Source organism: Miniopterus natalensis, chromosome 14 (genome assembly GCF_054644295.1).
Source record: "Miniopterus natalensis isolate mMinNat1 chromosome 14, mMinNat1.hap1, whole genome shotgun sequence".
Classification (NCBI taxonomy): Eukaryota; Metazoa; Chordata; class Mammalia; order Chiroptera; family Miniopteridae; genus Miniopterus; species Miniopterus natalensis.
Window position 1 is genome coordinate 36,534,020 of NC_142094.1, and position 144,179 is coordinate 36,678,198.

Consider the following 144,179-nt stretch of genomic DNA (forward strand, 5'->3'; position numbering starts at 1 on the left):
CCTGTAGTTTTCCTCTCAAAACTGTCATTAGTTTCCTTTTCACATTATTAACTATATTTCTAAAGCACATTTATTGTAAATGGCTGTAAAAGATTCCCATTAGGGTTTTAGTAATGTGACAAGTTGCATTTATGTCGTATCAAGTGACCTGTACATTTAGCCACGTTAAAATATGTAATTCTCATCGTGTCATCAGAAGTGTCCATGTGGTTTGATGCTTTATATGAAAAGGAAATTCAGCAGTTAATTTAGGTAGAGGACACCTACTAGTAACAGATCAAGAACATAAATACTTTGTTGAAGAAAGAATTTGGAGCTAATTAAGGACTAGGTGGAGAATTAGGAAGGGTAAAGGAAGTTAAATGCTGTTTTCCTCGAAATAAGCAACAAAAGTCACATGCTGTGAAAACCAGTTCCCTACATAACACATATGTACATTAACAATTGAAAAATGGGCAAAGATCTAGAAGGCAAGCGACAGAGGAGGAAATACAAATGGCTGAACAACACATGAAAAGTTCAGCCTCACCATTCTCCAGGGAAGTGCAAATTTAATACCATGAGGTGAGAGCATTTTACACCTCTGACTTGCAAACCTTAAAAGTTGACAATACTAAGTGTTTGAGAAAATGTCAAAATATGAGAATTCTCATACACTGCTAGTGGGAGTGTAAAATGGGGCAACCACTTAGAATTTGGCAGAATCTAGCTAAGGATACACACACCTCCTCCACAGCAGTCCCTCTTCAGGCACACCATAGAGCTGTTGGGTACCTACATTTTTTGCACATGTACGCTATCAAATAATTTCGAGAAACTATGCAGCCTACTTGCAAATTTTTAAATAGACATGTAAATTTTTAAATTATAAATGAGACCCCAAGGTCCCTGATCTCTAGCTGCAAAAGATGTAATTTTGCAATTGTCCTAAATACTGACATTTAAAAAATAAGACTGTGATGTCATTATTTTAAATTTATTCAAAAGTGGCATAAGATAAATAATACCTGCTTTTTAAAATACACAAACAGCTCTTCTTTAACATTGGATATTTTACCTTTCTTAAAATTTGCATTTCCATCCCATGTCACCACTATAGTTTATCTTAATGCAATATATTTTTATGCTTGAATGTCTTTTATTAATCACCCTATCCTATTTCTGTTACAAAAATGTTTATGAAATAATAAATTGTGAGATGTTTTTCTTGTGCCTTTAAGACTGAGGGTTAAAGAAATTTTTTATTTAGAAAATTACCATTAGATGACTATTTTAAATAGTAATTTAAATATTACTGTCTTATTATATTTAATTACTATTACATTTATTACTACTAAATTACCATTGATCAAAAACTAAATATACTGTAAATTTTGGTAATTATTAAATGTAAAAATGTGAAAGTTTATTGGAAATGCATCTTTTCATGAAATGAATGGGGCAGTTTTTTCATTTAGTTCATGTATCCAGATATGAACATTGCTTATTGTTAAAATGAAACAGGGCTCATTGTAAATTAACAACAAAATAAAAGGAATGAGGCCAGACGTAGTGTGATGCTTACCAACAGCATATTAATAAGTACATTTTTATAACAAATACCACTCCATAAACTAAGTTTTATAAATCTAATAAATACATGATAGAAATGAACATGATAGAGGAGTGGTTGATGGATGACAACGAGCAGGAAATTTGAGTCCAAATGAGGAGTGTATATGAATTTATAATATCAATCCTCTTTTTGCAAAGGTAATAGAAATGCCTCTTCTACAAGTCTGAATAAATGTTCAATAAAATATAAAACACTAACATTTCCAATGTAAGTTTCTTTTACTCAGAGGTATATTGTTGATCTCTAGGAAATAAACACAGAATTGTTTACCTCCTTCCCCCTTAAATCATGCCAGTAATGCAGGTGGGTGAAGGCTGAGCCTTGGTGAATCAGCCTAGTCTCCAGACTTTCTCCTGCCCAGTGAGAAATGCAGGCTGAGCTGCTCACAGCAGGTGTTCCCCAGCATGCTGTCTGCAATTCCCGAGTATTCTTAGTCCAACACAGATGGATAAAGACCAAGGAGTTGCCATGAGTTCACTGTCCCAACAGAATAAGACACAATGGCCTCTGTACCTCTTACCTAATTTATTCTCACGGGAGTCCCCCTCTGGCAGGATGCGTTTTCTGACAATCAGGAGAAGGAAGATGAGAAATCATTAAACAAAATATGTCCATCTGTCCACCCCACTCTACAATATATTTAAATTCAGATCCCTTCATGGGTCACAATACTGTCTGTAATTCCACTAGGTTTGCCAAGTTTAGCTAACACTCATTCACTTACACACACAGAGAATGCCCAGTTAAATTGGAATTTCAGTAAACAACAAATAATTTTTAAATATAAGTGTGTACCCCTGGCACATATTGAGGCATATTACTTCAGGACATACTTATATTAAAAGTAATACAAAATAACTCATTTATCTGAAATTAAAATTTAACTGGACATCTGTGTTTTATCTGGATTTCAAATTCCACCCAAGTTTTTGCCTTTAACAGAAATATGTGCCAGGAAAGACATGAAGCTCTATTGCAAATTTATAGGCCCTCAATTAAAGGATACTGTGTGGACTCCAGTATTTTGAATTGTCCCTTTGGGGCACAATACTATATGAAGATCCTGGAGGTGTCAGAGACCTTTTTTCTGTAAAATGCAATAAGGAGATAGTGGATGAAGAGGTGGGAGCTTGCAAGTGGCCTTCAAGCAGGTCAAGTTCAGGATCTGGAAGTCAATTGCTTTAACCACCATTCATACAGGGTAAGTCCCTCTGTGTGTGTGTGTGTGTGTGTGTGTGTACATGCACAAATGCGAATGTGTGTAGGTGTATAGATGTCCATGCGTAAGTGTGGGGCCTGTGTGCATGTTTATCTGTGTGATGGATGGGGTGGGTGGTATTGGGCAGGGCACATACCCTAATCTGAAGACCAATCCTCTGGGACAGAGCTTCCCAACGGGCCTGCATTACAAGGGTAAATGGATTGTGGCTGTGTCACAAGATGCTGCCCTCTTCAGCCCTTAGGGCTGCTTTGGTTTAGAGGCACAGTGACATCTGGCAGGGTGACCTAAGTGAAAAGGGCTGGGAAGCCCCATATAGAAGACACTCTCACTTCTATACGCAGGGGGACAAGTCCACAAGTGCTCATGGCAGCATTCTTTACAGTTACAAAAAACAGACGTAAACTAAATGTCCATGAGAAGAGAAACGGTTGAATATTCAGCTAGCCAAATATTATAGTGGCATTAAAATGGATGAACTTGATCTCTCTCTCTCTCAACGCAGAAGAGCTCAAAACCTAGCACTGAGAAAAGAATAGCAAGAAGGATGGTGTACACAGGATGGCAAGACACGTAAACTTCATACAGTTAGGTCGATTTTGAAAGACATAACAATCATGTATGACAGGCACACAAACACCGATTGGAAGGATGGGCTGACTCGGGAATGGCGGCCTCTGGGCGCAGAATGGGATGGGGGAGGGGCAACGACAGTGGCTGGCAACGGCGCATCAGTGCTGCGGGCTCTGTTCTCAGCTCTGCACGTCGCCACCTGTTTAATCCCTTCAGCAACCCCGTGAGTACTGGGCAGTATTATCCTCATTTTACAGATGAAGTAACTGATGCACAGACACAGAGATTAAGGGACTTGCCCAAGTTCACACAGCTCTAATAAAGGGTACAATTGTATAGATATTAAATATTTTACTAATACAGACTTAAAATAAATATGACAACATGATAGATGAATGGGTATTAATTACACTTTGTCTTTTTCTTTGAAAATCAAATGTAAAACCTCTGCTTTATTCTTTCAGAAGCTCAAATTTGTCTGATAAGATCATTCTAAAACTCTGGCTATGATTTCTTTTCAAGAAAATATATGTAATTTCCTCAAATGTCCTCACCAATGGTACATAAATTAAAGTGCCCTTTCTTATATTTGCTGTGGTGGGATGGAAATGAAACATTTTACATCAGTCTGTATTAGATTGTATTGTCACAGAATTACATGCCCCCTACAATTCATATTATAGTATTTAAGGGATGGTTTTCATAAAATAAAATAAAAAAATCTGTGCTTTGCATGGTCCAAATGGATAAATGGGAATTAGGCCAAATTTTCCCTTAATTGATTTAATTAACTAAAACTTTCATTTTTGCAGGTAACTTAAAAGCTTGCTAAATTAAATTTCTAAGGGCCAAGAGAATAAGCAATATAAAGAGTAATCTTTGATTCATAAACCCAGAAATAGCTCCAGGTGTTAATTTGATCTTCACTTACAAAATATATTCTAACATTTCATACAGAGCCATTGATGAGGAAGCTGATGGAATGAGCATGACAGTGACTGTTCTTCACTGGAACTGCTCTCTGAGGCCAAAGAGCAGCTGGAGCTGCCTCACAGAAGATGTCCACAAAGATCAGGATCAGGGCCACCGGCCAATCTCCCTGACAAATCTCAACTGTTCCCGAATTCCCCTCATTCCTGTTTGCTTTTAAAAGCTAGGGATTCCCTCAGTTACGGGCTCTGATGTGGCCAGGATAGAGAGAGAGACCCGTAGATAGGTTTGGATAACAGCCTGCTTTTAGCTGCAGAGGCCCCTGGGGGGCCTGTCGCTAACTAAATAGCTGTCGGGTTGAAAGAATCCTAGTCAATGAAGGAGGCACATAGGTATGATTTGAGCTTCTGTCACCACCACAAACTTGTCACACCGTCTGAGATGTCTGTCAACACTCCCTCAGGTTCAGACATGGATCCAAGGAGTTCTTGCCCCAATGTAACTATGTACCTTGCAAGAAGAGGACATTGCCCCTGAATAATAGATTAGTGTATTTGGTTAATCGGCTGACAGTTAAGAGACAGCAAAAGATGAGAGAATGGGACAGAGAACAGGTAAGTTTTAATGAAGAGAATATAGAAAGGTGCATGTTATAGGACAGTGGCAGTCAGGGCAATATATTAGCCAGGGTTCTCCAGAGAAATAGAACCAATAGGTTATCATATATTATATATAGGTTTTTTATATATCATACACATCTACATACATATAAACCAATGTCCTATTGGTTAATGTATTATAAGGATATATATATGTATATGAGATTTATTATAAAGGATTGCTTACGTGATAACGGAGGCTGAGAAGTCCCACAATTTTCCATCTGCAAGCTGGAGACCTAGAAAAGCCAGTGGTGTAGTTCAATTCCAGTGCACAGGCCTGAGAACCAGAGGTCCAATGGTCCCAGTCCAAAGGCAGAAAATCGATCTATGTCCCATCTGAGCTGTCAGGCAGAGAGTGAATTCTCCCTCTGCCCTTTAGTTCTATTCAGACCCTAGATGGGTTGGATGAAGCTCACCCACATTGGGGAGGGCGATCTGCTTTACTCAGTCCATGCATTCAAATACTAACCTCACCCAGAACATTCTCACAGACACACCCAGAAATAACGCTGAGTCAAATATCTGGGCACCCCCTGATCCAGTCTTCACTGATACATAAAATCAGCCATCACAGGCAGGCTGCAAGAGAAACGCGTAACCAGGAGAAAGCATTGAAATGCTACGTACCTGGAAATGGAGGGATCCAAGAATAGGACTAGAAAGCAGGAACCACAACCTGTGCCCTCTTCGCAATTTCCTGGGATTTTATCTTAAACTGCTTTGGAGTATTCGGTGCAAGAGGAGGTATTTGGAGACTCAAAAGGGATTCCCCTCCGAGTGCAGATGCATATTTCCAGGCTCCCAAAACCAGTGGATGGAAGGACAAGTACACACCAGCTGAAGAGCTCAGTTTTGTTACTTATAAGTTAATGTCCTTAAGCTCTATAGGCCTCAGTACCCTCACCCATAAAATGGAGATAACATTTTAGGGTTGTTGTTGAGGATTACCGGAATGGCTAATGAGTAATGAACAATTAATGTGAACTGCATTAATCACTGCCATAAGCATTCAAATGCACACATGCAATGGTGAAAGCATGGACGTTGGCCAAGGTCAACATCTGCCTAATGTTCAACACAGTTCACAAAGATCTACTCTTTGTTTTGATGACAAACATGTATAATCAGCCGCTTGATCATGGGGGCAGAAATAGGATGTATTCATTCTCAGCTAACCCTGTACTAGCACCAATATTAATGTTAACGCCAGTCGTTACATGCATATGTCTTTAAATATAGTTGAAAGCTATGTAAGGTGATTTGCAGGTTTTTTTCCACAAGCTGGTTGGATTTTTGGTACAATTATTAAGTGCAGAGTAGCACATTGTATATTTCTCTGACAAGATTCTATATCCATCTACAAATGCTTTAAATATTATTTCATATGAAGCATGCTTTCCCACACTAGTAGCACAGAATCAGCGAGATAATTCACTTTGCCGGGATTTTAGGAACAGCAATTCTCAACACCTGGGAGCCAGGTCAACTGTACTGGAATCATCAGGCAAGCTCATTAAAAGCTCTTTTCAGCTTCCACTGCAGCCCAGGACATAACGAACCAGAATCTCTGGAAATGCTGCCCAGGAATCATCACATTTAACAAGTTCCCTAGATAATTCCTATTCAAAGTGAGGTTCAGACAACACTGAGTTTAAAAGCAAGGTGGTGTGTATACTGAATAGAATATCACAACCTTGTGCCTTCAACCTCAGACACTGTCAAAATTTCACCTCATTGCCTTAAGAACAATTTAGTTAATATAATCATTCTAAAAATTAAATACCTTTCAGTGCCTTTAGGTCAGCATTCTGGATTTAATGTAATTATAGATCACTGGAGAGCAGAAACACGGGGGAAAGTTCAGTTGTTTAAAGGCGCTGGTCCATGGCTGCGGGTGTCTGCACCATTACTACTCCCGGTGCAGTCCTCAGGGACAAACTGTTCCCGACAGTCCCCACCCTCCTATTCCTGCCCTCACCCCATATTCTGCTCACCACAGCATGCTGCGGAGAGCCCTGCGCACGCAGCGACCTGCTCACGTAATGATCATGCCGGTGCTTTCAGCGGGGAGCTGGGAGGTTCTCCCTAATTAAGTGGCAGCACGCCTTCTTTCCTTTTTCTGCAGGTATTGTGTGTTCTGACCAGATTTATTGAAATGTAATTTTATGTCTATTGAACCTATTAAGAAAAAAATTGGGCTTATATTTTGTATTTTCAAATACATAGCTATGGGACAGATTTTTTTTTAATTCTTCACCAAAGATAAGTTTGCAAAGCACTGCTCTCTACTACACTCCTTTAAACAAATTCAAACAAAACATGGCCCTAATTTAGCATCTTTTCACCTGCTAAACAATAGGGAGTTGTGCTCCTAGATCACCCATGAGATCCTCTAGCCCTGGAACTCTCCACGGACACAGTTATATCTCACTTTTTTACAGGTGGATTGTGCATTTTGTAAATTACCCAGGACAATATTTTATATTTATAGCTGACTTTCTGCTGCCTCGCACTGTCGCTCTGCACCATCTCTCCCACTGTGAGACTGTGTGGGTTTGAAAAATAAAGAGCATTTTAATAATGGCCTAATCAAAATGTAATTAAGAAAAGTAATTTGGCACCAAAATATTACATAACACACATCAAAGATTAAACTCTAGATATTTCTTACCATCTGCTATCTTGGATTATCACTCTCTCCTCCACTGAGATTTAAATATTTATATCAATATATTGAAGTATGCATTTCTTTCAGAACCTCCTTGTGCCTGCCTTAGCATAATACACAGCGTATTTTATTACAGTCATTTGTGCAATGTTCAGATTCCTTGGTAGACTTTTAGCTTCACAAGAATGGAGATCACTTCTGTCTTACCACTGGGTTCCAGTGTTTTACAGTCTCTGACATATTAACAGATATTTGTTGGAATGAGTGAGCAGATAAATCAATGAAATTCTTAGAGGAAGAATCATGAAGTAGGCTTTCATTTCTTTACAGTATCTTACATATTTCTTGTTCCATAATCTTCTTGCTCTATAATTTCTGAGCACAAATTCTACAGTTTGAATAGAATCTAAGACTTTGTGTGTCTGTCCAGGGAGCCATAGTTACAAGATGTCTTAATTCCTTCCACTCAGCTTTTTCTAAAAATGCCAAATGCCCGATGTAACTTTTATCTGCTAGTCTATTTCTGATCATTGTCAACCTCTCTCATTTTCTGCTTCAGTGAGACACAGTAAATTTTGCTTTTACATTTTTATTGATGATCACATCACATCTCTGTTGCTTGTTCTGCCTAAGCAGGGTTCTTTTTAAATTTTAATTTAGCCAGCAGGAGCTTGAAAAGCGAAGTGCTTTAAGTTAAGAAATTACTTTCCTTCTCCAGAGAAAGTGTAGACTAGAGAGTTTCAAGGAAGATCCAATTGAATAAGCCTCTGTCTCGGGGAACTAGATCCCCTGAGCTGGTACCCAAGGTCTGCCTGTTTCACATGTAATCTCGAACAAGGTCTCCCCTTTTTCATTCACACTGTTTGCAGTAAGTAAGGGATGACATCACAGGATGCACTACTCCCAGGGCTTTCGAAATGCGCTGACCCTCTGAAAGTCTCCAAATGGCTTCTGTGTGTGCTGTTAGGGACCATCTGGCTAGCTGTAGATAAACAAGTTGCAACATATGGGCCATAACACATACACAGCTCTGCTCCACTAGTGCAGAAAATTAAGAAAGGGTCGCTCTCTTGATATGAGAAACTCATGCAAAAGCAGCAGCACCATGGAGCGGAGGGCCCGCGCACACAGGAGAGCTCAATTCAAGCGCCTTCTCTCCCACTCGCTGCGCACGTTACCTGATCACTCCAAGTTCTCTCAATTTCCTCATCTAAAAATTAAAAAGGGTGCCAAGTAAACTGTGGCCTTCCTCCTTCCCTGTTCCTTCTTCCTTCCCTCTCTTGTTTTCTTCCTCCCTTCCTATGAAAAAATATTGATTATATGCTTACTATATAGGTTTCAAGTATGGTGCTAAATGCTGGGCATATTGGTAAGGAAAGCAGGCATGGTCCCTGCCCTTGAAGAATTAATAAACAATGATAAAGGCAAACATTAAATAAATGAGAATAGGAACAGAAAGGAAATGTATGTGTGAAGGTCCTGAGATGGGAAGGGGCATAAACTATTTAAAAATGCAGGATTTGTAAACATTTAGATCCATTAAATTGTGGACTCACTTGACAATCAAAATGCTGAAAGGAAAATCCCCACCATCCACAGATGGCAATTCAGACAATTATTATATTAGCATAAACTATTTGAAAAGCTGCCTGAATTTTCTATTCTTATTGTTGATCTCAGGCCTGCAAACAATGAATCTGATAAAATTGCATGAAAATATAATCATCAGAAACATATACAAGCATCTCAAGCACATGACATCATGGGAAATGCTTTAAGAATCACAAGAGCTTCCAGAAAACCTAGGAACTCTGTGCTTCCTGTTTAATATTTACAAAATAATACCAGATAGCAAGGCAACGGTCATTAAGTTATCTCTTACAAGTCCTTTACTTCCCCACCTTGGTTTCCCAATACTCTCAGCCTTTCCAGAAGATGACAGTTGATGCCCTAGAGTGAGAGAGAGATTAGTCACAACAGTCATTCTTGCTGATCAGTCATAACATATATGTAAAATGTTTACCTCAGTGATTTTTTTCCCAACTCTTAGTGAAAACAAAAGCGGTACCTTTGGCAAAAACTATGCCATATGTGAAATAGTATAAACTGTTCGATATTTTTCCCATTCTCTAGTTTCTACCTTTCCTTCCATTTGGCTGCCATCCAGGTAAAGCACAGCGGACAGCGCCCAGCCCCCATCGCCAGAGTGAAGCAGTTTAATCACCACGTGTTAGCGTCAGGTGGGATGAAGAGCCATTTTTAATAACTAAGGTCCTAATAAAAACATTAAGCAAACACATTTGAAAACCTAAATCCAATTAACCATAATGCCATCTATGGACAGGAAAAAACATGTCACTCCCTGCAACCTGCCAAGGCACTTACTATACTATGCATGACAATCTGAGACATGCCTGCCTTCCATCTAGAGGCAAATGCCTTAAAGGAAAGAACTCACTTTATGCACCTCTGCTCCCTCCACGTCCACGGTGCTGAAGGTGGCAAAAGCCCAATAAACACCCATTCATCAAATCAAGAAATGAACACTAATTAAAAAAACAAAACTTACCAAATGGATGAATCCTCACAGTGAAATGCAGTTAATTACAGAACTGCCTTAACTACTTGTTAGGATTTAGCAAATATATGAAGCTTGGCCTTCTGCTATTTGACATATAGCAACATTTATGACATCAGACCTTCAATTAAAAATCATTACTTAAGTGGCTTTATTACAGCTACAAATAAACTTTATTTGCTGTAAGGTAATAAAACATTTTCAAATGTAACATTGATCTGACCAGAATTAATCATTTAAATTATGAATATCAGTATATACAGTCACTTGAGCAAATCTGCAGTTGAGGAATTTGTACAGCTCATTCTGAAAGGACAGGCCCCACCTCCCCTTTCCGGAAAAGCAGGCCCCCTCCCTGTGTCTGGCAAGAAGCAATGTCAATGATAGTTGGAAGAAATCCATCATCCACGCTGGAATTCCACAGTATCCTGGGAGGAAACGGCTACATGTATGGTAGGAAAATAATATTCTCTTGCAGTTCTCTTTTACCAAATGACGGTTTGCATTCATTTCATCCCCTTCGAGGTACTCTTCCGATCTACTGTCTTTCTGTCTAGCTCATAATATCACACGGTTCCATTACAAAAAAATACAATCCTCAAAGGGACCTTTTCTGTTTCCCTGTCTGCCCATAATGCCTACTACTTTAGGGAGGAAAACAGAATTGGCCAGGCACACATTTGATTTAAGATACAAAGAACACAAAAACAAATCCTCTAGAAGGAACAGCATGGTATTCTGGAGCGTTTGCCAATAGTGAGTGTCCCAGGTGACCTCCGGCTCACACAATTCAGTTTAACAAAAGGCTGCTCAACAAGAATGAACATAGTGATGCTTCATTTCCAGAGGCATCACAACCCTTCATGAAAACCCCGTGATTCCCTGACTTTGTCCCCCAAAACACAGCTATGGACCAGCCTCTGGGCCCATGGCACCCGTGTGTAACGAGTCAAAAGTTCAGTGCCAACACCCACGTTGACACCCAGTACGGTCAGGTAAAAAATCCTCATGGAAGGAACCTCCTCACCTCTCAGGACCCCTTGGAAGTGAGCACAAGCAAAAGCTTTATTCGGCTTTTTATGATTCTCTCCAGCCTGAGATCTGTTCCTGATTATACCATAACAATAAGCGAGTTCACAAAGAAAGTACATCGGTAGGGAAGTCACAGGGACCCTGCGGGAAAGCCAAACTGTGCGACAGAAGCTTAAAACAGACACTGCTCTGGGAAATCACTTGTGTGAGCTGATGACAGGATTCTGTTTTCTAACACGGGACATGCAACATAGTCAACACTATGCTTACTGCAGTTAGCTCGGAAAAACACCCTTCTGTCCTACAACAACATGAACTCTGCCTCGGGAATGACTCCCGAGTCCCCACCGCAGGGCCTAGACTCGGAGCACGGAGGCACCGCTGGAACCCGCGTCCACTTGCATGGACTGGGGCATATGCAAAGCACCCGCAGCTGTTTCCCTTCGGAGCTCAGCTCTGTTCGCGAGCTGACGCTTTCTTAAACCGAGAACTATTTTCATTTGCACACAATAGCACAGATCCACAAGGGAAAGAAAAGGAGAGGGCACCATCTCCCTCCTCATATGCTTGTACCACAGATCACCCCGCTCGTCTTGTCACGTTTGAACCATCCCAAGAAAAACCAGAAGCCGCATTCCACAGGCTGAGCAAATGATTTCGTCCCGTTTCCACCTCTGTCTTGCCTGGTTTTGTTCGTCTCCATGATTTCGCTTTTGATCATGAATCATGACTTTTTTTTCTACAGTAGTCAGACTTTTGTCTATAAAGAGAGAGAGAGAGGGAGAGAAGACAAGAAAATGATTTAGCAGAACCATAAATGCTTTTCTTTTGCGGTGGGTGGATTTAATTTTTGCAGCATTCAGTAATTGGAAGCATTTGTGGCTTCTACGGGGTGATGAGCATCTCTAAAGGGAAAGAAAAAGTGCTGTGGCTCTTTTAACAAATTTCATAGCTGTTATAAGTTGCCAGGGCCTTAATATATTTGCAAATCAGCCCCAGATAACCCATTTAGAAATTCACTTTTATAAGAGCCGTAGCCAAAACTGGCTTTACTCACAAAAATCCTTGCAAAATACTACAGCACTTGCCCTACTTGAAAAGAATGATGATGACTACTACTGGGAAGCGTTCACTCTAGGAGGGCGCATCAGAGCAAGCTGTGTGCGCAGACCAGGGAACCCCGCCCCACCTCCCGCACCGCCTTCCCCCCAGATTCACAGAAGTGGCATGAGTCATGGACAAGTCTTGGCCAAGGGCTGAGGAAAAGTCTCCTTCTCCTTGGTGCAGTGCCCCCTTCCCTCTAGAGCCACACTCCCCTCACTCTGTGCCTTCCCAGGACTCCCCTTACCAAGCCACACCTTTGTGCCTGAGAGCTAGGGCCACGAGATTCCAGGGCCGCACCGCACTCCCAGCCTCAGCCTCCCATCCCATGGCAAGGGCCCCTCTAGACTCCACAAATGGGTTTTTCCGGTGACAGGGTCAGTTTCTCCACAAGACACCATCTCAGCTTTGTCCCTCCCTTCACACAATGGAGACTGAGGACAAGACCAAGGCCACACTTCAGCTCAGACCCACCGCTCCCGGCTCCTGGGTACCTGGGAGCGGGCACTGGAAACTGGTTGTGTCCCTGCTGGCTCTCCACCCATACTGCTAGCAGGGGCTCTGCATCTTCTCAGCAAGAGGACAGGCTGTCCTTCCTCTGCAGCTCTCAGCAGCTCAGGAGCTGTCTCTCCAGGCCTCAAGCCATAGGACCATTTCAGTCTCCTTCCTCCCCACCCACCTGCTGATCAACTTCCAAATGTCCACACATCCTTGGCCTCTTGCCTAGTCTCAACACCACCCTGCTTATGTGGGCCCCTCCTGACAGAGACCTCACTCTTACGTTAGCCCCATGGCCCATCTCCCTTCTCCCACTGTGAACCCCTATTTTACAGTTCTGGTCTCACTCCAGCTCAAAAGCCTTCATCTGTCTCCCCAGCCGTCCTGCCCAACTGGCCCTCCATGCTGACCCCAATCTACCCAGCTTCCAGGTACTGCTAAAGACATACCCCACCCACATCTGTGCGCCTCTGTCCATCCTCTCTCCCCTCTGCTTCGAGCAGCGCCAACCCTTCCTCCACCTCTGCCATCCCTTCTTGCTAAAATCTTACTCTCTAAAAACCCACCCAGATTATCACCTCCTTTGTAATTTTCACCATGGGTATTTCCCTAAGACATCCCCCCAAGGCTTAGTTTTCTTCTATACCCATCTGTACTGCTTGATTTACTTTGTGCTATGTGTATTTACTATCTACGAAAAAGAATTTTTTTAGAAAAAGCAAGAGAGGTCAATTGCCTGCCTTTCCTGTTTAAAGAGACATTGCAGAGTTAAAATGCAGGCAACTGTAAAGAGTGAAGCCAACGAGCTATTATTATTACTAAGTGATGATTTCATAAAAACAGAGATGGATTCCAGCTAGTTAATGGTGAGGAAAACACTGCTGTGGGGAAAAACATCAAGGAAATAGCAAACTTTTTGTTTTTTTTCTGTCTTTAAAGCAACATTCCACCACAGATATCCAGGGTTTCAGGGGCCTCAGGGCTGCTTCTTCTGTTTCTATTGGGACCCATTTCCTTTGACTTTTCTCATCACTGGTAGAATCAGCCTGAACTCCAAAGCTTGAGCACAAACCCTGAGCAGCCCAGTGACAGAATTCAGGATAGGAACCCAAGATTACTCCCCTATGACTAACCACAGCCACTGATGGGAACTCTAGGAGTCTCTTTGATGAGAAAGACAATACATCACCCAGCAGAAGGGAGGTGGAAAAGAAGAGCTACTTCAAAACAATCCCATGAAATTCTTTTATATAAAAGTACTTTAGAAACAGCTTTTCAACACTGTTCACAATAGTGGTATCAGAGAATGAAAGTCATCAAAATGTGATATTTATAGCAGTTCAAAAAAAATCCATAAAGCCGACAAATTAGGAAGAAACAAAATCCCTCCTTATGTCACATTGGGTTTTATAGTAACATTATTTGAACACCTGTGAAAAGGGCACACAGATTACAGAATAGAGAATTAAAATTGCCAGTGAAGCGTTCACAGCCTTTCCCTCTGTTCACTCCCTGCCCCAAGGAAGATTCCCAAGTGCCTGCTGGGGGCACTGCCTGCATATTATAGGATGTTTATCAGCATCCTTGGCATCTACCCTCTAGACAGGTATCAGTATGTATTTCCCTTCTCCAGGTATAACAACCAAAAATGTCTCCAAACACTTTCAAATGTCCCCCAGGGGCAAAATTACCCCTAGTTGAGAACCACTTGTCTACAGTAAAATCCAAATTTCTTGGGACTGGAGTGGAGATTCTTCAGAATTTAATTTCCTTCCACCTTTCCATCATGGTCTCCACATCTTTCCCCACACTAATACTTACCTTCAGCCAGACTGTCCCTTGCATAAGGTCCCACACTGATGCCTCCACCTGAAATGTCCCCTTCACTTGGAGAGCCATTTTCTCTAGCTAAAGACACAGAGGCAAATATCCCTGGGTATTACGTTAGCTGATTTACTTTTATAAAAGGTACTGTCACATGGAAGTTAAAAGCCCTTTTGAACACAAACTTCCTGGCTTCAAATCCAGCTCTATCACTTTCTCTATGTACGGCTTTGGGGAAATTATCTGACCTCCCAAGGCCTTGTTTGGTCATCTTCAGAACAGAAATGAAGAAAACCAACTTTTCGTAACATTTTAAGGATTAAGTGATATAGTTCACACAGAGTCTCAGCATAGTGCCTGAGAGTGAGTCTTCAATAAATGTGGGTTACTGTTATTTTAAACTGGAAAACCTATTGTGTGACATTTGAAAAATTAGCATTTTGTCAGCTCTCTGAATTATGTGTGAATCATTAGCTAAAATAATCAAGTTATTCCCAAGTTCTTTGGCTGTGTAGGAGGCATACAAGCACAGAGTTGTTTTCTAGTTCAGGACCTCCTTTGTTTTTCCCCAGTTTCTACACTGGCTGCTTAACTGACCCCCTGCCACCAGCCTTTCTAACCGCCCTTCTCACTGCTGCCTCAAACACACATCTCAGCATGTTACTCCCGAGAACTGAAACCAATGTGCTTTCCTGTTCCTGTGCTAAATAACTCTGGGACTAGGCAAAATATCCAGTCACATGTCCCAGAAAGTAGCTGCTTCCAAAAGATAAGGCTTCACACCAATCAATATAGCTTACTTCTCAAGACAAATAGTTTGTCCATTAATACTGACTTCAAGGCCCTCACTTCGCTGCACCCACCAATCCAAAGCTATTATGTCATAAATTCTGCCCAGTCCTCACCAGTTTCCCACCTTAACATCCCCTAGCCCAAGCCCTAAGACTATCATTTCCTCACTTCCTCCATCTGAGAAACTACAAAGACTCTGTCGAGAAGGTGTCCTCCCAACTTAACTTAATTCTATTAACAAGTTTTTCCAATGGTCTTCTTAGAGAGCTGATGGCTACAATCCCCAGCTCAAAATTATTCAACAGCTCTTCACGGACTGTAGATTGAAATCACTTGACAAACAGTGTTGTGTAACAGCTACCAGCACATGCACTGGGGTAACTCATACATCCACCACTTAGGGGATATGTGATCTTAGGTAAATTACTTTATGTCCCTGAGTCCCAGTTATTCTTCTGAAAATTGGGGATGTTAGAAGCACCTACTTTATAGGCAGAATGGTGTATAGCATGTGATAGGTGATCAATAACTGTTGGCCATTATTACTTTTATTTATCATCTATTTATGTGCCAGGTACTGTACTAGATCTGCAAATAGAAATCTAAGACATAGATTTAGAATTTAGAATCTGATGAGCAGACACTAGTGGTTAATTCAATAAAATTTTAGAATCCTGGAAAAGTCCCTGGGGATATAGGTTGATCATATTCTAGAACCGAAAACTGTATTCTTTTAAAAAAAAAAAAAATTTAACTTTTTAATTGTGAATAATTTCACATGTACAAAGGAGTGTATGTAATAGATGTGAAAATAAATACCTGTGAAGCTACACCCAGGCTCAAGAATCAGAACCTCGGCAGGCTCACAACTTCGAGTTCCTAGGAGAAATGATATCTGGTTTCCCTCATCCCTATTAGGGGATATTTCTGCCAGCTGCTTTGCAGTAAAGACAGAGAACAGGATGAGTTCCTAGAAGTTTTCACAGTCACCTGGGGACTATCCCAGGTTTGGAGCCTCTGGTAACCCGTGAGGGCACTTGGGTACCCTCCTTGAGTAGGGCTGCTCTCCTGAGATAGCTCAGAGCACAGAGGTGTCCTCTGCCACCTTTATTACACATGAAAGAGTCTAACATATGTGTGTGTATATATATATATGTATATAAAGTAAATGATAATAAAAAAAGCAGGTCCATGAAAGCGTTGGGGGATGAAAGGAAAACAGTGATAAGTGACCTTACAGCACAAACTCGGGCCTGTCGGGCCTCTCGGCGAGCTTCAGGGCCTCGTGCATGCCTGCGGCCGACAGCTTTCGGTTGATGTTGCGGTACTGGCACTGGAGCAGGCTGCGGTAGGTGGTCCTCAGGTCCCGGTTGAAGAAGGCATATATAAAAGGGTTAATGAGAGAGTTTGCGTAGCCCAGCCACAGGAATGTCCGCTCCACCCAGAGCGGGATGCAGCTGCAGGCCGTGCCGCAGATGAAGGGCCGCGCCGTGGAGAGCAGGAAGAAAGGCAGCCAGCACACGGTGAAGGCCCCCACGATGATGCCCAGGGTGGTGGCTGCCTTCTGCTCCCTCTTGAAGATGGAGATGTTCTTCCTCTCGTGCCTGAGGAGTCTCGAGAGGTTGGCACACTCCTCCACCTCCTTCTGCAGCTTCACCATGCCGTTCAGGGAGACGAGGCTGTCGGGCTGCGGCAGGCGCGGGAAGCCGGGGAACTTGTGCTTGGCCGCGCTCCGCCTGGCGGCCTTGTAGATCTGGTAGTACATGAACAGCATGACCGACATGGGGATGTAGAAGGCCACCGCCGTGGAGTAGATGGTGTAGCCAAAATCCTGGCTGATCAGGCACACCTTGTCGTCGTTGACATTCTGGGCCCAGCCGAAGAGCGGGGGCAGGGTGATGGAGGCGGACAGGAGCCAGACGGAGAGAATCATCTTGGCCATGCATTTCCCGTTCTGCCGCACCGGGTAGGTCAGCGGCCTCGTGATCCCGAGGTACCTGGGAGAGAAACGCAAAGGGAAATGTGAGGACAGCGATCGCTCACATCCCCCGGGGAGCACCGCTAGCTAGGCGCTAGGCTTTAGACCCAGTAGCTCCATTCCTCACAACAGCCCTTCTACACGGCCATCGTTATTCCCATTTTGCAGAAGGGTAAACTAAGGCTCTGAGATGTTAACCTACTTTATTCCAGGTCACACAGTTGGCTAGAGGCACTGCTAAGTCTAAGACCCCTCCGCCTGTAATGCTATTCTGTGCTTTTTTCATACCTCGTAGCTTCTTTCTTGTCTTCCAATGTAGTCAGTGAACTGACATCCGCCCTCCCCATATAACTACTGCCACCCAAATCAGCCAGTAACAAAATGTCAAGCCTGATGTGGGATGTTGTGACACATCCTCACAAATTAACCAAGGTCTACCACATTCTGATATTACACAGCCACTGCCCGGCTGTCTTATTTCAGGCTGGCTTTGAACTCATTTCAACGGCTCCTTTGCACTGTAGCAAAAGAAATTCTTTAAGCTTACAGAGATTTGTGAGATGTTTCTAAAACCCTAAGGTTTTGGAATGGAAAGTAGCAAGTGGTCACTCTTTTACCCCCTGAAACTTCTCACATAAGAATAATGTCAGAGGAACAATCTATAAAATAGAAACGGCCTGCCTCATTTCTCCTCTCTTCAGAAGGCTCACAAGAAAGGGCACAATTCTGAAAAATATTAGGTAAACCCAACATATTTTCTTTGCTCAGTTCTACATAGAGAATAAATATATCTCTGTCTCTGTTATCAAGGATTTATCATGCAAGAAACACAGCAAACAGAAAGCATATACAGTGAGACATTTGCCAAATGCTTCATCATGTTCGGCTTTTCAAATGTGTTTTCTCCGCAGCAGTTAACAGTCTTGGCTTCTATTTTGGGGAAGATTCAAAGAGCATTTGGGATGTCAAGACAGGTAAAAGCTGGTCATTCTGCGGTTGTTGGTTTGTGTGTGTGTGTTGTTGTTTTCACTTCATTTATGTATATAAAAGATACACTCTTGAAACATGAAAAGGAAAGGTACAGAGAGAGAGTCCCCAACTTACCAACAGGTTATTTTCAGAAAGTCTGTCAGCTGGTCGGTTGAAATCTTAAAAATAATTATTTTTGTGCTGGAAGTATCCTCACATGTTATATAAGCTTAAATTATTCTACAAAAGTCAAAAATCATCCTCTCACAATGAAAATTAGCGTCACTGCAACACTTAACAAGGCAAAATTGAAATGTAATGAAAAGAAAGCAGCCAGATTTGCTCATGCGTTGAGAATACTTGTCCATTCCCTCAATAAATATTAGGAGAGCGCCTTCTGTGCGCCAGGTGCGATTGTAAAGGTTGGGGATACGGCAGCAAATAAAACACGCTCGTGGCAGACGGGGAGCTCGGGGAGGGGTCAAGCGGGAGGACAGCCTGGCGGTGACGTTGAGGGAACTCCTGATCCCTTCCAAGGATCCAGGTGTCAGTAGCACCCATTCGTTTACTTCCCAGCCTCTGCCTTCGCTCTCCCTTGATAAGCTGACCCAAAAGGAACTGCCCCGGGTTGATGAGCTGTAATGAGGATTAGGTTTGGGCTCCCAAATAACATTATGGGAAAGAGGGAGGTTTTCCTAGAGTAAGAGCGGGGAAAGGAAGGGAAGGGGGAAAGAGAAAGGGAGGGAGGGAGGAGGGAGGCAGGCCGTGGGGAAAGGGAGAAGAGCAAGCAAGAGAAGTAGACTGTGCCTGTGTGGAACTATCTGATATTAGCTGAGTTTTAAGCAATGGGGAAATGTTTAAGAACATTTAAAAAGAGGTAAACGAGGGAACCCCTGAAGAATGGTGTTAGAACTGACTGGAAACCCACAATTAAGCTGATCCCTGCCCTAAGTCTGAATGCAGACTGTCCATTAAGGGAGAAAAAATCCGTTTCCCTTTCTTTGCTTTGGTCGCGGAGTTCTCTCTCCAGCTGAAGCTCCTTTGAGGCGTCTCCTTTCGGACCTAGTCCGTGCTGTCCAGCAACTCCTGCGGACGCAGCCTTTCTGGCTCCTTCCTGGTCTCCCAGGTGCGGGAGGCAGTCCTTGCCAGGACTCGGACTTTGATGATCTTCGCTCTCTGCCTGCTGTTTCAGGCATAACTGCTTCTTCCCAAGCCGGGATCTGGCTTCCCAGACGCCAACCCAGGCTGGAGGTTCAACAGGGAGATGAGTCCATACAGTTCCCCAGGTAGCCACGAGATGGCACTGTCAGACCAGGCCATCTCACACCTACTTACCCGGGGGCTGGGGGGCGGGTGGCTAGAGCAACAGCAGGTGCTTGTGGAAGAAGGAAGGGCGATTACTCACAACAAGAAAAGAAGTTATATTTCACTTGTGAGGTTATACAAAAAAATTAGCAAGCCTGGAATGCACAGCCTGGTAAACTATTCTGGAGGAAGTCAGTTCAGTCTTCCCTCCCATCCCGCACATTTTCCTTACTCAAACAGAACCAGTATCTACAGACTTAATTATATTCAGCCTTTCTGCAGTTCACAGAAATGATACAGAATTCACAAAGATTAATCCTGAGAGGTTAATTAATTGAATACCAAAGACATCTAAGATCATTAAATAATCTAACAAGTGGTCTGACATATTGACACGTCAGTGATGTGAGGCTGATCCATATTCCGTCTTTCCTAAATGTACAAATTAGATTCCATAAACTCTCCTATTTTACACCCACTCTCTACCAGTCTCAAGTCATGTCCCACAGTAAAGGAGTTATATTACTTCGTTTCCTGGGTGCCACTTGGTGAGACTTTTGAAAGCTAAAGTCAACCAAAACATGACTAGGAAAAAAAGTGCTCGTTAAAGTGTCTGGAAATAAAATAAATAAACAAAAGTCAATATTTTTTTTCATTAACAATTAAAAATATACAAGGAAATAATTTCATTCACAGCAAAAACTAAAATAGCTAGAAAAAAATCTATCAAAATGGTCAGGGCCTAAGTAAGCAAACCTAAAATGCTACCACAAGACCTAAGGGAGTGCTTGAATCTATGGGCGGGGAGGGGGGGGGGGCAGTAATAAGAAAACCCAGTATTATAGAAGTGCCAATTTTCCCTCAACTAATCTAAAAATATTATACAACTCCAGTTGAAAAACCTAGCAGGGCTTTTGTTATTTTGAACAAATGATTTTTAAGTTCATCAAGTAAATATGCGAAAATAGAAAACCTGAAAATGAATTAAAATGAAGGAATACTTATCTTATAAATAGTATAAAGCCACAGAAATAAAATCTCAATAACAATTATTAAAAAACAGACAGATTCATAGATCAGAAGAGACCCCAGAAATAGATTCAAATATATTAAAAAAATTTAATATATGATGAGTCTTTTTATTTTTTTATTTAATATGTTTTTATTGATTTTAGAGAGAGAAAGAAAGAGAGAAAGAGTGATTGGCAGCCCCCTGCATGCCCCCTACTGGGGATGGAGCCCACAACTGAAGCATGTGCCCTGACAGGGAATCAAATCAAAGTGGCACCTCTTGGTGCATGGGAGAGCATCCAGCCAACTGAGCCATAGGGGCCAGGGTAGAAGATGAGTCATTTTAAATGAGTAGTAAAAGACTGAACATTCATAAGTCGGACAACTGGCTAGTAGTTAAGGGAAAAACTGGCTTATCTTTCTCCTTATTCAAAAATAAATCCCAAACTATCAGACAGAGCAATTAAGAAAACAATCCCACTTACAAAAATTGCATCAAAAATAATACCTAGGAATAAATTTAGCCAAGGAGGTAAAAGACCTGTACTCTGAAAACTATAAAACACTGGCTAAAGAAATTGAAAAAGACATAAAGTATATACCATGCTCATAGACTGAAAGAATTAATATTGTTAAAATGTCCATACTATTCAAAGCAATCTACAGATTTAATGAAATTCTTATTAAAATATTAATGGCATTTTTCACAGAACTAGAGCAAATAATTCTAAAATACATATGAAACTACAAAGACCACGAATAGCCACAGCAATCTTAAAAAAAGAAGAAATAAGTTGAAGGAATTATGCTCCCTGATTTCAAACTATGCTACGAAGTTATAGTAATCAAAACAGTATGGTACCAGACCAAAAACAGACACAGATAAATGAAACAGAATAGAGTGCCTAGAAATAAACCCGTATTTATATGGCTAATTAATCTATGACAAAGGAGGCAAGAATATATAATGGGAAAAAGACGGTCTCTTCAATAAATGGTGTTAGGAAAACTGGACGGATACACACCCAAAAATAGAACTAGACTACTTTCTTACAACATATACAAAAATAAACCCAAAATGGATAGAAAACTTAAATGTAAGCCCTGAAACCATAAGACTCCTAAAAGAAAACACAGGCAGTAAACTGACATCAGTATTAGCAATATTCTTCGGCTATGTCTCCCTGGGCAAAGGCAACAAGAGCAAAAATAAACAAATGGGGCTACATCAAACTAAAAAGGTTTTGCACAGTGAAGGAAACCTTCAACAAAACAAAAAGGCAACCAGCTGGAAGCAGGAGATTTTTTCAAATGATATGCAATCAGAGGTTAATATCCATAATATACAAAAAACTCATATAACTCAACATTTAAAAAATTATCCAATTAAAAAATGGACAGAAGACCTGAATAGATATCTCTCCAAAGACATACAGATGGCCTATGGAGAAATGAAAAGATGCTCAACATCACCAATCATCAGGGAAATGCAAATCAAAACCACAATCAGATATCACCTCACAACAGTCAAAATGGCTATTATCAGAAAGATAAAAATTAATAAGCATTGGCAAGGAAGTGAAGAAAAGAGAACCCTCATGCACTTTTGGTGAGATTGTAAACTAGTCTAGCCACTAGAGGAAACAGTATGGTGATTCCTCAAAAAATTAAAAATAGAACTACCATATGAGTCAGAATTTCACTTCTGAGCATTTGTCTGAAGAAAACAATTATTTGAAAAGATATATGTTCCCCTATGTTAATTTCAGCACTACTCACAACAGATATGGAAGTAACCTAGGAGTTCAACGACAGGTGATGTGATACACGCGCACATGCACACACACACACACACACACACACACACACACACACACAATATGGAATATTATTCAGCCATAAAAAAAGAACAAAATCTTGCATTTGTGATAACATGGGTGAACCTAGAGAGTATTATCATAAGTAAAACAAGTCAGTCAGAGAAAGGCAAATACTGTATGGCTTCACTTACATGTGGAATCTAAAAAACAAAACAAATTAACAGAAAATGAATCAGAAAAAAAATCAATAGATACAGAGAACTGATAGTTGCCAGAGGGGAGGGAAGTGGGGGAATGGGCACAAAAGGGGAAGAGAATTTAAGAAGTACAAACTTCCAGTTATAAAATAAGTCACAAAGATGTAACACACAACGTAGGGATTATAGCCAATAATATCATAATAACTATGTGCAGTGATAGATGGTTAGTAGACTTAATATGGTGATCACTTCATAAGGTATGTAAATGTTGAATCACTACATTGTACACCTAAAACTAATGTAATACTGTATGTCGACTATAATTAAAAATAAATTTTTTTAAAGAAAAGAAAAAACATGCTAAGAACTCGAAAGAGTTTGTGCAAAGGCCCTATGATGGGGTTAGAGCTTGCAATAAAATGTAGTGTGAAAAAAATAATAAATAAATCCCAGTAGATCAAAGATTATCATGTAGAAAAAAACAAACCCTAAGACGACTATGAGGAAATATGGACAAGCAGTTCTGCAATCCTGGAAGGACAAAGGTCATTCTTAATCATGACACAAAAGCTAGAAAATATAAAATGACATACTGATAAATTTTTGACATAAATTGTATATACAAAACAAAAAACTAAATGACATCCAGCTCATTTAGAAATCACTATGTGCAGAGTTAAAAGTCAAATGACAAACTTGGAGTTCAAACAACAGTATTTCAATATTCAAAGATCTTTTACAGGTCAGTAAAAAAAACTATCCCAATAAAAATATTGAAGCAAATAAAGAATAAGAAAGAATATCCAATGAGCACTTGGAAATATGTACAGTTTCACTAATGAAAGAGATGACAGTTTTAAATAATGACAGAATTTTCGGTCATTTGTCAGTGTTTCAGAAATCCAACAACGAGACAGTGTGAAAAAACAAGCACTCTCATTTTGCTAGTGAGAGATTCTACTGAGATAACAGTTCTGGAGGGCAGTTTGATAATTAATATGCATCAACATTTACCTTTAGGCTAAGCAACTGGACTCGTAGGAATTTGTCTTAAGAATATTCTTGTACATGTGCAAAGATGTTAATTAAACATATAACAGAGGGGGGAATATCCAATCTTAATATCAATAGGAGATTAGGTAAAGCATAGGTAGATATTAAGACATATATATGGCATGTAACCTATAACCTACATATCTATTTATTGATATGAAAACAACAAAAAAGTGGATAGGAAACAATGTCTAGTAGTACCATATATTAATCTTTTTATGTAAAATTAAGTGTTGTATGAGTGCTGGGGGGATACGGGTTCATGAGATGTCTAGAAGAATATCTACCAAAATATTAATAGCAATTTTATCTGAGTTGTAAAGACTTGAGTAGTTTTAAATTTTTTCTTTGTACTTTTTTATGCTTATTTTTAACTGTGAGCATGTAATAATAATAGCACCGTTTTAATTCTAAGAACAAAATAAAAGATTTAAGAGGATTCTGTGATTCCTAAGTCACTTAAGTGATTTTGGCAATAGAGATGATCTGGTTCATAAAATCTGTAAAAAGCTGATAATTAAACCTTAGATTGTTTTATTTGATTAGCTTTCCAAAAGTGTTTTATTACATTCATAAATTCACACAAAGGAAACAGAACTCCCTGGCATTTAAAATCCAGTAATTATTATATAAAGTAATCCTGGTATTCAGGGAAGTGTTTGTTCAAATTACACACTTGTTCTCCCAAATCTTGTATAGCATAAATCTTACCTTTGAGAGATGTGGGGGGCAGCGGGGAGCAACCTAGATTGATTCTGAATATTCCCTATTATACATAGTTAATATTCGTCACACTAGCATTTTATGCTCACTATTAATTAGAAAGTGGGGTGCTTTTCAAGCCTTAACAATTCAACTTTAAAATGCATACAAATGTTCAAATACAGTAAATCTCACAGACGAAGGAATAATACACCCAAGTATTATATAATCGAGAAATGTATGCAACTCAAATTAGGAGTTCCATTAAAGCAGGGGTTTGGAGGAAAAGACTATTAAGGAGTTATCTATGTAGAGAGGGATTAGAGAGCAAATTAACTCTGCTGCCTGTCTTCCATTCTAACTGCACAGAAATTACAGAAAATAGTTTTTTAATTAAATGACTTCTCCTGAGTTCTGTTGCTATAGAATTAATAATTTAGGGGGTAAAAGAAACTGGGTAGAATTACTCTGAAATATAGTGGTTTTTGGAGTGTTAGGCTTAAAAAAGATTTGCACATTAGAATACCTTCTCCATGAGACCTCCTTGCTCATGGCAGGTGAATCTCCAGCCTATGTCAGTGGTTCCCAAAGTTGGCAGATTATCAGAATCTCCGAGAAGCTTTGGAAACATACAGATTCCTGGGCCACCATCCATAATTTTCTTTTGAGAGGGAACTGAGACCCAGGGCTTTGTATTTAGGGCTGACTGTCCTGGTTCTTTATCCCATGTACTGCCATCAGAGCAGACTTCCCTCATTCGGTTTCAGAGACGTTACACTTTCGTATAAGAACTTGACTTTTACTTTATATATTTCATCTTAATAATGTGCTTCCAGTTTGACCTAACAAAATCATCATGATTCATGTTTACATTATCTGTTATTAGTTCTCTCTCCCAGTACTGTGCTACATGCAAATGAAATAAGCATGGTTTTTATGTCTTAATCAAGTTGCAGATTTTTAAAAAATGCATAATACACAACAGGGTTTTGTAAACCTTTCTAACAATAAAAATAAATACTTCTCACAATAAGAAATGTATTTTCCAACCCTGTTCGGTGTGGCTCAGTTGGGTGGAGCGTCATGTCCAATACACTGAAAAGTTGAGGGTTCAATTCCCAGTCAGGGCACATGCCCAGGCTGTGTGTTCAATCCCTGGTGAAGGTGTGTATGGGAGGCAAACGATGGATGTTTCTCACATCGATGTTTCTCTCTCTCCCTCCCCCTCCCTTCCTCTCTCGCAAATCAATAAAAAACATTTTTTTAAAAAAAGAATAAAACAATGCCAACACCTTCCTTGGTAATGTGAACTCTAAAACTTAGTGGCTGCCTGTCCTCTAGTGGCCCTTTGAAGAAAAGGAAGGATGTTGTTGGCCAAGGTTGGTGTTCAACTACTTTGTGTCCCACACACACAAAGCACAGAACTGATGTTTCTTCCCATTAGGCAAGAACACTCCCATTAACTGGCGCCCAGGGCCTAATATACAAAAATCTTGCAATTCCTTGGGGATGGGGGGGGGGGAGTCTTGAGCCATCCTTGCAGATGAGGCAAGAAGACAAGTTTCCTCAATGTACCTCAAGTTGCTGCACTATTTGGATTTAACCTATTTAAAATTTAAAGTAGGATTATTTTAAGAATATCATTCATAGCACTCTAAACCCACCAGTATTCAAGTTTTAAAAAGGCCATAAAAATATGGCACCTCTAGGTTTTGGTGAGGCATTTGTCTTTGTATTTAATACTTTGACAATACCATTTACCTTTCTTCAGTGAATTGTATGGAAAGTTATGAATTAAAATCACCCTATCCCTTTTTCATTCATTACTGTTGATAATTATTAACCAATTTTCCCATTTCTATTAATCTTCCCCCAAAGCAATCAACTAGAAAACATATTTAATATTGAAATTCATATTATGTATGTATATATATATGCACAATGCCAATGTATTTTCTTTCTGAACTAAATTGCCTCTCTGATCTAGGCCTATCACAAATGTTCATATATTTCCACTAAAATAGAGTTGAACATAAATCAGCATATACTTACCAAAATGCATTTTCTGGTTTAAAGTTTTAAACATAAGAAGCTTTAAACTTCACAGCTAACTATAACCGAATATATACTTTGTTTTTATTTATTTAGAAACTTTATTTTCTGCGAACCGTATATCCATTCTGTTTAAGAGTCTGTAGAAGAACAGCTTAAGGCCCCTCAGTGGTTGCTCTTGCCCATTCGGGGGCCTGCAGACCAGTCTTCAGCAGGAAACTTCTGAACAGGCACCGCGCCTCCCGGCCAGCCTGCGACCTGAGGCTCGGCAGCAGTGAACTCGGGAGCTGGAGCAGCCCACTCGCCCTGCGATGCCTCTTGGTCAGAGCCTTTTCAGCAGCGGCCCGCTCTTCCTTTTCAGACTCTTCAGGATCTCTGCAGAAGCAGACATCAGGCATGACCTCCCATGGGTGTTCACAGGAGATGGTGCCACACAAGTGCAGGGCTTCCCAGGCCAGCATCCACCACAGCAGGCCCAGTGAGTGAGTCTCCTGGTGGCCAGGGATGGCAATGTCCACATAGTGCAGAGGAGAGTCTGTGTTACAAGAGCAATAGTCAGTCGTGTTATAAGAGCAATAAGATGCCTCTGTGGGAGGCTGGCGGTCAGCCTTGGAATCAGTGACCACCAGAAGTCTCGGCTCCTGGGTCTGGTTGGTGAAGATTCCAGGAGTTAAGTGGCCAGCACTAGGAGCGGCTCCAGCGGCAGCAGCAAGCTTCAGCACAGCTCACTGGCCGGTTCCTGGACAATATGACACTGACATCAGTGGGATTTTCAATGGTAGCAATGGAACGAGCTGCCAGCAGAAGCTTCTCCTGGGTTCTCTTCAGATTTATGATGCAGATGCCACCACTTTTCCTTTTGTGGATGTACTGTTCCACTTCCAAGTCAAGTTAGTGCCAACTAAGTGGGCTCCTGCTGCAGGCAATCTGAGGACATCTCCTCCTTCATCTGCAGGACATCAAGGGCTCCGGACACTGTGAAAGTTTCCCTTTAAGTTATGTGGGAACTGAGAACAACACCATATGGCCCCTCTCTGGGTGGCGAATATATATATATTTGGAAAAAGACCAAATATATATTTTAAAATAACGATGAGAACAAATTAACAAAAGAATTTTTAGATTTAGAAAATCGATGACATAATAATATATTCCAACTTAGAAGAGAAATTTTAGAAATTAGATTCTAAAAACCAAAGCAAAAATAAAACACTAACAACAGACACAGTTGGCAAAATAATAAATACCAAGAGTTAGTTCTTCAAACGAAATGAGTAAAATAAAAAATCCCCTTCACAGACTGAAATGAAAAAGATTAAAAGCGGAAACAGTCCAGACGGTGTGGCTCAGTGGTTGAGCATCGACCCATGAACCTGGAGGTCACGGTTCAATTCCTGGTCGGGCACATGCCCGGGTTGTGGGCTCCATCCCCAGCAGAGGGCGTGCAGGAGGCAGCCGATCGATGATTCTCATCATTGATGTTTCTATCTCTCTCTCTCCCTCTCCCTTCCTCTCTCTGAAATCAATACAAACATATTTTTTTAAAAAAAGAGGAAAGAAATGCAAAGAAAGAGAAAATATCTTGTAAATTTCTAAATAAATTAAAACATAAAACAAAGAATTTTTTTAAAAAGCTTTTTGGTAGAATTAGAAATCATTATATGTATAAAAACCAGTATTTTGGAAGACACTGCCATTGAAAACTGATAATAAAATTACCATAAAATAATTAAACAACCTCCTAAATTCAGACAGCATTAAAACAGATTCCTAAAAACAACACGCCACATCATTTATTCTTATCTATTTAATACTTCTAAAAATGTAATTAGGCATTAGGTATTTGGCTGGTTATTTATTCTCTTCTTTCATTCTAATCTTTATTGTCATATCCTTTTTAATATTTGCCTTTAAAAATTGCACTATTCTACTAGTTTGAAATAATATTCAGTAGGATTAGCCTGTACAAGCCATTAGTTACAGAATCTAATGACTTAGATGTCTTCCTCTTCTCCTAGGAAACACGCAATGCGTCCGTAAGAGCTGGAGATTCTCTTCTTGTCCTTCCCCTTTAGCCATTAAAAAACCACCACCAACTGGAGTCCAAGACTGTTTCTATTCTTATGCTTCTTTTCTCCCATTAGTCTCTTTTTACATATCTTTATACTAAAGCAAAAAATCTTCAAGAATTAAAAATCGTAGCCGATAAAACTTAATTTCTACTTGTATAGGGGGGAAATTATATTGCTTTTATACATGTGTCTACCCAGAAACCCAACCTGCTCGGTGTAAATTTAATGAAAAATGGCATATATTTTTTCCTTTTATCCCAGAATGACTATGCTAAAAAAACAAGAAGAGCAAAAATAATTCTGCCTCGTGTTTTCAAAGCATTTGAATAACACTAGCTAACATTTACTGAGCACACAGCATGCCAGGCTCTGTGATAAATGCTTGCATGCAGCATTGGAGCCAGTGTTTACAACCCTATATGGTAGGTATTATCCCCATCTTACAAACGAGGAAATTGAGGATCACAGAGGTTAACTTACTCTCTGAATATCACATAGCTAATAATGCTCAAAACTGGGTTTGAAACATGGTTTTTCCTAACTCCAGAGCCTCCTCTTAACCAATACACACTTTTCTGCTTAATCATTTACAAAGCACCGCCATATACATGTTCTCGTATAATCTCTGTTTTCCCTTTACGCTGGAGACCACTGAAAGTGTAGTTGATTCCATTTCTTGGCTATTGTAAATAATGCTGCATTGAACATAGGGATGCATATATCTTTCCATTTGAGACATGGATGGACCTAGAGGGTGTTATGCTAAGTGAAATAAATCAGACAGAGAAAGACAAATACCATATGATTCTACTTATACGTGGAATCCAAAAAACAAAATAAGTGAACAAACAAAACAGAAACAAAACTCATAGATACAGAGAACAAACTGATGGCTGCCAGATTGGGGAACCAGGTGAAAAGGTGAAGGAATTAAAATGTACAAGTTGGCAGCTGCAGAATAGTCACGGGAATGTAAAAAACAGCATAGTGACTATAGTCAATAATATTGTAATGACTGTGTATCGTTCCAGGTGGGTACTAGACTTACTGCGGGGAATTACTTTGCAAGTTATAAAAATGTCTAACCACTGTGCTGTAAACAAATTAATTAATTAATCAATTGATTTAAAAAAAAAAAAAAAGAAAGAGTAGTTGATAAAGCTTAAAAGCCCTGACTCATTCATTGAAAGAGAAATCACAGCTGCTTGAAACAACCAGCTACGCTGCTGATAGTTCCAAGTATTAGTTGGCAACCTCCTCAGGAGCTTCCTGGGTGTAATGTGAAATCACTCCCATACTCAGGAAGGAAGGAGAGATGGTAGAAAAAGGCAGACCACTAAGGCTAGGCAGGTGATGAGTTTAATAAACAAGGGAACTTACTTAACGAGGCTGGTCTTGGGTGGCTGCAAGATGAGTCGATTTCCACACCCATCTGCCAGAATCTTAAGAATTTATACAGAGGCCTTAACTGGGCTCAGTTACACACACAGGGGGCCTAACCTGGGTTTAGTCACACACCCAGTCCAAACAGCCTCCTTACCACATTACTATCTCATGACTGTGTCCTTGGGGCAAATTCTGGGAGTAGGGAAGACAAGCAAAGCACACATTCCAAAGATAGGGCTGGGGGTGGGAGTCTCTGATTGCTGGGGTCCAGCGCTCAGGTCAAGTGATGATCACATCTTCTAAGTGACCTCCAACACTAGGTATTTAAAAGTTCTACATCAGCCCGGCCGGGCATGGCTCAACAGTTGAGCGTTGACCTAGGATCCAGGCGATCCGGGTTCGATTCCCGGTCAGGGCACATGCCCGGGTTGTGGGCTCGATCAATGACTCTCTCATCGTTGATGTTTCTATCTCTCTCTCTCTCCCTCTCCATTCCTCTCTCTCAAATCAATAAGAATATATTTTAAAAAACAAAACAAAAAGTTCTACATCATGTCAAAAACAAATGTGCCTTTTCATGGATTCCCTTCCATGGATGTCATATTTACGAGATACTGACATATAACAACTATCTAAATTGACATTTATAATCCTTTCACATCTTCCATTCAACTAAGTCGTTTCCGTTGGAGGTGAGTTATAAGCCTGAGCTCAAACAAGAGTAAGCAAAAAGGTAAATGTAGTATCTTGTAAGAAAAGTTGAGGTTATGTTTCAGGAATGCCCTGATTCAGGGGCTCAAATGATGTCATCAGAACTTAGGTTCCCTCCAACTCTTCTCTCTAAACTCATCAACATGGCTTCATTCTCAAGCTCAATACAGGGCAATAAAGCTGCCTACAACTCCAGAGTCATATTTTACAAGATTCAATCTGACTTAAAAGTGTTTTCTCTCTCTAAACAGACCCAGAGAAAAAGTCTTATTGCATATTATTGGCTCTGATTGGTTCACACGCCCATCCCTGAACCAATCATGAAGGCCAGGGAAAAAATGACCTCTCTACCCAACACCCCCAACTAGGGTGGCATCCTCTCCACCCAAAATGCATGGAGTAAGAACAAGGGTAGAGACAGTTTCCCAGAGGAAAATCAGGTCACCAGACAATTATGGGCAGCAAAAATAATAATTGTTTCAGGAATCTTCCCTGTTTTCAGAAGAATCTGTGGGTAATCTTATAATGTGACTACAGAATTGAATTCAGGGCTACGAATATGTCTGAATCAGCATAGACGAATGAAAAGGGAAGCAGTTTTTCTACTTTTCTGTGCTACATCTATAATTCAAGCTTATATAATTACATTGATAAATCAAGGTATTTCTTCTTTTTTGGAGTTGTTCGTCCCTTAAGGATCAAGCACTCATTTTGTGCTAATTGTGTCCCTACGTCTACTCCTTTGGGAAATACTATTCTATAACAGTATCTCTTATAATGATTTCTGTACTTTTGTCCCACAGGTTTATAATTTGGAAGCTGTTTACCTGAATTTCGGTATAACATAATATCAGTTAGATACATTTAGCTGAAAAAATTTTTCAGAAAACCCAGCTCAAAATGGCCTTAGCCATGAGAATGATTTATTATCTCCCCAAACAGGAAGTCACAAAGTAGAACAGCTCTGAGAGAGTTCATTTGTCAGCTCAACATCATCACTGGGGACCGGGTTTCCTTCCTTTTTTTTTTTTTACCTCTGCCATCCTCAGTGTTCAGACTCAGCAGCTTCATGGGCGTTTCCAGCATCTCACATAAACCACGTCCAGCAGAACTCTGACAAATGGTTTCTTTATAAGCATCTCCTTTTAAGCAATGAAGCCTTTCCCGGTGGGGGCCTCTCAGCAGCCCTCTGTTCACTGCTCACCAGCAAGAAATACATCGCACACCTATTCCTAAACCAATGAGAAATATGAGGCAGCCGTGAGCGGGCAGGGAAACAGGCCCGTGTGTGGCAGGGAGTGCCCAACACAATTCAGTCCTCTCACAAGGACGGAGCGGGGACGTGCTTGGGGAGGTAGCAGAAATAAGTTAAAATCATTCCGACTCTCATCACTCAGGGCTAGATACTAATAGCTGGGTGTTTTTCCTCCCAAACTCTTTTTTTCCCTTTTTATGGTTGCTTCACTTAAAAATTTTTTATTCATTTATTTGTTTGACAAATATGGACTGAGAACCAACTATGTTCTACTGCTGCTCTAGGCAATGAAGATTCAGTGGTGATGAAGGCAAGGAAACGAGTAATTCTACACGGTCTTTTCAGGCTGGGTAAGGTGCGTGCAGATGAATTAAAACGGGGCAGGGCCAGAGAGGCGGGTGCGGTGGGGCGATGAGACGGTGAGAGTCGGGGAGCCCCATCCGAGCGGAGTCCAGGGAGAAGCGAGCGAGCCACTCGAGGCTCCAGAGAAGGGAGCCCCGCCAGCAGGGCCCCGACGGCAGGGCCCCGAGAGCGGCACACAGCCACATTCAAAAGCCAGCCGCGGGCCCCAGGGGCTGGCGCGGGGAGAGCGAGGGGACACGGAAGGGGAAGGTCTGCAGGGTGCCCAGGGACCAAACCTCGGGCTGCGGCGCGGCCCGCCGGCAGGGGAGGGAGACGGGGCCTGCCTGGCGCGCTGCAGCTCGCTCCGGCTGCTCTGTGGAGGCGCGACTCCAGGGAGCAGACCTTTCAGGAACCTGACAGCTTTTTAATTTCATTTGTCCCCATTTACAAGAGCAGTAGTCTCCATTCACTAGCTTTCTCCTTTGTTTCTGTTTCAATTACTTGTTTCAGACCAGCACTGTCCAAGAGAAATATGTGAGTCACATATGTAAAGTTTATAGAAAAAAAGAAAGAAAAGTTAAACAGGTGAATTTAATTCTAATAATGTATTAACTCATACATCGTAAATATTATAATTTTCATGTATAACCAATATAAAAATTTTAATGGGATATTTTACAGTCTTTCCCTGAATAAAGTCTTCGAAATTTAATGTATACTTTACACATGCAGCACAATTCTCACTAACCACATCACAATAGTCACGTGTGGCCACTGGCTGCCACATTGGACCTGAAAGTTTGGGACAATAGTTCCCACCTGTTCTTTATTCCTTAAAATGTGTTTTTTGTTATTTCATGCCTTTAAAATATTTTAGGCCTTAAATGATGAATATTTTAATTATAAAAGGTCTGGTTAACTTTAATATTCAGTATCACGCAGATCTGTTGAATGGACTTTGTCTCTTTCTACTTTCTCTTTACAGTAATATTTATTTTCAAATGCTTTAACTCTAATACACACACACACCTATGCTGGTCAACTCTAGTTCAGGATATTTATTTGAAAAAGCAGAAAGCTGGAAATCTTTACGTCCTTTAATTAACTGGATAAATTCTCTTAACCTTAGGAAAGATATGAAGTTTAACTATTTTTCCTTTCTCTTAAATTTATGACCTAAATTTGATTTAGTCATATAAGTAATTTCATAAACTTCACACCTCACACTTCACATTGGTTCAAAGAAAATAACTTTGTTTTTTAATTTTAAAATCAACACTTAAACAGAACAAAATTAAATTTTAAGGTAAAAAAAAAAAAAATGCTTCTTAACCAGAATACTTAGGGAATAAGATGTTTTCGAAAACTGAATTCTACAGTTATCGTTTGTTCTTTACTATGAAAAAAACTTTCTAAAATGTATCAGGCAGATTTTCACTTACATAAGAAAAGTCTACAGATTATAATAAGATTTTCTTTGATGATTTCAGAAGTTGCACATACTCATTGTTACTAATCTGAATAACAGTCATCCATGTACAGAGACATTAAGGAAAGAAAATCCAATTATTTAAGGTCTTAGTTTAGCTGAGGTCTGGCCAGAATTCCCTATGGGCTGCCAAATAAGAAGAATTATTATTTTATAGAGTAAGTGAGGGTGCACCCGTAAGGAATTCTTCTGGCTGAATACAACAGCCTCACCGAAGTGACTTAACCAAATACAAATCTGTTTTCCTCTGGAGGTCAGAGTCCCAAACAGGCATGGAGCCTCTACAATGCCAGCAGGGAACCCTCTCCTTCTAAGCCACCATTCTTAACAGACCTTACGGGACCTTAAGATGGTTCCTACAAAAGGAAGCACGCCATCCATGCTCCAGGCAAGGAGGCAGAAGAAAAAGCCAAAAGGCAAAAGATAAAGCCAACTGAATCTGTCCATTTTCAAGGACTTTTGCAGGATCTGCTCCCAAGAACTTTCATCTCAGTCTCATTCACCAGGACAATGTGGTCATCTTCTACCTGCCTCTCCTGACTCCATTCTGAACTTGATTTTCAAGTTCAAGTTCTAACACCAATATCCCTCCAGACTTCTAAACATTCTCCCTCCAGCGTCAGACACCCTGACCTTTGCCTTGTGCCTTGTTCCTGGGTGATCCCTCAGCGGGTGTACCCCACCTATCAGAGAGGAGATCAGGCACCCCTGACTTCCCACCCAGTGTGCTGACCAGGGAAGCCAGCCCCAAGGGAGCGAGAGAGTTGCTGCCCTGATTCTGGCTGTGAACGCTGCTGAAGGGCAGTGGGAGGGAGGAACCTAAACCCCCGGCCTCACGGTGCTGTTTTCTTGCACAGCCTCCACGTGTAGTCCCTCCAGTAGGACAGATGGAAATATAGGTGAATGACACAAATACCTGCCACACAGTCCATGTCAGCTTTCACCTCCAAACTTTAGCTCCTCAGAGTGGCCGCTCCCCTTAGGATGCCCCCTTATCCTGGTTAACTTCTATTCCAATCACTTTCTCACCTTCCAGCCCTGTAACCAGACTAAGTTAGAACTCTAACACTGGTCATATCAGGTTATTATTTGCCAGTCTCACTCACAAAATTACACTTCTAAAATGTATTACTTATCTTTTTAAAATTCAAGTATGGAGTTCAGTGTGTGGCACATGGTAAGGGGTTCATAAATGTGTGATAAATGATTAAATGAATAAACACATAGCAGCCCAGAGTGCCAAGGAACAGTGAGAAATGGAACAGACCCGCATTCAGTATGACTGTCAACCCGTCATCAAGAATGACAAAACTTATATGCATATCTGCATAACCCACGGACACAGACAATGGTGTGGTGAAGCCCTGGCGGAGGGGAGGGGGGAGGCCATCTGGAATACTTTCAACAATAAACATAATTTTCTTTAAAAAAGAATGACAAACTCTCTACAGTTGTAAATCTGCTAAGAAAAAAATTCGATGGGACTACCAGAAGTAGTCTATTGTTTTGTTTTGTTCTGTCCCAGCAAGAGACAGACACAGCCCAGTTGCCTAGGCCATTGCAGGGTTCCATATGTCTTCATTTCCTATCCCTCCTAAGAACTGCTTTGGTTTCAGAAAGAAAATACAGACAAACAAAACTCCCTTGCAAGGAACAAGAGTTTACATCTTTAACATATGTGGCCTGAAACTTAAAATTTTGAAACATTTTTCATTTTTTATATTAGAAAGCAAAAATGTCAAATAATACAAAATGGTATAAATTTAAAAGTGAAAGTCTCCTTCCCCATTTTCACCCTACATCCCCTAAAATCACTGTTAATAGTGCATTCTTCCAGATATCATCCACGCTTACTGCACTCATGCATGTTGATATGTAATCTTTCCATATAAATGAGATCATACTCCACATAGTTCACAACTTGCCTTTTGCTCTTCATAGTACATATTCCATATTGGACATCTCCCTATTAGTACATATTCATTCATTTTAAAGCTGAAGAGTGAGAATAAGGAATTTAAGCCAAATCCCTAACAAATGAGCCACAACTTTTTGGAGTTAGGAAAAGACTCCTTAAACATTCTCCTCTGGAAACAATAAGAAAACTGTGTTCATATTCCACAGAAAATCCAGAAGACAGGAGAAGGGTAACATATGGTCAGCACAGTACAACTAGTATGAACTCAGTCCCAAACCCCATGAGTGCCTGCATATGGTTAAATTCTCAAGGGAGACTTCGCACTCTCCAGGTTAAGAAAGGCAAATTTCCCTACTAACTCATTTACAAGTCCCTCCACCTCTTTCAAGGGTCCTGAATTTGGATGACAGTTTCAATCTCATGCCCCAATTGTAAAGTCCCTGGGTTTATTTATTGCCCCCGGAATGCAGCCTTTATAGCCAAGGCTCTAGGTCACCAGAAATTAGCAGCCATCCCCAGGGGAGGCCACCAGCTTCCACACTCGTTTACCTCTGACTACTTGCTTTCTGTCCAGTTTAAGTAAGAGGATTCCTCTTACTTTCTGGTCAAATCAGTTATGCAATTTAAGTGATATATATTTTTTAAATTTTTCCAGCATCTTTATTATCTTGCATTAGATGGGTTTTTAGAATATGTACTCCCCCTCCATAACACTGTCGGAAACAGCCTGGATTTTAATTTGATGTTAAAATTTACTTGATGTTTTCTTGACCCCCATTATTTGAATGGTTCGTGTTTGTCTTCTTGTCATCTGCTTCAACAATCATGACTTTGGAGCCCCCACTAACTCACCTCGGCCTGAGTTTTCTCTTACTTTCCCGCCCCTTTCATTTTCCATTAAGCTATGATGCTTCACTGTGAATTTTTCCAACTAGGTCTGCCCTTAGAAGAAAGGTCACTGTATAATAATTATTTTTATTCTGTAACGTCAAGCAAGATTTTAGAAAATGTAGTTCCCGACAGGTACAATCCAATTCCACAAAGAAAGATGGAGATTAATTACATTCTCACTAAGACAAGTCCTATTAAATAGGTGATGTGAAATAGTATAGAATTTATACATTATCTGTCATAAAATACACCCCATATGAAACTCTCTAATCATGTTGCCAACCACCGCAGGAAATATAACCATCTACATCCTGAAATTCTTTCATCATCTTAAAATTCATCATAAAGGACTTTAAAAGTATCTATTAATAGCCCCTGTATCACATACTAAATATCTCCCTGTTGTTCTTTCTCTGATGCTCAAGCCCTGGGTTTCTGTGCCCAGCCTCTTGAGACAAACAGCCTGGGTTTGAATCTCTGCTCTAATCCTTACTGGGAGAGCAGCCTGAGAGCAGGTCTCTCCATCTCTTGGAGCCTCTGGTCCTCATTTGCATCACAAGATAACAGGTCCTCCCCTACAGGATCATATCAGAGTTTAAATCAGAAACTTTGTAAAAATCTTGCTACAGTGTCTGACACATAGGTTGTCTTCGATAATGGCCATTATAAGGACAAATTCTATTAATATCTAGTCTTTGAAGAATATTCACCCATCATCATTATAAATGGAGTAGAGACCACAATTGAGCCGATAATAGGAAAGTGTAAGGAAACCAAGAAGTTCTCTTAAAGAATGGGGATTAATGTGTGCTGACATTACCACCTCGTCTACTTGGTCTTCTGGGGATCCAACCCACCCTCTAGGACAGTCAGTCAGGATCATGCCTGATGGCTCTTGCCTTGATTCAGAACATGTAATAACTAACCATGTGACTTGGCATCATCAGCACCAATACATATAGTTCTATATTACTATCCAGTTCACTCTTCAGCATTCATGCTCTTGACTCCTCTGGGAAAGACTCAAGCTCCTGGCCATTGCACAGGCTCCTTTTCTGCCTGGAACACTCCACAGTCTTTTGGGGGCTAAGTCCTACTCATCCACTAGATATCGGCTTGGGTGCCACTTCTTCCAGAAAGACTCTCCAGTCTCAGTCTCACTGAGTGCCCTGCTCTGAGTTCCTAGGGCAGTGCCTCATCATAGCATCAGATGCCCTGGACTACGGTTACCTGCTTATTTGTTGGACCCTCGGTAATATAAGATGCGTTAGGGCAGGAACCATGTTTTTCCTGTTCAGCACTAAATCCAAATCCTAGTACAACAGCTGTTATAACAGGCATTAAATATTGGTTGGATGAATGAATCAGTGAATGAAACACACAGAAAACTGTAGCAAGAGGCTTATTTGTACCATAGACATCACTTAGAGATGTCAGAAATATCAAAGGTGTCTGAACATTCAGACAGACCTAAATATCTCAAGGTAATCAAATTGGAGAAGTGGCAGACAAACACTTGGAACACTGGCTTCCTGGTGAAAGCCAAGTAGAGTCTAGGGGATTTTTAAATCCTAGATGCAGATTCCTTTGTTACCTAGGTAATGTCTCCCATCTGCCTTTCTGTTCTTCCCCCCACCACCCTCTCTCTGACACACACACCCCTCCACAGAGTAAGTGATTTAGTACCTGGTACATAGGCACTAAATAAATATTATCTGAACAACTGAATTCCCTCCCCACCCCCTACCCTCCATCTGTGGCGACAGCTACTTCAGCCAAGAACCAGCATTGACTTGCAGCAATCCACTCCCAATCTCCATTTTGTGATATATTTTAAAGAACACTATAATTCATTCTTATTCTTTACTGAGTCCTGAAAATTGTGCTGATTTCCCCCCGCCCAGCATTTCTGACTGCTCCTCAGACTGCACCACAACACCTGGTGACCAGGACCGAGCACAGAACGCAGCAACCCACCAAGGCCTCCAGGCCCTGGCACCACCTCCCAGGAGAGCCCGAGAGCAGTCAGTGCTGCCACTAAGCGGCCCAGGACTGCACCTGCCCCTGGAGTGTGCTTTCTCACCTGAATTCAAGTGACCCCCACGGATAGGCCTTTCTGCAAAGTGCTTTCACAATACCTGGCTTCCATCTTAAATTCTGGGACCTTTCCAGACCTTTCTGGGAGGAGAACTTCCCCAGCACATTATGCCCAGGTTTGTCTCTGAGCTCAGTCAATCTGTGTTTTCATATAAAAAAAACCACATAATTTAGAAGAGCAGACAGGTTAACACCTGATCTTTGCTCAGCATTTGCTCACACATCCCACGGATAGGATACCCACGAGGGGAGCATTAAAGAAACACCACCTGGCCAAGGGGAGGCCTCAGCTAAGGATGCTTCATCCACTCCATCAGCAGGAAAGCGCTTGCCATGCCTGCCTGCTGCTCGATACCTGTTCCTGTTTGTCTCTGCAGGTCATGCGTTCTCTTGGGAACTTTGAAGCTAATGAGGCAGCCAGATGTGGTGCCCGGGTTAACATTTCCATGTGTGTCTGTTCCTGACATCGGGGTACATAACACAGAAATAGGCTAAGAAATGCTTAAACACACAGAAAAGAGACGAGACAAGGCAAGAGTGAGAGACCCTGATGGAGTTTAACTTCCCTCATTCTTGGTCATTACCTGAACTTTTATTTTTAAACTACAAAGCCTTGAAATTCATGAATAATACAGGAAATCTGTAAAATGCCACTTTTCTGGAATAAGCAGGACATTAAAATGCAAATTGCAGTTCCACACACAGCTGTACTCAGATGTGACAAATTAAGCTCTTCTTATTCCTGGTCTTGACATTTGCCTTCAAGATGTTTGTTCAATGTAGACAGAAAGAGCAAGGGAGAAGGGGAGAGTCAGGCAAGAGGACTAGCCACAGCAGCCCCCAGGAGGCCCCCCATCAGGTGCCCCCAGCGGGTGCAAGGTCACCTGGGAGGTCTCCTTCCCCTCCAGCAGAATTCCGGGGAAAACCATCTTCTGCATTATTGCATTTTCTCAGGAAGACCTTCCTATAAAAATGGCATGCTTTTTTAAAATTAGATTAAATTAAATTAAATTTTTTTCCATCACCATTTCCCCCTATACCCTCCTCCACTTCCACTCACACTCTTCCCCTAAAAATGGTATTCTTTAATGACAAAGATACCTCTTTAGAATGAGCAGGACAGAAATTTAAAGAAACTAATTAAATTAGAAAGCTTATGATTCCCTGTTAATAGACCTACACTTCACTCACTTGGCTAGATTCACAAAGCCCATCCTCAAACCCACCCTTATGATTCAACATATTTACTCAGAAGTGCCTACTATGAGCCCGGCACACTTAGGGTCCATCAGTAAATACTGCAGACGAAGCACCCGCCTTCGCCGCCTTTCCTGGGCATATATGCCAGCAGCTGGGGGTGGGCAGGCAGACCCAACATATGTACCAGCTGCAGAGCTGGTGGTTTACATATTTAGCTCATAATCCCCTAGGAGGGAGGTGCTATTATTCACATTTTACAGCACAGAGAGGTTCAGTAATGCAGCTGGTACCTGGCGGCGGAGGAGCTGGGACGCGAACGCAGGCGCTCTGGCTCCAGCAGGGGCCCCTCCTCGGGCCTCTCCCGCTTGCTGCCTCGCTATCTGTGCACAGCAGCGAGTGCTCCCCCCCAAGGGCAGGGTCCGCACCCTGGTTATCTTCGGAACCCACCGCTCACAACCCCTGGAGAGTTTCATTCATGGCTACTCAATAATACTTATTGAATAAATAATTCACCTTTTATTACTAACTTACCCTGGGCTGGCGCTGCAACAGCAAATATGAGCACCATCTAGTGGATAGAGGCCTGGCACAGGAAAGTACCATCAGCGAGCGGGCAGCCAGAGGTGACAGCAATTATCTGGACAATTCAGGTGAATGTCTCCATGTATGTGCTTTGCCCTCATTCTACAGACCCCTGACACTTGATCTGATAACTAAAGGCAGTCACCTAGTATATAGTGTTAACAATATTACAAACCCCAAACAGATCAAGCTCCTGGGTATTTTTAAGGGACTGACAAAGCAGAATATTATAAGCAGAGCTCTTCTGGAAAATCCATGATCATGGTCACAATGCAATAGGGAAGATCTAAAGTTCTTACAGGGAAGACCTACATATATGTACCTACAAATAACCGCACCAAATAACTGGGAAAGCAGATCATTTGGAGACCAAGAATTAGATCAGGTCCCTACATAAAGCCTGAAAGAAAATGACTGTTCCTGGTCCCCCCTTCCATGGGAAGTCAACTCTCTTCCACATTCTCTTACTAAATATTAGCTAACTGTGATATCAGTGTATTAGTAAGTGATAAGAATAACTGCTCTGGCCCTCGCCAGTGTGGCTCAGTTTGTTGAGTATCATTCTGTGCACCAAAAGGTCATCGGTTTGATTCCATGTCAGGGCACATGCCCAGGTGGCAGGTTAGGTCCCGGATCAGGGTGCGTACCAGAGGCAACCAATCAATGTTTCTCTCTTGCATTGACATTTTTGGGGTTTTTTCTCTCTCCCTCTTTCTCGCCCTTCTTCTCTCTCTAAAAAATCAATAAAAATACTTAAAAAAAGAATAAAGGCTCTATCTATAATTGTTTAAAGCAAAACAAAATAAAACAACTCGAGTTAACCTTTTTTCAGAAGACCTTATCAAAAACTAACAGGAAAAACAAGAGAGTACTTTATTCCAATTAGTCATTGTCAGTTGCTTTTGTCCTCTGACATAAAGTGAAGATCAAGAGAGAAGAGGTAAATGAAAAATGAAAAGAAACTCAGTAACAGGCCAAAGTCAAAAAGTTAGAAAGAGTCTGCACTTCTAGTCCCTACATCCTAACCTGGCAAACTCCCACTCATCCTTCAAGACCTTGCTCAGGGATCACCTCAGCTGTGAAGTTCTTCATGTTCGTGCTCCAGCTACATGCTCCCATTGCTGAGAGCCCATAACCCTAAATCACATTATAACTGTGCACAGACTTGTCCTTCACTTCCAGAGACGGAGATCTTTCTTATGAAGCTCCTTAAGACCTTTCTTATGAAGTTTCTCAGTACATCTGCCAGCTAAATGACTATTGAAACCAGAAATAAATAATGATCATTTGAAACAAATATCATTTTCTTCCTCCAAAGCTGTATTTTGTATTGCTACACAACAAAAAGGTCTTTAAAAAGTAGCATAAAGACACAGCAATCCTTAAGGCCACTGCTTTGACTGTTGCTTCTGTGACTTTTTTTCCTATTTGGTTTTCCAAAACTAGTTCTCCCAAGCTATAAAATCAACAATCACTGAAATGTAAAGCAGGAAAAATAATCAGGGACTCTGGTTTTCAATGCTATTTTTGTCTGTTCTGCCCACGATGAAACTGTGTCAGGAGGGACGCCCCACATATATCAGTACATCCGCCTGAACTGAAAAACATGCGGAAAGGCTCCCTGGGAACATCAAACCCACTTTATAAATCCAAGTGCCAAGACAGGATCTGTTTCTTTAAATGCTGTTGGCAGATGTACTGCTGAAGGTTAATAGACAATTAAGAATCACTGGAGTTTCATGAAAATGATAAATCAGACAGAAAGATCAGCCTTGCATGGCTGCATAAGATCAGCTACACTTAACAACAAAAATAAATCACTGGAGAAAGTACTGTACTTGCTAAATGCAACTGCTGGCACAGTGTAATGATCACAGAGCCAGAATTCAAATCCATGCCAAGTATAAGCTGGGCAACCTTGCACATGTAAGTTACCTCTTTATACCTCAGTTTTCTTGGCTATAAAATGGGAATAATAACAATACAATCCTGGGTTTATTACAAGCACTTAGCAGAGTGTCTAGCATATAGTAAATAATCAATAACTATTAACGGTTACCATTCTTTCTCTTTTCTCATTTATTTATTCATTAGTTCAAAAAAATAAATATTCAGTGTACACCCTAGAGATTGTGCTGGAGACTTTCACATCATCACAGTTCCCATCTGGAAAAATGAAAAGGTCAGACACAATGAACATTTGTTTTTTTAAAAAAATACTTTTTATTGATTTTTAGAGAGGAAGAGGGGGAGGAGAGAGAAACATCAATGTGAGAGCACATCAATCAGCTGCCCCCAAACCAGGGATCGAGCCCACAACCCAGGCATGTACCCTGACAGGGAACTGAACCTGCAACCTCAGTGCACGGGACGACGCCCAACCAACTGAGCCACACCAGCCAGGGCCACAGGAAACATTTCTGATGTCAACAATCCTTTTATCTTAGTCATATGGTAGTCGAACTTCAGGTTCTACAAACATTTGATTCAAATGTCATTGTTAAAATGTATGAATCATTTAAATACTGTAACGTAATGCTCATTTGTGTTCTCTATCAAATTTAACACAAAGGAGACCCCCCAAAATTAATTTGTGCTGCTCTGCTGACTCTGCTTTTTTCTGGAATCTTCACAATAAAGTTTCTTTGAGGATATAGGTGAACTTCTTAGGAATGTAACACTGATTAAGATGATTGCAGCTTCTTTTGTTTTGCTTTGTTTGTTTTAAATTCAGACCTGCACAAGGCTACTCACATAAAATTGCACAAACAAATACAATGCTACAGCATACGTGTTTTCCACTCAATTAAATGACAAGATACATTCATGTGGTATTTTCTGCCAAATGGTGACAAATTAAAATGGCTCAGGAACCTATTAATTGACTCTTTAAACTGAACACTTAACAATTAATAACTGCACCCACTTGTGCTGCAATGTTAATTTGAAACAGATATTTTCTGCTCTTTTCAGTAACTGTACCAGTTAAATTGGAGAGAAAGCTATTAAAAAATACTGCCATTTGCACCTATGATCCATGTGAGGAAAGATTTCTTGATACCATGTAAAGAGAGAGAGAGAGAGAGAGAGAGTATGAGAGAGAGAAATAGATACAGAGTGAAAGAGAAAATTAAGTTAGATGCTTAGATCGATGTAACTGGAACTGTCTTCCATAAACAAAAATTTCATTGGAAGTTTATTAAATCAGCCTCATTGTTCTTCTGGATGACCTTATAATAATCAAATGTCACAAATTTGAGCTAATAAATTTATACTAATAAAATACCTCCCCTTAATATAGTCTATATATTTGAATCCTACATGGTATTCCATTTAAAAGGGGAGGGTGGCAGAAAACTTTCTTCAAAGCCATTTTCTTTAGTGAGCAATTACCAGAGGCCAGTAACTACTATAGTTCCTAAATGTAACACAAAGAAAAATATCACCAAGACCCTGTCCACAAGAAGGTCTGAATCTAAAGAAGACAGACATATGCATATTTAGAATAAGGCAATATGGGGAAAGTGACTCAAGTGTGTGTGTGTGTACAGGCATGTGTGTGCATCATAGACAAAATCCCTAAAGGAGTAAGGAGTGAAACTGGGACATAATGAATTTCAACTGGGAAGTTAAAAGCAGACTATATATGTAATTATTTAAGTCACATGCTGAATACTCAAAAGAATTCAACAGAAGGATTAAATTAAAATTCAGAGGTGGAAGATTCAGGAAATGCTCAAGAAAGACGAGTTGTCCAAGTGTACATGTATAGGTTTTTGGTCACATGCACTGAGGAGGGGAAAGGAATACAACATGAGATAAGGCCAGCCTAAATTATAATATGTCATAACCCCTAAAACTGTACAAGGAATAAAGATGTACATTTTGTATTTTTTCTATGTCTAATGAGCCCAAGGAGAAAAATGTTTAAAGTTAACTCTGTTGGTTTTTCCTTCCAGTTTCTTCTTTCATTCAAGATACCAATATAATTTCCGTAAGCTGAAGCTTGATAATCCTCCTGGTTCTTGATCTTTCCTAACAATTCCTCACAAACATGAAAATTATTCCAGTATTTGACAGGAGGCTTGGTTCTTCAACTATGAAATATCTGGTCACAGCTGCTTTCTCTACTTCTTTGCTGTTTACCTGGGAAATCTCCAAATCCATTTTCAGCCTAGTTTATAAACAGACACCATGGAATTAAAGAACTTTAAAAAGGGAAGGAACCATAAAAATCCCATAGCTCAAATCCTCATTTTGTGAGGCTTCTATGACAGACACTATGACCCACAAAGTCACAGACGACTATATTGAAAGGGAGAAATGAAACAGAACATGAAACCATTCTTTAACTCAAAAACCACAACAAATGTTTTTCTTAAGTGTCACACAAGTTCATCACTCAAGCTCTCAGTACTAGGACCATAACCATGATATCATGATTCCAACATAAATTTTCTGATTTCCAATCCAATCTTATTTTCACGCAGGGTACAACGGGAGATTAAAACAAGACAACACCAAGTCCCTGGTTCTAAGACTTCAATGTCTAAGGAGAAAATAAAAGATGAAGTCTACAAACAGAAGGCGATTTCTTTTTCTTTCCTTTTTGGCTATAGCTGTACCAGATGGAAATAATGATAGTTCTTGGTTTATAACATATTATCCACATTGCTCCATGCATGGCCCTCTTTTTTATTTATCTTATTTTTCTTTCAAAGTAATACAGTGAACACCATGCACACACCATCCACCCCGAGACCGGGGTGCTGAGGATGGTATCTAGCCCGGGGGCTCTCCGCCTTCCTCACGCAGGAAGAAAAGCCCTGTCCAGGAGAGCAAGAAAGGCTCACTGGAGTTGGTCAGATTTGAGCCAAGGTTGATCAGCAGCATTTGAGTAGATGGAAAAGAGTGTCCAAATGTGAATAAAAGCTTGAACAAAGTGCAAACATAAAAGCTACATGGCAGGTACTTGAAATACAGGGGGACCACTTTGTAAAGTATATGACTGTCTAACCACCAGGCCGCATACCTGACACTAATATAAAATAATGGTGCATGTAAACTATAATCAACAAATAACAACAGCAACAAAGTAACAACTACAAGGCAGGTTTGGGGAGGGAGTCGAGGGAACACAAAGATCAATTCAGCTGGAATAATAATTTGTGTAAGGGCTTAATGAGAGAAAATAGAAGGCACAAACGATGGTCAGAGAACTCTAAATGCCACCAAATGTGGCTTAAGCTCATCTGAAAACAATAAGGAGACTTTCAACAGGGAAATGAGTAGTGCTTGGGGGAAATCGGCAGGATGGAAATAGGCAAAACAGATTGAAGAGAAGGAAACCAAAACCAGAAAGTTCAGTTTAGAGTTGTACAAGAAAATGTCATTGAAAACGACATCTGGCCAACATTACAGTAGCAGCCACTCCCTGCTTCCCACAAAAACACCCACCTCTCATGAAAAACAAAGACAAAAAATTTATAAAACCACCTAAATGAATAATCTATTTACAAGGACCTCAGATTATCTTTAAAAATATTCAACAAGAGAGAGCTTAAAATAAAGCTATTAAAATCACGGAGAGTTGAAGCATAAACAGACTCATTGGGCAAACACTAATTTTTTTTTAAAGTACAGGTGGCCATATTAATTTCAGGTAGAGTGTATAATTCAGCTGCCTTGAAATGTTTGTGGGAAAATATAAATTTCCCAAACTGACCCCAAAACAAATAAACAATGTAAACAGACCAATATTAAAGAAGGAAACTAAAAGATTAACGGGAAAAAAGGTTCCAGAACCAGATGTTCTAATATAGACAAAAAGATGCAAATCCACCCAATTCATTTTATGCAGCTAATATAATTATAATCTCTGAAAAAAACAAGCTCCAGATAAGAACAAACTGACAAATTAACTATAGACCAGTCCCATGTCTAACTCTAATAGGTATTATATAGGACCTGTTACCTACCAAGCACTCTGCTAAAACACAAGAAAAAATTATGGTCTCCGTCTTCTAGGTACCTATAATCCAGGTATTAAACAAGTAATTATAGGTGTGATGGGTTAGGTATGCGATATATGAAAATGACAACAAAATACTGACAAACAGAATTTTAAAATAAACTGAAAGAATCATTCATGACCACAGAGGAGGTTAATCCCAGGATTGCGGGCACAGTTTAATGTTAGGAAATTTATTCATATAGTATAGTAGTATATCAGTCTATCTAAAAAATATATTTTCACTAATGCGTACACACTGAAGAGAAATTTAATTATATCAAAAACCAATTTTTAAACAACAAAAAATAAGATCAGCTCAAAATTACAAGACCTGTGTATATTGTAGCGTCAATCCTTATATACCAGTTCCTTGATGTGTAAAGAGAGTTTTTTTAAAAACCTGTAACAGTATTAGAAAGCAAGAAGGGGTGCCTTCAATGAACCAAAAATCATATGGAATCCCTTAAATAAGGAAGGTAGACTGGATCAGATTAAATGAGGAACCGCAGTCCAAAATACTCAGAGAAAATGACTGCTGCAAAACGTTGCTGAGCCTCTGGGGGCAGGGGCTAGGGGGTTGCTCTAAGCTTATTACAATGAAAATAACTAAAGAACTAAATATTCTTTTAAAATCCATGAAATATCTAAAATAAATTACAAATGGTTAAATTGTCAAAGGATAAACAAAGATATCTTAAGCACAAAAGCAATCTAAGAAATACAGGAAGATAGATTTGACCATATTAAAAATATAAAAAATTAAAAAGCCAATGATAAACCAGAAAAATATATCTGCAACATCTATAGAAAGATTATCCTTCAAATATAAACAGTTACTTTTTAATTAGTATCGATACTAAGATACAATGAAAAGATTCTTTGAATATTCACCATTTTAATGGTACTTATATCTAAGTGGTTAAGAATGTTAACTGTTTAATACTTTTTTTATATGCCCCAAATTGACCATCGTATTCTTGTAATCAGAAATAAAAGTTATTTCTAAATCAGTAAAATGAAGATGAACACAAAAGACAATTCACAAAAGAAGAAATACAAGGCTTGTCAATATGAAGCTGGACATCTCTAATCAAAATACAAACCAAAATGAGATGCTATTTTTGTTTCTTAAATTGTCAAAGTTTAAAAATAAAATTTTAATGCTACTACCCAATGTTGACAAGAATGCAATTAAACAGATACTCTCACACACACCTGGTGTAGGAACATAAATCTGTATAATCTTCCTGAAGAAAGTGGCAGTATGTGCCATAAATATTAAAAATACACAAACTTATCATTTCCACATACAGGAAATTATCCTGAGAAAATAAACAGAGCAGCGAATATGTATTTTCATCATACTCTTAATAACAGTCAAAAACCAGAAACAACCTAAATATCAAAATCTAGAGAAATGACTAAATAAATTATGATAGGCAATTATGCCAAAAGTCACCCAAGTCATAATTTTGAAAAATGACTTAATGGTGTGGCAACTGCTCCCAACATAATTTTAAGCGAAAGACAGAAAGATATAAATTCTACCTACGGTGGAAATGTAAAATAGTACAGCTGCTGTGGGAAACAGTACGGTGGCTCCTCAAAAAATTAAAAACAGAATTAGCGTATGACCCAGCGATCCCACTTCTGGACATATACACAAAAGAACAGAAAGCAAGGTCTCAAAGAAGTATTTCTACACCCACACCCGTGCTCACTGCAGCATCACTCACAACAGCCAAAAGGTGGAAGTGACCAAGTAACCCCAGAAAGATGCGTGGATAAGCAAGACACGGTGTATCAACACAACGGAGTACCATTCAGCCTTAAAAAGGGAGAAGATCTGACACAGGGCTGAACCTTGAGGACGTTATGCTAAGTGGGGAAAAGACAAAAATGATGTACGATCTCCACTTATGTGAGGTACCTAGAGAAGTCTAATGCATAGAGAGAAAACAGAATGGTGGTTACCAGGGGCCGAGGGGAGGGGAGACTGGGGAGTCGTTGTTTCATGGGCACAGAGTTTCAATTTTTCAGGATAAAAAGAGTCCTGGGGAGTGACTGCACAGCAATGTGAATGCACTTAACACTACTGAACTGTACTTGAAAACAGTTGAGATTGTAAATATTATGTGTATTTCATGACTTTTTAAATGCAAAAAAATAATTAAGTATAAAGCACTCGGAAAGACATTTATATGTAAGAGGGAAAAAATGACCACCTCCCTCTACCACCTCCCCTACCTCTATCTTCTAAGGAGAAGAGTGATATGAGCACAAAGGTTTACAGGTTCTCTGACTAATAAGTAATAAAAGCCACAAGGTATCAGAAGACTAGGAGGAAGAAGCCCAGAGCTAACAAAGTGGGAGTCCACCAAAGGCAGAGGAAGATTAAAAGAGAAACCCCAAACTCCACTGCCAAATAAAACGTAATATTTTATAAATTGTTTATAGATACTTTCATGTACATAGGTTCTTCTGGGGAAGCTCAGAGAGGAGGGTGGGTGGCAGCTGAGATCTGGGTTACATAAGAAATGTCTAAGAAAAAAGACTGGAAGGATATACCCTAAAATGTCAATGCTGGTGATTTCTGGATACTGGGACTCCTGGTGCTGTTTTTTCCCCCTTTTTATGTGTGTTCACTTATGTATTCTCTAAATTTTCTACCATCAGCATGTGATGATTTATCTATCAGTGGCGGTTTTGGAGTGCAGTGAAAAGCATAGTAGTGGTGATGGGAATGAAAAGAAAGGCAACCAAGAGGCACGGCCTTGTCAAAGACAAATCTACAGGATTTAGAGGGACTTTATTCTATTGCAGTTCATTCGATCTCTGACTCGTTGATGTAACGCACATGCATTGAGACTTAAAAAAACCAAAATGAAGAAAACCCAGTCGTTGCCCTCACGAAGCCATCAGTCTAACAGGCTCATTAACAGCTCACCAGAGAACCACATGAGCAGCGCTACAAGAAGGCTGTGTACTAAAGATACACTGCATGAACTAGAAATATTGTCAAAGTACTGACTAGAAACTGGGATGGAAGATACACTGCATGAACTAGAAATATTGTCAAAGTACTGACTAGAAACTGGGATGGAAAAATGTTTTGAATTAGTATAAAGCGAAAGAGGGATGCAAGATACTGTCACAACGATCAAAATTATTCTGTCTAGGAACAAAAACCCCACAAAACAATGAATGTATCAGGGAAGATGTTCCACTGAGTAAATTTTCCAAGCAGTGTATGTTTAAGCAGCAAGCATTTTGATGAGCTTTTTTGAATGAAATCTTGTAATTTATGTGCTTTTTGCATTCTGCAACAAAATTTAATGTTTTCTTGATGACTCAATGTCATTATCAAAAGCTTAAGTATCGCACTGTCTATGAGCTACTGCATTCTCTAGGATTATTTCCCCAATGCTGGGTCCAGATTTCTAGGTTTTTCATTCTTATGCTTTTCTGGAGCTGTTTATAGCTTTTATCTTAAACACATCAAATTTTAGAGCTGGAAGGGCCCTCAGAGATTAACCAGTTCAACCCGCTCATTTCGCAGAGGCTTAAACTATTTCCTCCCCCACTGTGAGGATCTGGCTCCAACATTTTGCCATTTTAATGCGCCTACCGTGAGCAACTCTTCTCCCTGTTAATTTTCTGCTTCTACTCTGACAACTGGGAAACCAGATAAGCAACCTCGTTAGAATTATACCAAAAATAACCATAATCTAAATGAAAAACTATTCTAAGAACACAAAGTACAAATTTTAATGTGGTTCCCTTGAGCCATACACTGTGGTAGTTTGGAGGTCTCTTTTCCATTCTTCAGCTCTGGGGAACGTGTTTACAATATCATCCTAAAGGTTTCCAGGACTGTCACAAAAAGAACACTGATCCTCTCAGGGGGAGGGACTCTTCCCCTTATGAACTCTGTGATCTTGTGTAAACTTTAAGGGGTTCGGAACAGTCCTTCCCAAGAGGTGCAACTTTGGTGTATAAATTATTTTGAGCTGAGGGCAATGGCGACCCCGCAGACTCATGAGAAACTTTCACCTCTCCCTTGAAGAATTTACATTAGGGGCCTTGCCAGTAATAAGCGTTATCACCAGAAATAATTTTTTATTACCCATCTATAGGGCAGGGCAAATTTCTAATTACTGAACATCTCCTCTTATCATCCTGCAAATGACGTTCCTGTCCTCTGATGCCCCAAGGCATTTTAGCTCACAATGTCATGTATACCTCATTTTAACTTCCTATCTCTAGCTCTCTCATGTATGTGGGGTTCCCATATGTACATATGCAATTAAATTTGGATTTCTTCTCTTGTTAATCTGTCTCATGTTGATTTGATTAGACCAGCCAAAAGAACCTAGAAGAGCAGAGGAAATTTGCTCCAGCCCCACAGCTGATGCTGTGAGTGAGAAACCTCACATTTGGTCACTGCTCACCCTTAAGCTGCTGCAGTCGAAAGATTCCAGGACCTCTAACATGAGCCAGCAAGGTAAAAATTCTTGCCAAGTCAGACTCCTGGGTCTCCATCTGCAGAGTCAATGGAAGCAGAGTGGTGAAAGTCCTTTTTTCCCCCTTTCTAAATTTAGATTATCAGGAAAAAATATTTGTAGAAGACCTTCTGGGGCTTAGTGATTTGGTATGAGTACTCAAAGGTTTGGTAAATTCAGTTTTTCTCTGCCTCTGTCTGGTGTCCCTCCTTTCATCCTGTTATATGTCCTGAGAGCTTGGCCTCTGTGACGATGAGATTATTTTCTCTCTGGCCTCCACCATATGAAAGGTGCACTTGCCCGCATGCACCTTGTTAGCCAGTCAAACAGACTGGGAATTCTGGGCCACTGTATCCAATAGGACAGAAGCATAGGAATTCCCTTGGGGCTTTCGACTGGGTCAGCTATTGCCAGCAGGTTAGAAGCACAGGATTTTACCTGAAACTTATGACTGGCATCTCTTTGTCTTTTTGTCCAACTGCGCCAAGCTGTCAAGGGAGTTTTTAACCTTATCTTGTGAGGGTTGCATCTCTTTGCACTCTCCTTTAGGGATGCCTCTTGCATCCACAGTTAAAACATAAAAAGGCTGATTGGTCTGAGTAGCTATTAAGATCCTACTCCTCAAGGCCAGGTGATGGATCTTTTGAATTGGAAAAACTTCTAAATTGAAAGGAAAGAAAAAAGATTTTCAGAAAGAGCTCATATTGTTATGATGGCTAGCCAGTAAGAGTCCCTTAATAAATGGAAAGACAGAAATTATAATAAAAATCAAAGTTCACTCAGACTCCTTCCGATTTGTCTTCAGACATTTTCAGATATTGTTAAAAAAAAAAAATCAGAACATTGAAAGTTCACTTAAGAAGAAAAACAAAAGGGAAAAAAATGGCAAAACCCTTCTAAAAGACAACCTAAAATTTTATGTCCTAAGATCTCGACTTGGTAATTGTCAGGTTGGGAGCTCCAAAATACGGCCAGACAGAAATGCGGGCTAAGCTCTCCATTCATGACTAGGTCCTACCAAACTGCTGCCAGCCCCTAATGAAGCTATAACCTAAAATTACAATGGCAATTATGAGGAACAATTCATTCATGGGATCACTTAAAGATGTACTTAAGAGCAATGGCTTCTGAATCAAATTAACAGAATGAGATACCCATTTTTAATTAGTATGCAAGAGCCTCCATTAGGCTTCAAAAACTCTAAAATAGCTTCATAGAAAGATCTGTTGCAAAACGGTAATGAAAAATTAAAGAGATAAAAGGTACCTTAAAATAAGAGACAATGAGACTGACATTACCCTTTACAGGCAATCCTCCTCAGATATCTTTTACTCCTTGGTCTAAGGCCAATCAAAGGGCCAATATTTGAGAATTTCTTAAATCCGGGCAGGATCTTCAAGTTTTTGTAAATGGATCACCTCCTGAGCCCAATGAGAGAGGGGATCCCTTCCTACCCAAATCCAGACCAATTGGCACTGATCCTTTTTTTCCAAGGAGAGCTATTGCCTGTGTCCTAAGGACTTGGCCTGGCTTTCTGCAGGCTGTCAGTTCTTTCTCTCGACTATCAGAGGGAATGACTCTGGAAGTTAATAATTTCTGCACACTCTTGAGTCCATGGAATTGTTTAATACTGCCAGAAATATTTACTATTTTTCCTGACTAAAACTTGAAAAGACATTGGAAAGGATTTAATAACTATGATCAGAAATTTGGACAAACTGGATCCTGAGATTCAGAGCCTGATAGGAATTTTTTAAAGTTAAATAAAACTATGTGCCCAGAGGGAAGGAAGCAAATTAGAGATAATGCAGTTGGATGGGTAGATCAGCCTATGATGTCACTTAAATTACTACCCAGTTCTTTGGTAATTAAGAGTAACTGTCTTTATCTTACCAATCTTTGCAAACGAAACCAGAACTGCAGCTCGGGAAGCAGTTTAAAGCCCACCTCTATCATCCCCAACTCCTAAGACTGAAAAAGAAAAAAAGAAGTTTTTTTAAAAATACAAATGGCTATAAAACCACTCTTGCTTCCATAAGATTTAGTGTCTTCTCCACAAATATTGATAAGGAAAAGCCTCAACCATCTGAGTGTATAAACTTAACTTATAACCCATCTCATGGAGTTATTTTAAATCAAAGGCTACGAGTTCTCTGTTTGCATATGTCTGTGTGTTCATGTGTGTTGTGTGGTATTTTCTTCCTCTGCTTGGTATTGCTAATTTGTAAAAGACCTCTACTTAATTGTCTTAAACAAACATGCACTTATATAAAAGTTCTCAAAAACTAACCCAAATGCTTTTCAGGACCATGTGATCTGGGAAATACTTTACATTAAAGCTGGTTTGAGTTTGGCTTGGTTAAATAAACATGTCTTCAGTTATCGAAAGTAAATATAATACTTTCATTCTACCTGGCTTTACTGGTTGAGTAAGTTCATGTTATCAAGAGATAATAACTTCAGGTGATTTAACTGCTTTAATGTCTAAGGGAATTTTCAAGAGTGGTCTAAGTATGATTATTTCTATAGAGAATCCTCTTCTTAAATATCTGAGTGCTGGCATCGTAGGACTAAATTTCGGAGCCCACTCACATCACCACCTCCTGAAATGAGACACAACTGTCTAAGTGAATTGACCCATGCTCAAGACTGAAACTGGTTTAATGAGATACAGAACAATCTATCAATCCAAATTCTGGAATGTGAAACTTCCTGAGAGGCAGAACTGAAAGGGTTCCAAATAGGTGTCCCCAAAACGGGCCACTTGGGCATGTGAATGATTTTGAGCTGAAGGCAAAAAAGACCCTGTGGGATCATGAGAAACTTTCACCTCTCCCTTAAAGAATTTAAATTTGGGGTCTTGCCCGGCCGGGCATGGCTCAGCAGTTGAGGGTGAACCTAGGATCCAAGCAATCGGGGTTCGATTCCCGGTCAGGGCACATGCCCAGTGGTGGGCTTGATCAATGACTCTCTCACCATTGATGTTTCTATTTCTCTCTCTCCCTCTCCTTTCCTCTCTCTGAAATCAATAAAGATATATTTAAAATTAATTAATTAATTAATTAATTAATTTGGGGTCTTGCCCATAGTAAGAGTTACTACCAGAAATAACTTTCTATGACCTATCTACAGGGCAGGGCAAACTTCTAATTACTAAACATTTGTTCATATCATCCTGCAAATGACCTTCCTGCCCTCTGAAGCCCCAAGGATGTCTTGCCTCATCTTTAGCTCAGAACATCACATAAACTTCATATTCCCTTTCTGTCTGAACCTCTCATATATGTGGGGTCTCTGACTTGCTCATGTATATGGTTTCCCATACATACATATGTCATTAAGTTTTTCACTTCCTTGTTACTCTGTCTCATAGAGATTTAATTATTAGACCACCCTAAAGAACACAGAAGGGTTGCGGAAAACTCTCTTTCTCCCCCACAACACAACAGTAATCATTCTGAACCTCAGTTTTCTTGTGTGCCAAAAGGAAATGAAGTCTACCTGGAACAATAAATGAGGGATTAAATAAGGTCACAGGCTTTAAAGAGTGCTCAAAAATGGGAGCTGATATTGCTGTCTCTCACCACTTTTCCTCAAGCAGCACCAGAGGCATGTTTGCAAAATCTAACAGTGTCTTCATTTTATGTAGCTCCTTCAGGACTGGGTACAATCCTGCCCAAAGCAATATTGGGTTCTCAAATGTAGATGTCATTAGAATCACCTGGAGGCTTTTAAAACTCTAGCTGCAGATATTCTGATTTAATTGACCTGGACCGCGGCCAAGTAAACACTGGGTACTTTTTAAGGATTCCCCAGGATATTCTCATAGGAGCCCAGGTTGCTGAGCCTCCGCACTTGTCTGCATCAGATCAAGATCCCTAACAGCCCCACTAATCACTGGTGAGACACTAGGTTGGTTTCTTCTTGGTGCTTCCACACTGATACCTCTGGAATTCTCCCCTGACTCAACTCCTATTTCTCTCAAATTTCTTGACAATATCTGGTGTAAGTCTGATCTCATACCAGGTATATATACACTCGTATGACTTTACCAGTTGTTAAAATATTATAATACTTCCATACTAGCTGGCAAACAGCTGCTTCCCCAAGCTCCCTGAGTGGCCGCACCTCTCCGTCATTCAGCCCTATGACATCCACATCCACTGTGGTCACTGGTATTCATTAAATATTTTTAATATCATCCCTGGTGTTCATGACCTAGGGCTCTGCCCCAAAGCACTGAAATTTAGAGGGTGGAAACACTTGAAATAATGATTTGTAAAGATTATGGATAAGACCCTTTGCATACACAGTCACACCGCTTGCATCCTAACTTCATTCAGGTCTTTGTTAAAATGTCTTCATACCAGGGAGAATGCCTCAGACCACTCTATTTAAAATAGCACTTTTCTGCCTCACCTTACCATGTTTTATTTTGCTGCATGGCAGGAATTACTTCCTATTACCTTTTTAAAAATGTATGTGTTGTTTGACTCCCTCCACTAGATCCATGGTTCTGAGACCAAGGATTTGGTTGCTTTGTTAGCTCTCTAGTCCCAATGTGTTGAACAGTATCCATTCCATAGTAAGTGCTAATAAATATGTGCCAACAATAAATGAATAAAATAATTCACACACTACTAAAAAAATACTATGGATGAGAGAGAATATCTGCAAATCATAGATCTAATAAAGGATTTGGATCTATAATATATAAAGAACTCCTACAATTCAATAATAAAAACTAATTATAAAGTAGGGGAAATTTTATTTCATTTTATTGTTTTAATCCGTACCTGAGGATATTTTTGCCATTGCTTTTCAGAGAGAGTAGAAGGGAGGCAGAGTGGGTGAGGAGAGAAACATCAATGTGAGAGAGACACATGGATTGGTTGCCTCCCGCACGCACCCCAATCGGAGTTGGGGATTAAGCCTACAACTGAGATACATGCCCTTGGCTGGAAATGAACCTAGGACCCGTCAGTCCATGGGCCAACACTAACCACTGAGCCAAACTGGCTAGGGCGGTAGGAGAAATTTTAAATAAAAGTTTCACCAAAGAAGATACACAATTAGCTAATAAGGTGCTCAACATCATTAGCCAGTAAGAAAACACAAATTTAAATGACAATGAAATTCCACTACACACCCACTAGAGTAACTACAATAAAAAAAGCTGGCAAAAATAAGTGCTGATGTGAATGTGAAAGAACTAGAACTCCTGCCTTGGCCGGTTTTGCTCAGTGGTTAGAGCGTTGGCTTGAGGACTGAGGGTCCTGGGTTTGATTCCAGCCAAGGGCATGGAGGGTAGCTCAGTTGTAGGCTCAGTCCCCACCCCAGTGGGGGTGCATGCAGGAGGCAGCCAATCGATGTGCCTCTCTTATATCAATGTTTTCTCTCTCCCTCTCTCTTTCTCCCCCTTCCACTCTCTCTGAAAAAGCAATGGAAAAAATATCCTCCAATGAGGATAAAAAAATAAAAATTAAAAAAAGAAACTGGAACTCCCATACACTGCTTTTAGCAATGTACAAGCACTTTGGAAAACAGGCAGAGTTGTAGAAAATTAAACATGTACTTAAAGTTATCTACCCAAGAGAAATAAAAGCAATGTCCACAGAAAGACTTGTATACAAATGTTCATAACAGAACTATTTATAAGTGAAAAAAATTAATATATCCATAAAATAGAATACCATTCAGTAAAAAAAAATTAAAAAGCAATATACTGATACATACTACTATATGGATGAACCTCAAAACTATGCCAAGTGAAAGATACAAAAGACCACATTGTATGACTCTACTTATATTCAATTTCAAAAAAAAGGCAAATCTATAGAGACAAAAAGCAGACAAGTGTTTGCTTGGGACTAAAGGATGGGAATGGCTACTGACTAAAAGGTGCAGGAAATACTGGAAATGTTCCAGAACTGAACAGTGGTGATAGATACACAACTCTATAAATTCACTCAAATTCACTGATCTGTATACTTACAGTGAGTGAATTTTATGGTACGTAACTTATACTTCACTAAAGCTATTAAACAACAAAAAGATGAAATAAAAACCATAGTGGAAACACGTTTTCGCAACCATTGGGTTGCAGAGCCATGTGGCTATGAAGCGTTGTGTTCATTTGCACCCCTTCCCAGAAAATCTCTCCTACTCCCTAATTACTATTACCGACTCTTTACCCACCATGGCACACGGAGAAGCCTAGGGCTGGGGACCCAAAGTCAATAGGAATCTTCTAGGTTTGAGACCTTCTGTTTGAACAGTATACTCCATTCTCCCTTAACCTTTCCCACAAATCCACTGATTTGTGGATAATTCATAATTACAACCCCAAATTACCATGAAGGCTTAGCTTGACATCTAGTTTCTACTTCTAGGGTCTACCCACACCCAATCATCCTTTTGAGTGAATTCCCGTGCTCACTTTTGCCCTAGACAATAGCTTTAGTTCAGCCTTAATCCTCAAAGTATAACCCTGAGACAAAAAAAAACTAAATACCATCCCAGACCCCAAGCCAAGAACCACATTCAGACTGGCACCTGCTGGCTTCCCACTAGTTCTGGGGAGGGGTGAAATTCAGGCAGCATCTCCCCAGCTAAAAGGTATACCCCAGGGGCTCTCAGCCTTCTTCAAAAATGAGGACCCCTTTTAAATGTCAAAACATTTTTCAAACCCACACTTAGTAGTAATTGTACTTTTGGTATAAGTTGATAACAAAAAGCTACTGTGATGGCTCAAATGCTCTTAAGTAAATTTGCATTTTATTAATCATAACAGCATCTACATTTATCAGAAAGGAAAATCTGCTATTTTTTAAAAAGGGAGAAATATTCCAGCTGCTTCTGCATTCTGGGAAAGTGCAGAATTCACCTGGGGGGGTCATCCTTTTGCTCAGGATAACACTGCTCTGAAAGGGAAGGCTCTAGGCCAATCTGATAAGAGAAATAGAGGCTGAAGAGAAATACATTATTCTGCATAATAAGATAATAAAGGTCTTTTAAGTTGCTCCAGGATGCCTTTTAAAAAGTGATAGCTTTTAGATTTGTTTACATTGTGTGGGGGAGTGGGGTGGGCAAAGTGGGGGAGAAGGACCCTAACACATTGAAAGACTTGTTGGGGGTGGGGAGGAAGTTTTGGTGGGCAGAGGAGTTAAATGCATATTCAGACCACCACTACTGCTTGGAGCAAGGACCTAGAGGCTGCCAGAATTCCAAGCCCCCAAGATGGGAATATCCTATATAGGAAATGGGGATCCTGAAAATTTTCTTGAGTTATATCTTTAGAATCATAAGAACTACAAGTGAGTTCTACAAATATTGGGAGAAGATCCCAAGCATCTGAACTAGTACAGCACATGATCAAACATTAGCAGAGGCCCTACAGGACAAGTCTGGTGATTCAAAGGACAGCTGTAACATCCTAACACTACAATAAAGAAAATAGTCTCCAAACTTACCAAAAAAGCACTCTTGTATATACATTTTTAATTTTTATTTAACCACCAAAACAGCCTATGAGAAAAGTATTATCAACTCAACCTTACAAGGTGAAAATTGAGGCTCCAGGAGAATAAAATGATGTCTTACAGCTGTTAACCTAAGACTAGAAGGTCAAAGTGAGAGGCAACAAGCAATTCAGGAAGCACCGATTCAAGCAGAAACTCAAACAGTGCTCCGACTAGGAGGTGAAGGCAAGGGGTGCTATGAGACAGAGAGGGGGAATAATTACATGACTAAAGGGGGGGGGGAAGTCACAGGACCTAAAAGGAAGGAGTCATGTATGTAGCAAGGGCCACCTTGAGAGGAGCAGGGACTTCCAGTCAACGGATGCAGTCAGTGCAAGGTGACCATACAGGAAGTGTATCTATAGATAACAGCAAAGTTCCCCGAGTTTTTTGTAAAAATAGGATTATGTAGTCATAAAAAGACACAGGCCAAAATAATGCCTTTTGAGAAGAATCCAATTTTCTTTTTCTAAATTATATTTTTCAAATAGCATTATATGATGATTGATTTTTATTTTATTTAGATTTGATTTGATTTTCAATGCGTAAGAGTCCTATTTTCAAAATGAACAATTTCTCCACTGAAAGCTATTAATTTCATCTTGTCTAAGGTGATAATTCTTCGACTTTATTTAATGTGTAGCCCCAGTAAAAATCTCTAACTGATGGTTGGCATTTTGGTAACCCTAGAAAGTCGTGTGAAGGAGAATTTCAGAGTCAGAATGAAGGACAAGGAAGGTAATTCTGGTAAAAGTTATTAACAACTCCCCAAGAAATTATTTTTTAAAAATATGTCTTTATTGATTTCAAAGAGAGGAAGGGAGAAGGAGAGAGAGAGAGAAACATCAATGATGAGAGTTACTGATCGGCCGCCTCCTGCACACCCCCCACCAGAGCCCGAGCCCAAAACCTGGGCATTTGTCCTCACCGGGAATCAAACTGTGATTTCCTGGATCCTAGGTCAAGTCTCAACTGCTGAGCGATGCCAGCCAGGCTCCCCAAGAAATTTTTGATAAGTAAATGCCCAGCAAAGGATTAAATGTTACCTTGTACAGTTAGACCCTATGCTACATGCTGACCATCTCACTGAATCTTCCCAACAGCCACATGCGATAGGCTCTATTATCCCCATTTTACAAATAAGTAAAGGCTTAGAGAGTTTGATCAGGTACCCAGGGTAGAACCTGGAATCAAACTCAGATGTGTCTGATTTCAGAGCTGGTGTCCTCTTACGCTTCACAGAGAAGGGAATGGAAAATATGGTCAATCCTAGTAGGTCATGTATCTTTTTTAAAAGATGAAAATCAAACAACATATGCTAGACCTTAGAGGTTCACCTAGGAGCATAATATCAGCACCTTGAAATATTCTGCATAATAGGACAGGGGCTGACGTTGGCATGTTGGTCCCTACCCATTCCTAACTGCTCAGAAGTTCCAGGTTTGGCATGCCAGATGTCAAGTGAGGTCAAGTTGTCCCCCCAAATTACCAAAAATACACAATCACAGAATGTTACAACTGGAAGGAACCTGGACTAGTTCACATCTCCAGGTCTACTCTCTACCCTTCTCCACTCTGTTCTCTTTCCTAGGAAACTAATATTCTCTCTGGCTTCTAATGTTCTCTCTGGCCAACTGCAAGTCCAGGGAAGAAAATCAAAGGGAGATCCTACCCTTCCCAAGTTTACCAGACTTATTTATTCATTCAGAAATGTTTCTGCATCCCAACCAGGGTACATGATCCTATAGAAGGTTAATCAGACATGGTTCAAGCCTAAAGTGCTTCTTACTCTAGTAACATATTCATTAATTCATCTACCCATTCATTCCACTAATATGGTTAGTACCTACTGTGTGCCAGGAACTTTGTAAGTGGTGGGAAGTAGAAGTGAAAAATGAAGTCAAAGCTCTTTGCAATTCTAATGGAATTTGAGACACGTACATAAATAATTAGGGTCCAATGCCGCAGATACAGGGCTGAAATCTAGGCTTCCTGACTTTAGGGGAGTAGCTATCAGCAAAACTTCTTGAAAGAGCTGTTTCTAGGCACTGTCTACTTCTTTCTCTCTTCACCTCACTCCAGCTGGGCTTCCATTCCACTGCTTCTTCTCAAGATCACCAGCCACTTCAAGGTCACCAAATTGATTGGTCCATTTTTCTAGCCCTATCTTACAACAGCATTTGACACAGTTAATTTTATCTTTGTCAAAACACATTTCCCTTAACTTCCATGACAGCACACTCTCCAGGTTTTCCTCAAATTTCACTGGCCATCCCTTTTTAGACTTGGTTATCTCCTCCTCTCCTCTTGACCTCTAAATATTTTATCTCCCTAAGGCTTGGTATCCAGACTCCTTTTCCTACCTCTTATCTTCCACCCTATGGCTTTAAATATCATCTGCAGTGACACACAAATTTGTATTTCTAATCTTGACTTCTGCCTGGAACTCTAGACTCCTATCGAACTTACTGATGTCAAACTTACCATTCAAAACAGAACTCTAGATTTTACCACCAGTTCAACCGCTCCCCCATTCAATAAACGGCAGCACCATCTACAGAGCTGCTTAAGCCAAAAGCACAAAGCCATTCTTTCTTCATCTCTGCCCCTTACTCCCCACATCCAGTCCATCAGTCAGCCCTGCCAGTGCACCTCCCAGGCTGACCTGGAATCCCTCCACTTTCCTCCCTCACTACTCCCAATTACCTCTTACCCTGGTTACTGCAGAGGCCTTCCAACTGCTCTCCCAGCTTTCGCCCTCACTCCTCTCCATTTCATTTCACAAAGTAACCACAGTGAGCTATTAAAACCATAAATCAGATCATGTCACCCTAAACTTCGAACTTTCCAATGATTCCACTGCACTTAGAATAAAATACAAACTCTTTACCTGACCCGAATCCCAGTATGATTTGTGACCAAGGCTCTAATCCCATCTCCTTCGAGGCTTTCCTTTGAACCTGCCACTCAGCAGCTCAAGCCTTTACATCAGCTGCTGCCTCTTTCCTGGAATGTTCTTCCTCCTAATCCTCACATAGGCAGCTCTACCATTTCGTTTGCACCTTGATGTATATGTCACCTCCTCCGAAAGGCCTTCCATGATCTCCCACTCTAACACACTGTTCCATTTTCATTCTCCTTGTGGCACTTATTACTAATGAATTTGTGTGTGTGTGTGTGTGTGTGTCTGTAGATCTGTGCACTTTAATTTCTCTGTTTCTTGCTTTCTTCTTACTGGAATATGAGATTCAAGAGAGAAAAGGCCTCATTCACCTTGTTTAGGATATTAAGGGTAACCAATGAAGGTTAAATAATCAATAGATATTGAAGAAGTAAACAGATAACCCCCCTATGACTCCCATAATAAGGCAATTTTGATATGTTAAGAAGTTGCTAATAAAGGACTATCACCTTTGTGACACAGAAAGGAAGCCAGAGTGGTAGGTGCCTGCAGTATCCAGAAAACTATCATGGATGAAACTGCAAGGCAATCTCTTTGTCAAAATGGAAGAATTTTCAAAGACGTTTATTGAGATTATCAGAGATTATTTTTCAAACCAAACATACAGAATGTACATTTCCCTAAAATAAAATTCTGAAATATTCAGGCAGCTGAATCAGATTGATTATACATGGGTTAGAGTATGTCATTTAAGTCTCCCCATGTTTAACCACAAATACTGATATCTCCCTTTAGGTGGATTGTTCCACCCGATGTTCCAAATGAAAGAACCATTTCGAAGGAAGAGAGCTGTCCAGCTGCATCTCTGAATGAGTGGGAAATACCAGAATGCCCAGAAACATAGGATGCTTAGAAATCTCAGTAGCACAGAGGCCATGATGAAAGCAAGACTGCAAACCCCCTAAGTGGGCAAAGATCAACCTCTCCAAATAGAGGCACTGGAGATGTCCCCCCAAAGGTCCACAGCTGCTCAGCCGCCAGAGGTTGGCATCCTGTGCTCCAACGCACACCACCAGAAGAGTGGGCACGGAGGTCTGACCTGGGAGCCATCATTTTGCAGCAGTCCTTAACAAGAATTCTTCGAGCAAGGCTGTTAAAAAACAGACCACAGAGTACCTGGGTTTTTATTGATGGAAGTGCTCAAATAACCCGTTTGCAGCCAGAAGCTAAATGACTCATAAACTCCTTCAAGAAAGGTCATATCACACAGGGACTGATTGCAAAGCAATTTGTATAACCTAACTTTTTAAAGATGCAAGTTTTCTGATATAGAAATAAAATAATTTATGCTCAATAGGTTATCTCTTGAACACAGGGCTAATGTCTTTATTCACTCTTTGTATCCCCACAGTACTTATATATCTAGTAGAAAAATAACAATTTGCTTATTAAATAAATCTCCCCCCCCACACACACACACACCCCTGGCCTCTCTATTAGGGTTCAATGCTCGGATCCTATCTTAAACCTATGAAGTAGTGGATCCTGATATTCCATAATGACTTCACCTCAACCCTAACCCAAAAGCTAACAGATGGGTTGGAGTGGGGGGTGCCCTGGGTCAACATTGGAGGTGAGTGCTAGGAAGAAAAAAATGCAAGGAGTTATAAAACTTTAAGATAGTCTAGGGACTCCAGGAATACTTTCATGAGACAATAACATCTAATCAAGGACCTGTCCGAAGAGTGATAAAAATTAAACAGTCAAGGAGGTAGAAAAGTGTGCTGGGGGTGAAAAGGCTCAGGCAACAAAAGGACTTGAGAAGGCCCTGAAAGTCAAAATGTCAAAAACCTGAAAGACCACTTGAGTTTCCAGAATAGAGGGGGTGGGAATGGGGGCACAGGGGAGGGAGATAGATAATTGGTAGGTTGATTGATAGATGATAGATGATGATAGATAGATGACAGATAGATAGATGATAGATAGATAGATGATGTTAGATAGATAGATGATAGATAGATGATGATAGATGATGATAGATAGATAGATAGATAGATAGATAGATAGATAGATAGATAGATAGATAGATGATAGATAGATAGATAGATGATAGATAGATAGATGATAGATAGATAGATAGATAGATGATAGAGATAGATGATAGATAGATGATAGATAGAGAGATAGAGAGATAGAGATAGATGATAGATAGATGATAGATAGAGAGATAGAGAGATAGAGAGAGACAGAGACAGAGACAGAGACAGAGACAGAGAGAGAATTGAATCAAATCGTGGGGAGAAGTCAGCAAACTCTAGCAGGTCAAATCTGGCCATTGCCTGTTTCTATATAGACCCCCAGCTAAAAATGGATTTTATGCCCTGGCCAGGTGGCTCAGTTGGTTGGAGAATCATCCTGTACACCAGGAGGTTGTGGGTTCGATCACCAGTCAGGGCCCTACTGGTTGTTCATATTACTATTTCTTTCTTTCTCTCTCTCTCCTCTCCCTGCCCCCTTCCTCTCTCTCTAAGATCAATAAAAACATATTCTTGGGTGAAGATTGAAAAAAAAAAGAATGGATTTTATATTTTAAAACAGTTCAAAAATCAAAAATAATAATTAATGACATGAAAATTATATGAAATTAAGTTTCAGTATTCACAAATAAAGTTTTATTAGAGCACAGCCATGCCCATAACTTCACATATTGTCTAGGCTGCTTTCAGGTTGCAATGGCAGAGGTGAGTAGCTATAACAGATATCATAGATTCCACAAGCCTAAAATATTTACATTCTTGTCCTTTACAGATAAAACTTTGCCAATCCCCAATCCAGTGAAATAGGCAAAGTCAGATTATACAATTTTCTAGTTCAATAAAAAATGAAGGATCTTATCCAAAGAGCAGAGAGATTAACCCACTAAAAAGTTTGAAGGAGGAGAACCACAATCCAATAGTGCCCAAACTTGTCTGCATATTGGACTAATTTAGGGAGCTTCCAAAACATGGATGCCTAAGTCCCAGCCCCAGCTGCATTAGTTGGGCTTGTATATGGCCTAGGTGTGGGCCTCACCTCTGAAGATTCCTAGGTGATTCTAATATGCAGGTAAGTTTGGGAACCATAGATAAAATCACATTTACATTTTTAAAAGATCCCCCTAACTCAGGTGTCCTACCGCTGGCTACACATTAGAATCACCTGGGGGATATTTTCAAACATACTGAGGCCCAAGCCCACCCAGACCAATTAAATCAGGATCTCGAGAGGTGGGCTCCAAGCATTGGTATTTTTTTTTAATTGCCCAGGTGATTCTAATGTGCAGGTAGGATTACATACTCTGCATTAACATGGGTAAGGGCAGTTACAGGGAGACCCCCAGGAAGCTACTCTGAATGGTCCAAACAAAAGATGACAGGGGCTGCTGGTGCTGGGAACCCGGGGAGAAAGTAAGTGGAGGGACAATCAGCAGGACTTGGGGATTGGCTGGTGAGGGTGAGGGGCTGGGTGGGAAGTTTCAAAGATGATATCCAAACGGTTAGCAATGCAACCGTGTGCAGACTGATGTTTACTGGGATGGGGACCTTGGAAGAGGAAAATGTTTGGGAGCTAAGTACAGTAGCTCTGTTTTGAAATATTGTTTAAAAGGAGGGTGCTTATGATGGACTTAGTGAGATTAAGACTGTAGGGGAGGCTGAAATCAAATTATAAAGAGCCTCAAATGCTATCTTCTAACACTCTTCTCATGCAGCAGACAACGGCTGCAATGATGTAGGAGGGCACACATGGGCTTCTGATTCAGATGCCGTTCCTGTCACATACAGTGTGTGCATTTCCTCAGTTTCCTCATCTACAACATGGGATTAAAAATATTCATACTCTTGTCTTGTTTACCTTCATCCAGCAAGACACTCAATGACAGACACTCAATAAATAGTCGTACAGGAGGGTTAGGAAGATTAAAGAAGATACCACACGTAAAGTCTTTGGGAATTTATATAGCACAAAAAGCCCTCAAAAATGACAGCTGTTATTCCTGAAGGGTTTCCAAAGGAGAATGGCACAGTGACTCCCTTACAGTGATGTTTCAGGAGGTGTATGCGGCCATCCGTGGGAAAGATGAGCGAGTGAGGTAAGAAATCGGCCCTGAGGTTCAGCAGTTGGGGTTGAGTTCAGCTGCCTGTGACAGATAACATAATGGTGTATGTTCATCAGTTAGTAAGAAGTCAGGGTTCCAGCAATCCTTGTGGCGTCCACAATCCCCAGGAACCCCCAAGCGTGGCCCCGGTTGTACATCTTGACCAAGACGACGGCCAGAGCTCCAGCCACCATGCTCACATTCCAGGCAACAAGGCGGAGGAAAAGAGGAAGGGGCACACACCAACTGTCTTGAGAAGGAAATTTCCAAGAAGCCAAAACACAATACAGATTCTACTAACATCTCTTGGATCTCTTGGGTGAAGATTTATTCACATGGCCACACCTAGCTGCAGGGGACACTAGGAAACATACTATTTATTCTGGGCCGCCCTAGTCCCAGGCACAAACAGGAATTCCTATAACTAAGGGGGAAGGGGAGGGTGGGGTCGGAACGGCAGCCCGCAGCATCTGCACAGGGTGAAGCTCACGGCCCTGGGCTTCTCCACGCCGCGACGCCCCCTGGCGTGCCATCCTGCCCCGTAAGGCACTCGCGGCCTGGTTCACGGCCTCCAGGCTCTCGGCATCTGCTGCTCCCCTCACCTGGAGGCTCTGCTGCCTTTTCATCACCTGTCTACTTCAACATGCCTTTTAAGACCTAAGTCAGGGTCACCTCCTTCATCGTGACCCATATCAAAACTTTTACTGTTTTCCTTACATATATACGTGTGTACACAAATACATGGCACTTGAATAGGCTTTGAACACAGGTCCCACCCATACACACTGTGTCCCTGCATAAGTGGCTTCCTGCTCCAGTTCCTCCTACGTCAAGTGGGGATAAAAAAGCCCACCTCACAGGCTATAGGAAGGATCAGAGGAGATTTAAATATGTGGAAAGTGATCTGTGAACCATAAAGCGCTAAACATCTACTAGCTGCTAGCATTTCGACCCCGGGTGCTACTTCCTGTTAAGGAACATAAGAAACAAAAGTAGTTTGTGGGAAATGCTACCTCACCAAAGGACAGAGCAGAAGACCTGTTTCTCCCCCCCCCCCCCCCCCCGGCCTCCCCATCGCGAAGTGAGAAGAGGATTCTTTCAACTCTTAAAGTGTATCTACAAGCTGAAAATTAATTTTAGAGATGAGCAAGGATGACTTCCTTCAAAGAGAAAGGCGACCCAGAGAAGCCAGAATGCCCCTGCTCTGCTGATCACAGCGGAATTAAAGCCAAGAGCAGAGCTCAGATCATCGAAGCAAATGAGTCATCGAACCTGGCGAGGAAGCAAGGCTTCGGCCAGACACCAGTCAGAACTGAAGATTATGGCTCTTGCGAATAAGCCAGATGAGTTCCTGTAACCGTGAAGAACACAACGCTGACCCCTGTCCCCACACATGAAGCTAAAACCGAATGGCTGCTGAGAGCATTAAAGCAGTAACTGCGTCTGCTCGGATTAATCAGACCTCTCTCATGCACATCCGAATGCACCTCACGAGATGTCAGCAAATAAATACTCTTGTCCCTTTTATTATAAAACAAAATACATATGCAGAAAAGTGCCTGAAACATGTATGCATAGTCAGCAGTAATTTTAAAAGTTAACACTCATGCAACTATCACCACAGTTAAGAGCTAAAGCGTTACACGGACTCGGAAGCACGCCTCTCTGATCACAGCCCTCTCCCTCCCGCCGAGAAGGAATCACTATCCTCATTCTCACGATATAGATTTCCTTCCTTTTCTTTATATTTTCAGTTATATGTGTCCCTAAACGATGTTGTCTGTTTTAAATTTTTACATGAATAGAAGCACATTATGTGTTCTTTTGTTCTCTTTGCTTCTTCTGCTCAGTATTACGTTTGTGAACTGAAATATTTATGGGTGAAATGACATGATGTCTGAAATCTGATTTAAAATACGGCAGAGGGAGGAGCTGCAAAGTATACATTGAATAGATTGGCCATAAACTAATTATTGTTAAAGCTAGGTTATGGATACAGTAGGCTGTTTATAATATATTCTTGACTTATTTTTTTCCTTTTTTAAATTGATTTGAGAGATGAAGGAAGAGGGAGAGAGAACCACCGATCGGTTGCCTCCTGTATGCGCCCTGGCCAGGGACTGAACCGCGACCTGGGCATGTGCCCTGACGAGGAATCGAACCAGCCATCTCTTGGGGTACGGGATGATACTCCAACCAACTGAGCCACACTAGCCAGGGCTATACTCTTGACTTTTAAATGTATTTCAAAATTTTTATACTAAAAAATTGTTTATATTGCTTTGTGAGATTTGTTTTAGCTACAATTTGTTCGTTTTTGTTGCTTTAGCAGGGGTGGGGAAACTTTTTTCTGCCAAGGGCCATTTGGATATTTATAACATCAGTCAAGGGCCATAAAAAATTATTGTTGCTATGAAAAAAGCTCCTAGGTTTATTAAATTTCTAATCCTGCCTGCAGTTGCCTGGTAGATCCAGACCAAATGATTTTGTGGGCCTTCTACTGCCCGCAGGCCAGACGTTCCCCATCCCTGCTTTATAGTAGCAATTCTCTAATTAAGGTGCCCAAACCAAGAGCATCAGAATCATCCAGGAATTTGTCTGAAATGCAAACTATTAGGCTCCACCCCAAATTTACTAAATTGGAAACTCTTGGGGTGGCACCCAATAATCTGTGTTTTAGTGAGCTCTCTGGATAGTTCTGATGCGCACTCAAGTTTGACAACCCCTGCTGAGTAGTATTCTATTGTGTGACTGTACCACAATATATTTATCTATTTTACTATTGATACATATATGTATTTTTTCAAGTTTGAGACCCTTGTCACAAAGAGTCTCTCTGATATATACCTAGCGGTAAAATAACAGAATCATAGGATGTATCTTCAATATGGCACAATAATGCGAACTATTTTCACAGTGGTTTACCAATTCACAATTCCACTAGCAACATCTGAAAGTTCCCTTTGCTCTCCATCCGTGCCAATACTTGGTATTTTTCAGACATCTTAATTATTGCCATTCTAGAGGGTTGAACACTTTTAAGCTTTCCAACTTGGGATCAAAAAACATATATTAGGGAATAGAACTCAAGACATAAAGTCCTAGTTTTGCAAATATATTAGTTGGTGAGTTTGCATGGAATGAGCCTGATGTAGGAAAGTTGGCATGATAGCAAAACTAAAAAAGGTCAACATGACAATACTATGGAATATAGTACAAAATATTGTTGGGGAGTAAGATGGGAACAAATCAGGGACCTTCTAGATGTGCTAAAGAGTTTTAATCTTATTCCAAGGGAAATGAAAAGCCAATGAACGGTTTTAAGCAGGAAATTTACATGATTATACTTCTATATTTGCACATATTTAAAATATTTCAGGCCCGCATCTACTTCTAGCTTTGATAGGGCTGCTTGATGCTTCAGACCAATGCTTCTGATGAAAACAACTAGAAAAGCTAGACAAAGGACACACACACACACACACACACACACACACTCTGAAAGGCATGATAGAGTTGTTGAGATAACCAGGAGAAGAGAAGACAAAATCCTGAAAAAGAGAGAACCACAGAGACACAAGCCTAAATTCTGCAGTCACTGTTTCCCATGGGACATTTTCCAAAACTCTATCAAAAACTTTCAAAACTGAAGCCCAGTGAAAACTGCAAAATGGAAAGGTGAGGGGTTAAGGGGCAGAAGATCCAGGGAAAGTGTGTCAGCAGAGTTGCTATTAAGAGGCAAAAATACCAGAAGAAATTTTGGTAGTCTCTTGAGGACAGAAAGACAAAAATTAGAGACCTGAGTGGCCAAAATCCCAGTAAGAACAGAAAACTAAGCCCAACACTTAGCTGGTATCCCCCTACACACATCTGCTGAATTCTGAAGCTGTACAGGGCAGGAGGCTAAGAAGCCACGGAGAAAGCTCCCAAAAAGCTTTCAGTAGGAATTTTGACAGTCTCACAGTGCGGAGAAGAGAAAAACTAAGAGTTCTGAACTAACCAGGGCGAGAAGTCATTGAGAACACCCATGCTCGTAGCTAAAATCCCAAGAAGGCTACACCCTACAAAGAGGTATCAGCCGGTGGCAGACAGAGCTTTATCAAAACTGAAACACAGAGGTCAGCTCAGTTCCTAATTGGATTACAATAATCAGTTCCCCAATATGCATGCCTAGCAGCTATTTTCTCTGGAGGAAAATAACATTATCTACATCTACAATTTTTCATACAAAATGTTGAGTATATAATAAAAACTTACCAGGTATGCCAAGACACCGACCCAAAACCCTGAGGAGGGAAGAAAAACAGATCACACACAAAGAAACCACAAGTGATTCAGATATTGGAGTAGAAAAAGAGTTTAACTATGATTAATAGACCCAAAAATATTGTAACAAAGTGGAGAAACTAAATAAAAAGGCAGAGAATTTCATCAAAGAATTAGAATCAATAAACAGGATCAGATTCAAAAAAAGGGTCAAATAAAATTTCTAGGGCTGTAAAATTAAGAACTCAATAAGACTGAAAAGCAGATTAGATATAACAGAAGAGATAATAAATTGGAAGGCAGGTCAAAAATTTTTCAAAACTGAAGTCCAGTAAAAATTGCAAAATGGAAAATGAGTGTAAGAGATATGTAATCAAGGAAAAAGGTTTAAATTACATAAATTTAAAGACAGAAGAATAAAGAATGGGACAGTATAAGTATTTAAAGAGATAACAGCAAATTCATTAGAGACATCAATGTACAAATACAAAAATTACTAAGAACCCCTGCAGGGCTGACAGAACAAAAAAAACCAATAATGCCAGACTTAGGGACATCAAAGAAAGGCTGATAAAAAACAACAACTAAAGATAAAGAGAAAGTCCTAAAAGCAGCCAGAGGAAAAAAGACACATTCCCTTCAAAGGAGTAATAATAATGTTTATTAATGGTTGGTTTTTCAATAGAAATGATGGAAGTCTAAAGACAGTGGAATAATGTTTTAAAGTGCTAAAAAACTCTCAAATATAGAATTCCATACTCAGAGAAAGTATCATTCAAAAATGATGGCAAATTTAACTCATTTTCAGGCAAGTAAAAACAGATTTGTCACCAGCAGTCACTTTTTTAAAATGCTAACGAAAGTCTCATTGGGCAGGAGAAAATAATCCCAGATGAAAACATGGTAATGTAGAAAAAAATAAAGAGCAATGGAAAAGGTAAACATTGTGGGTAAATAAAAATGAATACTGATTTTTAAAACAACAATAAAGCCCGGCTAGCATGGCTCAGTGGTTGAGCATCTACCCATGAACCAAGAGGTCACCAGTTCAATTCCCAGTCAGGGCACATGCCCGGGTTCTGTGGTTGATCCCCAGTAGGGGGCATGCAGAAGGCAGCCAATGGATGTTTCTATCTCTCTATCCCTCTCCCTTACTCTAAAAATCAATAAAAACGTATTTTAAAAAATTTTTTAAAGACAATAAAAATAACACCTAATAGGTTTTTAAAATATGTAGATTAAAATGTATGACAAAGATAACACAAATGGTGTGAGGGGGGTAAACAAAATTAAAATACAATAAAGTACCTTATTACCCAGTATTATATTTACCCAAAAGAAGTGAAAACATGTCCACAAAATGACTTGTCCACAAATAAATATTTATAGAATCACTATTAGTAATGTCCTGAAACTGGAAACAGTTCAAACATCCATCTATAGATGAACTCATAAACAAATTAAATGGACTACCACTCAGCAAAGAAAAAAAAATAAAATACTGACAGGGTAAAATCTATGAATGAATCACACAGACATTATATTGAGCAAAAGAAACCAGATTTACGAGTACATAATATACAATTCCATTTATATAAGGTTCTGACCAAGCAAATCGAATTTATGATGCTAAAAATCAGGACAATGGTTATTTTTGGGAGTATTAGAAACTGGAAAAGGGCAGGAGAGGACTTCTGGAAGGTTGGTAATGTTCAATTTTTTATATAATTGCAGATTACATGGATGTATTTCAAAAAAAGTTTAAAAATATATTTCAGACATACAGAAAAATTATACAAAGAATAATAAGACTGTAGGAACCACCAAGATTAAGAAAAGAAACATTACCAATATAGTGATATGTGTGCTCCTTTGTGACTGCACCTCCACCCACTCTCCCGAACTTGGTGCTCTCCATTCCTGCATGATTTTGTACTTTTATTCTTATAAAGGCTTGTCTAAACAATATGTAGAACTGTTTTTGCATGTTTTTAAACTGTACATAAAAGGTAATTTGATTTCTATTTTTAAAAGAGCATCCTACCAGAAACACCAATCAGAAAGAATATATGCACCCCTATGCTATGTTCAGCAGCGTTATTTACAATAGCTAAGATCTGAAAAACAGCCCAAGTGCCCATCAGTAGATGAGTGGATTAAAAAATTGTGGTACATTTACTCAATGGAATACTATACAGATGTAAAAAAGGATCTCTTACCCTTTGAGACAGCACAGAGGGACCTGGAGAGTATTATACTAAGTGAAATAAGCCAGTCAGAGAAAGGCAATTATCACATGATCTCACTTATATGTGGAATCTAACAAAAAAACAAAAACAAAACTGAAGAACAAAAAAGATCCAGATCCTGGCTAGTTTGGCTCAGTGGTTAGAGCATCAGCCTGTGGACCAAGGAGTCTCAGGTTCCATTCCTGGTTAAGGACATGTTCCTGGGTTGCAGGATCCCCACCCCGGTTAAGCACATGCGGGAGGCAACTGATCAGTGAGTCTATCTCACATCGATGTTTCTCTCCCTCTCCCTCTCTCTCTACCCGCCCCCTTTAACTCTCTCTTAAAAAAAAAAAAAAAAAAAATCAATGGAAAAAATATCTTCAGGTGAGATTTAACACACACACAAAAAAGAGCATCCTAATGGGGGAACTGCTGAACTGTAGAACTGTTGAGTGTCAAACTAATCTGAGGAGTAAGGAAATAAAGAGAGGTTGTAGGCACAGCTTAACTATGAAGTGGACAGTAAGTAACTGGAGGGAGAAGTAAGGCCAAAGAAAGAGTTCTTAAAAACAGAAGATCGAGTTTGACCTAGTTTTGAGGAAACAATGAAGACAAAGAAGAGATGAGGAATCAAGGAAGGAACAAAGTCCTCAAGAAGGTGAGAGGGGATGGGATGTGAAGGGCAGGTGGTTTGGTCTTTGCAGGGACAGGATGTCTTCTTGCTATTTATTTATTTGCTTATTTATTTTAATCCTCACCGGAGGATATTTTTTCCATTGCTTTTCAGAGAGAGTGGGGGAGAGAGAGGGAAAGAGAAGCATCAATGTGAGAGAGACACACTGATTGGTTGCCTCCTGCACACACCCCAACCGGGACCGGGGGAGGAGTGGGGGTCACTCCTGAAACCGAGGTACGTGCCCTTGGCAGGAATCGAACCTCGGATCCTTCAGCCCGAGGGCTGACACTCTAACCACTGAGCAAAGCAGGCTAGGGCTCTTCTTGCTTTTTAACTAGAAGGGAACAAACAGGGTACAGATGCAGGAAAGGTTTGTTTGGGAGTGGAAAGATAAGGGAGTTCCCATCCAATGGCTGCTACTTTTTCAATGATCATGAGTCATTATCTGAAAAAGGTGGATGTGGGAAGTGTGCAAACCTATGATGAAAAGTGGCATGAAGTTGCATTGAAAAGAGCTGGAAAAGCACCCCAGTATGGTGGGGGGTGGTTAAGAAAATCAAAGGTTCCATTAGCCAAAGATTAAATGCCCAACAGAAATCCAAACTCTCACAATACAGTGCGAGTTCAGAAGCACTATTATCATCATTCATCTCTGATTATGCTGCACAAAGCACTGCACAACCTGTATTACCCAAAACAGAGTGAATAAATGAATGAAGATTAAGTTTCTTTCATATTTTCTTAGCACATTTTAATATCGTCAGTCATATTCTACAATGGAACTGAAGAAAGCAATCTTTACAAAAATCATTCACCTTAGATGCAAATGCATTTTCCTTTTTCTCATTTTTAGTTCTGTGTGTTGTTGAAAGAAAAGCAATCTACGTCTCCCAATGTAATCAATTCTCCATATTATGTAAAGAAAGGACATGTTCATCTTCTAAAATAATTTTTAAGCAGAAATCATCAAAGGCACGATTCTTACGGGAAATGAAGAGACAGAATCTATATCCCTGTATTACCACAGTCTGTGACATCATACGGATACAGCTGATGAACAAATTAGACGCTCTTGACAAGAAGGATTAACCACTTCTCTATATTCAAGATGCTCCTGCTGCTGGTAAGTCGCACGTGCACACTGAGGGAAGATAACCTTTAGCTCGCGTACGGGAATCTCAGGGTGGTCCCAGCCAAACCGAAATGTGCCCAGAAGAACAGAAGCACTGGATGTCTTAGGAGACAAATTAGCACAGTGTGTTACCATTTATCAATGATAACACAGTGTGCTAATGAAAAAAAAGATTATAAATGCATTACTTACAGCATAAATTGTTCCTGTTTTACTACATACACTAAGTTCCATTTAAAAGGACTCCATTCATGAAAGCAGCACTGTTTTGGTTGGCTGAACAGTCAGATTTTTGCGCTTATAATTCATGTTTATACTTACTATATATATTGAGTGCGCTTTCCTAGTTCCTGTTGCCACAACCAGACTGTAAATGCATATGTTTTTTTACATTCTTAGTGACAGTAATTCAGAACTTCAGCTGTCAAGTTTGAAGCTAATATTCTCATGTATGCATTTCATCTTGTACTATTAAAAATAATTCCTTGTTTGCTGTCAGAAGCTCCTAACATAATATATAAAACGGGAAGACCCATTTTTTAAAAAATAATCTAGCTGTTTAAATACAGCTACAATGTATTTTTTTTACCCTTGAAAATATCCCCTTTACTATCATTCTCTTGATTCAGTTATTATAAACCCTGGCCAAGCAGGAAAATAGCAGAACATGTTAAATATCAACAAACCACAAACAGCAGTGTTTACAAGGAAGAAAATCTCAGTTTCGTGCTAAACCATCTTTTGAGGCACTATCATTTAAAGTGTGGAGGAATCAATTATTTCTCCTATGCCAAAAGGTCCACATATTTAAAGGTTCTGCAGGTCCCCAAAGAAAATAAGCAACTATTTCTCTGTACCATTAAACACAACAGAATACCAGTCCTGTGCTGGTTTCGAAATACCAGCAGAATTCTGAGTGTGAATATTAAGGCTTAATATTTCAGTTTTGAGAGAAGCAGAGAGTTGTTCCAAGGCCAGAAAGTATTAGGACCATACTTCAAGTTGTCAATTGCATAATATTTCTAGGGCCAAAGACTAGCTCCAATGCAGAATCCTGTAATCCTAGAGTTTGAAGAAATCCTGGGGATCTCCTAGTCCAATCTGATACCCAAAGCAGGATGTTTCCCCCCAGCATCCCTGACAAACGGTCAGCCTATGTTTCAACTACTCCAGTGGGGGAGTTCTCAAGAGAAGATTCCCAAGAGATATGATGAAAGGCTAGAACCAACCATTCAGACAGAGAGTAAGGTTCCAGTCAGTAAGCCTACAGGATGCAAAGGGCGTTGTTGCCAAACACTAAAACCAGACCTCCAAGGGAATGAGATTCAGAATCAGCAATCTTAGGGGTGCAACGTTAAGACATGTAGACCCCCCCAATTCTAGGACCCCCCCCTAGGTCTTTTCGCCGGCCTGGGGAGTAGCTCCTACCATCAGGAAAGCAAGGTGACTTTTCTCCGACTGATTTCTTAAAGTAAGAATTGATTCTTTAGAGCTCACGGCAAGCTCAGAGAGGATCAGATTCCTCCCTCCTGAAAACCAAGACAAGAGACCCCCTGGTGGAACTGCTAATGCTTGAAACACTCTTAACTTTAGTCTTAAAATCCTCAAGAGTAAACCAGAACATTTCGGGCTCTTCCTTGAAAGGTGAATTCAGGCTTTGCTCTCCCTGAAGTCGGCGGGTGCGGGGTTGGCGTGGGGGGTGGCTCTACGCGCAGCCCTCCATCCCGCCGCGAAGTCTGGCTCACCCGCCCGGGGAAGGCGAGCGCGCCGGCCGCGGGACGGGGCGGCCGGCCCTTACCTGTCGATGCTGATCACGCACAGGGTCATGATTGAGGCCGTGCAGCACATGACGTCCATGGCGATGAAGACGTTGCAGAAGAAGTGGCCAAAGATCCACTTGCCCCCGATCAGGTCTGTGACGCTGACAAAGGGCATGACCGCCACGGCCACCGAGAGGTCGGCCAGCGCCAGGGACACGATCAGGTAGTTGGAGGGCTGGCGCAGCTTCTTGACGAAGCACACGGAAATCACCACCAGGCAGTTGCCCGCGATCGTCAGCAGCGTGATGAGCGTCAGGATGGAGCCGATCACAACTTTCTCCACTCTGCCGTAGTTGATCTGCTCCCCGCAGCCCGAGGCGTTGTCCGGGGGCACGTCCCAGGTGGGCGCGGGGCTGGCGGTCACCTCGGGGCCCCCGCGCAGCAGGTGCGGCGCCCAGGAGCCCGCGCCCGGGCCGGCGCCGTCGGGGCTCAGGTCCGGCAGCCCCACCTCCGGCAGGAGGACGGAGCGCAGGTGCCCGTAGAGGTCCGGGCGGCCGCTGCTGTTAACGTCCATCATCCTGCCGCTGTGCGCCGCTGCCCATGGAGCCGGCGCCCCCGCCACGCGCTCGGGCTGCGGGCCCAGGGGCTTCACCTCGCCGGCTCCGCTCCGCCCGGCCCAGCCATGGGGCCCGCGCCGGCCGCTGGGGGGCGCCCGGCTCGGCCTCGCGGCCCCGCACGTCCCGGGCCCCAGCCGCTGCGGACACCGCGGGAGCGCGGCGGCGCGGGGACTCCCTGCAGGAGGCGCCTTCGGCACCCGACGGATGCCCGGGGCGCGCGGGGTCTAGTGCGGGCTGACCGGGTTCGGCGCGCGGTAGCGCAGCCCGCAGCCCGCAGCCGCCGCGCGGCCAGGCGGAGAGCGGCGGGGAGGCAGCGGCAGAAGTTGCGGAGGGTGCCCCGCCCCTCGCGCCCGCCGCCGCCGCTCCCCTGCGGCAGCCGCGCCGCGTCCCCGCCGCCTCCGCCGCCGAGTCGCTGCCCTCGCCCCTCGGGTCCCCGGCACGGGCTTCCCCCGCCGGGCCGGGGCCGCCGCCTCCCCCGCGCCTCCCCCGCGGCCCCGCACAGGGCGAGGGGCGGCGCTCCCCGCGCCTCCGGGGATCCCGAGCCCGCGCGCTCGCGGCCCTCCGGGGGTGGCGGGAGGCTCAGAGCCCTCCGGCAGACCCGCACCTCCTCTCCGGGGAAGCGACCCCCCGGCGGGGCCGGGGGCCGGGGGCCGGCGGCGGCGGACTCACTGCGAAATCGCGGACCCGGGGAGGAGCTCTCCCCCTTGGTGAAAACCACCTTTCCGCGCCACACCAAGCAACAAACAGATCCTTCCGTTTCCTATTGTGACCTCGTAGGGAGAAAGCGGGGGTGGAAAGGGGACCCGAACGGGGTGGGGGGAACCCCAGGAAAAGAAGGGAAAGAAGGCAGGGGGAGGGAAAGGCGCCTGCAGGTCCCGGCACCAAGGAGGAGCTGGGGCTGCAAGCCTCTCTGACCCACCCTCCAGGCGTCCAGGAACAGGCTCTTAGCTGCGGAAACGGACCCTGCCGCTTCTATATTAAGACTTCAAACCCTAATTTGTTGGAAGCAGGGTTCATTTTCCCGGGGCATCCTGGAAATCTTGCACAGAAACGAAATGACCGGTTACAAAAGTCTGCAGAAGAATCCGGAGGGGTATGTTGATTGAATGCCTGTTGCCCCAAATCCCCTTGGTACTCAAACCCCGTCAGACTGGCTGATGTTTATTATTTGTGAGACTTCATTTTGTTTAAAGGTTTTATTGGAAGCCGGTAGTGATTTCTTTAATTTAAGACTCTAAAAATAATTAAATCTTTCTTTTCTAGTTAGTCCCTAGCGGATTATAAATAAAAATAAAATGAACAGCGACCTCAAAATGTATTGATCTGAATGCTTCTGCAAGATGGGTATTAGCATTATTTATCCAAATAAGGAAACACAGTTGCTATTGCCATCAACTGGTAAGTAAGAGTAGGTTTCAAACCCAGGTTTTTATCATTACTATGTCCATATTTTTCCTTCTACACATTTAAAAAAAATAAAATTTTAAGTGGGAAAAATCCCTAAAAGGTGGACCAATGTTCACAGCCCTCTCAATATTATGAAAATGTCAGGGGCTCTCCTCCGCCTGGGATAAGCTGATCAATACATTGAGTCAGAGGAAGAGTAGACGATAATACGTAGGCCACAAAGCAATACTAATTAAGAGTTAAGACGATGGATGGGGAAATTTCTTCAAACTTAACTATGTTAATATTAAACATAGTTTCAGACAAAAGAAAACTAGTTTGTAGTCAGAAGCCATTTAAGAAACCATTTGTTGACTCTTCAATACGGACAGGGAAATAGAGGCCCGCAGAAGTTTAGTGATCATACATGACTGCATGGAAATGTCTCCGTTTTGGGGTTTTGAGGTTTAGAATTGTCTCAAGCCCTCTTAAAAATTATTTGCAGTAATAAATTTTACAAAATACTTTTGACTTTCCTCATTTTTTCCTTGAGTATTCTAATCAGGTCAGCTTGTCTCTTTTAAATACTATTCCACATTAATTCATTATACAAAGAATCTGAAAAGCAATAGTTTTATTTTTATTTGAATCTACAGTCATATAATTTGCACCTACACTCTTACCAGCCTTTACCCAGCCCACTTATATTTCGTAGCAACTTCTGATGGGTTTTTTTGCTTTTGTTTTCTAATCGTAGGACATACAAACTCACCAAATATTCAGTAAAATGGTGCTTTCAAATTACTTCCTCTTCCATTTCAATATAGCATCAGGTCCAAACACCCCTTTTTATAGAGCAGTCACCTCTATTATATTTTCCCTGGTGATGGCTGAGTGTATTTCCTAAAAGTTCTAGGGTTTAATTTATAAGCTGTCACAATGCATAAACATAGTTATTGAAAATCTCAGCTTCTGCAGCATTACCTTGCTTATGTTGAGTTTAAGTTTCATCTATCATTGTATTATTCCAAAATCCTGACAGAACAATCTGGAATTCTTTCAGTTTCCCTCTAACTTTGACTAACAAATAATCTTATCTTCATAAAAATGCTAAAATCTTGTGTATACTTTTCCATAATTTTCTCCAAAGAAAAGCTAAAGATACAGCTTCACAAAATATTCATAAAATACCTAAACACTCCTCTAAACTTGTTATTATTTTGCCCTTGGTTTCCTAGAGTTTTAAAATCCATATCAAGGTGGTGTTTCCTTCGCCCCCACCCCTCACCTGCTCCCCCTACCCACATGCCCATTTTTTGGCACTTATTCTGGAGATAAATGGAGAAGTGTTGGCATCTAAATCAAACCACATCTTTAGGTTTTATCCCTTTTGTTTGTTTCATTTAAAAAATAACTCTGCTGCTTTAACAAGTACCAAACCTTGTACAGACTCACATTGCCTATAACTGCATTCTCATTAAATTGTCAATGAGGGCACCTGAGAATTACAGCATTGTGTACAAAACTGCTCTGGGGGAGTACAGGAGAGCAACCCTGTCCTACCACAGGAATTGGCTTTTTATAAGCTCTTCTTTCTTCTAGGTACTCATTTAGCTCGTCCAAGTGCATATGCTTAAACATAGAGAGAACCACACATCTTCATCTATAGGGCATAAGTATAGGAGGGTTTATTTTCCCATAAACCAGCAGACTCTGACACTCCAGATTTATTCAAGTAGCACAAGTAAAATACAGCTTTCATTAGGAACTCACTAGTCAGTTAAGCAGACTAATGTCATGCTGACTGGGGTTCCAGTAATTTCCAATGACAATGCAGCTGACTTCCTACAGGACTATTTTTTCACTTCTCAAGAATTTTTAGATGCTCACTTTTACATCCCATTGCCTCACTCAACTAAACTAATTGTCTGGGTGTCCCTTCCAAATATACCCTGTGGCTGCCAGTCGGTCTATAGAGCAGTAGCATAGAAACAGAACACACATCTTAGCCACCAGGATTGAAATCTGTCAACAGATATATTGGGGAGGTCCAGTTCAGATAAAAGCAGTTAGTCTAGGAAACAGGAATGTCTCCTTCTCTGTCACAATTCCCCTCACCATAGCTAATATCCTTTCTAGGCTCTTAAAGCATATTTTTCAAATCTTTATTATAGCATTTAGTGTTGCATTATGCTTCACATTTACATGACTGTCTTCTCCATTAGACTGTGAACTCCCTAAGGCAAAGATGTTTTCTTATTCCTGCCACATACTAGGTGTTTAATAAACATGTGGGGGGGAGGGGGGGTGTAGAATAATGCCTATAACCAAGAGTCATTCATGATTTAAAATAATTGCTCAGCTTAAAGTGAGTTAGTGAGTTTTGTTTTAATTTAGATACATGTGCCCTTTGATACGCTATTTTCATTTGCATTATCCCTAACTATAAAAATGTACTTTTTTCCTTTGGTTTCTCCCATTTAGAAATTTTTCATTCTTTTTACAAAATAAGTGTAACCTTTAAAAATTTATTTTAAAAAGAAACAAAACCAGAGAACAGATAGATCCAAGAACACGTGTTTATTTTTTTAATTAGTTTTTTGGTTTTTTTAACCTCCATTTTGGAATATAAGTGGTACACGCACACCCCCTAGTGGGGAATCTATTCCTCAATACAAATTCCACAAAGAGAACTTCCATGGAAAGCTTAATAAATGAGTACCTTGAGCAATTAAAAATTTTCTCAGCATTCACTATGTCTACTACAGCTATTTGGAGCATGAACTATGTGTGAGGCATGGTTAATTACCATTGCTATTATTTATATAGTTTTTAAGTTTAGAGCTCAATGTTGTTTCTGGTTAATAGTACAATAAGTTGGTTAAAATTCTGTCTTGGCAAAATCTTGTCACATTGTGTTTATGTTGCATAAGTCTGATGTTAACATTGACCCCTGTAGGAGTCAGTGTTAGTCATGGTTACCAATTCTGACAAGTCGACTTTAAAATTCTCAAAATTCGTCTCCATACACAAAAATAAGTCCCTTCCTAATGCTGTGCCATTTTAAAATACCATTTCCAAAAGATTTAGTCAAGTCAAAATCCTCAACAATTCAAACAGCTTGTATAAATTTACTTGTTTATCAGCTGCAATAGACAATACCAGAGATAATTTAGAGTTTTTTGTATAATTTATCCTACAAATGCTAAACTGTATTCTCAAGGTACTGAGCAATAGCATTTATAATTATTATGTTTGCAAATGCTAGTTTCTGTTTAGCGCCTAGGGATTTTTTGATTTTGTTTTTTTCCATTGCTTTTTTTTTTTTTTTTTTTTCAGAGAGCATGGAAGAGAGGAAGCTGGCAAGAAAGAGGGAGAGAGAGAGAGAGAGAGAGAGAGAGAGAGGGAAGGAGGGGCAAACATCAATGTGAGAGAGACACATAGATTGGCTGCCTCCCACACACTCTAGGATCAGGGCCAGGGATTGAACCTGCAACCCAGGCACATCCCCTGACCGGGAATCGAACTCAAAACCCCATGGTGGGCAGACCGATGCTCTAACCACTTAGCCACACTGGCCACTTCTTTCTCTTGCCTTCAATATATATTCCTTGTAAATTTCCTTCAGTAAAAAGTTTTAGTTGCCTGAGCAATTTTTTTTTCACTTAATATGTGACAGTTTTAAGGAAGTATTACTGTGATGGTTAATTTTACCTGTCAACTTGGCTGGATCATGGAGTGCCCAGAGATACTTGATCAAACATTATTCTGAGTGTCTGTATAGGGTTTCTTCTGAATGAGATTAGCATTTGCATCAATAGACTGAGTAAAGCAGGTTAACCTCCCTAATAAAGGTGAGTTTCATCCAATCAGTTGAAGGCCTGAGTAAAACAAAAGAGCTGACCCTTCATCGTAGAATTGCACACTACTACATGGAACAGATTCCTCTTAAAATTTCCTTCTGAGGCCAACAAAGAAACCATGTAAAAGAGTACTAATTAAGGTGTGGTTCGCAGACCAGAGACTATCTGTGTACTGTTTGTGATAAGTACAGAAATTGAAAATGTTTGAAAATTTTTACACTACTTAGGCACTGTCTAGACATCCAAGCCCGCAATCAATGGACTCTTCTTACTCATTCAAGTATAAAGCAGTTCGGATGTTGTCAAATTAGACTTATGAGGCCAGAGCTGCCTACTGGCAGTACATACGGGACCACTTACTATTCCGTGAAGAACTGGGGTGGGGGGAAACTGGCCCTTCCTCACACACAGTTTCAGAAACACTGATGTATAGTTCCACGATTTTTTGTCATTGGAGAATTGATTTATCAATTTTCAAGAGCTCATTTATACAAATTCTAAAAATGTGGAAACATCAAGTATGTGGGATATATAACCATGTTGACCGTAGAAAGAAATGCCTGTCAAAAAGGACTGCTTATGGTTAAACTGGGCCCAAATTCATAATTAGAGTCTAGCAGCTGTTTTTACAGAGGCTTCTCACAAACTGCATTTCAGGGAAAAGCCACAGACTGGGCTGTCAAGCCCCTGCACTGTGTTCCTGCCATTTGAGTCAAACCTTACGAGGGAGTTCCTGGTGTCATTTTTCAATGAAAGGGCTGAGAATTGCCCTGTTCAGCGGAGCTATGCTGCTACAGCCTCATTTGCATCTTTACTGACCAATCAGAACTGCTCCATAACAACCAATCAGAATGTGATTCTGACCAATCCGACCCATGTTATTTGGACCAATCAAATTGTGTAAATTTGGATTCCTAATTTGTAAAAAAAAAAAAAAAAAGGACCAATCAGGGACCAGGGCAGGCGCTGTCTCTATATAAGTGGTCCTCCCCTTGGTCTCAGAGGAGCCACTTTCCATTTCCATTAGAGGCTGGGTTTTCCAGTTTGCAAACTGTTTATACCTGAGTAAAATGTGTCCTTTCCACCGCAGACTGGGACTCCTGTTGACAATGGATTGATGGCAGCGAACTCTTGTTGACACCACCTTGTACACTTCTCTACTGGAAAACTGGAAAATATTTCAATTTTGCACCTCCCTTATCAAACCTGTTTTTTGCCAAACCAGTGTTGCAGCTCCCCGCTCATCCTAGGGAGAGCCCTGCCATCTCGTGGTTGAAGATGTTAAGTGATAGAAAGGGATGCTAGGTCACAGCCAGTTCTGATTGGGCAAAAAAGAGCCTTCGCTTTTGTGGGGCAGTCCTCTTTCGAGGTTTTCGGGTCAGATTCCCCCTCTTCCGGATAAGCCCATTTTGAATAACAGCATAGACTTTAGAGGAAGGAAAGAAAAATGGATTATTTATCTTTTTAAAAAGCATTACCAGCCCTTAGCGAGAGTTTCTGGTTCATAGTAGGCGCTCAATAAATGCTGTATACTTGCATTTCGAAGGAATCACTTTCTACACCATTTAACAGCAGAAATAGTGGGAGATTTTAATCCCTCGGGGCGGGGGCAACCAAACATTCTCATTCAGAACACAAAGGAATGGAATGAGGCCTTGGGGTTTGCTGGTACTTGGCGAGGCAAGCGCCTGCTTAAACTACAAGTCCCAGCATGCCTCGGGGCGGGCCCGGCGGCTGCGCGGAAGGGCGGCCGGCGGTACGTAACCTCAGCATGGCGGTGTTCGCGGATTTGGACCTGCGGGCGGGCTCGGACCTGAAGGCGCTGCGCGGGCTCGTGGAGAACGCCGCTCACCGTGAGTCGCCCTGGTTTCTTGGACCGCGGTGCCTGCCAAGCTGCGACGCCCCCCAGACTGTTGGGCCACGTTGGGGAGGGACCCGGCGCGGCCGGGCATCGTTCGGGCCGGGCCTCTGGGATGCCCCTGAAGCTCAAGCCCACCGCGGTGTTGCTTGGGTCCCGAACGCGGGAGATTCGAAGGCCGTGGGTAGCTGTTACCCATTCTAGCTCCTTCTTCCCTGCAGACTGAGGAAACCGAGGCCTTGTGGAGGTGGGAGGTTTGCATCGGGCCGCACAGCTGATGGATGGTAGAAGCCAGGGCTTCCAAGTGTGATCGGAGATAACCTGTTTTAATTATTGGGACTAATCATTGTCGCTGGTTTCTTCCTTAGATGTGGGGATAGGGGAGTTTTAAAATAAACAGGTGTCTGCAGGAAGATCCATTCCTCAGCTCTGAGGTCTGTGAGAGCTGGTAATGATGCCTTTCAGAGATGGTGCTGGGTAAAGCCACCCTTTATCAAAGTGGATTTCTGCAGCATCCTTCTTGTCCCCTTTACGAACTGTCTGTCTCGAGATGACTTTCTCTTTCCATTGCAGCCACTCATTGGCACTGTCCCTCAGAGAATACTTCCCTCACCAGTAGAAAGGAGGTAGACATGATGATCTGGGCCGTTTAGCGCTCTATTTGATGGTTCCTTGAAACTCAGTTTTTCTGGGTGTAATTTGCTTTGTACTGCTTCCTTAATGAGTGAATCATGATATTCTTTAGAGAGGGGCCATGTCTTTCTATTTGTTCTTTTACTTATTTATTGTGCTCAGCACAGTCACTCAGCAGCCCTGGCGAAGCATGGTGGTTACTCAGTTAATGTTTATGGAATAAATTAATAAACTGTACACCTTTTTAAAAAAATACAGAGAAGTTATAATCATTTGTTTAGAAAATTGCCCCAATTTAATATATGCTTGAAGGAGATAGGTAAAGTGTATATATACGTTGTCACCCAATGTGTATAATTAAAATTAAATGAAAAGTCATGACATGATGGAAAGTCACTCCAGTTTTTTAAGTTAGAGGTAAAGGACTGCTGTTTGGTGAGTGGAAATTTTCAAACAATAGAGAAGACAGAGCCCTGGTTCTTAGTTTATGATGTGATGCAAGAAACCAATAAGCTTCAGAAATATGCTATATAAATAAAAGTTACACCAGAGACTGGTTGGAGAAGTAATCCTAAGGTGCCAGATGAGTAGTTTAAGAAAAGTTTGCGGAGAAATTGAATCTAGTTGACATTTCTGAAGGACAGCAGGGACGTTGTTTAGGATATCCCAAGTGGGTATAACAATAAGGCTTAGAGTAGACTTGGGAGCTTGGTAAAGAAGAATGGTGGTGGGGTGGTGTTGGTGGGGGTTAGTTGCTGTGACTGAGTGAAAGGTGAAGCACGAAGTATTGTACAGGCAGACTTCTCTTTTATCTTCTGGTTTTTCTGTATTCTCAATACTTGGCACACGGCCTGTCAAATAATGGATACTCAAAAAATATTTGAGTGAGGAAGGAAAAAAGAAGTTAGACAAACTGATGAGAGGAAGGACCACTATTTTGGCATTAATATGCATTATTTAAAATATATATATATATATGTATTATGTTTTCATATCTTGTCATCCCCCCCCATTGGTATTTAAATAACTTGAAGATTATGATTTAGACGTACTTTTGGTAGTCCAAATGCCCAGAACAGTGCTCTGTGTTGAGGCCAATAGAGCAAGGCCCTGGCCTCAAAGAGTTCCCAATCATGATGGTGGACAGTGATGTGAGGGAGCCTTTACTCTATTTCCCCTTAGGAAAAAGGCCTCTGAAGGAAGTAGAAAGGGTAAAAACAAAAGAAATGAGTGATGGGGTGAAAATGAAAAGAGGAATATGAAAGAGAACGATCATTGGAAAGGAGACACACAAAGTTAAGGATGTTTAGTATCATGCTAATAATATATCACAGAGGCCAAACAAAACCTTAACTATGTTCCAGGCACTGTTCTAAAACACCCTATGTGTATTATCTCATTTCATTCTCATGACAGGTATACGATAAGTTCTGTTATCACCATTTTGACAGATGAAGAACCTGAAACTTGTAATCGGTAATGCTTAGATCTGAAAGCAGGCAGTCTGACTGGAGCCCATACCCATACCACTCTGCAAACTCCCTCCTAGTCTAGAATTGGGGTGGCTCTATATGTACAGGAAAGAAAGGTTGTTATATTTAAGAAGAATGTTCCATTTTTCTTTTCAGTTGGCTATTCAGTTGTTGCCATCAATCACGTTGTTGAATTTAAGGAAAAGAAACAGGTAAAATACAATTTCTGAAGTTAATAATAACCAGTTTTTATAACTATGTTTATATTTGTAGTACTCAACCTACAGATAAGTATATTTTCTTGCAGTTCTTTAAAATGCACTCTCTGTGCACTATTTTTAATTTATAAGAGTTGAGTTGATGCATATTTGTGCAAATTATTTTTTGTGTAGTACTAGGGCATGCTGTGAGGATTCTTAAGGTTGATTTGATGTTAATTAAGTCACTCAATAAAGTCACTTTTAAAAATTTCATTGTTATTGACTGACTATAATCACAATATTTAATTTTTTTAAATTATCTTTTCTGCAAACCCCTAGTAAATTTTCCATTATGCTTTGTCCCATTAACATGTACAATCTAGGGTGACTGTTTATTGTTTGTTGTAGGAAATTGAAAAACCAATAGCTGTTTCAGAACTCTTTACAACTTTGCCAATTGTACAGGTAGGTGTTTTGTTGTTTAAGAAGCATAATAACCTATTCATTCAGTGCAGACACGCCCAGTGATAGGTATGGTTCTCTGCCCTGCACTGCCCCTTCCTCTGTCTACTATTCTTATTGATTGTGGGAGTGGAAGGGGAATGGGTGGGGGTGGAAGGGGGCATAGAAGGAATACATGGTGATGGAAAAAATTAAATTTAAAAAATTTTACATAATAATATGGGGGGAAAAAGACTCAGCTCTTCCATGAAACATTCTCTTACTATTGATTCCATACTTCTTTTGGTAATCTTCTTTCCTGAAGTCCTACAGCCTTTAAGTTATCTCATTAAGTAGTTTAACATAAACGTCTTTTTTCTCTAGCTGTATTATAAATTCTTTGAGAATGAAGACTAGGTTTTACTGATCTTTATTACCCTTATTGCTGATACCTTTAATGAATACTTCCACTGGTAAAGAGGAAAATCAGTCATTTGTATTTTGTGCTTTTTTAATGGCATGTTTTTTATTATAGGGAAAATCAAGACCAATAAAAATTTTAACTAGACTGACAATTATTGTTTCTGATCCATCTCACTGCAATGTTTTGGTAAGTTAATTATCTTTCTACCCTCTTTTTGTACTTGCAAGTTGTATTGGTTAATGTTGAAAGTATTTTTTTTCAACTTACCCTATTCTTACACTCCTACCCCCCCATGAGTGACACCTGCCTGCTCTCCCTGTCCTCAGAATTCACATAATATAACAGAATCTCTTCTATTCCTAGCACATGTACAGGGATACCACAATATACGAGTCCTTGGGCAACTTAGTCATTGAACTCCCATGACCCAGACATAAGGTGGATGTTGCAGATATTGCTGTGAATAATACAGACATAATCCTTTTAAATCTATGAGGAATATCTAAAAAGGGGGAGGTAGTAAAGAAAGGAGACTCTGGGGGCCAGTCTGAGGAAGTTGATGTTCAAGGTGGGCCCAGAAGAATCGGTAAGTGTTATACAGGTGCTGAGTTGTGGGGAGAGTGTTCCCATAGACAAGATGGATTATGCAAAGGCTCTGAAGCCAAGGAAAACATGGTGTGTTCTGGGAAGTGAAACACCACCACTAGGGTTGAGCCTACTGAGCTGGCTAATCTGGGATGAGGTTAGGGAGGTTGGTCTAGGTGAGCGGATCTTAACCAAGGGAGGTTTGCACTATAGAGAATGGATCAGAGGGCCTAAGGAGGGGATTTGAGAGGCATCCAGATGGGAGGATTGATGGGGTTTGATGGTTGATTGTATATAGGATGGTGACTCCCTGGTGTGGCCTGAGCAGCCAGATAGGTAGATGGTGGTACCATTTGATGAGGTGGGACATACAAAGAGAAGCAGGTTTGGGGGCATAGCATTTGAGACATGATGGGTTATTGTAAAAGTTCCAGTGGATCCTATCAAATGGCAGTTGGAAAGAAAGGCATTGCTCTCAGAAGAGCGGTCCTAATCAAAGATACTGACTTGGAAGCGGTCGCCCTGTAGAAAATAATTGAAATCACGGGCGTGGATGAGACTCCCTGGTCCAAGTGTGATGTGGGAAGAGGAGGTCTGGGACGGAGTCCTGAGGAGTTTCAGCATTTAACGGTAGAGGAGGATAGGATTGGAAGCTGAGGAGGGACTTCCTGAGAAGTAAGACAGCAAGCAGCATGAAGGGGAAACAGGAGAAAGCATCCGTGTGCCTGAGTAGTCAAGCAGGCCGAAGGCTAAAAGATGTCTGTTGGGTCAATTGACAGGAAAGCAAAAACCAATTTTATGCAAATGATAGGGATGTGAGAAAACGCAGTCAGTATGAGAAATTGGACTCCTTGGGGGAACAAGGCATAAGGAGGTTGGTGGATGAGAACCTGCTGCACAGGTTTTGTTTGTTAAATGGGAGAGACTTGACTATGCCTGCTGCTGATAAGAGGGATCTAGTGGGAAAGAGAGAAGGTGAGATCCCTGAGAAGGTGAGCTGTTTTTAGCTAGAATAGATTCCTCTATCATAGAAAAGGAGTTATCGAGGAAAGGCTAGCCTCCTTTATAACAGCATTGCTAAAGTTGTGGAAAGCCAATTTCGGTATTTTATACAGCTGCAAGGCAGCTTCTGGTTTTGTAGGCCCAGGTAGACAAATGGAACTGATTTTTTTTTTTTTAAATAGATTACAAAGACTTCTGTTTACTATTGTTATTATGAACATCCTGGCCCTTTTTTGTGCCCTTCCCAAGTGGTAGTGGGCAAGCAGAGGGCAGAGGATCCTGGATCCTGGCTTTCTCTAAAATCTGGAGCCTGCCCTGTCTCAGTACACGTCTGCCCAACAGGCCTTCTTACATGCTTAAACACAGCACCTGCTACTGCTTTTAAACCTTCCTCTTCTCAACTTTTTATTATGCCTTTTCTTTTTTACAAAATAAGAGATTGTAAACATTTAGAAAGTGCCAACAAGCAAACAAGAAATACCACACATTCTGTCATTCAGAGATTGTACATTTGAAGATATATTTTTCCAGTCTTTTCACATACATACACATACAATATAAGTTTGAAATTATCTTTTTTAAACAATAACTCTTTAACTGATATAGTTCTCTCTTTCTGTCCTTGGATTTTCAGATATTTTCCTGCACATCTAGCAGTTTAATTTCTATTTATCAATATTCTTTTTGTGAACCTCGCACTTAGTCAAGTATATTTCTTGTCTCCCAACAAAATTGTGAATTCCATGAAGGGCAGACATAGGCCTTAGATGATTCTGTACCCCTCATGTTCTGCACACAGTAGGTACTCAGTCAATGTCTGACAAACTGCACTAGCTTGTAAAGCAAGGGCTATCTAATTTGATTTTTGGGTCTCAAACACAATGCTTGATATACAGTTAAAGTATGACAGTGTAGGAAGGAGGGTGGAAGGTTGGTGGAATGGATGTTTGTATCTAAATTCTCATATGCTTAGAAAATCTCTGTGAACATACAAAGCAAAGCAAAAATGTAAGTGCCCTACTAGGTGTGTAGCCAGACCACTAGGCAGAATTCCATGTGTATTGTTCTTGTTACTGTATAATAACATTCTTTTTATTACTAGAGAGCAACTTCTTCGAGGGTCCGACTATATGATATTGTTGCAGTTTTTCCAAAGACAGAAAAACTTTTTCATGTAAGTAACAGATTAAGTAAAAGAAAATAGTGTTTATTATTTTTTAAAAGAAGTCTGATTATTATGCCTTTGTAGGTAATCTATTTTGCCCTGTCCAGAAACTTTTAGGATTTTTCACTTACAGTTCTGGAATTGCACAGGGTGTATTTAAGTGGCATGTTTTGTTCATCCTGGTAGACATTTGATGGGCTCAGATTTGAAAAACTCATCAAGATTTCTTCTCTTTATCTCTGCTTCGTTCATTCATTCATTCATTGGAAATTTCTATTAATAAATGTTGGCTCCTCTCTTGTAGTCCTAAAAAATCACTTCCGTTTCTGCCCTTCTGACTATTTGCTGCTGCCTTTTAGGGAAGAAAGGTATAAGTTCTACTGTGGCATGAAAGCTCCTACTTCTGTCTGATCTTTCTCCTTGGCATGCTCTGAGGTGTGGCCCATATGCCAGCATGATCATGTCAGGCATCAGTCTCCTAGAAATTTTCCAAAGTCAACCATCTGCTGATACTATATCCCCCTTTCTGGTCTGAGAGCCTTTATAAATTTAATTCCTTTTTTACTATTAAAATTGCCATTTCTGTGATTTTTTTTTTCAGGAAGGAAAGTTGTATAACAGGTATGCATATTTTTGTCAACATACTGGACTTTTTTTTTTTTTTTTAATATATCTTTATTGATTTCAGAGTGAGGAAAGGAGAGGGAGAGAGAGAGAGATAGAAACATCAATGATGAGAGAGTCATTGATCGGCTGCCTCCTGCATGCCCCCGACTGGGGATTGAACCCACAACCTGGGCATGTGCCCTGACCAGGAATCGAACCCCGATCGCCTGGATCCTAGGTCAACGCTCAACCGTTGAGCCATGCCCGGATGGGCAACATACTGGACATTTTAAATGATTATAGAAAAGGAAAAAAATCAGCTGTAATACCATTTTTCAGGAATATGTTTTACATTGTAAAATGAGGTATAAATACTTTTAGAAAGTTCTGAATGTTACCTTTAGGTTCTGAAAAGTATCTCTCTCCAAAAATTATATCCATCAAAGGGATATTACAGGAAGAAAAAAAGTGCTGGTCTTACATGTTTTAATTTTACAGCATAGTTTATTTTTAAGCAAAATTTAGTTCCAAAATTATAGGAAGATTTTGCTTAAGTTTATCCAGTAGATGGAGCTGTTGACAAAGGAGACTGATGTGTGGTAAATTCAATTTTCAAGGTATACTATCAATTCTTAAATGTGTATATTATTGCAGGGAAACAGCATAACTTACCTATGAATAACTTTGTTTTTAATGACTCCGTTCATAAAATGTTCAATTATAGTAATTTTCAATGTTGTTTTAGAAAAAGGGGTCAGTAGAAGGGAGTAGTTCTTAGTCATCAAAGAGCCCTGTGGAACTTTTTAAAATCAGGACTATTCAGCCCCCACCACTGGAGATTCTGATCCAGTAGGTTTGGGATTGAGCCTGGGTACCTGTTTGTTTCAAGTTCCACAGGAGATTCTGATTCATTAATGGAACCATGGTGTACAGTATAAGGAGGACCTTGGGCAGTTTCCACATTTATTCAATAGTAACTTAGTTTTGTTATTAAATAACAACTCAGTTATGTGTACACTAAAAGTTAGTAACATACCAATGTTTGTTGTACTACATTTTTTTAAAAATTGATTTAGAAAAGCATATAACTTATATTTCCACAGCTGTTTACTGGTGATTGGAGAAACAAACAGAACTCTTAAAACATGGCATTATGGCTGGAAGGCATACATTTATATTACCTTCCAAAGACTTACATATTTTTTACCTTTAATAAAACACTCCTGAGGGATAATTGGGACACATATTTGTTACTCTCCCCATTTTGTAGAAGAGAAAACTGAGGCTCAGGCTAAGCGATTTGCTCTAAATCTCAGATAGTATGTAATAGAGCTAGCTAGGACTTCTAGGTTTTAGAATACATTATAATTCCATACAGCAATTTTATCTTAATTGTTTATCTTATTAGTTACTTTTCTCAGACTATTAAAAAAAATAAATTTAAAAGCATGAACACATGCTTGATGATGGTGAGTGAAACAAGTATTCTGGAAGAGGGAAGAAAGTTATAAATGGTTCACACAGTGTTTGTTTGAACTTGGTTATACAGATGTACTCAAAAAGTTACTTAAAAACAGTTTTTAAAATTGGAACAACTTCTAACTGGTTCTCTAAGACTCAGCTGAAGTTAGCACTCCCCCTGTTTTCTACAGAAAATCAATTTAAATAAAGCTTTTTAAAGGATATCATGGTCTGGAATCAGGTCAAATGAAATGAGTTTGTCATTTAAGAGGTTGTATCCTGAATTGCCTTCATTTGTTTGGTTTGAAAGTTGATTAATTTAACAGGTGTAGATATGATATTCTAAAACTAAGTTAGGTCTCTAAGGTGAGTCATAAAAGCATACACACACATGTTCACAATTAGTAATATAAAATCTAGCCACCTTAAATAGCATTGTTTGCATGGGAAATAACATTCCCTTTTCCACAAGGAGTATCTGGAAGATATCTCAGATCAGCCCTTCCTCTGTATAGCTACCCCAGGAACAAAGCAAAGGTGAAAGGCTGTGCGGGGAGTCCAGTGGATGGGGCTTCTGAGGATGGGGGATGGGGTGGATTGTGGCAGAGAGTTTCAGAGAAGCTTTAGGAGCTTCTGAGTTAGTTACTCCCATTTAAGATTTAAAGTGACTGGACAGGGTGAGGTGAGTTCAGGTTATTCAGTCCAGGGTCGCCAGACAACTTAGGTTGTGCACCCTCTCAATTCAAAAAGCATTGAGCCCTCATCCCAATGTATGTATGTTTGTTTTCTTATAAATTATTTGCATACTTCATTATAACAGTGTGCTTTAAAAGGTAATACACACAAAACAAGTTTTAAGAGAGTGATTAAAAAATAAATGGAAATAAGAGTTCTGTTTGCTTCCTGCTTCCCAAGCCCATGCCTGCTACCCTTCAGAGGGCACTGTGTGGAGTGTGCTGCCAGTGCCTCGGGCTCTTGAGGAAAGCGGGTGTTTTTCAGGACAGTGCTTCTGGCTCCCCCAGCTTCAAAATTGCTGGGTATATTTGTGAAAATGAGGATGATTCAGACCTACTTCTGGATTTATCACTGGGAGGGGAGCCTGCTAATCTTTTTTTAACCCTCACCCTAGGCTGTTTTCCCATTGACTTTATATGGAGTGGAAGGGGGGGGGGAGCGGGGGCAGAGAGAGGGAGAAAGAGATATCAGTGTGAGAGAGAGGGAGATCACTGTGAGAGAGGCACATCGATTGGTTGTCTCCTGCATGGGCCCTGCGAGGGATCAAACCTGCAACCCAGGTACATGCCCTTGACCAGGAATCAAACCCGAGACTTTAGTGTGTGGGCCGACACTATAACCTCTGAGCCACACCTGCCAGGGCAGTGATCTTCCTTTTCAATAAGTTTTTCAGGGGAGTTTTGTTTTTGTTTTTTATACACTGTCTCTGGGCATCTGTCTTTTCCTGGGGTGAACCTGACTCTCCCTTGCATAGTATTTATCATAAAATAGCAAGATGTGTTAATCTGACATCCATGAAGGGAATTTGGGGAGGACTATGAACCTCTATCCTCCTGTTCCCCTTATAAAATAAAAAATAAATGTGTATGTGTGCATTTTTAAGAATACACTTTTCTTAAATCCTCATGGGAGACCTTGGCCAAATAAAAGTTAAGAACAACTGATACGAATTCATACACAACCTGCCAAAACCACTATAAGATTCTTCACCATAAATATTGTTTGGACATAATATAACCTTTTTTTAATGATTTAGAAAGCATTTTATTATAATATGAACAACACTCTTAAAATTACCTAAATGTATCAATTGAACATTTGGATTAATGGAAAGCTAAATAGCAAAAGAGTTCAGTTTGAGACATTGTAAGTTTGAGGTGTCAGAAGGAACCAAGTGGAGCTGTCCTTTGTTACTGAACGTATATTATAATGCATGTACTTAAGCCAACTCAGGATACTTTTTAATTAGCCAGTTATATAGGAAAGGGGGGGAAAGGACCAATACATAAGTAAAAAGTGGCCTAATTCAGCTTTAGTCTGGGGAAGAATGTTTAGCATGCTTTTAAAAAAACGAATCAGCTTTTTTAGATGAAAAGTTATTTCTGTTCATGATAATAACTTCAAACAGTACAAATAGATAAGCATTGAAAAGTACACTTTTCTCCCACCTAACAATTCCTCTCCCTTCTCTCCAGAGGCAACCACTGCTAACAGTTCTATGTATTTTCTCAGAAATAATATTTACCTAGTCCTCCCTCCGTCCCTCCCTCCCTCCCTCCCTCCCTCCCTCCCTCCCTCCCTCCCTCCCTCCCTCCCTCCCTCTCTCTCTCCCTCTCTCCTTCCTTCTATGTAACACCATGCTTTTTTCACCTAACAGTATATCTTGGAGATGGTTCCCTGATGTCAGTTAGAGATATACTTAATTTCCTTTTAGGAGTCAGCATATTCCATTGTCTAAAGGGACTATGTATAATTTATGTAAGTAAAATTGATATATGTTTAATTGCATCTAGTCTTTTGTGATTGGTGTTCACAGTGTCTATCGTACTAATATCCTTGAGCATTTGTAGAGTACATAGCTGTAGAATATACTTCTAGAGTCTATAGAATACATTGTTATAGATGAAATTGATGGTGTGTGCACTTAAAATTTTGATACCTATTGCAAAAGTACCTTTTGAGACTGTACTGACTTAGGGATCCTGTGAGTGCCTGTTTTCATCCTGTGTCAGCAGTGTATTCCTGAACTTTTGATCTTAGCATTCTGATAGTTAAAAAATAGTGAACAGAAACTGAACTCGTATTATCTGCTATTCAGAGCTTTTCTTCATCCGTTCTTATTGATTTTTAATGACTTTTCTGAGTTGGACAGCTGTAGCAATTGGGATGGGGCAGATTCTTAATGAGCCAAGTGTTTATTCCACAACAGCATTACTTCCCAGGCTTACTAAGTTACTAGGACTGTCTTAAAGCCAGGGAGCCTGTGGTGGGGGTAGGAGTGACCCCTCTTCCTTACTTTTGGTCCCTGCCACTGATGTTGGTATGTCAGCATAGCCACCTGGCAGTTTGAATTTGTTCATCAGTTCTATATGTACCAGCATTGTGAGTGTGTCTTATTTTTAATAGCACAAAACAGCCAATTATTATCACTGAAAATCAAATAATGGAAAAGTCAGAGCCGGCTATGCATCTTCTAGCAGTGTTTTTTGGCCTATACTCTTAAACTACTAACCTTTCCCCAAATTTACTTTCCTTCCTTGGTTTTCCTTTTATCCTGATTTTCTTATCTGTTTATCTTGCTTGCAGCTTTTGTAAGCAGTTTCAAATCTCTTTGGGATGTAAATGCAGGGTATTGATCAACAAGTGATAGCAAAAATTAGAACAAAGGAGAGGGAAATTAAATGCTGAAAATGCATTCATTATGATTTGATTTCTAACAGCTCTGTTTTGACCATTTGTGTAGATTGTTTTTGTTAGTATTTGAACAAAATGCCACTGGTAGTATCATGTTAATGTTTCTTCAGGGGCTCAATAGACTGGTGGGAACCACAGGCCTGAGACAATTCCTAGCACAATAATAAATGATTTTTGGAAAGAGTAGAGCATTTGGCTTATTTTTTTCTTGGATTTCAGTGAGTTTTCCCTTTCTAGAACAGTCTAACCTTCCACAAACGAAGCCTCTCAGCAACCCATCCTTATGTAGCCGACCACAAGTCAGAGGGTCTCTAGCCCCTGTCTGTTAAAGGTCTGTGGACATATCACACTGCTTCAGCCAGGTTACAGTTGAACCGTACAAACCAAACCTGAAGGAATGGCTAACCATTGACTTTATATTTCAATAGGTGTATTTCAGGTGCATTTCAACACAGAGCTGTCATAACACCTTTGGAGTGAACAGTGTCTATTTGTATTTCTTTATATCAGACTTTACCTCATTCCCATTCCTAACATGTGCCAGTTTTCCTGTTGGCTCCCCCCCACTCCCGTTTTGTTTTTTATGTCTGGTCTTATTTATTACTCTTAGAAAAACTCATATTTGACTGGACTCGGAGGTAGAAGCTGTGTCTCTTGGCAATCTGTTCTGGGTGATTTCTTTGGCCTCCTTCATTCTCTTAGCCAAAAGTTTAGCCTATTTTGCAGCCTCTTCCTTATTTTTTTTATTACTCTGTTTCTTCAGAGTAGTGCATTGACATTTGTGTTGCAGGATGCTGAATCTTGGGTGCTTTGCCGAGGTTACTTACCTTTTTATATATAGGGACTTTCTCGCAACCTATTTGCACACATCATCTTCTTTTGAGAAATTGAAAAGTTTGTAGTTTGTGGATTTTGCCAGCTCTTTTGGTCTCTAGGCAACAAGGCATAGTCGTATCAGTGAGACCAGGAATATCTTTTTTTTATTTATTTATAATGACCAAGTTGAGAACACTGAGATTGGCATCCATAATGCAACCCGAACAGATTTGTGCTCTCTCTCTCCAGTCCTCCTTGGTCTGTAACAGGAATGTCCCTTACTCAGGAGCAGGTGGACACGGCCGTGGGTCAAGGTTTCCCTGCTTCATGGGAAACCTTGTTTGCCATTCCCACCACTGATTTGAACCACATACCCCTTTCATTTTTTCTCCCAGAGCATCAGCAGCAACTTCTGTGGCCATAACTCTTCTCATAAAAGGTAGAAGTTTGCATTCATCATCCACATCAATGTGTGTCTGGCAGCCAGTGGCTGGGAAAGAGATGTTCAGCTTCATCCTAAAACAGCCAGCCACCTCCGAGGAGCCACAAAAAAGAGCTTACCTGTTTTTTCTCCTTGACAGGTTGCTTGTACACACTTAGATGTGGATTTAGTCTGCATAACTGTAACAGAGAAACTACCATTTTACTTCAAAAGACCCCCTATTAATGTGGTAAGTGTTACACTTTCCATTCTGTACTTGAATCTGTAGAAACTTTAGATTAACTAACTGGACAAGGGGCAGAAGGAACCTGTGTTCTTAGACCAAAAAAAAAAAAAGGCTTGGTAATAAATAAGCAGTTTTAAAAAGAGGATTTTTATTTTTGCAAACTGACTAAAGGGGAGCAGGAGGAAAGCTTAAAATAAAAAATATTTAGTAAATTATGGAGATGTTTTAGTGCAAAGCAGGGCATGGAAAACAGTCGGAATGGTCCATGCACAATGAAAATCTGCACTGAAGCATGCTGGTTTACACAAAAGCCCAGGTTGCCTTTATAGTAACCTAAGACGGGAGCCATGCCTTCGAGGACTTTTTGTTCCTCCCTCTGCTATAGAATTTTTCTCGTTACCTTTCTACATAGTTTCTCTTGTTTTCCCTACCCTTCCTCTTCCATCTGTCATACTGTCTTGTAAGTCTTAGTCCATCATAAAGGTGATATTTCACATCGCTAGCAATATGGTCAGCACAGCTGTCAATGTTTGCATTAGCAGCCAGATCCTGGGAGGGGGAGGATGCTGCTTTAGAAGAGTGGCTTCCAACATTTAGTCTCCCATTCTCAGAAAGTACTATGGAAGCCTGGCTGGTGTGGCTCAGTGATTGAGCATCGACCTATGACCAATAAGATCACATTTTGATTCCTGGTCAGGGCACGTGCCTGGGGCTGCAGGCTCCCCCCTCCCCCGTGGGGGATGTGCAGGAGGCAGCCAATCAATGACTCTCTCTCATCATTAATGTTTCTCTCTCTCTCTCCCTTCCTTTCTCTGAAATCAATAAAGACATTTAAAAAAAAAAAAGTATTATAGAAGGAGAAAAAGTTTAATAAACAGCACAGATCATATACCTAATCCTCTCAGAATTGGAAAATTAAAAATTTATATATTTTTTCAAGATAAATGACTCACCTATTATTTTGTCTCTGTAGAATCACAGCCTCCTCAAGTTGTTTTCCTGTCTCTGCTGCTAAGAAATTGGCTGGATTCCAAGAATAGGGGGAGACAATGAGGAGAAAATTGACCTATATGGTGTGGAAAAATTGAATTCAGTGCAGAAAAATTTTAGTTGGCTTATGTTCCGCCCCTAAAAATATGCTCCTAAAACTGTACTTGAAAAGTACCCAAATTTTAAAGTCATATATTTAAAGGGAATATTGTAAAACAGCTCTTTTCTGATAAATTTTGAGAGGAGTACTGAGCATGTGACAATGTTGCTTAAGCTCAGTCATCATTTCCACACATTCTTGCGGAGTATGGGAATTGCATACTATCACATTTATCACGTGATAGTTGGGGGTTCTAAAAAATTGAATTTAACTCCTCTTCTTGGATAATCAAGTGACTTCTAATTATTTAGCATTTATAGTTTAAGCACTTTTATACCTACTCTAGCCCAGCAGCTTTAGGGTAGGGTAGATGTGAATTATCTCCACTGTGAGGTAATGGAATTGAAACTCAGGTAATTTTTGACTCACATAGATAAACTTCTTTCTCAAAGGCTTGACTTGGGATTTGTACTCAAGCTTTTATTCTAACCTGCTGTCATTTCCCACCACTGGAAAATGCTGTTTAAAATTACTTTACAGCAGAACTCTTTAAGCACACAGTAATTTCTGAATTCAGGTTTTGAGAATGATTCTTAAGCAGTACATACCTTTACCTTTATGTTTTTCCAATGTTATTGCCATTCAACAATGACTTCAAGTATATTGAGTTATTTTCAGTGATTGTGTGTTTTATGCTCTCCTTTTGATATTTTTTCCTCAGCACTTCTCTTGTGTGTGTGTGTTTGTGTATCCTTCCTCTAACTCATAACATCTTCGTGGTCCACTTAGTCCCCACTGAGAGATGTCCAGTAAATAGTGTCTGAAGCAGTGAGGTTATTCCAGGAACCATGCCATATATACTTGATTGGGTATGAGTGCTCTATAAACTTTATTTTTTTAATCACACGTATTGTGAACCGAAATGTGTTTAGCACTTCATTAATCTAATGTTTGGACCAGTGCCAGCAAACTTGCCAGCATCAACATTTTGTGTAGCAAAATAAATAAATAACAAAATAAAGTTAATGACAGACTAGTGGAAATGTTTTCACTCGTAATGCAGACAAAAGACTAATCTCCTTAATAGATAAAGAGCTCCTAGAAATTGGGAGGTAAACTTTAAAAAAAATTGAAGATGAAAAATGAAAAGAATGGATTAACTATATGAAAAAGACATTTTACAGGAAAGGAAATACAAATGGTCCTTGAACATACAAAAAGATGCTTTAAATTCATTATAATGAGAGAATTCACATTAAAATCACCTATCTGATTGGCATAAACCCAGATACACTGTTTAAGTCTGTGGGAAAACAGGCATTCTCATATACTGATTGTAAGTGTAAATTGGAACAATCTCTTTGGGTAATTTGGCAACAGCCATCAAAATTACAAATGCTTTACCCTCTGACCTAATATATTAGTAACAAAGTACCACAAACCGGATGGCTTAATTTAACAGAAATTTCTCATCTCACAGTTTTGGAGGCCGTAAGTCTGAAATCAAGATGTTAGGGTGAACCAAATGAACTGGCCTGGCTGCCACTGTGGCCACATGCGACAGGTTTAACAGTAAGATACTATGTTTCAATTTTTGTGTGTGGACCACAATGTGGAAGCTAAAATTTACATTTTTATGTAATGTTTTCTGTTCTTTGATTTTTTTTTTTTTTTTTAAAAATGTTTTTACTGATTTTAGAGAAGAGGAGAGTGGGATAGAGAAATAGGAGTATCAATGAGAGAGAAACTTTGATTGGCTGCCTCCTGCACGCCCCCTACTGGGGATGGAGCCCACAACCGGGCATGTGCCCTGACAGGGAATCAAACTGATGACCTCTTGGTTCATAGGTCAATATTCAACCACTGAGCGACACCAGCCAGGCTCTATTCTTTGATTTTTAATAAACTTTGGAAACCAAAAAAATTTTTTTAAAAAGAGATTAGCAGGGTCCTGCTTTCTCTGAAACCTGTAGAGGAATCCTTCTTTGCCTCTGCCTAGTGCTTCTGGTGGTTTGCTGGCAGTCTTTTTGGTGGTCCTTGACTTGCAGCTGCATAATTTCAATCTCTGCCTTTGTCTTCACAATGTGTTCTCCCTGCCACTGTGTCTTCACATGGCCATCATCTTAGAAGAACACCAGTCATATTGGATGAGGGCCCAACCTGTTCCAGTGTGACCTCATCTTAACTAATTACATCTGTAGTGATCCTATTTCCAAATAAGGTCTCATACTGAGATACTGAGGGTTAGCACTTTGGTACACCTTCACAATTCAACCCATAATACCCAGAAATCCCACTTTAGTGTGTATTCTACTGGTACATGGAAACAACCCGAAGTCTATCAGAAGAGGCCTGGTTAAATATATGCGGCACCTCTACAGTGGAGTGCTGTGCAGGTGTAAAACAATGCAGAAGTTATGAGCCGACATGGAAACCCTTCAAGACAGAACAAGAGTGTAGCAGGCTACCTTTTGGGTAAAAAGGGAAATAATATTGCTTATATTTGTGTGAAGAAGCTGGAAGAACAAGAAATTAGTAAAAGTGACTATGGGAAGTGGGGATAGATAGGATAGATAGGAGCAGAAATACAAGTAAGACTTTTTGTTGCTTCCTTATGTTACTTGAGTTGTGAATCATGTAACAAATAACCTGTCTTAAAGAATGCTACACCAAGGTATCGTCCTTGGAATTCAATAAAGAGCTAGTTTTTACGGGACTAACAGGGAATTCATATATTGTCCCAGTAATCAACTCCCTATTTTCTTTCTCTCTTCAGTCTGTTAAGCTTTGCTTAGTTCTTGGAATTTTACCACCAATATCTCTTGATTCAAGTATCACACACTTGCCCTTGGTTTGTAGCGTCGTTATGACTTATTTCTCATCAGTAAAGAAATCCCCCTATTTCAGAACCTTTGGTCCAAGAATCGAACAAATGCCAATCAGGCAGGCACTGGCATTCTTTATGAAAAGGTTGTTACGAGCAATCATTTGATGAGCTTAAGGCAATTTTCATTAAAATGGTCTTAGAAGCAAGAGCCCAGGTAATGAGTCTGTAGTCTACCTAAAAATTTAAAATAAGGTGTTACGAAAGAAATGTTCAGTAGCGCATTATCTTTAATTTCTCTGTCTCAGTTTTGTTAGCAGTTTTGAAGTCAACTTGATTGATATACTAAGATCAAAAATCAGAACTTTTTTTCTTGGAAAATAAGCTGATTATTATGTTCCTTTTTCTCCCCTCTCCCCCCTCCAAAAAATAGAGTTTTATCTGGTCCCCATGGTGGGGGTGGGGGTAAAATTTTAGGTTCAATTAAGAATACGTAGGGACCTGGTCATCTAGTCTGAGTGTCATTCACATCTTTTGTTTCCCCTCTTCTCCGACCTACTGTACCGCCTCCTGGTCTTAGTTCAGCAACTAGAATGATGAGAAAGGGAAATATGGCAGCTTCTTTGGCTAACTAGTACTTTTGGTAAGAGAAAAGGCTGGGTTAGTGTAATTGGCTGACAGAGGTGTTTTGGTTTATGAATTTCAGTTTGCCAGGTTCATCCTGGTTTCTTTTAAAATGGATCATCCATAGTAAACAGCATTATCACATGACCTCTTTTCCATAAGCTACAATACATTTTCTTAGAATATAAATATATTAAACACTTGTATAAAGGGTAGTTATGAGTTACAAAGAAGTATTATACCAGCTGTCAAGGTGTACAGGGCAGGTGTGCATTTAACAGTGTGGCACAGAGAGCTTCAGAATACAAATCATTCCCAGAAACAATCAACACAAGCCAAAGAATTAGAGGTGGGGAAAAGTCACCTGAAAGGAGGAGAGGGGGAGTTACAGTGTGGAAAATAGCATGTAAAATCTAATATCAGATATGTAGGAAAATCCAAAATAAAATCTGGGAGCCTCGAGACAGCAAGAAAAATGAAGGAAAGGGAAGATTGTGGGGTGTGAAAACGGAAACCTGTGTTCAGGGAGGGTAAGTAGAAGGAGCCTGCCAGGTGCACCTGAATTAAGTCAAGGCGGGCTGCCAGTTCTGCAAGGAGACAGGTTTTTCCATTCCCTGTACACACTCTGGAGTAGACCTCCAGCAGTTACATCTGGAACAGTCCCAATTTCCTCCTCTGGGTAGTAGAAGCTCATAGGCGGAGACTTGAACCATACCACCTGATCTATGCCCGCCTTCCTTCCTTGGTTCATTCAGAAGACCTGTAACCTAGTGACTGCCATTGGGGAGTCATCCCTTTCATGCTGAAGACCTTAGCTGCTTCCCATTACTCTTAGAAGATTATCCTGTCACCAGTCCTAAAGACCTGCACAGTTAGCCCTTTCCATCTTTTTAGCCCCCCACTTTTACCACAAGGCTCCCCCTTTTTCTGTGTCCCCCGGCCCATGACTTCTGTGTGTTACCGTGCTCTCTCCAACCCCAGAGCCCTTCCACATACTTCTCCCTTCCTCTGCAAATGCTCCTTCCTCACCCATCCCCAAACTTCTCCTTGGTAGCACTTATCACAGGTGAAGTTTTGTATTTTTGTGTGATTATTGGGTGATCTCCCCCACTAAACTAAGTTCTTAGAAGAGAGGAACCATGTCAGCTTTTTCTCAACATTCTCGTGCATAGTTGGCTTAAAACATATCTGTTGTGAATGGGTGAAGAGGAAAGCTGAATAGTATAGTGGTGGGTTTCAATGTCATTCCACCACTTCCAGGCTATTGTCTTATGTGTGGTCTTATCTGTGGATGCCTCCTATTCACAATAAGAAGTTTCTTTTTTTCTCATCTAAAAGGCCAAGTGCATGGTGAGCTAGGCGAAATTGTCAAGGGCCCAACCTTCTTCCATCTTTTTTGTTGGGCATCCATGAGCCCAGCTTAAAATCAGGGGCTCTGTTAGTAAAGAAAAGTGGGAGAACAGATATCAGGGGCAATTAGCAGTCTCTACCATAATTCCTTAGAAAAGTATTATAAGGGTTAAATACATACAGAGGACTCTTAGCATAGCACCTGACATAAGACATTCGGCCATGGCTATTTGTCCCCCCTCGTTCAACATGTATACAATAAATGGCTTGCCCTAGAGGCCTTCCCACCCCTGTTCTTCGGAAATTTTTCAGCTCTTGATTTCTTTGTTTCTTCATTTTTGGGTCAAATTAGTTGGTTTACTGTGTTTGCAGGCAGTTTACCCTAGGTATAGGGAGCACACCTCTTTTCCTTTTGGTAGTTTAGGGAATAACAGCCTTTTGCCACCCCACTGGGACCTTACTCCCCATAGCCTCTGATGATTCCTGTTTATGTAAAGTCAGCCTCCCCACAGTTAAGATAAACTCTGTGGATCAAATAGACACAGATCTGTTTTCTTTTGTGGATGGTGCTACTTGGACATAAATCCACCTTTGTTTAAGGCTGTACTTCGACATGCAAGAGGTGGGCAGTGGAGGTGAGGAGCGAGGTGAGAGGGAACTAGTGAAAATAGAGTAGGGCAGTGTGTGTTTATCCTTGACAGGTTTTTTTTTCCTCTGAAGGCAATCGACCGAGGTGTGGGCTTTGAACTTGTCTACAGCCCCGCTATCAAAGACTCCACAATGAGAAGGTACACAATTTCCAATGCCCTCAATTTGATGCAGGTCTGCAAAGGAAAGGTATGGTGTCCTAATTTTTGGATATTTTTCAAATCTAGCAATTTATTCTTATCAATCCACTAGATTATCAAACTGATCCCTTTTCTTTAAAACAGCAAGTTCTCAAGGCACAGGAGCAAATTCTCCCATTTCAATGAGCTATGCAAGTTTTAAAGGGAAGAAAAATACTGAGAATAATAATGTGAGGAGGGAAAGATGTGTTGAAAGCCTGTGCCTTTCAATAAGGAATTTGCAAGTTAGCCACTGTGAAAAGAACAGTCTGGACAATAATTGTTTGTCATCAGTGATTTGAATTTAGGTTATATGACCTTTTCAACTAGTTTTTAAAACTAATTCATCTTTTCTAAGATGTGCTGAGAAGGCCTATTCTGCTGCTTATTATAAGCTGCCTTTAGTTTGACAGGAGGGCTTTTCATTCTTTCACTTTTAATTATTTACTTTATCTTGAAAAGCAGTTGGTATTTATAGAGGCTTAAATGTTAAAATGTGATTACTGGTTATTTGTATTATAAGACTCTTCAATCTTTTTTAACATCTAAGATTAATATTGATCGCTTTCTGTTTTATAGAATGTAATTATATCTAGTGCTGCAGAAAGGGTAAGTCTGCCATTAAGTACTTTGTTTTTGCTTTTCAAGCTATAAAACTTTGAAAAGTTTCTAGGGGGAGAAATTAAAATAATAATATAACAAACATTTATTGCATGTTTTGATTTTTAACTGTATTTGCTGATTGTAATTGCTGAAGAGTAAAATGTATCCCCATTCCTTTTGGGCTCCAAGTTTTGTTTATATAAATAGTTTTTTTCTTTATACTGTTGCAGGATGCTTTTTAAGGTTCTTTTATATTTTCAAAAGCTTAAGAAAATAATCGAAATTATAAGGACTTAAATTTATGCACCTGACTTGTTTATTTTTGGACACTTAACCATCCTATTAATTGACTGCAGGTGAAGTCCTTAAAATGTTATGAATACCTTCTCTCATTTCTGTTGTTCGTTTTATTTTAGCCTTTAGAAATAAGAGGGCCATATGATGTGGCAACCTTGTATCCTTTTCTGAGCAAGAAGTTACTGAAATTTTCTTTCAGGAAATTTGGTATTTGAAATGATACACTATAACAAGATATTTTTCTTAACCTTTTACTATAAGTTTACCAATTAATAGTTTCAAAAACAAATTACACCAGGCTCTAGGTAGCATTGTCCTTTTGTTTCCTGGACTAAGGGTGAGCTAGAAAAAGAACAAGAATGAAGAGCTGTATTTAAAAAGTTTAGAGATAAATGAGCCCCTTCTCAAATGCTTGTTCCATTTGGGCTAAGAACTGGGTAGAAGTAAAGCATCTCAGCATGACCAGGTAAGCTGGCATTGTCCGTTATGTTTGTGTTTGTCTCGTGTCCTTGGCTGACTCGGTTGAAGTCCTTAACCACCCGCAGGGGGCTGTTGTTTGGGCTCTCAGAAAGTGATGCCAAGGCTGCGGTGTCCACCAACTGCCGAGCCGCGCTCCTTCACGGAGGTGAGCAGGTTCTTCCAAAATAAACATCCAGTGGTCATCTTAGGAGCCAGTCATTTTTACCAGACAATTGAGCCACATCTACTTGTATTATCCTGCCCTGCAGAGTTCCTTTAGGGTTGTCTTTTCTCAACCTGTTTTAACCGTACCCAGCAGTGCTTTCTCATCCTTCGCTTCAGGCTTTACTTTCTGTAGTTGTGGAATGAATAGTTTGTATACAGAAATGAGTACTGAGTGCATCCTCTCAAGCTCTGCATGTGTGTCCCTGCCTGTATTTTGATGGGCTTCTCCTCTTCCTTTCTCCCTCCTCCTCTTCATGGGGGCGCGCTTTCCCTCCTGAAAGTCACTGTCATAAAGAACTGAAATGTTCACAATATGTGTTACACCATTTATTAAGAACACAGAAACAACAAAGGCGTTGTAAAAACCGAACTGACAACTCAAATTGTAACTTTTCACATTTATTACAGCTTGTGATTCTTTTTTCATTTTGTGTTCACATGACCAAGTATGTGTAGACTATACATTTTTTACTCACATTTCATTTACGTAGATCTTCCTTTTCACATTAATTCCACTACTAGAAGCCTTTGAATTTCTTATTCATCAGATGATAAAAGTGGAATTAGCAGTATAGATAGGCTCAGCTTTTGGAGAATGAAGATGAGATTTGTTGTTTTTTTTTAATTTACACTTTTCTGTTTTATCTTCATTCTCTTTGAAATTTTTGGCACTAGTGATAGTGGTCAAGAAGTAATTTACTTGATACCACCCAGAGGAATTTTAAACTCCAGACTAGGTTGCTACATATAGACAAAGGTATTTGGCCTACAAATACTAGTTAAGTTACGGAAGTCTTGTGTGTCCTGTCTGGATTTTAGTGACCTGGTTTCCATTGTGAGAATTGGTTACTGTATGGACTTACCATGAATTAAATGATTTTGCTTTTATTTTCAAAATAATTAGTTTGAGATTGTTGTATTATATAGCCTAAACCCCCATCACATTAAGCTCTGGAAATGACCAGATTAATCAGGATTTTATCGAAATTTTCTTGAAATTAGGGAATAGTTGGTTCACACTTTGTTAGTTCTGCCATTATTTTTGTCTATTTTAAATGAATGTAAGGAATCATCAAAGAGTTTGGGTAACAATTTGTGCTGACAAGAAAGGGAAGCTTTAAAAAAAATGTAATAGGGAAAATATGAATTTTGAGTCAAATTCTGCATTTGACTTAAAAAAAAACTTAACTACTTAACATAGAATATATGTAAAGCTCGGCTTTTATAGGAGCTAAGCTATCCATTTGACTGTTGTACTGGCTGTTGTGATTCATCCATCTTCCTCCCATACATAAAGCATCTGCTGCACTGGGGCCTACAACTTGGTTCCTGGTTGTATAAGGTGCCATGGACAAACAGTGGGGATATCCTGCCCTGCAGCTTTACCCTTGACGTAATCCTTAGGAATGAACTAGATGTTAGTAATACACTGATATTTGTGTATTTGGGGCAGGGGAAGGGTAATAACAGTAAATGTCATCAGCACTCCGTATTTCATGGTGGTTTTATCATTTTCTGGTGCTATAAGTCAAAGCTACATGGCGATACTTGTTCAACTACCTCTTTAAATCGTGTCTTAACTTCAAGCACTGTGGTTTTCTTCTTTGTTTTATAGAAACTAGGAAAACTGCTTTTGGAATTATTTCCACAGTGAAGAAGCCTAGGCCATCAGAAGGAAATGATGATTCTCTTCCAGCTTGCAAAAAAGCCAAGTGTGAGGACTGAAAAGATCTCCCAGTCTTCGTCAACACTCCCTCCTTCCCTTTTATAGTCCATCAGCCACAACAGAAATAAAACCTGTGTACGATTTGCTGTTTCCACATGGAGCTAGAAATCAGCAGTCTATAAAAACAATTTTATATGCAAGCCTTTAAACTAACAAACAAAACCTAGTGAAACATTTAAAAGACTGAGCTTAATGAATTTAGATATAAGAGAAAAACAGGGTCTAGTTTATATTCTTTGCATAAGTGATAAAACGGCAGGTATAATTAAATTAGAAGATGTGTCAATATTTCAAGAGACTCTTTAAAAATGTTTTTTGTTCATTTAAAGCTTTTCTGTGTTACCTAATATACATTATTTTCTTAACCTTACTACTGAAAAAGTGATTATTTTTTTGGACTATTAAGACATATTAAGAGATTGGCTTTTAGTGTATCTATTCTTGTTTTAAGCCTCTCTTTTATTCTGTTCATCAAGTCAAAGTTCTTTCTAAAAGGACTTGCTATAAAATCGGTGGGAGGAGAGGGCTGTGCACCTGAAGTCACACTTGGCCTCCTCTTTGGTGTCTCACCTCCACGATGTCTATGAAATAGGATTCTCCCCTTTCACTTGGAAGCCCCTGAAAACCTAATGTTGATTTTTTCCTAACAGTTATATTAAGAATATCAAAACAATTAAGAGCAGGATTATTATATTAGGTAGAAGTAGCTTTTTTTTCAAATGTCTGCATTTTTGCTCTATTAATATAAATAATTCTTTAACTGAGAAAAAGGAGAGAGCCAGAGAAGAGATCATTTCAACAGCAGGGGTCTTTATGAATAGAGATTCTTAAAATATCAGTAAAGGGAAACCGTCAAAACAGAGTATACCATGACAAGTGAGACTTACTCTAGGAATCTAAGAATATTTCGGTCCTTTTTAATGTACTATATAATATTAATAGGTCAAGTGAGAAAAATCAGAATCATCTTAATAGATGCCAGCAAAACGTTTGATAAAATTTAAAATCTAGTCCAGACTTTAAGCAACAATAAAAACCTTTGGCAAAATAGAAATAGAAGACTGTTTCACACATGCGCACATATATATGTTCATATGTATTTGTATATTGTATATATTAACCATGATGGTTCTAAAATAAAGCATTGGACTGACTCCCACTTGCGCAGTTTGATGGGTCAGCCTACCCCATTCAGCTGGTGGCCTCTGCAACTGAACCCACTCACCAGGAGCCTGCCATTTGAGTGACAGTGCACTTCCGCCTACACCCGCTTGGATTCACCGAAAGTTAGTTTTGTGTTTATGCTCAAGTCTTCATGTCATTGTATTTAGCATTGTCAGATTATATAAGTTTGTTAACAGTTATGAGAACTGATGAACTATGGGGGGCAAAGAAGATTTTCCACAAAAACTAAAGTTGATGTTCTTGAAAGGTTTGAAAAAGAGGAGTCATTAAAAAAGAAGGTGTGAGCAAGATAACTGAGATTTGGGGGAGATCCAGCAAAAATTCTGCACTTGGATTGCTTCACTCGAGTCTTACTTTCTCTTTCTTTAAAGAGACTGGAACTCAAGAAAGACCTCTGTGGCTCTCTCAGTGCATCCACACCTTAATGGACTTTTCAGCCAACTTGGTATGTGTGTGCATGCGTGCGTATCCCGGTTGCACCAGAGGACTTTAATGTTATATTAAAAATGAGGTAAGGTTATTGCAGATGTGACTATCTTGAAAAACAGAAGCAACTGAGAAAAGATTGGAAATACAGGTGGGTTTTAGTTTACAAACATGTCATACATTTGCAGTTGTGCCTGCTTTCTATTTATGAACACATGCTTATCTCATTGTTCAAATTGATAGGGCGCGATGGTCGGTCACCAGCGAATGGCGCCAGCGGGTTTCCTTCTGTGGTGTACTTTTGCTAGAACATGAGCCATTACTGATTCATTTGCAGCAGGATGACCATACATTTAGTAGAAGTTCAGCAGAGAGTTCAGTTATAAAATAAATACACAAAAGCTAATAGTTTTAATTAAAACACCATAGTTTTAATATAAAATACCATTTTAAAAGGTGACTGTATTCATAAAGACATAAATTACTAAGAAATGTATTGAACCTCTATGAAGAAAACAAGTGAAGATAAGGGAAACTAAAGGAAGACTGGACTACGTGGAGGGAGACATTATACATCAAATTCTCCCCTAAATCTGTGAATTTAACAGAACCCAAACAATTTGTATGTTTTTGTTTGCTTGTGTGTGTGCGTGGTTTTTAGACTTGGTGTTTTGAAAGAATAAACATGAGAACAGCTAGGAAATTTTGTAGAACAATGGGAGGGACTTGTACGCCTCGATATTACAGAGGACAACAATGCTAGTAATTAAAAGTATATAATTTTGGTGCAGAAATTCTTACAGATTAATGAAAGCCCAGAACCATCCAGTTAGAAGAAGTGATGGATTGTTTAGTAAGAGGTGCTGGAACAACTGGTTACCCACGTGGGAAAGGTGGTACAGCTACCAGTTAAGTACAGACTAAAGGCACTGCCTGCGTTAAAATGCCAGCTCACTAGTACTTACCACCCGTGACCTTGGGCAAATTACATAACCAATCTTGCTTCACTTCATCTCCTCCCTACCTGTGGCATTATTGCAAGGGTTTAGTAGATTAATATTGTACAATGTACCTACTATCAGCTATCATTCTATCATTTATGGGGGACAAACAAGTCTAATTCTTACCTCCTACCCATACACACACACATAGTAAATACTGGTGGATTAAAGATGTAATTTTTTAAAAAAACTTGTAAAATACTAGAGAAAAATGTAAGTAAATTTAAAATTAAGTTTGGATTAGGAAAGACCTAAAAGTGGTCATTAAAGCAGAAGTTTGATTGATTTGTCTCTATGAAAATACCTTTAGGCCCTGGCTGGTGTGGCTCAGTGGTTAGAGCATCGGCCTGCCCACCAAAGGGTCTCGGGTTTGATTTCCGGTCAAGGGCATGTACCTGGGTTGCAGATTCAATCCTGTCCTGGGTCAGGGTGCATGCAGGAGGCAACCAATCGATGTGTCTCTCTCACATTGATCTTTCCCCACCCCTCCCTTCCACTCTCTAAAAATTCAATGGAAAAAATATCCTTGGGTGATGATTAACAACAACAAAATATATGTTAGAAAAGCACAACCAGGAAAGTATATTTACAGTGCATATTCCAGAGAGGTTTAGCATGCTTATCTTTTAAGAAACTTTTTAAAAAACATATCCAACATGCCCAATGCCATTAGTGTTCGTCCAGATCCCTTTTATCAGGCTGGTGTTCCCAGACCTCATCTACTTCAGGTGGTGGGAACAAATTGTTTATCTCCACTCTCCTCCGGAGGATTGTCCTGGATGGTGGATGTCGCCTTACTCAGAGATGCCTGGCAAGTTTTGTTCCCACCTGTGCATTTATGCTCCTGAGCTCCCTGGGATTAGGCTGAAGAGAGACTTCTCTTGAAGCCACATCTTTGCTTCTTTTTGTCTCCTGCCCCGTCCTGTTACCCTCATTTATTGTCAATAAACCACAAGAATCCTCATTTCAAGTGCTGTTTCCAGGGAACCTGACAATAGAAAATTGGGCGAAGAATTTGACCCAGAAAAAGTTTCAGTAAACGTGAAGATGCTGAACTTTTTAGTAATCAGGCGAAAGTTGTCAAAAATAGATTTTTCTTTTGCTGATCGGGTTGAAAAGATGTATAAAATGAGTATTTTCACGATTGTGGAAAAGGCAATAACAAGTATAATTTGATGCCAACCTTAGAGATACTCTTATAAGTGTATTTCTTCAGAAATAACTGGTTAGGTATAAAGGGTGCATGGATAAGAGCATTCATTCCAACAGTGTCTGAAATACTGGGAAAATGGAAACAGCCTAAATACCAAATAATAATGGGATTACCTAAATGGTGCACATTGTACACTGAAACACAAGAATACCATTTATAAAGATGTGTAGAATAGGTGGTGCAGTTGAAAACCCAACTTATAAAACTAAATGTACAGTGTCCATATGTAATGTGCACAGGAAATTCAGAGTGCCATGAAATTAGGATTATTGTGTGATGTTGGCTTTTCTCATCCTTTCCTGTCATTATGTGTTGCTCGTTCGTTTGGGGGCTAAAGGCAGTATGATGGATGTCATGACCCGGAGAAAAGGCACAAGAACACCCTTGGGAGGAGTAACAGCCTAAGTGAGCGCCGAGGTGGCTCCCTGGACAAAGGCTGCTCCCGAGGGGGAGGAATTACGCCTCGGGTGGGGCAGGGTGGAAAGAAGACCTTCCAGGGAACGGACCGCATGTAAAAACAGGAAGGCAGGTGCCCGGGAGTTTGAAGGAACTGAAAAGTTAGTAGGGTTGAAATGAGAGTTTAGCTGGGAAAGTAATGAGAAACAAGTGAGAATAGAGTTAACAGCAGTGAGATTTTAAGGACTGGGGAAAAGTGGGGAGCCATTGAATTTTAAAAAGGAGAATGGCTTGACCAGATTTGCATTTTAGAAGAATCACTCTGGCTACTGCTTGACGAACAGACTGGAGGGAAGGAAGTAAACCAGAGGCTGGGATCCCAGCAAGGACCACTGAGTAATCCAGGGGGTGATCCGTGGTGATCTGAACTCAGGGAACGGGCCCTGGGTTGGGAGGAAGTGGACAGGCCACAGAGCAGTACACTGGGTAAGAAGACTTCGCAGCTGATTGAAAGAGAGACGAGGGAAACAATGTCAAGAGCAACTTCCAGGAGTCTCTTAGCCAAAGGAATGTTCCCTCCACTGAGAAAACACAAGACGACAGACAGACTGTGGGCAAAGAGCTGGGGGGGGGGGGGGGGGCTGAGACAAGGAAGGAGCTTATAAAGGTTGACTTCCTGTGCAACAGAAACTTGAAATTTTTGCCTGAACTGTTTATGTTTTCTTTAGCAGAGCTGAGTTGGCCTTGTTCTATGGGATATATTCTGTTTGTCTCTACCTCTACTAGTGCAAATCTTTTTATGTGGCAACACAAAAGTGTTTTAACCTCTTAGTCTCTTCTCTCCTTTGCCCTCCCAGCTCCTGTGGGGAGGGGGACTTGAAGAAATCATCATAAAGAGAGGACTTGGTCACATCATAGCACACCGAAGCCATGCCATGGGAGGTGTCAGTACTAGCAAGAGAAATGTTGCCTGTGTTGTAGGTGCTTTACTTGGAAGAAATGGAAGGACCCTGAGCCTTAAGGACCTGAGAGGTTAGAACCAGGACCCTACAGGGAGGGCAGAGGGGTGGTCCAGGGGATTGGGAGGGAGGGAGATAGAGAAGGAAGCTGCGAGTGCCCCTGGGAGGCTGACTCTGGATTGTTAGGAGACTAGATAGGAAAGGTTCACAAATATTCCAAGCCAGCCTCAGAACTCAATGCGTCCATGACCAGCTATCTCGAAGGCGTGGGATGGACCATGCCTGAGTGTCCTCTTAAAGAGTTAGAGGCATAGCTAAGAGGTTATGTGTGTGAGCCTGTCTGGAGTGAGTTTTTTGAGGTGCTGGTGTTTCACGTTGGCCTTCATACATTTCCTACAGTGCCATGCTATTCCCGTGACCTTGCCCTTTTCTGTGTTCTCCCTACTGCCTGGAATGGTCTGTGCTTGAACTACTCCAGGTTATCTTTCAGACTCCCCTGAAAGCCAGCACCTCAAAGCAGTCTTTGTAGAAATCCCCTCACCCCGTCAAATGGCATGCCTCCACATCTTAGACTCACAGCACTCCGTATTTTTTACTTCATTGTACTTACCACTAATATTTACTATATATTTCTTTCTGTGGTCATTTATTAGTATTCATATCTGTTCCAGCAAGGCAGAGCAGGGACAATCTGATTTTCTCAGATTGGAAGTAAGTCATCCTCAGGGTGTGTTTTCTCGTGGGAGGCCTTTGACCCTGTCAGCCACGGTCCACAATGATTGCTAAACCTCAGCTAGTCCGTCCCTGCTGGAACTTCTTAGGGAGCATTTGTTAACTTGCAGTAAACATTCTGCCCACCAGGGGTCTCTTTCCCCCTTATTGGGGTCAAAATAACTTAACTCTCCTTTATATCTTTATGGTTTTCACTGCCTTGCTGCCCAAGGTGTGGTTGTGCCATACCACCACCTGCGGAGTCTCGGGTCCGACCTGAGACTGGCAGAGTCCGAGTCTGCATTTTAGCAAGATCCTCATGCGTTCTGTAGACGTCATAAATACTGAGAAGTACTGTTCTACACGACGGTCCTAATCTGAAAAACTTACAGGACTGAAAGCACCCCATCGAAATGGTCTTGTCCACTTACAGAAGTACTTAGAAAGGGGTTTGGAATTTGTTGGCTTTTATTATGAATATAAAATATACGTATGACATAATACACATTTACACATTTACAATTTGCCATTACTTCCTTCTTTTTTGAGCAAGTCCCATTCTGATGGCCCCCTTGCCCACTCCTTCCACTGCACTCTGCTCACACACACACACGGGGACATTCGCCTCACCCTGGTACCGTGTGTGATGGGTAAGAAATACCGGGCCCAGCTGTAAAATGACTGGCTTTCCTGACCTCCTCACAGAACCTCTTTCATCCTACTGTTTCCGTCACTACATGCTTTCCATTGCCTCAGACTTCAGTAATAAAAATTCAGGAGAGAAGAGGGCGGCAAAAGATCACCTTTGTCTTTTAAAAACACCTTGAAATATCCTACGTGAGTGAGGTGACACATAAACAGCCACTGAGAGCACTGCTCGCTAACGTGGGTGAAGGGCTATCTAGGGGAAGGCTCTGGAGTGGGTGTACGAATTAAACTCTGCTCACCAAGTGGGTGATCCTAAAGGATCTTAGTAGCAGTGCTTATTGGAGTTCATTTAAAAATAAATAAGTAAACAGGAATAAATACAAATAAATAGAGTGAGTTTCGCTAAGGGAAATTTCAGTGCCCGTCCCCCCGTGCTTTCGCAACACTTTATAAGGTGCAGCTCGACCACGGGTTGATAAGGAGACGCTGGGCTTGAACTGAGTTGCTCTTCTTCGGCGAGGAGCAGCTGGTGAAAGCCCGTGGCCTTTTCTCTTAGAATGCAGGCAGGCGAGAGGTTTTGTAGGAGTTCTCTTTGAGGCTGTCAAATATTGCTTTGGTTCCATTCTGCCAGTGTAACACCAGATCCATCGGGGTCTTCCCAGCCTAATCAAAACAGATGAGGAAATCTGACTTCCAGATGGGAGGCATCTATAACTTCACATCTCTCTCCGTGCGTGTTTAATGAGGTAATGGATGGGTGTCTGTTACTAAAGTGTTTTATGCTTTCCTCTATGAGTGATCTGCAGTTTATATTCAAACCAGTCCTTCACTGTTTCTTACAGGAATGCTTTTGGCATTTCAGATTAGCGGTGTTTTTTCCCTATGGGACTATTTCAGGTATTAATAAAAATCTCCAGTTCCTATCAATTTGGAAAATGATTCCTTGATTGATCAAAACTGGTGGCAACCCAGCTGCTTCAACACCTTGGCTTAAATACTCCCGTCCTGCTCAGTACCATTACTGCTCCAGGGGGTAGATTTTTCACTAGTTACATTAAGCTCTGTCCCAGGAAATTAATTTTCTGGAGGTGACGTCATGACATGTGTGAATAAATAATTTATTACACCAAAATTCTTTTCCTTTTGAATATGTCTCAAGATATTCACAGAAATTAAAACCATGTCACCTCTCAATTCTTGTCTTTAAATATGAGCTCTAAATTTTTCCATCTCCATTCAGAAGTTTCTCTTTCAACCCAGAGATTGCAAATTCGCAGCTTTGAGATGCAAATCAGTCTAGAGACCTGTTTTGTTTTGGCCCAAACAGAGCTTAGGGGTTTTTTTAAAAGTTGGAATTAATTCTCAACAGTTGGAAAGTAAGAGATTTCCCCACTGAATCTGCGATCTCTGAAAAAATAATAAGAGTTGGCAGCATGATACTTGTGGTTCCGCAGAGCGACAATGGACTGGGTTGGGGAAGAGCCTCCACCTTTCAAAGCTATGTGCCCAGATTCCTGCAGCTGCCCACTAAAGTTATTTATATGGTCTGCTGGCCCCTGTGCATATCGTTAGTGGTCCTGTAACTTTCACTTTGGAACTTCTCACTTTTATAGCATCTTCCTTGAGACACTTATCAGCAGGCATGAAGACAGAGTTTTGGACAACAATCCAATAACATATTGTGGGTGGTTGCCAGTCCTGTTCAAGACGGTGTCCAATAGCTTATTGGTCTTTGGGGGAACATTGATCCGTTGGGTCAATGACATTAATAGTTTCAGAACTCTAATGCCTGGATCTAACTGATACATAGAACTCTGAGCCCTATTTGTATATTTTTGGCTATTCCATAAATTCCTGGCACTCCTCATTAAAATCTACTTCCTGGTTTCCTGCCTACTTACACAGTCTCCCCAAATCTGTCTGCTAGTTATCTCTGCTGGTAGTGTCTCACTGCCTAAAAAAAATCATATTTTCTGCAGCTTTGGCGATTTTATTGAACCTACTCTTTTTATGATACTCTCTAAATTATTAGATAAAACCAATCCCAATGTCAGGGATGGGGGGATCCTGCTGTTAACACTTCCACCCCAAGCAGCAGTCTCTATTTCTTGCATTTATTCTTTGTTCCTGTCACTAAACCAGATTTTTTTAATGATAAAATATTCCTGTCAGTCTCATAGTAATACAGTAAGGAGAAGAAATTATTCACATTATATAATCATTGGAATGTTTCTTTTCCTTCTTTTTTTAAAAGTGATTCTCCAAAAGCTTTCAAGTTTTTTCCCCCCAGTAATTTACACTCTTTTCTCTGGGTGATATTTTTAAAGCTTATGTTAGATGATGTTTGCCTGGGGATTGGGACCATGAGAAGTTGGTGACGTTCCCTGCTTACAGATGAAGCTAAATTAATACATACTTGTAGAAGGGACTTACAGAAGCATTTTCAGGACCTAAATATAGGAAATTATTTTGAGGGATGTGCAGATAAACCAAAATGGAGAAGAAATGGAAATTATCTCAAAACTATAAGCAGAAGTACAGCTGCCGCTGGGGGAACGTACGGAGGGGAGGCCTGTTCAGAAGTGCTGGGGTTAGACGCCGTTTGGCTGAGTTCAGCGGCCCGGGCGCCGACCGCTGTGCTTATTCCTGCCCATCCCGGGCCCTGCTCGGCCAGGGAGCCGGCGCGTCTGTCCGCGCGGGGAGCAGTCTCACCATCTTCTATTTTGCTGGACACCGTGCTAGACACAAGTCACAGCAGCCACTAGGGCCTCCCCGTCTCCGCCCCCGTCTGCCGGGACGGGACGCCCGGGCCTTGGAACCGCCGGCGGAGCCGCTGGGGGGCCGCTGGGGGGCCGCTGGGGGGCCGCTGGGCGCCTCCAGCGGCGGGCGCGCCCCGGGCAGCGCAGCCCCGGGCCCCTGCGGGCACTTACGCAGTTCCTGACGCTCAGGTCCGCGCCGTAGGTGATGAGCAGGCGGACCAGCCTGTAGCGGTTCAGCCTCACGGCGTCGTGCAGCGGGGTGTCTCCCTCCTGGGGGCGAGGGCGGCGAAGGTGAGCCTGGGGGCGCGGGGGGGGGACCCCGGGGGTTCCAAACCCAGGGGGCCCTGCCCGGCTACTCACTCGGTCCCTGGCGTTGAGGTCGGCCTCGCAGGCGATGAGGTGCTCGGCGCACTCGGCGTGGCCGGTCCTCACGGCCACGTGCAGCGCGGTGCTCAGCAGCTGCGAGGGCGGGCGGGCTGTGGGTTGGCCGGGCGCCGGCTGTCCGGGACCCCGGGGTGGGGGGTGCGGTGGGGGTGGGGTGGGGGTGCGGTGGGGGTGGGGTGGGGGTGGGGTGGGGGTGGGGTGGGGGTGGGGGTGGGGTGGAGGTGGGGTGGGGGTTGGGGTGAGGTGGGGTGGGGTGGGGGTGGGGGTGAGGTGGGGTGGGGGTGGGGGTGAGGTGGGGTGGGGGTGAGGTGGAGGTGGGGTGGGGGTGAGGTGGGGGTGGGGTGGGGTGGGGGTGGGGTGGGGGTGGGGGTGGGGTGGGGGTGGGGGTGAGGTGGGGGTGGGGTGGAGGTGGGAGGTGGGAGGTGGGGGGTGGGGTGGGGGTGGGGCGGCCACTGTGGTACCCCAACACGGCACGGGCTCTCAGCTGGGGGCAGGGGGCACGGGGGCAGCGGGAGACCTACCTTGTCCCGGGCGCTGATTTTTGCCCCCTTGTTCAGCAGCAGCTTCAGGACCTCCGCGTGTCCGCCGCGGCTCGCCCAGTGGATGGCGGTGGACTCAAGCTACACGCGGAAGGTGAAAGGACACGGCTTCATGGAAGGGGTCCGCCAGCGGGTCGGCGCTGGCCTCAGGCCCAGGGCCGCGCGGCGGGCGCCCTGGCGGCAGCGGCTGCCCTCGCCTGGGTCCCAGCTCCAGCTGCCGCAGCTGAAGGCCCTCCGCCCGCTGCTCTGGCTGAACTACCTGTGCCAGGGGGAGTGCGGGTGTCTGTGTGGGCATCTGGTGTGTGCCTCGTTAGGAGAGCCGTAATCTAATCAATATTTATTAAGAAGAATAACCACAGTCTGTTGAGAATTTCCTCGTGCCCACGCCGCGATGCCCGCCCTAGACGCGGCCACCCTCCCCGCACCGCCGCGGAGTAGGTGCTTCTGTGTTCCTTTTAGATGCGAAAACCCCGGCTCCAGCGTATTCAGCTGCTTACCCGAGGAGGCCCAGCTGGGGAGTGGCAGACTGGACGCTCCGGCCCACACCTGCCGGACGCTTTTAGCCACTTTGGCCGACTAGGTTTACTCAGAAGTGCTAGACAAATGTACTTAAAAGCTCTGGCAGAGGAAAAGTAGGCCCTTCCAAAAGATTTTCACTGACCCGACACCTCTTCCTGTGCCCCTGCTGTGTTTTCCACATCTCTTGCTGGTCCTTGGCTGTCCTTTGCGACAGTGCAGCCTGGCACCTCGACTGTCATCACTGTGGCCGCTGCAGGCTGCACTTTCTCAGAGATGGTGCCCTCCCTGCTCTGCGCTATGTCCCTGGCCTGTCAGATCCCACACTCCTGAATTTTAGTGTCTTTCCCTGCTAACTTTAGTTTTTGTTTCCTTAATGGTTTTTCTGTGTGTCTTTTGGGTTCAATTTTGGCCTAATCCTTTGGACTCTTCGTATACCTTTTCCGCTTGGCTATAAAGGCAAATTGAGCTGCATTTAAATAAATAAAGCATTTCCCAGCTCAATTTCAGTTCATAAAATACGCTGTATACTGGTCTTTGTAGAAATCACAGTGGTTGAATTATTGAGGTCTGAAAAGCAGCTGCTTTCCGTAGATGCAATTCATTTAGTATGCAGCCTGGCCCCAAATCACGTCTATGGCAGTCGGCATCTATCATATGCGGCACGCAGCTAGAGAATTCTGATTCATTGCTGGCAGCCAGGGGCCACGCGCAGACGGCCGTGTATAATGAACCGATGGGGATGTTGAAAGGCAAGCGTCGACTGTATTACTTCTCAGTAATGCTACTGACTTGATAATGACCCAGCTCTCTGATGAGGATATTGAATTCTGCTCAATAGCTTTCACTTCCTTCTTTTCCCTGGAACACTTCTCTCCTTTTCAGTATGTATAGAAAATACTTTCCACATGACCTAGTCTCATCTCCCAACTTTCCTTTGTGTAGAGAAATAAGCTTTCCTCTAGTCCTCCTGGATCAACTTCCAATCCAGTCAGCCCAGCGTTTCATTGTAGCTTTTCTCAAGCTTCATATAGCCTATACATTTTGGCTTATTTCCAAGCAAAGAAATATATTTACCATATCACGGAATTCGATCTGGGCTCCAGCTTCCAGTAACTTCTCCACAATTGCCAAATGTCCTTCCAGGCACGCTCTATGCAGAGCTGTCCGTTTATACTGCCAGGATAGAGATTAAAAGAAAGAGAGAAATGCAGAGAAAAATGTACATAAATCCTTTATAGGGGGTATGAATCTGAGGACTCTGAGGACCTAACTGGTAGAAACTTGACTGCTTCTTTATGAATTAGAAATGTCAAATTCACCAAAATTGCAGAACTAGAACAGTTATCCTGTAACTGAGATTTGAGCTTCCTGCAATGTACATTTTAAGTGCCTGGAAGTCTGCATTGACGGGTGTGAACTGGAAGGTTAGAGACTACCTAAATGCTGATTTTCCCTCTCTTTTGCACTGTCATTGTTTGTGTAATATTTGTCATGCAGATCAATTTTGTTCCATCTGGGACTGTTGCTAAGTCAAATTTCAAAAAGGATTCAATTCATTTCAAGAAAACGGAAGACTTATTTTTTATTCAACTTCAGAAATGATCCCCCATTTCAGTTCATGGGGGAAAAAATACAAAAAGGATTAGTGATTTCTGGTAAATTGGCTTCATACAAATAGGTGAATAGACTTCTAAAGCTGCAACAACTTTAGGCATTATTTCATTCCAGTGACCTCCCCTTACAGGTAAGGAAACTGAGGTCCAGAACCTGCAAAGGAGCTGCTCAAAATCAAGTAGCAAAGTAGCGACAGAGCTGGCAGCTGAACTTCAGTCTCTAAATTCCCTGTCTAGAGCTGATGTGTTTGGGTCTCATCAGAGATGACGCTAATAATATATTGCTGCAAAGGTAATTTGTTGGCCTGGCCTCATTAAAAGTCCATCCAAGGATCTAGGAAGCTAAAGACGAGTGAAAAATCAGTCAGAAACTTAAGAGTGCAAAAAATGATTCAACGCATAGCACTCATCCAGGTTTGTTTGTTGGGGGGGCGGGGTGTTTTTTCTTTTTTTGACTACTGTACTCTCCTGTCATGCTGCTGGCATATGTGGCAACAGCTGGGGAAACTGTTTCAGGTGGATTGATTTTTGGCACCACATTAGCAAGGCTGCAGTAAAGCAGAAGAAACACGAAATTAATGAGCTGGATTTTGCAGTGCTGTGCGTAAGCCTTACCTCATCACAGGCATCCGGATTGTTCTTGTCCGACAAGAACTTTTCTACGACTGGCAGTTTGTTCTCCAGGGCAGCCTTCAGAAACTGAGCCACATCCACAGGTTCTGTCTAAAGCCAAAATAGGGCGAGAGCTACTGTGAGCGACACAACGCTCAGTCACACCCTCCAGATATTTATTCCCCTGTAGCCTCCGTGGCGGGCGTGGGAAAATGCATAACCAAATAGCCCTTACGATGATTTCAGGCTCAGCTTCCTTCACAACCGGAACTTTCGTTTTCCTGTATTTTTTCTTTTTCTTCAGTTGAATGATAACTTGAAGGTCTTCTAAGTTTTCAAGCTTTGACCTTTGTTCTAGTTTTTTCTTCTTGAGCTAAAAAAGAAGTTGGGTTTCAAAATACACTGGGTTCTACTGACAAGCACTCTGGTTGTGTCTAAACAAAATCTGCAAGGCCTGAGATAAGTGTGTGAACAGTTTGAGCAAAAAAAATTAAAAAATAAAACTTTGATCCCAATTTCATGATTTCTTATTCAAGGATTTGGGGGTCTGGTTTTCCAACTAATTGCCTTCATCTTCATTCTCATGCATTGAGCATCAGCTTTTGACTAATTGGAGACAGGATCTAGTCTCTAAGTGATGATTTTATAATTACTGCCATAAACCCCATATTTCTGTAGAATTTTTTTTTTTTAATCATACTCAAGAATGTTTTTTAACCCAAAAGGATCCAATGATGAGCATTAAGCTTTGAAATATCAATGCCGCCCTGCCGGGTGTGGCTCCGCAGTTGAGCATCGACCTAGGATCCAGGAGATCGCGGTTCGATTCCCGGTCAGGGCACATGCCTGGGTTGCAGGCTTGGCCCCCAGTTGGGAGCTTGCAGAAGGCAGCCAGTCAATGACGACTCTCTCATCATTAATGTTTCTATCTCTCTCTCTCTCTCTCCCTTCCTCTCTCTGAAATCATTAAAGATATATTTTTAAAAAAAAAGAAATATAAATGCCAATCTCTGTCAGGCTGTCCACTAAGCAGGGCCCATGAGACAGGCTGTCCTGGGACTACAGCTAACTAATGCATGTTTTATCTGCAGTTAGTAAGTAACGAAACTTCACCCAGCAGCTCAGACCTTATCAGCACAGATAGTAGACACAGTCAAACAACGGTCCGTGGACCACAAACTACATTATTGGGAAAAAGAGGTCCCTCTTGCTTGGGATAAACTAGATGCACATAACATCAGAAACTCACTGGACACGTTTCTCTTTCCAATTCTCTCAAGCAGAACATGGTCAAAGAATGGTCAGTCATTGATTCGGAATCTGGAGGGCATAGTCTTGCTAAAGAATTCTTTCCCACAATGTGCCCCATAGAAGTTGTCTCTTTATGGGTTCATATTTGGTAAAGAAACATCTTTTAAATGGTGGCATTTATTTTGTTTCTCTTTGCTTCTTCCTGCTTGGCACCTCCTTTCTCTACTCTATCCCCAACCTCCCATTAGTGGATTCTATGGAAGGTTCTTACCTCTGCCTCCCGTTGTTTCTCAATTTTCCACTGTTGCTCCGCAAGGCTCACGGAGTGGGCTGGAAGTGTTTTCAGGTCCTCTTGCTTCTCCAAGGTAACAGCAGCTTCATACTCTCCATCTGTGAAATCCTCAGGGAGGAACTCCCCAGTGTCCCCACTGCCATTCTTCTTCCCTGTGACCTATGAGGGAAAGAGATGGCAGGGTCAGAAGTATCAGGGCCCTGTCCTGGGGTCATCCTCTGCGGAGGATGCTGCAGGAGGGCCCGGTCCTTCCTGGTGACTGCCGCCTCCATGCAGCTGTGAGATCTCAGCTGGGACACATTGCTGAGATGTTCCAGGATTACCTCCAGGTACTTGTCTTGCTGTTTTAGCTAAATCAAAGTTTAGGTTAGATTGCTATGTAGAAATCCACTTTTAATCCACATAATCACACTTCTCCTAGGAAAATGTCAACCTCCTCCCCCGCCGATTATTTAAAATTCTTTCATTTTAGGTACTTTTGATAACTCTTGGCCTCAAGTTGTAAAGTTTTCAGACATATGTTCTTGCCATATAACGTCTTCCCTGAGGCATTTTGATAATGACATGTGATTCTGCCTGTATAATAAACCCAAAGCAAAAGGTAATAAATAGAAATATGTAGAAAACTCATTGCTGCCAGCTCCATTTTTCCAATTTCACTTATTTTATCACGTGAACCAACCATTTTTCACATACAACATTTTTGGAATACCTGTGCATTACACCTGAAAGGAAAGGACATCTCAGTTTCAAATTAAAACCAAGACTGAACCAATTTCCACTGCATAAAGTAATGTGTCTCACGTACCAGCTCCTCTACTTTCAGCATCATCACGTTGGCCTGAAGTTTGTCTGTAAGCTTTCCTCCTGCAGAATGAATCCCTTCAGTTGGCCTTGCTGTGCTCCTCCACAGGGGTCAGCTTATATAGCCGGGGCTGGGTGAGATAATCTTCCAACCTGGGAACCCAAGTAACGCCCCCGCCCCCGCCAGTGGCCAACTCAGAGGCAGGTGAATTTTCATTCCAGACTCAGTGTCTGGGAAGCAGAAGAGGGAGGAGATGACAAGCAACCCCTCTGAATATGTGAATCAAGAGGAAATGTGAGATCAGTGACCGCACCGCTCAGCAATGCAAGTCATTCTATTTATCGGGAAGCCAGGGGACAGCTGCCTGCTGATATTGCACCACAACACTGCTCTTTTGCCTTCTTTGTCAGCTTTCATATGACTAACTCTATCAAGAAAATGTAAATACCCGGCACATCACACTCCCAGTAATATCTTTCTGATAACCAGACTTATCAGCACTTCACTTGGGGGAAGTGTGACTTCAGGACATCCTATTGCCACGGCAAACAGCCTGCGAGGAGAGGATCTGAATCTGCAGGAACTTTGTCTACATCTGTTGGAATTCTGTGGAGTGATGTCTGGGGCTAAAAAGGCCCCATGACATGCCACCTTCCCATCATTATAAAAAATTGAAAGCAGTCCCTAATGCACTTTTGTTTTATGGCGTCATTGGCCATAGTTAGCATATGACATGCTTACTGTCTTCTAAAGTAGCATACTTACTGGGGCAGCTTTTATTCAAAAAGGACCCAAATGCTCCCGAGATAAATTATATGAGACCAGTTATTTGCAACAGTATGACCTTGATTAGATCATAGGGCCAAAGTTCTCAGATGCTGTGAGTGAAAGACACCTATGGGAGCCTGTCAGAAATAAAGATACCTGGGCCCCTCTCCAGAGCATTCTGAGTCCATTTGTGGTGAGTGCTAGGAATCTGTATTTTTCAAAGCACTCAGATCGTTCTGATGCCTCAGGGTTTGAGAGGCATTGCCAGAGAAGCAGAGCTCTGCTTCGGGCAGGGGTGAAAAAGACTTGTTTCAGGTTTCTCATCTCTAGGGTGTCACATTATGTAAAAATATTTAGGCCTCTTCATAATTAAAGGGGAAATGGGTTACTATCTTCAAAGCCATTTAAAACCTTTTTTTTTTTTTTTCTTTCAGTAAAAGGAAGGAAGGAAGAGTATTAATGAGGGGAGTGTTAATTAGGATGTTATATTGACCTTTCTGTGTCTATACTCCTTCAAACTTACCCACCCAACAAACCTGGCTGCCATTCTCTCCTGCCCTTTATCCTAATTAGCCCGTGGGTGGTTTCTCTGGAACTTTCTGAAGGAAATATTGACTCCCCAAACTGAACACTGGCCAAGAGGGACCTTCCCAGTAACTCTTATCCATGTTCTGGTCTCATAACGTTCTCTCTTAGAAGGGGTTTTATTTAAAGGAAATTTCCTGGTGTTTTCTTTGAAGTGGAGACAGCTGTAACCATGTTCATTGGTCTCTTTAAGTGAGAAGTAGCCATTTAAGCTTTTCTTACCATTGCTTATGCCTTTTTGTTCCAGGTCAGGCTCAAACTGAGGGGAGTGTTAGGAGATATCTTGGGGGAAGGGTCATGGGTCGCTTAAGAGTCTTTTTTTTGGTATTATTTTTATTATTGATTTTAGAGGAGGAGAGAGAGAGACATTGATTTGTTGTTCCACTTATTTATGCATTCATTGGTTGCTTCTTGTATGTCAGGACAATGCTCTAACCAACTGAGCCTGTTTATGTCTTCAATATGGAATCCCAGAGCTATTGGTACCTTCAAAGTTCAAGCATGACCAATACTTTCGTTTCATACAGAGACATTAAGTAACTTGCTGTAGATACACAGCTCATTGCTGGATGCAGGTTTAAGAGTTTTGATTCCTTCCAAAGGATGCAGAGAATCACTGAGCTCGGAGCAGATTTTCTAGGGCATTTCATACCGAGGCCCACTCATGGCCCAACCAAAACTGATGAAAAGGCGCTTCAATGTTCTAATCACCTGAAAGAATGCAAGAAAAAGTGGGTGAGATGCTCACCATGCCCATTCCTTCTTCTAGTCACCTAATCATGCCCTCAGCCCTGGCTGGCTCTGTACGGAAGGCTCCAGGAAGGCTTGAAGAAAACTTGGCAGAGGATGACACTTGAGGGAGCATTGATGGAATGGGCTGAACTTAAAAAGGGAGCAAGGTGGGCAGATCCTCAGACATGTTCAGGGCCTGCAAAACCACCGCTGGGCCTGTCCTTTTCCCATGTTGATACCGTTTGTCATAAAATATGAGGGGATTGTAGGTACATTTAGCTCCCTAACAACACATAAGACAAAATTGTATTTTCAAATTATTATTCATCAAAATTGAAAACAAAATTTTGGGGCTAGAAGAAAGTTCTCTGTCACTTGTTTTTAACGAGCTTCCTTCCTTAAAAGTTCCCCTAATGGTATAACCTTTTCTTATCAAGATGAATGGAAACCACAAAACTCCAGGTTCATTCCACAGTCATTTAGCAACCAGTGCCAACAAGCCTTGACCAGAATGAGCAGGGGAATGGGCCCTGAGCTTTGCCAGAGTTGTCTTGCGAGCATTTCCCCCTCCCTCAGGATTTGTGCATTTCAGCAGGACCATAATTATAACCTTATTTACAGCTGGATAAACTGGGAGGCGAGAAGCAAGGCCTACACCACTTATTGGTGTCACCCAGGGTTTGAAAGATGTGCCCAGATGTCACAAGTGTTTATGTGCAAGGGCTCAGCTATGAGGACAATTTTGTCTTTCCAAATCTTAAGATACTTCTACTCAGACATTTTTTTTTTTTTACTGTATTTTCTTAACTATATGAGTAATATATATATTTGTTTTGTTAAAAATGGAATATAAGAAAGTTGCTTGATTGCAACCTTACTGAGTGTTGATTTGGTACTTGATTTTCCCCCCTCAATTATATGTCTTAGAGATTGTCTCCTACCAGCACAAGCAAATCAATCTCATTATTTTAAACAACTTCATGGACTTCTTTCCACGTGTGGGTGTACCACCAGTGCCTATATAACCACTCTCCTATTTATGGACATAGAGGCTGTTTTTCAAAACAGTCACTTTTATGTGCTACAATCAAAGGCACTTGTTAGCACATAAAATTTTGTCATTAATACCCCTTGTCCTTAGAACACCTACCTTTATACCAAAAGGAAGGACGCCGAGGCCTGGAGCCAGATTCTGACTTAGGAGACACCTTGTTCCGCTCTTGCTCTTATAATTGCTCATTTTGCCGTCCCTCCTAATAGCCTTCCCGGGCCCAGCTGCTACTCACCTTCCTTGGCTCAGAAAAGTAGCTGACTGTGCCTGACTAGGAATGCAAGCATCCCTACTGCCAAGCCCTGGTTCAGTTACACACTCGAGAATGCCAAAGGGAGGTCACAAAAGTGAAGCAACAAGGTCCAAGGTTGTTTCCCCTCCCCCACCAGCCAGGCAGTGAATCACCTGTACTAGTTGAAAAGCCAAAAGTACCGAGCCATTCTGAGCAGGACTGTGGCGTCTGCCTTCATCCCTTCTTAAAGTACAGAGTCAATATTAAAGTCCCCATTTTCTCAGGGCTCTGGATAGAAGAGGCGGGCACACGGCTCTAAGCAGCACGCCTCTTTCTGCGGTGATCAGCGGCCTCGGACATTAGAAGTAGGCAAAGACTCTATAGGTCAGGCCCCCCAGACCTTACAGCAGGTGCCTCGCTACAAGAACTCAAACTCTGCCACACGTATGAACCCCTGTCAGCCGGCAGGCACGCACCGCCACATGGTGGTTCTGTAAACTCAGCGAAAGTGCCCTCTGATCATTTAGGCCCTCGGGCAGTGTCGGCATAAAAGGTTCACTCAAGATAAATGAAACCATGTTCTAGCAGCAGATTCAGCTAACTTTCTAGTCTTCAGATGACAGGACCTTCCACGTGTGGCCCAAACCAAGATCTGACAGAGTCCCAGCACTTGCTATAGGCCCAGGACTCTAAAGGGCATAGAACAGCACCTGGCACACAGTAGGGCTAAATATTTAGCAGATGACAGACAGGAGTCTTACATTCTTTTCTAACCAACCACATAGCTCAAATCTTCCTTCCAATGACAAATAATTTGTAACATTTCTAATGTGAAGTAACAAATAATCCTCTATTACTAGTTAGACGTAAAGATAAAGGGCTGTGCCGGCCTCCAGAGCTCACACGGCTCATTAGCATCTTTGGAAGGCTAAGGAACCACAACTAGAATAATCTCCCAGTTAGGGCACCTCAGATGTGCACTAGCATTGCCTAGGTCAGGGCACAGGCCTGGGTTGTGGGCTCGATCCCCGCTAGGAGCATGCAGGAGGCAGCCAATGGATGTTTCACTCTCACATTAATGTTTCTCTCTCCCTCCCTCTCCCCTCCTCTTTCTCTCTCTAAAAATCAACAACAACAACAATCTCACACCTTCTGTTAACATGAATAGAAATGTCAGGATCAACTTGGAGTCCAAACCAAATCAAAGCTCCTTCGCCTCTGAGAAGCTCTGCCCAAATTCTTGCCTTTGCTAGAGTCTGTTTCGAAAAGGTTCCGATCAAAGGTGAGGAAGGGGTGTCTGTGACATTGTATTGAAATGCTTATTTATCCAAATGATCGGGGGTTTTTGAGGCCCCTACAGTAACTCCTACAGTGTCAGTGAGGCAGAGGCTTTACAATCAGCTTGGCGAGGCCTCGATGAGGGTGAGTGGACTCTCTACTACAACCGCGAGACGAAAGGCTGTGTTAGGGACTGAGCTAATGTGAATGCAAAATGGGCCCCTCTGCTGCGCCTCAACTTTCTGAAAAGCTGAACTTACTTCATGAGATGAAATTTCACTGAATGGACAGTGGGATGATGGAGAGTTTGCTCTGAGGCGGTTTTTTAAAAGGAAGTCCGATTGTCATAGTAACGCTCTAAAAAGATTTTGATGCAGCCTTGGAATTGCTTCACATCCAATTACACAGGACATCCACTTGGGGTGAGAGATAAGTGCTTCCCTGACTGCAAACAGAGAAAGAAAATCCATTTACCCTTTTTAGCCAATTTATTAAAGCACGGGAGAATTATTTTTAAAATGCAATTTCTGACTTCAAGTAGGAGTATGAGAAAAAAATGTCTTGGTGTACTTTGGAGTTTCCTAATAAAAGAAAAAATACTGCCAGAAATCTCAAGTATGAATTCTTTGGGAAACAGAGAAATTTAGGGCTGGTAAAGACACTGAGTGGAGCCCATTCCTTGGTCGTCAGGAAGGCTGGACCCTCTTACCTTAAAGGCTAGAACCTCCCTTTGCAAACACCCAATGCTTAAACCAAGAGAAGTGCCAGGGCCCGGGTATCAGTATTTTTTAAACTTTTCCAGCTGATGCTAATTTCCATCCAGAATCGAGAAAACCATCCTGGTGTTTAGAGTCACACAAGTATGTAAGTAAGCATATGTACATATTGTCTTGAAGTTGTAGTCAAAAAGCAATCCTTATCACTCCCAGAATTTTGATGGGTAAAGGCTCTGCCTTAGTAATACTAAGGGAAAAAATACATACATCATAAATAAAATGTACTCATTCAACAATTGTTTATCTAGCCTGTTCCTGTGGGACAACTTGACATTATGATTTTCTGAAGTGTTGCAGTAAGAAGTCCGCACCATTGCTTATGGAACATGCTAACCAAAGGTGTTGAACCTGAATCTAATCATGGGCAACATCCAGACAGATCCAGAATGTTGAATATTCAACAAGACAACTAGTTGGGCTCTTCCAAAAGGTCAATGACTTGAAAAGCCAAACCACAAAGAAGTGGGGGATTGCTCTAGAAACTAAAGAGATATAACAATCAAACAAAATACATGAACTTTGGTTAGATTTTATAAATTTAAAAAACAAGCCATAAAATACATTTTTGAGACAAGTAAAGAAATTTGAATATAGACTTATTTTAGACACTATTAATGATAGTTTTCTTATGTGTAATAATGGTTTGGAGGTAATATAGGAGAATGTCCTTATTCTAAGAAGATATATTCTGAATTATTTAGGAGTGAAGTGTCATGATACCTGCTTTCAAATGGTTTGCAAAAAAAAGTGTGTGTGTGTGTGTGTGTGTGTGTGTATGTAGATAGACAAAGAGAGAGAGAGAGAGAAAAGTGAGAAAAAAGAGCACCGCTGTAAAATATTAACAGTTGAATCTAGATGAAGGGTATACAGGTGCTCATTGGACTATTCTTTCCATTTTTTCAACGTTTCAAAATGCTAAAATAAATAAATGAAACCTTTTAGTAAAATAGGAAGCCTAGAACTTAAGCTTCACGAAGCAACGGGTGTTTGTCTATTCTTCTCACTGATGGGTGCCAAGCAGTTAGAGCAGTTTCTGGCACATAGTAGGCACTCAATAAACATGTGTTTAATAAAACAAAAGCAAAAAGAAAGCACTCAGCTTGGATGGAAGGACGGAAGGCGGCCCTGCCAGGCAGCGTTCAGGGCTGCCTGGAGCCCGGGAATGCCAGGGGCGAGGCTCCTGCGGGCAGTGCTCTCAGCTGCATCCGCTTCCCCAGCTGCCAGCTGGGCAGAGGGCTGGGGAAAGAGTCGCTCAGCCAGAGTGGCTTACCCATGACCTGCTTTCTCGCCACCCACCATGATCTCACTGGAAATGGCACGATGTTTCTTTGAGAGAATAAAAATGCAGGCATCCCCGTCACACACACGGGTTCAGTGCCCCATAGATTCAGGGGCAAACCTGAGCATTTGTTAGACCTCTGGGGCCACGAGACCCAACAGACCCTGTGCAAGTGGTGACACTGAAAGTCTTCAGCAAGGCAACAGCTGACCCCTTTCTTCAGTGTATCTCCCTTAATGCCACCAAAACAATATATTAATCTTTAAAGTTTTCTAAGATGCTACCAATTGATGACTTACTACTTCATTTCCAAATTCTGGGGCTGAGGAAACACATATACAAAGAAATGGCAGGCATGGAAATAAAACAAAGATGCCCCAGGAGCTTAAAGGAGAGCACCAGGCGGTGGTGAGGATTCTGGGTGGGTGACTGACAGTGGGGCTCAGCGGAAGGCCAGAAGATAAAAGGTTTTTTCTTCCCCCCTCTTTCTCTTTCTAGGCTTTTTTCCCCCATCTCTTTCATTTCTTTCATCCCTTCATCCCTCTGCTTTCTCTCTCTCTCCTCTCTCTCTCTCTCTCTCTCTCACACACACACACACAAACAGTAATTGAAACTAAAGTGAAGCTCAGGTTGACCTCAGCCGCCACCTCCCGGCCACCTGGTAAGTGGAGCCACTCCATCTTCATAGTGACTGTTTGAAAAGGAGGTTCAGACCCTTAACTAGAAAAGCCCCCCAAGGCATGTCGTCTCCTTCCTGTGTAGACCTGCGAGGGAGGTGATCTTACCTCTCCCACTTGGAAGGGGCCTGGAGTGCTTTCTGAACTGAATGCACAAGAAAGGGAAGAGCCTGTTTGGAAAGACACACTCCTCTGCTGCCAACATAAGCAGATCTTATAGGGTGGAGGGAAACTGTACCCCCTCCAAGATCTTTGCTCTCCTTGGGAGCTGAGGCTCTCAGGTTTCACAAAGGAATTTACAGAGCAGACTGACGCCTCTGGGGTTGGAGTTGGCTCGGGACTAAGTGGAGAGCTCGAAGAGGGACAGGCACCCCTCTCCACTTTGTGCGGGCTGGGGATTGTTTACCAGGGGATGAAAATGTCCTCTCACTGAAAAGGAATGTTTGGCAAGGAAATGACCTCTGGCGGCACAGCCCACTTGCTCCCTCGGGAGTCAGATTGGGCTGGTAGCAGATCAGAACCACCGACCTGGACGGAGCGTCCCGGGCGCGGCCTGGGAGGGGCTGGGGTCAGGAGGGCTCTGCGACGTTTAAGGACAGCTGTGAATTTCCGTAGGTAAATTATGTGTGGGCAAAGAAGGAAAGGGGGGGAAACTGAGGCTATAAATCATATCAAAAAATAAAAGGAATGTCTGAATTGTTCGCGTGAGCATTTCCTACCGGTCCACTTGCTCAGAGAGGGTCCCAGGTCCTTTCAGAACCAGGTCCAGGAGGTGCTGAGAACGTGTGGGGCGCGTTGCTCCGGTTGCTGCCACCTACACTTGGATGAAGGGGAGAGAGATGCTGCCCTTCCTTATTTGGTGGCTCTGGAAGCCACATTCCCTCCTCATCACTCTTCTCCTAAGAGCCTGGCCCTGGTTAGCAGAAGCCCGAGCCGTTGGGCAGCCCCCCGAGGGTTCCTTATCTCGAGCCTTCGCTGGAATTCTGAGGCCCAGTCCGTGCTCCGGATGTGCTTCGCCCCATGGCCCGCCACTTGGCTCCTCTTGTCATGACAAGCAGATAACATAGCTCGCATGCCTTCCCCTTTCCCTGCATACCAACCGGACCCCAGCTCCCAAAAGGAAACACACCACAAACCACGAGAGGCGGGGTTTTATTTTTATATAGACATTGTTAAGACTGAAATAAGCCTGGAACTGTGGAGAGTGCTTTCCCATATTGCTTCAGTTAATTCTCTCAATCACCCTGGGATTTTAACAGATGAGAAAATTAGCAGGTGCAGAGGTTAATTAAATACCCGCAGTCACATAGCAAGTGTGTGTGTGTGTGTGTGTGTGTGTGTGTGTGTGTGCATGCGAGGGGAGTGCAAATTCAAACCCTAAGCTGACTCCAAGGCCAGGGCGCCAGTATTGTAGTTAAATCCCATCACAGCTAAGTGTGAGCCTGATGGCAGTCATTGTCAAGAAGATTTGCCAAGTTCAAACATCATTAAGTTCAAGACAAGTAGTATTCTTTCTTCAAGGCATGGTATCAAAAGGTACACTTCCCTTATTCATCCACATCACCATGGCTACAGCCACAGCTCAAATGCAATTTACAAGAACTTTATGTCTGAGAAGCGACAAGAACGTAGAGAAAATATTTGCTGTACATATTAGGAAATAAATTGGTATAAATATGAAATGGGCAGGAATATGTCCAAATCGATAAATGTGAATTAGTTAAATGCCTCCTTTAAAAGACCAATAGATACTCTTATATGGGATAGAACAATACAAACCCAGCCAAACGCTGTTTATAAGAGACACACTTACACCAGAATGACACTGAGAGGTTGAAAATAAAGGGATGGCCAAAGAGGCACCATGTAAATAAGCAGAAGGGGTAATGTTAGTACCAGACAAAATAAATCAAAGAAAAAAAAACACTAAATGGGACAACGAGGGATGAAAAACACAATCCAACAAAAATACCAGTAATTAATTTTTATGCAGTCAACCACATAGCATCAAAATATCTAAAGACCAAGTCTGAGTTCTCAGGCATGCTGAGAACGGTATGCAAGGCAGAAAGTACTATTTGGGCCCAGTAGAAACTCGCTGTCTCTTCCAGTGGTTAATTTGTCTGCAGTGTATTTAAAGCAGGGAGCTTAAGCTCAGACTTCCAGAATTGGAAGTTTCAAAGTATTTCAGGGAGAGGTTATTTATGCTGCATGAGTGTTTTACGTCAGGGAAGCATTATAACAAATAGACCATGAAAATCACACCACATCCTAAGGAAAAACAAAAAGCCACAGAAGGTTCTTGGAGTGTTTCTTCAGGAAATCCTCAAGCATTCGAGGCTCCTGCCAGTTAGCCAAATGTGTTCATAAATTTCCCCCCAACAAACTCATTCCAGCACCAGAAAATGACAAATCCATCAAACTTTAGAGGATTGATAGCTAAACTCTTCCAGGACTGTGGGCATGAAGCCAGGGAAGGAATGTATGCCAGAAAATGAAGCCCCTTCTTGCCAGAAATGGAAACAAGGATAGAAAGAAAACCAGTTCATTTTTTACAACTCCTACCTACCATGTTTTAGGCAAAAGAGTGATGATGCAGTTTAAAGCTCTTCGCAGGTGAGGTGATATTTCTTACAAAATTAGGGAACTGAATTTCTCAGTGCCTGAACACATCTCATCTCCTCCAGCAGGGTTGGGGTCTGTGGACAAAAGGGACCAAGAAGCTGAAGAGGAGAAGGTCTCTGGACTGGCCAGCTCGGTTTCTAAATGATATCCTTCAAGGGGACACAATCCGAGTTTATATTAAAGAAAACTAGTAAGTGCTAATTTAGAGTTTATTCTGATAAGTGTAAATTGGACCGTGAATTGATTAGAAAAGCTGAATGGTTTTCCAAGAGAAGAGAGCTTTCTCTTCCTGATCCTTTGTTAAGTTACACTAAGATGAGATTCCTATACTTAAAGGGGAGTTGATGTAGTTGAGCTGAGCGCACTAGTAACTTATATCCTACATCCAAACCAGGTAAATGCTTCCAAACTCTGTGGGAACATGGAGAGCAGACCCCACTAGGTAACAGACTAGCAAGGATTTTTAGTGTGGGACTGGATTGAACACACACACATATACAGATATATATTTATATAAATGATAAGTGATAGATGATAGATATAGATAGATAGATGATAGATGAGATAGATAGATGACAGAGATATATAGATAGATATAGATAGATAGATGATAAATAGATGATAGGTAGATGATATAGATAGATAGATAGATAGATAGATAGATAGATAGATAGATAGATAGATAGATAGATAGATAGATATAGATAGATGATAGATAGATAGATAGATAGATAGATAGATAGATAGATAGATAGATAGATAGATAGATAGATAGATAGATGATAGATAGATACATGATAGATGATAGATAGATAGATAGATAGATAGATAGATAGATAGATAGATAGATAGATGATAGGTAGATGATAGATAGATGATAGATGATAGATAGATAGATGATAGATGATAGATAGATACATGATAGATGATAGATAGATAGATAGATAGATAGATAGATAGATAGATAGATAGATAGATAGATAGATAGATGATAGGTAGATGATAGATAGATGATAGATGATAGATAGATAGATGATAGATGATAGATAGATACATGATAGATAGATGATAGGTGTATTTAGATATTCATTTGGGGCCTCTATTTCTCCCTTTCTATCCCTTGTCTTCTCTTTCCCCTTTCTCCTCTCCAGTCTGCCTGACTCTGCCTCTGTCCCATTCCCTGTGTGTCTGCAGTGGGTAGGTCTTGTCTCTGTCATCTCTCCATGGAGCTCAGCATATTTCCCTCAGCCGTTGGCATCTGCCCCTCTCTCTTCCTCTCTTTGTCTCCCTCCCTTCCCTACTCCTGCCTTTCGCTCTGTGGCTGCTGCTGCTGCTGCTATGATGCATTTTCTATTGATGGAATGAGCATTGAGGATGCCCAAATATGGAAATGGGCTCCCGTCAGGGGTGAGATCATGGTAGCCAGGCAGTGCTTGCACTCTGCACCGTGCTCAGGGAACTCAGGACTGTCACAGACACTGGCCCACATTATGCTCAGACACCTATGAGCAGGAGGAGACAGAGGGATGTAGCCAGACCTCCGTTCCTAAAAGGCAGCAGAGGCTCTCCGTTGGCAGCTGCCACTTATTACAATTCAGTCGATTTTCTATCTCACAGCAATATGCATTTATGTCTGTTATGATCACTTTGCTGTGCTCTTACTGGAGGGGAAACCATCTTCCTTAGAATCATTTAGATAATTAGAGTAAATCACTGGATAAGGAAAGCTCAGGTACAACAATGAAACTATTGAAAGCTTTTTTTTAAAAAAAAATCCAACCTCCTTTTAAAAGAATGTTCAAAGAAATTGCCACATCAGAGTTCTGAAATGCTAAGAATTCCTCTCATTTATTTCTGTGGCAAAAGCCAGGAACTTTCTAGAATGCTTCAATTGCATGTCACTTAGAGTGAAGGATAATGGATAATTTTGTTTGCCTGAGATTTAACCCACGTGAGTAGTTTTCCAAGGTGCTCCTTGAGCAAAAGGCTGCTTAAAAATCTTTCAACCAGCCTATGGGGGAATAACTTTTATAATTAAAGAGCTTTGCTTAATCAAACATTCCTCCATGCTGTTTTAAGGAATTCATTTTTACTGAGTCCTTCTAGAACCTACAGAAAATCTTCAAAATGGACAGCATCAATGTCAGCTGCAGAGACAGCTGTGGTGAGGGGCAGGGAGATAAGCTATAATGCAGAATGTCGAGGGTATAGCTCCAGTTTTCTGTATTTCCTTTGTGTGTGTGTGTTTTAGGGGAGTCCAAGTCAGAAAGGCAGAGAAGCTTATATTTTAAATTCATGGCTCATGAAATTGATTAGAAAAGGTTTTTAAAGTCTTTTGGAAGGGCTGTCTAAGCTGTGAAACTTTCCACCTAGGACAAATTCTAAACTGTAATGAGACTTCTCCCTCAACCCAACCTGTTTATTACCATTTCTTAGGCATTCACCATATGCTGCACCCGGATATAAATGTTTAACGAGCTCATTTCAATTTCATAGTAACCTTTTAATACAGGTACAATTATTTTTACTATTTTGCAAATGAAAAAAACTAAACTTGGTGGGTTAAAGCAGTTTGTTCACACATCAAGGAAGGAAGAGATCTGGGATTCAAACCCAGGCCTGCTGACCTTACAGTCTGTGTTTCCAAATAAACACCTGTCTCATGAGCAGACTTGCCACCCAAGAGTCCAACCACAGAGAGAAAACTGGCTCTGAGCCTCAGTGGCAACAAACGTCCCAGATGGGGAGCCTGCTTACCCTCCCTGAACCTGTTCAGTCAATCTCAGAATGTTATGGAGACTGTCATAGTAAGAACTATTTAGGTTTGTCAAGCCCTATACCATTTGCAAAGCCTGATGTCTATTATCTTGGATGATCTTTCCTAGAACTCTCATTCCCATTTTGACAGAAAAAGAGACTAAGATCCAATGAGTTTAAGTGATTTGCTCAAAGTTACATACACGATATCTGACCATCAAGACTTGGGCCAAGACTCTTTGTCCAGTGCCCTTTGAGCTGCTTCTCCTGGGACAACTCCAGTTAATTGATCATGACTAGTCTGAAGTGTTGTTTTGAAAAAATAGTCTCAGGGTGGATCAAGGCTTAGCAAGAAAAAGTGTCATAACTGATTGGCCGTGTCTGCATGGACACCAGAATAAAGAGTGGCAGCATGCTCACACAATTGTGTCATCTCTAATCTATTTAGTGTAACCATGTACATTTATAGAAGAGGAAATTGAGGCCTACCTCAGAAATTCTGAGACTTCTCAGAATTTGAATTAAGTAGATTCTGACTGAACTGAAACTGAATTGAATGAATTGACACAAAGTGGAGCAAAGTGAAGTGAATTGATTTGAACTGAATTGAACTAAATGCACCTGGACCAAAGTAAGTAATGCTAGGCATAGTGATCAGTATATTACACAGTGGAAGATTGAAATAAAACAGGAATAGAACTAGAATGTGTGAGAAGGAAGATACAGAGTATTTCCTATCCCACATTCTCAATATCCAGAAATTGCCCATAAGTAAGTAATAGTAAATATTATTAATTTATACCTTTAACAAGATGTTGAGTGGTACTTTTCTTCTTGCCCTAGATTTGTTGTCTAGGGCAGGCTAAAAAGTAAGAACAGCTAGCTACACCCAAGAATTGGAGCCAAAACCTTGCCACAAGGAATGATGGTAGAACTAGCCCTGTGGAAGCCCCATTACCATCACTCCCATACTCCCTCTTCAGTCTGTGTGGATGACGATCATCTCCATCCCACTGCATGCTCCTTTTAACAATAATCATTGTTCAATGCCAATTTGAAATATAATTAATAAATAATATAACTTGTATATACATATAAGCCCCCCCCAAACCAATATAATGCCCTAACTTGATAGAAATAATATAAATAAAGGGGAGGTGAATTTATAATTAAAATAATATATGTTTTAGTAGGTATTTTCCCCACTTGTGATGATTGATTTTATGTGTCAACTTAACTGGCCAGAGTGCCCAGATATTTGGTTAAACATCATTCTGGGTATGTCTTTGAGGGTGTTTCTGGATGAGATTAACATTTGAATCAGTAGACTGAATAAAGCAGGTAGCCCTCCCCACCGTGGGCGGGCCTCATCCAACCTGCTGCAGCCCTGAGTAGAATAAAACCCTGAGTGGGAGAGAATTTGATCTCTCTGCTTGACTGTCTTTGAGCTGGGACTTGGGTCTTCTCCTGCCTTTGGACTCAGATTCAGACTGGAACTTACATCATTGACTTTCGTGGTTCTCAAGCCTTTAATGTGGACTAGAACTATCCCTTCGACTCTCCTGGCTTTCTTGCTTTCCAACTGCGGGTCTTGGGACTTGTCAGTCTGCATAATCACATGAGTCAATTCCTTATAATAAATCTATAGATAGATGATAGATGATAGATGATAGATAGATAGATAGATAGATAGATAGATAGATAGATAGATAGATGATAGATAGATAGATAGATGATAGATAGATAGATAGATAGATAGATAGATAGATAGATAGATAGATAGATAGATAGATAGATGATAGATAGATAGATGATAGATAGATGATAGATAGATAGATAGATAGATAGATAGATAGATAGATAGATAGATAGATAGATAGATAGATAGATGATAGATAGATAGATGATAGATAAGATAGGCAGATATAGATATAGAGAGACAATATCCTATTGGTTCTGTTTCTTGGAGAAATCTGACCAAGATGCCACCCCAACACAGTGAAGGAGCTAGAGCCTGGAGAGTGAAGAGGAAAGGGGTAGAGCTTTGAACCGCTTAGGGGATTGAAGTCTTATACTGTACTAGACTAAATTTTAACAGCTAAAAGTGGAAAGAATGTCATGGAATATACCTAAGATGCTGTTAAAGCATAAAGAATGAACTGACGGAGTATAATTGGGACTTGGGAGCAGCATTTGAAAGAAATCAAAACGTCTCATGCTTATACTCCAACAGGTAGAAATGCCTCAGTAACCTAGTCGCATACCTGACTTTGTCCCGCAAAAGACTTAAAGTGATTTAAAAGAAGCCATTTGATACAATAGAAAATAAAAAGTGGGATTAGAAAAAAATATGAACTGAATAGAATGATAGTCAAGAAAAAGGGCAAATAAGATCAAAGACCCACAGGACTTCCTGTCCTACGTTCTCACTGAGATTAAGCCACAAATTTCACTCTGACCTTCCTAGTGGCCAAAGCAGAAAGGGGAACATGATTCATTACATTATAATGGGGATAATATACGCTAACAATTTCCAAAATAAAAATGCTCTGGGAGGTGCATGCTGTGATTAAGAAATGAACTCCGACGGCTACCACTGCCCAATGCCCTGTCCTCTACTGCTTAAATCATTGAAATATGCCTTCCAGCTAATAATATGCTATAGGCTCATAATACTGATGGCCAGTACTGAGAACCGCTACGTGCTGGCAGTGCCAGTGTTTCTAGTTTTGTCCTCACTTTACAGATGAGGACCCTGGAGCTCGTAGAGGTGAGGTAGCTAGACGCTGACTCGGCTAGAGAGTGGCAGTGCCAGCGTTGGGTCTCTTGGCTCCTGAGCCCACAGTTGTCACTAAACCAAGTCTATCATGCTGTTAAGAGAAATGAGAAATGCTGACAAAGTGCCACCTTAGCCCGGGTGCTCAAGGATGGAAGTGCTCTGGGTAACTGAGGAGTGAACACACTGGCGACACCTCATAGTTTTGAAAAGGCAACAGCGTGACAAGCGTTAGTAATGTTCGAAAGCCCCGCCTCACGAGGGGTGTGCTTCACGCTATTTGGTCTTTCATGCCACAAATGGGAATCCACACCCTCTCACCATATTTAGGGCAGAAATTTGAGAATTATATACATATATTAAAATCACAACGTAAGGCAAGAGCTGACTTCCCTAATCCTGTGGTCCAGTTGGCCTTGAGTTTTGAGAGACCTTTGTTCTGTGTTGGGGGGTAGCTGTAGTATTGTCGAAAGTGGCTCGAGTTTGGAATCTGAAGACCTGGATTCAAGTTTTGTCCAATTAAATTGTTTATCTTGAGTGATCTTTAGTCCCCATTTCCTTATCTGTAAAACTGAGATAATACACCCTACCCTTCAGGACAAAGATGAGAATATATATGTAAAAATATGTTTATAAACGCCAAATTGAAATGATACACTATGACATTTCTGGGATAAAAGAAGGAGAGGAGCCAGCTGGCTGGCTGAAAGAGCACTTGGTTAAGAATAAAGAGATATAAGCTGACATTCCATTTCATGTTTCACTGCCATTACTTCTTTACTTTAAAAAAATCATTTTAAATGTTTTTGTTCCATTATAAAAGTAGTACACATACATTGCAAAAATTTCAAATAGTAACAAAAGGTTATAAACTGAAAAAGTGAGAAAAGAAAAAAAAACGAACAAAGAGATCCAGTACTTACACCGTCTGGGTCCCAGTAAGTGGCCTAGTGCCCTGACCAACTTCCTGGGTTTAGATAAATCTCACATTTCTTGAACTTCATTTTTCTCGGCTATTAAATGAAGTTAGACTAGATGTTATCAAACTCCTCTTTTTATCCCTAAATATTTTGATTTTTGACGGTTGGTTTGCTTCAATTTGTTTTCATGTTTGTATAGGAATGTAAATCAGGATTGAGAACGTTATTGCTCAGATTTCTATTTTGAAAAAGTATGAAATGTGAAGATTCCCAACCCTTGGTATTTGTGACTAACACATGTAAAATCGTTCAAAGTGACTTTTGGAAGACTTTCATCTGTCAATAGATTTGAATAGAGGCATCTGAGTGCTGAACTTTATATCTTTAATAGGTTATCATTTCTCATTGGTTTCCAGTTGCATTTTCAGCTCTTGTAAAATGACCTTTTACTTATGATTACTATATTAGTTTCCTAGGGCTTCCATGGTAAAGTACCACAAACAGGGTGTCTTAAACAACAGACATTTATTTTTCTCACAGTTCTGAAGGCTAGAATTCTAAGATCAAGATGTCAATGGGGTTGATTCCTTCTGAGACCTGTGAGGAAGGTCTGTTCTGTGATTCTCTCCTAGCTTCTAGTGGTTTACTAGCTGTCATGTGTTGAATTATGTTCTCCCAAGATTCATATGTTAAAATCTTAACCCCAGTATTTCAGAATGTGACCTCTTTTGGAGATAAGGTCCAACTTTTGGGGAGACACAATTCAGCCAATAACAGTTACTCATTGTGGTAGACTGAAAATCACAACCCCAATATTTTACAGCTCCACCTATCAAGAAATGAAGTCTATTCTCTCATTCCTTGAGTCTGGGCAGGACTTGTGACTTGCTCTGACTAAGAAAATATAACAGTGTTGATTCAGTGTGGCCTATAGTCTGGGCTTCAAGAGTCCTTGCAGCTTCTGCTTTCCCCCCAGTTGGAATGCTGCCCAGAAACGGCCAGGAATGGAAGTTGGTCCAGCCTCCTAAAGGATCAGAGGCCTTGCTGAGAGGAACCAAGATGCCCAAACAGCAGCCAGCAACAACTGCTGGATGTATGGGTGAGACCATCCTGGACCATGTAAATAAGAGTTGGCCAACTACAGCCTGTGGGCCAAATTTAGCCCAGCTCATTTCATATAGCCTATGGGTTAAGAATGTTTTAAATACTTTAGTGGTTAGAAAATATTTTTTAAAGTAATAATATTCAGTTACTTGTGAAAATCATATGAGATTCAAATTTTAGAGTCTTTAAACAAAGCTCTATTGGAACGTAGCCACACTCACTTGTTTACATATTGTCCATGGTTGCTTTTGTGCTTAATGGCAGACTTCAGTATTTGCAACAGAGACCATATGACCATCAAAGCCTAAAATATTTAATACCTGGCCCTTTATAGACAAAGTTTTCTGACCCCTGTCACAAGTGCAGCTGAGTCTCCAGCTGAATAGAGCTGCATGAGTGAGCTCAGAGGAAGCAGGCAGAGGCGCTGTCCAGCTGCTCACAGGACAAGGGAGCAAATCCTCGTTTGAAATCACACTTGAAGGTGGCTTGTTATGAGACAACAGATAAATGAAATACATATTTACCTGGGTTCCAGTTAAGTGAAAAATAATTTTTAATATAAAGCTAAAACAAAACATATCTATTATTGCAAGAGAACAAAACCTCTTAAAACACTGAGAATCTAAGCCTGACTTCTCAAACCTTCTTTCATGTGCACAATTGTAATGTTTCAGGTAATTATTTTTAACTAACAGTTTAGAGAGCACATAATTAGTAGAACCCAAATTCTCCCCTAAACTATGTCAAATCCTTTCAGTTTACATTGGGTTTCATCTTCACCCTTGATTTTCAGAACTTCTGCTCTCTAAGAGGCAATAATTCTGACAAGGGCACCTGAAAACAGTTGACTAGAGTTCACCCTTTTCTTTGCAAACTCATCACTGGTAATAGAGTTAAACTACTTTGAGACAAACCTGGGAAGAAATATGTTGTGTCCGTTTGTTTTCCGAGTACTGCTTTGGTTAACTGGCTTCCTGTGCAGGAGACACAGTCACAGCCTAACCACAGTAACTGGCAGTTTCCGGCCTCTAACAATGAAAGTTGGGGCCCGTGAGATCTGGGAAAACCTGGTGTGTGCACCAGGATGTCTGAGCAGATTCTTTTAGGCATCCCATATGGTGATGGCTATCTTGGGTTACATAATGGGCCCCAGAGATATCCAACTCCAAATCTATGGAATTTGCAAATGTCACCTTATATGGCAAAACGGAACTTTGAAGATGTAACTAAATCAAGGATCTTGAGATGTGAGTTTATTCTGGATTGTCTGGGTGGGCACAAGCCTCCTTGGAAGAGGGAGAGTTGACTACGAACTGAAGCAAAAGCCATATGACGAAAGCAGATTCAGAAAGAGAAGGTGATATGCCGCTGGTTGTAAAGATGGAGAAAGGGCTCCTGAGCCAAAGAATGTAGCTCTGGAGCTGGAAACAGATTCTCCCCTTGAGTCTCCAGAGAGGGTGTGGCCCTGCCAACATCTTGATTTAGCCCTGAAAGACTTGGTTCAGATTTCTGCCCTCTAGAACTGTAAGCGAAAAATTTTATGTTGTTTTTGAACCACCAAGTTTGTGCTAATTTGTATCAGCAGTCCTAGGAAGCTAATAAAGTGGAAGAAAATAGTGTTTCAGGTTATATTTGCAGGTTGCTATAGCAACAACTGGAGGGAAAAGGTGAGCTGAGAAGATGTGAGACAAGAAACTCGTCTGGACCAATACAGTCCACCTTTTACGCTGCTTGGATCCATCACGGCCGTTGTTAAATCCAGTATTCAGAGAACCTGCCAAGTGGTGAGTAGTCTCAAGGCCTATTAAACACTCAGTTCAGGGGGACTAAATAGAACAAGCTAGTTCTGCTGTGGAACTGGTCCTGGGCTGTGATTGATATTTATCATTTTCCTTTCTCTATGTCTCCTACCCTTGCTTCACTTCAGCAGGTGTAGGACTGCCATCTGAGGGACTAGAACTCTCAGTTATTTCATCCTTGTTGGGTCATGGTTCCTGCAATTACCCATTTATGCTTGTCACTGAGCATGGAAGCACCAAGAAACACTCTGATCAAGATGTACGTCTTCCTGCCCTGACTACACAATGGTACTCGAGATCCTCATGATAATCAAGGAAATGAGTGATTATGGTCATTTCTGTCTCTGTCTTTGGCACATTGACTTAAGAAGCCAAAAGTGACTTGATGCTAATAGTAGTTTCAGGTTCAGTGGAACTCTTACTGAATCTCCTTGTGGAAACATCCTTTCCCTACCATTCATGAAAAAGTACTTGTAATCTAACACTAACTAAGATTGCAAGAATAGGAAACATAAGCCTCACCAGTGGGTCCTCGGGAATTATGGCGAGAGGGGTCAAACCTACTTTCACCTCATTGATCCCTGGCTACCGAGGACACACCCTATATCAGCTACTAGTGTATATAAGGTATCCAGAGGATATTGTCCTAATTCTGCAGGGTGTGTTCCTGAGATGGTGCCATAGCTGAGTTTTTAATCAACCATTCCATCATTCTATCATGCTGGTTAGTGATTCGGTACCTCATAGGAAAAATGAGTTCCATAGTTATATGCCAAATGTCACCTCCTCTTCACTGTAAAATAGGTCCATTGGTCTGAGACCACGTTATATGGGAATATCATGTCAATAGCCAGACATTCTGTAAGACTTCAGATGTGGTGCCGAAAGAGGCACTGCAGACAGGGAAGGCAAACCCAGACCCAGAGGGAGTAGCTACCATTCTGGTAAGGATGAATCATTGCTCCATCCAGAGTGGAAGGGGTTCAGTGGTACCCCTTCTAGTAATCTGGTAATCATATAATGAGTAATCCATACCACTGTGTGGTAGCTGACTTCCTGAAGATATAGTCCCACATCAAGTACTCAGTGGCAGTCTCTGCAGCCGTCAGGATGGGCATTCATGAGGGGTAGTAGCTGGAAGAGCCTTGATGAGAGACTTGATCTCAGCCCATTTATATTTTAGGCCCATTTATAGTCCCAATCCCTGTCACAGTGGTCACTCGTGGGACCATTGTCCAAGTACTGGGGTGGCTGAGAAAAGAAAGTGGCTAATATCCATCCATAGGACAGCTTACCCTGCCTGGCTGCTCAGTGCCTCCTCTTCAAAGAGACAATCATGTTGCTCCTGTTTCCACGTCTCTTTCCCCAAACTTCCTGGTCTTCTAACCTTTCTTCTCCCAGGATCCTGACCATCCGGCCAAACCATTTCCCTCTTCTCTGTGTATATCTGTACCTCAAGCTATTTCTTGGTTTATAGAAAGCGAATGGCTAAGTGCACTGCCGGAAGCCCTGCCAACTGGGAGGGCTTTCTTTCAGCGCTGTCCTTTAGGACTACCTCTGTGTAGTGGTTCTGAAATGTGATAGCTGTGTATGTCCACTTAGAACCCATCTGTGGACCGGGCTCGGGTTTCCCCATCCTCTGTAGATGGTTGCAGGGGGGTCCTCATGAGGCCATAGGTGAGACCTAAGCACAAGGCATTGGTACAACAGAGGGAGGTGATATGAAAGTCTGTGAATCTGTTTATCTGATTATGTAAACTTACTTGTACTTTTGGAGTCTGCTTGGATACAAGTCTGAATGTACTATTTCTATCATATGATGGATTGCCTGACCTTGTGACTTGGTGGATCTAATAATACTCACCCCATGGTTAGTAATCTTATGCTCAGGCACTCAACCTCTAGGAAGGCTCAGTACTGCACCAGATGCTGCTTTGCAAATGGTAATCAGCTTTCTACCATAGATGATGTGTCCTTACTCCAGAATCCTGGGTTCTGTGCTGTGACTTGCCTATTGGGCCTTGGTGGAGACTCGACTCAGCATTGATATCTACTGTTGCTGTCTCTAGTGTTACTGAGTCTGATGCATCATAGGAACTGAATGGCAGGACACTTGTATTACAGCCTGAATCTGCTGAGCCTCTCTTGCTCCGGCTTCCACTCAAGTCTGGAAGCTTCTGAATCACTCAATACATGTGTTGGAGAAGAGTTTCCAAGTAGAGGACATGTTGCCTCCAGGATCCAAAGGAGCCCACTTAGTGCTGTGCCTGTCATTAGTGGAGAGGAAGGCAAAGCACACAACTTGTTCTTTGCCTTAGAGGGACTGTCCCAGCATGATCTGACCATTAGACCCCAAAACTTGACTAATGTGAAGAGTATCTGAATCTTCACAGGGTGTAGCTTCCTCTCTCTGGTGTGTCTGTGTGTGTGTATGTGTGTGTGTGTAATCTGTTTTATAAAAAATTCCAAACTACTTGTCACTCCCTGCTCATCAAATTGAATCAATAGAGTGGGCTCAGGTGATGGTCTGTGGAATGTCAAGGTGATCATGGCCTTTGGACTATGTTGTGACAGGAGAGATCCCTGGGACATGATCCTGAAAAGGAGACAATAGATGTGTACTGCTCTCAAGCCTGAATGAATGCAAACTATTTTTTTATGCTCTTTATTGATGCTGGTTGAGGAAAATATTTTTTCCAGATTAATAGCAGAACATAGGAGAAGCTACCTGATTTTATAGGTGAAGAAACTGAAGCTCTGGAGGGTTCAATAGAGCGAGGAGGAAAGATCACTGTTCTGCAGGTGTGGAGACATACTGTTACCAGGTTAGCTCTTACTGTGTAATAAAACACCCCAAACCCTACTAGCTTAAATAACATCTCAGTTTCCCTGAGATGGACTTAGCAATAGATTCTATCTCAAAGGTATTGTTAAGGTCAAATAAGATCTATGTAAGGTGCCTAGTACAGTGCTGAGAATATGAGGGACTTTAAAAATTGATGGCTCTTGTTATAAAGAGAGGTGTCTGGGCTTATAAGCCTTTTGCTATCTATAGCTCAGGATGCTCTATGGAAGACCCCAAGGTAGCCCAAAGCTAGTCTCTCCTTGTCTACTCGGTTTAAGGGACTGGCTTTTGAGGACCCACACTGGCCACATCTAGAAGGCTCACAGGACTTTGGGGAGTGAACCTTACC

At 41.2% G+C, this 144,179-nt stretch overlaps 3 protein-coding genes across 5 annotated transcripts; 1 reads left to right on the forward strand and 2 right to left on the reverse strand.

Moving 5' to 3' along the window:
• Positions 1–10,372: 10,372 nt before the first annotated feature.
• On the reverse strand, positions 10,373–76,254 carry HTR7 (5-hydroxytryptamine receptor 7). 2 transcript variants are annotated; one of them, XM_016220720.2, is made up of 3 exons: positions 75,701–76,254; positions 16,731–17,489; positions 10,373–12,037 (listed from the first exon to the last, which is right to left on the reverse strand). In XM_016220720.2, the coding sequence occupies exons 1-3, from the start codon at positions 76,237–76,239 to the stop codon at positions 11,995–11,997; spliced, it is 1,341 nt and encodes a 446-aa protein (XP_016076206.2). In that variant the 5' UTR covers positions 76,240–76,254; the 3' UTR covers positions 10,373–11,994. The 2 variants fall into 2 exon arrangements, with proteins under 2 accessions (XP_016076206.2, XP_087680561.1); XM_087824435.1 differs by having other exon boundaries at positions 16,726–17,489; positions 75,701–76,239.
• A 7,038-nt stretch (positions 76,255–83,292) lies between these two features.
• Positions 83,293–107,472, forward strand: RPP30 (ribonuclease P/MRP subunit p30). Of its 2 annotated transcripts, XM_016220807.2 has the most exons (11): positions 83,293–83,381; positions 85,648–85,703; positions 86,100–86,156; positions 86,668–86,742; positions 89,246–89,317; positions 96,202–96,291; positions 102,897–103,013; positions 103,583–103,612; positions 104,023–104,060; positions 104,449–104,528; positions 106,203–107,472. In XM_016220807.2, the coding sequence occupies exons 1-11, from the start codon at positions 83,300–83,302 to the stop codon at positions 106,310–106,312; spliced, it is 807 nt and encodes a 268-aa protein (XP_016076293.2). In that variant the 5' UTR covers positions 83,293–83,299; the 3' UTR covers positions 106,313–107,472. The 2 variants fall into 2 exon arrangements, with proteins under 2 accessions (XP_016076293.2, XP_016076295.2); XM_016220809.2 differs by lacking the exon at positions 96,202–96,291.
• Positions 107,473–112,848: 5,376 nt separating this feature from the next.
• Positions 112,849–121,653, reverse strand: ANKRD1 (ankyrin repeat domain 1). The gene is made up of 9 exons (XM_087824239.1): positions 121,630–121,653; positions 120,801–120,980; positions 119,514–119,651; positions 119,282–119,389; positions 118,128–118,226; positions 116,517–116,615; positions 115,972–116,070; positions 115,783–115,881; positions 112,849–113,515 (listed from the first exon to the last, which is right to left on the reverse strand). The coding sequence occupies exons 1-9, from the start codon at positions 121,651–121,653 to the stop codon at positions 113,405–113,407; spliced, it is 957 nt and encodes a 318-aa protein (XP_087680365.1). The 3' UTR covers positions 112,849–113,404.
• Between the last annotated feature and the right edge of the window lie 22,526 nt (positions 121,654–144,179).

What these genes read in the sequence shown, in the direction of transcription:
- ANKRD1 (XM_087824239.1), bottom strand. Translation starts at nt 121,653, where the DNA reads ATGATGCTGAAAGTAGAGGAGCTG. An exon ending in ACCTCAACGCCAGGGACCGA is followed by an intron (nt 115,882 to 115,971) that starts GTGAGTAGCCGG and finishes CCTCGCCCCCAG; the next exon opens with GAGGGAGACACCCCGCTGCA. An exon ending in ACCTGAGCGTCAGGAACTGC is followed by an intron (nt 113,516 to 115,782) that starts GTAAGTGCCCGC and finishes TGTTTTGATTAG; the next exon opens with GCTGGGAAGACCCCGATGGA.
- RPP30 (XM_016220807.2), top strand. Translation starts at nt 83,300, where the DNA reads ATGGCGGTGTTCGCGGATTTGGACCTGCGGGCGGGCTCGGACCTGAAG. An exon ending in CGTGGAGAACGCCGCTCACC is followed by an intron (nt 83,382 to 85,647) that starts GTGAGTCGCCCT and finishes TTTTCTTTTCAG; the next exon opens with TTGGCTATTCAGTTGTTGCC. An exon ending in AAAGACCCCCTATTAATGTG is followed by an intron (nt 96,292 to 102,896) that starts GTAAGTGTTACA and finishes TTTCCTCTGAAG; the next exon opens with GCAATCGACCGAGGTGTGGG.
- HTR7 (XM_016220720.2), bottom strand. Translation starts at nt 76,239, where the DNA reads ATGATGGACGTTAACAGCAGCGGCCGCCCGGACCTCTACGGGCACCTG. An exon ending in TGCGTGATCAGCATCGACAG is followed by an intron (nt 17,490 to 75,700) that starts GTAAGGGCCGGC and finishes TTTCTCTCCCAG; the next exon opens with GTACCTCGGGATCACGAGGC. An exon ending in GACAGGCCCGAGTTTGTGCT is followed by an intron (nt 12,038 to 16,730) that starts GTAAGGTCACTT and finishes CTCTCTTTATAG; the next exon opens with ACAAAAGTCTGACTACTGTA.